Genomic DNA, 121,896 nt, shown 5'->3' on the forward strand with positions numbered 1-121,896 from the left:
TTCCACAACAGAACAATTCAGTATTATTTTAATGCATACCTACTGAAGCAGTTTGTGCTCACTAGAAATACTTCCACAAAATATTCTTAATGCTTGAAAAGATATATACCCTTCAACATCTTAAAATAGAAAAGATAGTTTTGTTTTAAAAATAGTTATTTAGTCCGAAGAAAGAGTCTAAGAGCATTCTGTGGCACAATGAGTCAGGATAGAATCCACTGGCTGAGTATTTTTCTTTGAAATTACTTTCAAGTAAGAGAAGTAGTGGCTTTGGAAAGTGCAGATGGATACCAATTTTCCATTTGTTATTTAGAAACTAAAAAACTTCTGGTATTTTGACAAGGCCGTAAAACTTGTCAGTGCTGTGGGGATCAGCTGTTGAATTAGCTGTTGCACCTGGTAAAGAGTGAACTGGGACCTGTGTGGACTTGTCAGAACTAGGAAGACAAAAGAGTATCCCTGATGATTTTCCAGAAGCTTGTCTGACTCATTGCTGTCCAACCTCCGAATTCTGAATGAAGAGTTCTGCTGGATGGCAATACTGAACGGACACTTGATCTTAAAACTGTAACTATCTCCTCTGTCTCAAAAGACAGGAAGGAAGGAAGAGTATGATTTGAAAGAGACGGGCTGATACAGACAGAAGTCATTCAAGATGCTGGGAGTTTATGCTACAGCAGGCAGGGATTACTTGGTGCGTATTGCTGGAGTGTTGTTTGTTCTTTGGCATGGATGGGAAGTTAGAGGGATGCTTTGCACTACCTGCTCCCTTCTTGAGGAAGTGTGCTCTTGGGCTGCGGTGCAGGGGACAGGAGAGGGCCAGGCAGGCATGGTGGTGTCTCCTATCCCCCTTTTGTCGGTGGTAGTTGAGGAAGGATGTTTGTCCACCATTGCATCAGCTGGCTGTTATGCTTCTCTCCATTTGTTTAGTTAGCAGGTGACTTGACAGACCTCTCATATTGTTGAAAATTGAGCAGTGGACGCTTCAAGAACATGAGCTATGTGTCTTGAAAGAATATGACTGTTAGTATCCAAAAAGCTTGCTGTCTTATCCAGCATATAGGCATCTTTCTGAAGGTGTGATGGATGAGATCTTGCTATCAGAATGAGTAAATGCTGGCCTCTTGATCCCTCATTTTATGTTACAGAGAACACCAGAAGCAGATTTTTCTGAGATCCTGAGGTTGTGGTGGGGAAGGAGTACAATGTGTTACTGATATTTTCAGATATTAGACTGGGAATGTGAGAGAGTTGAGAAGTTTGACAAGATATATTCCCCTGTGTATGCCTTTACGTGGTTTTCTTTGTGGAACATGTAAGAACATAAATTGAGTTTATGCCATATTTCATTTATTTTCTGTTAGATATGTGTCAACCTTTGTGGTCAATTTTCACAGAAAAGTTTGTAACACAGTAACTTTCTTCACTTCTTCTGTCCTCTGCTTTTTCCCTAGTTTCAGTGTGGAAGTCTTAAAGCAGAGATGTGTATGGAGCATTTGCTTAGATGTTTCTAAGGGTGGGGAGGAGAGTGCTAAAACCATCTCTTTAGTCATACATTGAACACTTGTACTGCTGTAGTACTAGTTCACAAGTGAACAGTAGAAGTTGGGGTGTGGGGGTGTTTTTGCTGGAATAGCAGCCTTGTGGTTTTGTAATTTGAATCTTTCAGCTTCCAACTTTTGAGAAATAATGGACTCCTTTTAACCTTCTTTTGAACCTTTGATCTTAATAGTACAAGTGACGGTAAGAGAAGGAAAACTCTTGTTGGCATAACTTGCCCAATCATTGAAGCATCTGGGCTTTCCCAATGCAGAGCAGAAATTCACTACCAAAAGAAAAGCTTTAATTTTCCCTGTCAGGAAATCGCTGATTTTTACCCAGGTTAAACCAGCCTTTTTAATAGTTCTTTAGATCTTCTTGCAAAAAGCAAGGGATTATTATCTTGGCAAGCACAGCCTATTTTCTGGTTATAGTCTAGTAGCTATTAATTAATATACGGTTGAACCTGTTCTCTGTTAATCAGTTAGGTCTTTGTGCTGATAATAATAGAAACTGGGAGTCAAATCAAGTCAAATAAGATGACTTTGATGGCTAAAACTGTATTTTTTCCCTCTCTCTTTTTTAAAAGAAAGGAAAAGAACAACCTCTAGATTTAAGTTCCATGTTAACGTTGTGGAACCTGTTACCAAAAAATAAGAGTATTTCATGGTGAAATTAACTTGCCTTATCTAGAGACTTCATTTGTTCTTACTGTGCAAGTTGTTTACGTGAAGCACCTTTGGCTATATATACGTTTTTGGAAGCGTTGTAGCTTGGGAATTGCTATTGCCAGCATTGGAATATGTCTGTGCTGGTTTTGAGGGTGACTTCAGCCATGAATGAATTGTTATTTTCTGCAAATTAGCAAAGCGTGATCTTAAGTTATTAAAATATGGATTGTATATTAAAATATGCTAAAAAGCTCCTGTAAGTCTTTACATATCAGAAATTGAAATTTTCTCCCCAATGTTGTGTGACTCATTCCATGGCAACACTAGCTGTGACTGCTGCTCTGAATTACCATAACTGACACTGTGCATAGCCCTGGATACAGGCGTGCTGACATCAACTCTTTTGGCATGTGTTCAGAAGAGTAAACAACAGACAATCAGTGTTGAGTTTGGCATAACTAGCAAATCCACAGAACTGCCAAATCCTTCTCCATGTATTCATCCAATTAATCCCATTGATTTAGGGCATTTACTTAAGTGAGTAAAACATACTGTATTTTGTCTTAAAAATTCTTTTCTTAAAGTTTTGATTTTCTACTGAATTAGTAAACATGTTCTTCACTTATATTGCATTTTTCATGTTTTTTGATGTTGCTATTCCTTTGTAGAAAAAAAATGAATTCTGAAAGCTCAGCACTTGCCATGAGTAGCCCTACTGTAATAAACCAATGTGCCAGAGGAGGAATGGAAGAAGAAAAAGTTTGGTAAGCTTTACTTCTAATTTTCTAAGAGTTTAGTAGACAGCAATATTAGGAGATGTAGTTTTAAAATTAAGCAAAATAATTGTTTGTTGTAACTGTTTGCATTAATTTTGCATTATTTAACAACAGAGAAGGAAAAAAAGGAAATAACTTTTTATTTTGGTTTTGAGTTTTTAGGAGATGACCATGGGACAGGGTGTCATGGGGGATGGGCAATGGAAAAACTCTTGTTCCCTTCAGCAGTGCACCAGTTGTACTCATGGAATCCTTCACATATGGCAAATGTCTTAATCTCCCAGTGCTGTTGCTATACTTGTGCGATGCTATTACTAGTACCCTTCAGCACTGTGCAGGCTGGTGTTCTCCTGACATTTGTGCTCTGGGAGACATTACAAAGTCAATAGTTTTGACTTTTTATTTAAAAAACATTTTCTCTGTACTGGAGAAAAAAAAGTATTACGCTTTTCAATGGTAGATGTGGACAAATACTTACACTTCAGGACAATGTTTTTGTGAAAACTGCCACTGACCATGTAATTTTTAGCACCTTGTTTGATGTTTTCATGAAAGGAACAGGGTGTTGAGAAGGCATTGAGACTATTTCAGCTGTGTTAATGAGAGCCTATTATTAAGAGCCTGATGATTTTTTTACTTGCTGTTGTCCACTAGGGTTTCGCTAGAGTATTGTTATATTGTTTATTTACCATGTAGGAAAAAAACAAATAAACTCATGACAGGAAGCATGACACCTGTATGGACAAAAAGCTAACCTATATTGTTTTTGTACTTTGAGAGATACTCTTGAAAAGCTAAAGAATTAAAGAATTATTAGTAAATGAATGTTATATTTCTTGCTGGATGCTTGTCAGGAAATCATGTAAAGTCTTTTTTTCTTTGTTTTGGTTTTTTTTTTTCATTTTTATGTAGGATTAAATTAACAGCATCATAGTACCTGGAAACTAGCTTATTTTTAAATATCTCCCACTATTCTCCTACTATTCCTGGAACATCCTCAAAACTAGAAACAAAATCTTCAGATGAAGGGGCAGGATGAGGAAGACTTGTGAGCTTCCCTCCTGACTCCCAAATCTAATGAGGGATGGGGAATTGGCACATACTGTTCCTTTGTTTTATATATTTTACTATTTTTTTATTCTTCTTGTGATATTGAACTGGGGCCAGTTCTGTTTAATATCTTTATCAACAATCTCGACAAGGGGATCATGTGCACCCTCAGTAAGTTTGCAGATGACACCAGGTTGGGCAGGAGTGTTGATCTGCTGGAAGGCAGGAAGGCTCTACAGAGGGATCTGGACAGACTGGATCTATGGGCTGAGGCCAGTTGTATAAGGTTCAACAAAGCTCAGTGCCAGGTCTTGTGCTTGGGTCACAACAACCCCATGCAACACTACAGGCTTGAGGAAGAGTGGCTGGAAAGCTGCCTGGTGGACAAGGACCTGGGGGTGTTGGTCAACAGCTGGCTGAGTATGAGCCAGCAATGTGCCCAGGTGGCCAAGAAGGCCAATAGTATCCTGGCTTCTATCAGAAATAGTGGGGCCAGCAAGGCTAGGGCAGTGATCATCCCGCTGTATTCAGAACTGGTGAGGCTGCACCTCAAATACTGTGTTCAGTTTTGGGCCCCTCACTGCAAGAAAGACATTGAGGTGCTGGAGTGTGTCCATAGAAGGGCGATGATGCTGGTGAAGGGTCTGGAGCACAAGTTTTATGAGGAGCGGCTGAGGGAACTGGGGTTGTTTAGCCTGGAGAAAAGGAGACTGAGGGGAGACCTTATTGCTCTCTACAACTACCCAAAGGGAGGTTGTAGCAAGGTGGTGGGTGTTGATCTCTTCTCCCAAGTAACAAGTGATAGGGCAAGAAGAAATGGCCTCAAGTTGCACCAGGGGAGGTTTAGATTGGATATTAGGAAAAATTTCTTCACTGAAAAGGTTGTCAAACATTGGAACAGGCTGCCCAGGGAAGGGCTCGGGTCACCATCCCTGGACATATTTAAAAGACGTGCAGATGTGGTGCTGTGGGAGATGGTTTAGTGGTAGACTTGGAAGTGTTACGATAATGGTTGGACTCTGTGATCTTAAAGGTCTTTTCCAACCTAAGTGATTCTATGAATATAAATTCCTTTTTTTTCATGGTATTTCTTTGTAAGGCTTCATGGCAATTCTTGGTAATGTTGAGAGTACAATTTATGTTACCAAGTGTTAGAGTATTGTGAATGAATGGCATGATTTGTTACAAATATATAATTGACCTTAGGGAAAGTGTGGAAAATAGCAGAATTTACTTGTCTACTAGTCTTTGATTTGCCTTTTGTTGTGCGTGTCCTGTTCCATCCTCCTCCCCTCCAAATTCTTGTCTATATTGTACACTGATCTACAATTTCTTTGACATACATTCAGTCGTACTTGCTAATATTTTTAACCATTGTCTTCCTGCAAATCTTCATTAAATTAGTCAGAGTTTAGAGCAGACATTGTTCTCTTCTTGAGGAATTAATTTCATCTTTTTATTTAATATCCTAGGATGCTTGAGAATTCCAATTAGGAGATAAAACAATTCCTTTTTTCAGACGTTGTAAAATTACCTTGGAATTTGATGTTAAATAAATATCCACAATTCCAAAAGCTCATACTCTCAAAGTTCCTCCCTTTATCTCTATTGGTGGTAGGCCAGGTTATCCGGCGTGTCACTGAGATGCAGAGAATTGTTTCACATTGTAGGATTAGTTTAATGCAATTTACATGACACTGGGAAATAAAGATTTCTGTAACCACTGGAGTATTTACACTGACTGGTTATATAGTCACCACTGTATATGTGGATGTGTGCTTGGTAAATATTTTCAATCAGTAAGATAAACGTGAAAGGAAAATTTTCAAATTAGAATCTTGCCTTGTAGACTTTGGCTACGAGTAAGTATGTGACAGTTTGAGTGCGCTAATCAGGGGCAGTAGAAACTTGGACTGACTTGTGTTGACATTGAATTGTTTATTACTGAAAGATAAATCGATTGGTTAAGGATATATTGAGATTTAACTCTTCCATGGGCAGAGAATAATATGTGCTGTCATAGTTTTTGTGATATCCATTTATATTTAAGGACTACATATTAGGTTGTAGAGTGGTATAAAGAGTCAGGTTATCGCTTAGTATAAACTGTGGGGCCTGTGCTAAATTACAAGGAGATAAAAATATTTAAGCCAACTTTAGGTGTGCTTCGTATCTTCTTAAATGTGTTTCAACCTATATATCAACCAACCAACTATATAATTTTTACTTTTGCTACCTTCTTATTTTGTAAACCAAAATCTCATTTGTTAAAAAGGGCATCATATTTGCAATCAGCGGAATTTCAGTTGGGTTTTTGATTTGAGAAGCTGAGTAGCAACCTGATGCATGGCTGGTATGATGAATGCAAGATGTGGTTGACTCGAGTTCTTTGCTGTCTGTGACTCAGCTGTTACTTGGTGGGTGTAGTAAATAAAATGGTGAACATTTCATTTAGATCTATGAGGAATATACTTGAAGTTTTCTAAATTTTTTTTCTGTGCTTGATATTGTGGGGTTTTGTGAGTACTAGAGCTGAATAAACATAATTTTTCTCAGCCTAATAAGTGCAATGTTGCGCCGCATTACTGCATCATGCATTTATTACTGTTTTCATTGTCTGATTCTTGAAACAGTTGTGTTCTGATGGGTTCTCAGTTGTTTTATTTTCATGAAAATGTGACTGATGAGTAAGGACTGGTGCTAATCATAGCAAGATAGGAATCTATACTATAAAAAGTGTGCAGTAACAATGTAAATTATTCAATCACGTCAGAAGTCAGCAAAAGCCCTGAGCAAGGCCTTATCTGGTGTTTAAACAACACTTATGATGCAGGTAAAAGGCTTTGATGTTGTGTAAGGCCTTATAGTCAGGCCCCCTTAAAACGGAGGGATGAGCATAAATAATTGAGTGGTGGTGACTTTTACTCACAGCCAGGAGGCAAAGTTCTTAATCTTTTTGCTTCAATAAATTATTACTAAAATGTGAACAACTTAATGATATTTTACTTTTAAATGTGAACAATGGGTAAACACACTTAATATCAAGGACATTAATATTATCTAACAAACTTGTGGTGGAATTATTCACATAACCTTAGTATAACATGAAGTTTTCTCAAGTGCTGAAGCTAAATTTACGTGTGTTGTATGAATGTTATTGTGTACTTTGCTCAGTAAAAGCACGGCGCATTTGTTCAGGTGATAAGCGCAAATTGTTTTGTCTTGTCAAAGATGTTGAGATCTTTTATATATTTGTACTTTGTTTATTAGTCTTAAATGATGTTTTAATGACTGCCAGTGAGTATTTTATTCTCATAAATTACCTACTGATGCTATCCTGTTTTAAATAAAGCTGCTGTAAATACTTTTGGCATGGTGTATTTTTATATTGGGGATAGATTAGAGGATAAATTACAAAATGGAAATAAGTAATAGTTCACTAAAGGACTCTCTCCCCTTTTATAGAAGATAGCATAACTTTATAGAAGACAACGTGTAACTAATCACACAGTGCTAACTAGCTAGAATTTTGAAGTTCATGGAAAGGAGTGAAAGAGGGAAGAACTCTTAATTTCAGTCTCTCAAATGCTAATGGATATTGGGAATTCTATGGTTTAACTACTTTACTGACTATGAAGAGGACATCTGAAACCTTATCTGCTTGCTTTCTCTAGAGCTTATAACAGAAAATAATATAATCTGATAAGATATGAAAAAGCTTCTGAAAAAAAAACCCAAGAAATTTAGTTACTATTCGAAGTTAATCTTCCCAGTTACCTTGTATAGCTGTTTACAAATTCTGCCATTCCATTTTGTCAGTGTTTTGTATCTGCGTAGTTTGGTACCTCTACAAGATAAAGTGAATTGAATTCTCAAGCTTACAATGCTTCACTTGCTTCTATTGCTCTTTTTTCCCTCCAACATACATAATCAAGATTACAGCAGCAAAAAAAAAAAATGCCAGTAGTAGTACTAGCATGACTGCTGCAAATGTCTGATAACTAGAGGGCACCACAGCAGAGTTCCTGTGTGAACCAAGTTAAGCTGTTCTTGAGAAGCAGGAATACTGAGGAATTTAGCTGATCCTGTTGATCTAATGACCATTCACTACCTGAGCTAGTATGGAACAGTGCTTGAACAAGTGAAGGCTTGAGAGCCATCAAATTCTAGAAACTACCGATTTGGCAGTTTCCCAGTTTCTTGATGTTGAAAATTGCAAGAAAGGAACTAAAGATTTGAGAGCAAGAGGGAACCGTGTCAATTCATCCACGCTTGCTTACTATGAAATTAGCTGGCTGGCACATTGATTTTTCAAAACAAATGTGCAGGGGAATGGGAAATTTTCCAGTTTTTGTTATTGTATGTGGATTTATAATGTGCTTCCTCTAGGCTGGACGAAATCTTGCTAGTCACTTCTTTATGTTTTTACATAGCATTAAGTCAGGAAGTATTTCAGCTTTTTAAAACTAGTAATTGAAATTTGGAGTTCTCGATGTCTTTCATGACCAAGTTTGTGGTGCTGTGACTTTCCATTTCTGTCTCCAAATACTCTGCCGTGTTGCTTACTGAGTATGCAATGCTGTCCTATTTCTGTGACAGACTTGCCATCACTTTTAGAGCAAATCTCTCTGAAAAGTGTCTCTGTCATGAAGAAATAAATCTATAGATCTTGGAACTAACCAAACAAGCATTTTTATATTTGGATTCCAGCACATTCTGACTTTTTGTTTATGACTTGTCTTAAACTGAGTTTGTGGACAGAAACTTCTTTAAATCTTTTTTTTCTTTTTTTTTTTTTTGTCTTCCGCTGTAACAGCTAGGTGGTTTTCGTTTCAGCTTTCCTTTCCAATCTGAGATGGAAGTATTTTTGTAATCTATAAAGGCATATGAGTACTGGTGCTAATGTTGACTGAGATAATATGTTAAATATCTTAGATTAAAACTTTAATTTGGAACTGTCATTTTTTTAAGAGTTACGTGTTTCATCGGAGAGTTGAATTGCAATCATGTTTCTGCACTAAACTTTGGAAGAATAACTTGCTTTCTGATAAATTTGCTGTATAAAAAATTGACAATTTGTAACTATTATTTTTGGAGATTTTTGGGGAAGGGAAACTATTGAAACTCCAGTCTATATAGCAAGAAGGAAGACAAATGTAATACCTGAGTTCAGTATCTACAAAAATTATTTACAAAACCAGCTCCATGGGTGCATACATTGAAAGAGAAAAGCTTACTGTCATATCTTGGTGTGCGCGTATTTGGGGTGCAGGGAGATTGTTAGGAATTTTTTTCTTAATGTCTTAAGTGATTGATGAAGACAGTAGAACTCTTCTACATTTTGGGCTCTTTACAGAGTGCGTGGTTTAAAGTATTCACTGAAGCCTCACACATTGTTTGACGCTTGTCCGTTCCTTTCCCAAGGGATGTGGTATACTACGGAATACAATTATGAGCAAAGTTGTTACTTTTACTGATGTTGTCTTTTTTTTTCTTTAATATCATGACCTTAGACATGTGAAATGGAACATCGTAAATATACCCAGGAAATAATTACTTTCAACATATCAGATTTATTTTTTTAAAATCAGGAAACCATTCGGGAGTGAGGCTTCTCAATATTGTGGCTTTTGCAGTGAAGCTACTTTTAAACACTTTTGCCTCTCAGTTACGTGTGCCCGTTTTCACCATTATTTGCCACCATCTCTGTTGTGCCAATACTGTATTGATCCATTCTGTGAATTTTGGCTAAAAATAGCTTTCCCAAAAGGAGATTAATTTTTATTTCAGTAATATTATGTTTAGCACAGCCCTACAAAGAGTTATTTGGTACAACTCAGAGGGTGAAAAAGTGCAATAAGTACGGGATAGGATACAGTGACCAAGGAAGTGGGGAGTCACAGGGTTTGATCACTTTACTAGGACTTCTTTGCCAAAACTACTGGTTTTCTTGTAAGATGGTAAAATAGAGTTATAAAATATATAAGGAAAAGTAATCTCAAATCAATTGACCAAATTTCATACTTATCTTCTTTAGATAATTAATCATTATTTAAAAACATTAGCTTTATTAATAAAAATTTGGTTTTTATCTTTATTTTTGGTGCTATTTCATAACTGGATGCTGTATCCAGTATACTTGTTTTCTAGGATTTGTAATAGCTTCAGAAGTGAACATTACTACTTTACATGATTGGAAAAAGATTTCTGGCTTCAAAAATATACATGCAGTGTGTAGCTGCCTGATCAAAGGAAGGAAGTAGGCTCATGTAGTGAGTCAGATTGTCCTGATTGTGTGAGTATTGACTTCAGTGGAGCACTATGAAGTTGTAAGAATTTATAGAGCCAACCCAAGAATGATATAGGCTGCCTTTAAAGACATTTTTCTTCTAAGAATCAAATCCCTGTTGTCAGTTCTTAAGTACTATATCCAACATGTCACCAAAAAAAAAAGTTAAAATTGATATAGTGAAGATACTCTATTTGTTTAATATTATGAATACCATGGAGTTCTGTTGACTTTACTGGAACTAATTAACTGTAAAATTAACTTGTTAGTAAATTATTAAGGCAACAGCAAAACTTAAAAGCTTTTCCACTGAAAAGATTACTAGAGTGCTGAAGGCCGTAACCAGTTTTGTTAGCCTGCTTCTAATTGTGCATTTTCTTTTGGAGGCTGGCCTTGTTTTATGTTACAAATGACGGGGGAAAAAAAGAGACAGGAAATCAAAGAGGAAAGAAATAAAAATACTAGGCAGCAAAAAGTTAAGAAATGCAGCTTAGCATTTAAAACAAGTGTGCAGGGTTGGAAGGTGGGGAAAGGAAGGTACAGCCTCAGGCTGCCCTAAATGTTTGTTAGCTGCACTCTCACACTTTGTGGAAAACATATTATGTGCCTGGACATATTTATGTAGCATTTCCATTGCAATACAGTCCATTTGATCCATAGCGGTTGGACTTAATGTGGCTGAGCTCTGACCTCAGTTGGGAAGTGCTTTCTCGCTTTTGTAATTCTAGGTTCTTAACAGCTGTTGCTGAGCTAAACTTATTTTTAGTCATTCACTTGTTTAGGACCCACTAGGTTTACAATTACATAGCTAGCTTTTAATGCGATTTTATTTACTAAGGAAAAGTGGTACTACAATGAAGTTCTGCCCAGTGGCTAGGATCAGATCACTCCCTGAACATATGGGTTATGTTAATGTCTGTTGATTATTGTTTTATCTGAGCTTTAAAATTTAGAAACTCTTTGGGATAGCAGAAGTAGTTATTCTGGGTTATTGTGCAAACTATATTTGAAGCTTTTTCTTTTTTTTTTTTAATTTATCTGCTATTTAAAAACCACATAGAAATAACAGGGTCAACCGAGATTAAAAAGGTGCTTGAATTGACATGCACACGGCTGCAATGTGAGTCAGATAGGAAAGCAGTGATGAGCAGCTGAAAATCTGCATTTTCATGATGAAGTAGTATGTAATACCACATGGTAGACACTTACCTTAATGCATGTGGTTTCAATCACACAACCCTTCTTACCTAATGAGGATCAGGACAGGGCAGCTGAATTGCTGCATGCTGTAGCTCAAACACCGACAAGTGCTCAAGCTGACTCCTAACTTGCATGGGAAGTAAGGTTTAATGACACAAATCATCATCATTCTGTTGCAGCTTTTCCCAGCTGCTAACTGATGAAGGAAGAATTTTGTGTCTGGAATTAGAGTGAGAAGAGAAATGAGTTTAACTGCTTTCCCTGTTTCTCCTATATCCTTGTTCAATCAGTAGAAATGAGTCATACCGAAGAACTGAATTAAAATGGCTCTAGTCAAGTGCAGTTTAGCTGCAGGTGTTTGTGATTACAAAAGGCACATACATGTTTGGAGAATACACGGTTACACTGTTTGCAAAAAGGAAGTCCCATAAATTGCAGATTAACACTTTAGATAGCTAAATAAAATTAATCTTATTTGCAAGAGGCCTTGAATTAGCTATTTTCTAGTATTGTCTTATTGCAAAGACAGGAAATACTCTTCTTGGAAAGCTGAAGAATATTCAGGATAGTTAACATAACCTAACAATTATGACAGACTATTTTAATAAAGCAGATAAATATTGACAAAATAGATTTTTTAAAATAAATCACTTCTATCTTAGTTTATTTAACGTACTTCTCTGCCCATAAAAGGAGTAGTAGAATCAAAAATTGTTATGACGGAATCATTTGCATGGGGACTTGCAGCCTGAGAGCCAGTCCCTTTAAAGGAAGTGGATGAAGATCCAGGAGAGCGATGTAGAACATGGAGAGCATGACTCATATCAGGTTTGGTAGCACACCCAGAGATGGTGAGTGATGAGAAGGTGCTGAAATGGTTAAAGTGAGAGCAGTCGCCAACTGCTGACTTGAGTCTCATGCACACATGAAATGGGCTTTGTAACTGAAGAAAATGTGCCCCAGAGGCAAATACAAGTTTCAACATATGTTTACTCGTCATGTCTTGCAAAACTTGGTATGGATTGCATTTCCTCATCCTGCATGGGATGAAAAAAACCTTGATTGCGGCCTTAAGAAAGAAAAGCGCTGTTTTCACGCTGGCCTGAATGTGAGTCCCACCAGATGGCAGCCTTGGTCCGGCGCTGAGGAGAAGGGAGAGGAACGAGTCGCTCTCGATGTGGAACTCGCCGGTGTCCCTCCCTCTGGTTTCTGGTGGTTCTTCTTTCCCCTTCCTCACCCTTTGCTTTACTCTGGGACTGCATAACGAGATGTAAGCAGAGGTGAGAGTTATTGGTCGCTTGTTTTTCCACAGCCATTTTACTGGGATATGGCTAAGGCTGCTGCTTGCAGGTAATATTTAGTGGTTTTTTTTGTAGGGGCTTTATATCTTCTTTTTCGGTCAAAGATCATCGCTCCCTACATTCCTGGATGAAGCTGTCATCTGCATTTTGTACATGTGATTAGATTGTCTCTGGGTCATACTTCAAATCGTCTCTACTGGTGTTACATCTCTTGAGACATTTGCTATATGCGCTGGTTATGCCCCTGCTGTGTTCTGCCTGCTTTTTCACTGTCGCACGTCTCTCTTTTTGTTATAGCTGCTAGCCTGGGGAGGTAGAAGAAACATTTCTGGAAAACTTAATTGGTTCCAAATCAATGTCTAGAAATTTTTATCCAAGTAAAAGTTAACACCGTCCTTAGGCTGCCCTCAATGGTGTTTTGTTTATAAATGGGTGTTAGTGAACAGGCAGTGACATGGCTTTTATACTCTGCTGTACAAGTAAATAGAACGTTCAAAAAGAGTGTAGAGAGAGAGTGATATATATATATAGTTTTTAAAAAGTTGAAAAATGTTTAGCAACTATAATTTTTAGTTAGATTTTTTTCTTACATAAAACTATCAGTCCACCTGTCATTAAAAGTCTTTTATTCCTTTCTTTGTGATGGGGCATATTGGTGAAATATAGAAAAGATATTTAATAAAAATCAATGTCACTTTGGACTTTCTGTGGCTATCACTCTCTTGGCTGGCACAGGGACACTGGAATTGAGAAGCTGAATCTGTATAGTTGTATCTAACCCACGCTTTCTCATTTTGGAAGGTGAAGGGGTTCTTTAACACACATACCCCATTCCACCCCCCGTGGATGAGAGAAGTTTGTGCTGACAGGGTCATAAATAACACAGGCACGGTGATTAGGATTGGGTCACCAATGTGAAGAACTAACACACTGTGGAAGGAGGCCTCAGCATCCCTAACTCATGTTTTGGTCATTTGCAAGTTGAAGTTATGATTATCGTGGATGGGAACTTCTCCTTCAGTGCAATCTTGCAAACATAGTATAAATGAATTTGCATAGTTTAGAACAAGAGTGACAATTATCATCCATCTTAATTGTTTTTTTCATGCTGTAGAGCCCCATCTTCTCATTCAGATACAATGCATCTTGCCGCATTTTCTCCTTCTCTATTACTTTATGAAAAAAAACACAAAAAATGTGTTTACAAAAAATTCTATTTACAAAATCTGAAGCATGTTAACAAGCAAAGTAAAAGACAATATTTCCTTCCCTCCTTCATGATCTATTCCAGTAATGTTAAAAATAAGTTGTAGCAATAGCAAATTAACAGCGATAAGACACTTGTAATATTTTTAGATTGTCTTAATTCCTTTAATTTCCATTTCTCTACCAAAAATGTTTAACTCTGGCTAAATTAAATATACAATGATATGATACTTGAGTCGTAAACAATAAGCATTTAATCTATACAGAAAATCTTACATGTTGTAGAAGAGCTTTTGGGTTACTCATTATCATGAGTAACTAAGCCCAAGCCCTACTATTAGAGCTGCTTTAGCACATCACCATATTTGATGCACATACTATGCATTTGGTAGGAAAAATGCTATTATTTAAAGAACTCCCTCAGATGGGTTTGATGTTTAAATACTGTGTGTAGTAGTATGACATCTGAGCAAATTTTGAGCAAGCTAACAGAAGAACAAGGCAAGGTTTTCCTATTTCTGTTTAGACAGGCTGCAGGATATGGTATTAAACAGATGATACTGATACTAGTATTTATGGAAGATTTCATCAAACACGTGAAGGTGACTGTTCTTTCTGGAGTATGCCTCTGCTGCTAATCAGCTCCATCTCCATTAACTGCTATCAATACTTCAGAAACAATTAGCCCTCCAGAAACCCTTACTGATTGTGGGCAGCCACTTACCACTTACTACACTTAAGTCTGCCAGTGTGTTTCAGAACACACTATTTCTATGATAATTAAAAATTTCCAGACTTTTTTTAGCAATTATGTATCCTACAGGCTTCATTATAGATCTGTTAGTACTATCACCTTTTCTACTATGGGGATTTTCTCTTGCTGCTTTAACTGGGGAAGAAAAAGTTGCCCACAAAGACAAAGGTGGTTACTTCATTTAAATCTAGTTGCCATATTCTCTTCAGTCTCTTGGTGAGTTTTTATTTTGGTTTTGGTTTTTTATTATCTGTACATAGGAATCATTTTAATACTTTTTGGTTTTATTTTTAAGCAGTATTTGACTGATGACCTCTGATAAAATCTTCTTTTCTCAGTTAACATGGGTTTACATTCCTCCTCTGGCCAGTACCTTTCACTGTTCCGTAAAGGCACCCATTTTCAGTGGAGCGTACCAGGTTTTGTTGCATTCCATTGTAGATGGAGTATGTTTTAGAAGAAGCAAGAACTCTTAACTTAAACACACTAAACAAAAATTAAACAAAGAAAAACGCTCTCAAAAGTAAATTGCAATTAAATACGTAAGTAAATACATATAAAATGTAGAATAGTGTGAATATAGTGTGAAATAGCATGAATTTCTGCTAACCACTTTCTCTGAGTGACTGTAGGTGCATGTGCCTGTATAAAGTGTCTGTGACTTTTTTTAAAATGTAAAAAGAAAATCCCAGTGAGCCACCATTGCCAACTACCTGCTTCCTGTATGCTCACCCTGCTTCTCTTTTAGAGATTCTTGTCCTTGTTCATGATTTCTTTTCACTAAGGCTCCAGTATCTGTTTTTTATAAACAGTCTGTTATTATTTTATGCACTTGTTCAACATGTAGTACAGTTGAGCTTCTCGTTAATACCCTAAGACACTTACACAGTTTTTTTTTCCCCCCAAATAATAAGTGATTATGCATTTTTAGTTAATCCTCTGACTGTAGAGGGAGCTGGTGATAAAGTTGTCAAGGAAAACAAGCTGTTTCTATGGGTACATTTCAACATTGTAGTATTTGGAAACAAAGGACCAGAAACAAAAGGCTGATTTTCATCTTGGTCTTTCCTTTGGGGCTGGGGAGGGAAGGCTGGAGAATATGTGGATTGGTTAAATTAACTGCATTTTATTGAAGGCCCTGAAAATTTTTATAGCTAAGTGTTGTAAGAAAATGATTTGAATATGACAGCTGACCTAAGGAACACTGTCATCTTTCTCCCCTGTGTTGGCACGGGGGCGCTCCATAATACAACAGAAAATAGTGGTAAATGTCCACCAATCTCCATACAAATAAAGAAGGAAGCAGGAAGAAAAATAAGGATTTAGGAGGCTAAATTAGTTTATCATTAAGCATTGACATTTATTTGCTAATATGCTGATTTCTTATTCCTGAAATAACAGAATGATAATAAACCCTCTAACTCTTGCCTTCCAATGTGTCCAAATATGATCTGATGAAACTTCTACAGTGATCCAGTTAGTCAATGGCGATGCCTGTTTTACAGCATCTTCCTGATGAATTCTTGTAGGAGATAAAGCTATCTAAAATTTGTTGGGCATCATATGGTTAATCCAGAGGTTACATAGGCTCCTTTTCATGGTCTTTATATTCTGTGATTAAAAATAATTTTCCCTCTTCAACGTTTTTTATTTAATCTGCAACTCATCTGGCACAAGCCAATGTTTGCCTGGTCACGTATTCTGTAAGAGTACTTAATTGCTTCTTTTGCATTTCGTTTCAACAGAGGTTTGAAATGAATCATGAACCTTTCCTCATTCTGACTTGTTATTTTGTTATAGTTGGAGGATGTTTTACGTATGTGTGTTTATATATATGTGTGTATATATATATAAAAACGTGTTTGTATTCACCATTTACAGCTTGATTTAAAAAAAAAAAGTGATTAAACACAGGGAGAAGGGAATTTAAAGGGAATGTTCTGGTATGTATTACAATGGATATACTGCTTAATTACCTGTCCATTCAGAATCTTTTCATTTTCTGTTTACTGGAGTAAGGGAGTTGTGAGGAAGTTTAATTTCTTTTGTTATCACTTGACATCGGGACCTTGTGTGTGTGAGATCATGTGTGTAAGTGAGAGAGTACACAGTAATTTACAGAAAGATGGAGCACAGTGACAGAAAGGTAACTGCATTACAGGTTTTATGTTTTGCACAGCAGGGGGCTGTATTGAACAACAGTATGTCAAGAGATGTTTATTGTTTTGTTTTTCTGTGTAGACGACTAGTGACTACATAGGGTATTTAATTTTAAAAATGTATCATGTCTTAATTCTGTTTAAGGCTTAGCCAAACTTCTCTCACTGGTGTTAGTCCTTGTTTTGGAGGACTGAATATTACAGTACTTGGTTTCATAGTAGTTGGTTTTAACATCTATATCAAGATGTTGAAAAGGTAAATTCTTCTAGCACCTAAACCATTTCTTCTTTTCCTCTTGGAATTTTATTCCTGTATGGTTTTGCTCATAGTACATATGTATGCTGTCCATGGACTTTTTTGACCAGCAGTGTCCTTCAGGTCTATATATGTGCTTTGCATAGTTTTTTCCTGTCAGCCTGAGGAGGTCTCTTTTACAGCTCCTAAATAGCCTGTTTACAACAAGACAAATGTGAAATATTCCCTTACTCTGTACACTGCAGTTTGAAAAACTGTATACGGTAACTTTGTGGTTTCTTATGTTCCTCTATTAATGTGGCAACTTCATGCAATTGAAGCAGCTGTCCCTGCCTCCCAGAGGAACACTGTCCATGAATGTTCTGTCTGTTTGTTTTTCTAATAAACAGTACAGATGGGATGTGATCATGTTTTCCTCCTACCATGCTACTGCCTCAAGCCTTTTGGCAACTGAGTTCTACCTACAGAAACACATAATTGTCACGCAGGGTAGGTAGGAAGATTGACAAAGGACTCTAGAACTGGCAAAAACTTGTTTTGGGTTCTGCATCTCTAGTGTCCTGATTTAAAGGAAATGGTTTTGTGTTACCAAGTTCCATCGAAGATATTGAATATTATTTCCTTGCCCATTTCAAGTCAAGGTGTTTTAATCAGTGATACAAATAATAATTTTTGCCAAGCAAGGGATCAGTGACTGTCTATTTTGCTAAGCTATTGGTAGTCCCAGGAACGGTCTCATCCATCATCAGATTACAGTTGATTTAAGATTTGCATCTGCTAGGTGAATGGATGAGGGTAGTTAGTAGCCTGGTGGAATGAGCAGCTGTTTCACCTGACGACGTTGCTGATGCTTTTTCTCAGCCTAATCTAGCAGTTTAGAAATTGCTCAGGTAAACAAAACTGGTCTATGGAGCAAAATTTGGGATGCCTGGTTGTCTTGCTTTGTTACACGCTTCATGAAGTGGAAATTTTAACAAAGCACATGAATTTCCTTGGTTGCCAGTACTGACTTGTGTAGGAAAACAAGCTCAGTTTTCAACATACCTGTATTTATTTGAAAGTCAAATATCGAGAATTTCAGGTTCTTTACACAGTGACTTATACACTTTGAGATTTCTGTAAGAATGGAGAGGTTTTTGTCTGAAGCTGTTGTAAAGGTGTCACGACATCCACTTTTTATTATGTGTTTATTGTCTATTAGACATTGTAATTTAGTGTGCAAAGATTTACACTCATGATATCGGAGCATGCTTACAATAAATGTCTTCTATGATAATTTAATGCCTTAATATCATTGTTGCGATCAGTTAAATCTCGAATGCATTATAGGGAAAATTTTTGTTTGAGGCTTTTACTCACAGTAGAACTCACTCACTGCAAGTGTACTGCAACTCCATTCCTATTCTGCTAGAGCGAAGATGTAACTGTTCTGATCAGGTTTCCATTTAAAGACAACTTAAAAATACTGTAATGTTTCTTTTCTGCATGTTCACAGTGCAGTCGAGTTTGGAATGGTCATTGTTTACATATTTGATACAGTGTTAGTATATATTTCTTTGTGGTTTAGGTTTAACATTATATATTTTTTACTTGCTAGTGATTTAAAACTTTTGTCTCTTGAGAACAGCCACCTGATTTTGCGAACTTTGGGAAAAATCATTGCACTCTTCCCCCCTCCCCCCCGAGTAGGGTCGTTGATTCTATAATGATAATTGAAAGAAGAACAGACTTTTTCCCTTTTCCATAGATTTACTTGAAGGAAAAAAGTTATGACACGTTTTGAGTTTAAAAGAAACAAAACCCCCTAACTTTTTGTCTTTCTCAGTAGAACCTAAGCAGGAGTGGGAGCTGGAAGTTATGAAACCATTTACTTTACTTTTCAAGGTACCTAGAAAAGTCAGATTTTACAGCAAGATGTATTGTGTGGTTTAAAGAAAGCCTAGTTTCCTCAGGAAATGGTACATGACTGTGCTGTTTGTCTCTTGCTAGTAACTTTTGAACCCATTGCCCAGTTTCATTTTTAAAAATATATAAAAAACATCGGAGCCAATAAACTCAAGTTTTAACGTAACTATGTATGGGTGGAGGCAAGAGACCCCACTTAGTACCGCCGTTGTGAGGAAGGCTGCCAGAGCACAGCCGGCTTATGTTCTCTTGGCAGGAGCCTACCAGCAAATGTGTTGCTCTAAACTAACCACAGCCCTTTCATGGCAAGAGTGTCACGGAGGTAACGAGAGCAGGAGCGTGCTGAGGGGTGGGACGAAACACAGGGCCTGCTTCCCCAGGAAACCAGTCTTCATCAGCTCTGCCCCTTGCAGAGTCTGTTCGAGTGGGAGTGTGGGGGCTACGGAGTGGTACCTGCTTGCCACAAGATGATGCCTCTGCTGTTGCCCTGCGTGCTCAGTGCTGTATCTCTGTTCTTTACATTCCGATTGAGATCATGAGGTCACATGCCATACATAGGATGTGGCTGCTGCTTCACTTAATTTCCCTGACACCTTACGAATGAGAAAGAGAAGCTTCTTATCGTTAATCTTGACGCTTAACAGCCCATACTGGAGCATCAGACTTGCAAGGCTGAGCTCTTTGTGTTCTTCACCGATATGCAACTTCTAAGAGATTGGCTCATCACCTCGCCGCATACCTATTCTTTCTCAGTTTGAAGTTGTCAAGGTTGGGAGATGTGCCTGCAGGGCTGTTGGACAAATAAAGTTGTCAACGAACCTTTGCAGCGTCATTACATTGTTAATGTGTTTATTGCAAAAGACTCTAGTTGGAGGTGGGGATAGTATTGGATGAAGTGAACTCTCTTCGTAACAGTTTTTCGTAGAATCATAGAACAGCATTTTTGATCATTTGGAAATGAAAAGTGCTGTACCAAAAGCAAGATGGTATTTTATTAATCAAGAGATATGGTGTACGTGGTTTGGAAAAAATCCAACAGCTTCAGAAACATATTTCACATATTCAAAAGAAGTAGGACCGTTTATCTTATGTTCCTGTCGCTCTGCTGGCTACCAACAGTAGTTGTTGTATCTATGACCGTAAAGGAAACGGTAAATAATTTTGCATCATCACTGATCAAACCAACATCTGTTTGATTTCTTCCCTTGTGGTTTAGGACTCTCTTACCTCAGCTGCTGTAGTAAGTAGGAATATTGTCCTTGTGTTTTGATGCTTTCTATGTTCAGACTGAAAAAGCCTTTTCTCTTGTTTTTGTAATTAGCAAGCTTTTCAGTTTTTACAGTGAAATACTGCAGTGTATGTCTACATCCTAACCCTAATTAATATACCTCTTTGAAACCCAAATACATTAGCTATCAGCAAGAGTAAGAGCAGAGATAAACGTGCCCTGATTTAAAGGCATGGCATTAAAAAAGATTCAGAGGAAACGTAAGTGATGAATGTCTTGGAAAAAAAAAAAAACAAACGTGATAAAAATACAGAATGAAACGATGTGCAATTGTGCAACTGCTAACATTCAGCAATGTAACAAAAAAAACTATAACTAATTAGTGTAAAACTAGTAGTTTCTGCATGTCAGAGTGAATCTTCTACTGATATGGAAAATAACACTCAGCCAGGCATTGCAACACAGAAATAGTTTAGCAAAATACCGCTATAGCTCCTGAATGATGACGTGAGGGCGGCTTGACCTGAGGAGGAGCAGATAAGTAGCCATCTAGAGCCACAAAGATAACGAGAACTGTTAACCGGAACCCTGTTGTCCGTGAGGAACGACCTGAGAAGGAGCAAATAAGTTAATGGGAACTGTTCACGACATCTGGTAATAACTCCCCTGAATGAATTGTAATAATCCAGCCTATGCTAATGAATATGCATGACTTTGCATCATAAAGAGGCGCTTGTTTTGCGATACGGTGTGCAAGTCTGTGGAGGAGAGATCCCCCTTGCACCCAGCGCTGCAATAAACATATACCCGCTTTGTAACTCTCCGGGAGTTGCGGAGTTTCCTTCCGCGCGTCAATTTGATGACCCGTGGGACCCTCTCTGTCCGGTTGCGGGACCTGCAGAAGACGGGACTCCTCTGGGCGCCCCTGAGATTTCTCAGGAGGACTCCCCAACTCACTCGGATCACCGCGGGGACAGACAAGGACCATCATCGGCAGACCAGGTATGTTTTAATCAAGTAAGGGGATACCTGTAAGGCATGAGGAGACGTCCTACGCGAGGTAAAGAACCCTACCCCTGGAAAGGTGGGGTTTGGGGTTTGAGTCCTCAGTCAAGTAAGGAGAGACCTGTAAGTCATGGGGAGATGTCCTACACGAGGGGACTTGGGGTTTGAGTCCCCATAAGGTGGTAACTGGGTACGTTCTGTACCCCGGCTAACGGTAACTCAGGTTGTATGCGGCATTGCCATAATCACTGTCATCTATTGTAAAATCTGGTACCGTGTATTTCGTAAAGTTTATACCATCTAAAGTTTATACCACCTAATATTAGCGTGTATAATAAGGCCTTAATTAATTGAAGACCTGGGGGGAAGATAGGAAAAGATAGATGGGCAAGAACTCCCCACGGTAATAAATAATATTCCTTGTGTTGCTATGGGCAGTAGTTATGGCAGAGCATAGAAAATCCCACTGGGGAACAGAGGCCCTGTATAAATATCTGAGTCAGCTGATATTTGCAGGAAACCTGTGTAGCACTATCAAGCAAGTAACACAGCAGTGCAGTCTGTTTGCAGAATAATCCCAAAACAGGAACTAAAGCCTGGCCCGGCCAAATAGGGAAAGGGAATTATCCAGGACAACAGTGGCAAATTGATTTTTTCAGAACTCCCAAGAAAAGGGGGTTTCGATACCTGTTGGTCTTGATGGACACCTTTTCAGGGTGGCCAGAAGCATTCCCTTGCCAAACTAATAAAGCCAGGGAAGTTACCAAAATACTATTGCAAGAAATAATACTGAGATTTGGGGTTCCCATAGTAATCTCATCAGATCAGGGGCCACACTTTATTGCAAAGATTGTTCAACAAGTTAGTAAGCTTTTGGGAATAGATTGGCAGCTTCATACCCCACGTAATCCTCAATCAAGTGGTCAAGTAGAAAAGATGAATCAGCTGATTAAGCTGCAAATTGTAAAATTAGGTCAGGAAGCTGGTTTATCTTGGCACCAGTCATTGCCTTTAGCACTCCTGAGAATTAGGACTAAGCCCAGAACGAAGGAAGGGCTAAGTTCTTTGGAAATAGTGTGTGGGAGACCCCACGTTGTACAGGTGGGAACATCAACTCAAATCGGGGATGAGATATTAACTGGTTAGATAATAAGTGCAAAAACAGCTTTGGGAAATAGAGAAGCTGGTTTTGGGGACTAGAGCCCGGGGTCTTGATGGGCTCGTGCACAATATTGAACCTGGTGATTATGTGTATGTCAGATGTCTTTCAGGTTCACCTCTGGAACCAGAGTGGGAAGATCCGCTCCAGCCTTTGCTAACCACTCACACGGCAGTCAAGATTGGGTACATCACACCAGAGTGAAGAAGGCCCCTAGACCACGGTGGGAATTGGCATCTACTGGACCACTGAAACTCCGTATTCCACCAAAAGATGGACAATGATTGTTGTTAGCATCCTAGGATTTTGTCTAAACATGGGGCAAACATGGGAGCAGATTGTTTTTTACGTTTAACCACGAATATTTCTCAAACTGTCAGCTTGTCAGATTGTTGGATAAGTACAGCTCTTCCCAAAAGTAATATGGAATTCCCATTTTTCAGAGTTCCAGTGAGGTTTCTAAACTGGAGCTGGCCATATAACATTAACTTCACCTTAGTACCCAATGGCCTAGGAATGCGCTGGCAAACAGGTGGAGAATGTCTTCCAGGTAACCAGCAGATTAAGCTTCCTACTGGGGAAACGCTTTGTTGGAAATTGGAAGAAGGGCCCCTACACCCACACTTGCCTAAATATAGTTGTACTAATACAAATACGAAGATGCGGTTTGATCTACAGGGAATAGATTACGGGGGAATTTTTATTAGAAGAGTCAATAGTAGTGCAGAACAGGTAGGACACTTTAGTGATACAGAAATGAAAAAACTAAATGGCACTGTATGCACACTAAATGAGACTAGAGGGTGTCCAGGTCCAATCATTATGGGATTAAATCATAGCCTCCTGTATGAATGCATACTGGTTGGACTGTGGTGGCTATGTGGAGATGGATGGGCCAGGAAATCCTTGCCCCAATATTGGGAAGGAACCTGTACAACGGGTTATCTCATACCCCATATGAGATATATGGCTATATAAAATATAGCCAAAATAGAGCTAAAATATATAGCCAGACTGATTCATTGACCAGTATATGGAGGACACCCCCTTGGAAACATATACAAGAAGTGTCAAATCCTCTAGTAGAACGAGATACTGATTTTCATAGTTTTGTGAGATGGTTAATTCCTTTGTTAGGAGTAAGTGAATGGGAAAAAGGGATTATTAACATTTCGGCCAATTAGAACAAATGGAAAATCTCACCCTTGACGCACTACAAGATGTTCTAGGGGAAGTAAGCTCTTTAAGTGAAGTGGTTTTGCAAAACCAACTAGAGTTAGACCTTTTATTGGCTAAAGGAGGAGGATTGTGTGCAGTTATTAATCAAAGTTGTTGCACTTACATTAATCAAGAAAAACGGGTAGAAACAGATTTGCAGAAAATATGGGAGAAGAATCAAATTTTACACCAAGTAGCTCAAGATGATACTTCATTTGGTTTCTCTGAACTTTGGGAAAAGCTCACCTTTTGGTTACCTAATTTTGCATGGCTACAGCAACTCATTACATGTATTATGATCATTGTGTTAGGATTGCTAGTTTGCTGTATGTTGCAATGCTTTGTGTGAACGTGTAACAGACCGGTAGCAAATATGAGGAATGGAAGAAACATAAGGTAAGGCAAAACATTGGAAGTGGCAAGTATTTTGCCAAAACCCTTAGAAGGGAATGGCATTATATAGCAAAAGAATTTGCAAAGGAGAAAAGAAAAGGGGGGACTTGATATGGAAAATAACACTCAGTCACTACTATATATTATAAAGTTGTTACAAATAATAGAGTATTTTTTTTGGGAAAAAAAAAGATACTGTACTAGCTTACGTGATGAGAATATGTCGATATCTGTGAGGGCGAATAGCCCAAAAATTTTTATTTCTTCAAAAGCAAATAATCTCTGGCAAACTTACGTTAAAGATTATTCTGATACGAGTTACTGGAGCACACTATGTTATTCCTTGTGGTTTCATAAATAACTGTGGAAAAACTTCAAAGTTTCTTATACAGCTGTTTATTTCATAGGACTTTGTGACAATCTTTTCAGTCGTAATGTATTATATTGTATTATATGACATTAAAAAAGCTGTATTAGCTTTTTTTTTTAATGTGCTTGGATAGGAAAGTTTTAATATGTGTGCTCTTGTAAAATGGTTTTGGGCTGAAATTACTGTAATGTAGTTACTGTAGTTATATTGAAGAGACTAGAAAACATAACCTGTTGCTGGCAGAAGTAGAGATAAGTGAACCTTTTCTGTCCTGAGTTGATATGTTGAATGGAGCTTTAATGGAACAAGAGTTTCAAGAGGTTTTACTCCTTTGCATTCAGGGGTTTCTATAGGAATTGCTATGGCAACGTCGATGCAGAAAAATTAAATATACTGGCAACTTATTAAAGCAAATTAGTTGTATTTGTTACATAGCTACTAAAAATGTTTGCTTGTCTACAGATGTTTCAGCTGTGAGTATCTTAAATATTTTGTTAAGTATAGTTGTGTTTATTGTACCTATTGATCTTCATAATCTAACGAACTGGAGGTGTCCTCTCCCAGGTTCCCTAATCCTCTGAAAGAAAAGAGAGTTTCATTGAATGCATATCTTTAAAACAGAACCTAAAGGAAAAAAAAAAAAAAATTCTCAACTCATGGTACTTTAAATTTCTGAATAAAAAACTCTAGAAAGAGGGAAGGGTTGTTTGAAAAAGTTGAAACTTTTCCTTCAGCCTTCATATAAATATTGAAACTCATTCCCTGTGAGAGGTTTTGTTATTGATAAATTGATTAATTCCTGACTTTTTCACTTCTTAATATTCTGTTCTTTATGTAATTGACAATGCTTGAAGTGTGGGAGAAGTTCTGTTGTCTGTGTTTTAGTTACGCCACAGTAAAATATTTGCTTGTTTCCTGAGCAGAGACCCAGTATACTGTGGAATTTAACCTTTGGTGTGATTTTTATGTCCAAGTTATTGAACTATATGGCAAAGCAGCTAAAAGGAATTTGCCATGACAGCCTGCAATCCTTCAGGCATGGCAGAGGGCATGTCTAGTTTAGACATGAAATTACATGATATGATTTGAGTTTTTCGGGGGAATGGTTACTACACACTGAAGTTAAGTCAAGGCATGATTGCATACATTTGGAGAAGTTGAGTTTATTAGTGCCCGTGGTGACAGGCCTGTTACAATCTCAAGATCAGACGTTCTGGTCTGTCTGTGTAGAAATTACAGCAGTGGTTCTTGCCACTCATTGTAAACCACTTTTTCATGCAGAAGAATCTTTCTTGATGAAACAGTATTCTGAAAGTTACAATCCTCTGTAACTGATGGCATTGGATAAAAGCAGGTTTGCTTCCTTGACTGACTGGCTTGATGCCGTATCCTTGAGAGCAAGGTGTGAAAAGTATCATGCAGCACTCTTTAAAAGGTGTGCAGGAGTTTTTCACTTTTCAACAGAGAAGCCTCTAAATTGGCTATAGGCTTAATGACATAATGATTCTATTTGACATTTTTGTTACAAACCTACATTTTTGGCCTTTTCAGTTGAAACACAAGTTATAATCCAGAAAAAGATAAAGTTGCAAATGAAGGTATAGGGAAATAGCAGCACAGGAGATTTATAATCTTGTCTTGGATTGAGTTGCTCCCAAATGTTCCTTGTTTTAAATAGCGTTGCCCTCTTTATTCGGTCCTTCTGATCTTTCTAAATGCTGGTAGTGGACAACAGCTTCGCAGGAATTCATGTTTACTTTCAGAAAGAGCTAGATGATATGAATCCAAACAAAAAATTTTCAGAAAACACCCATTTCCTTTATCAAGAACATGATGTGATGGCACTTGAAGGATCACTTTGAGGGTATTAGCAGCTTCTCTATAGGCTAACTGAAAATGCTATTTGGTTGGATTTCACAAACTGCTGAGAAATCCCTTGTCTTCTTTCTCTGAGTGAACATTTTTGTTTCTATCTAACCAGGAAGTATCCAGTCTTGCTAAACTAAGTGCATTTCCCAGGCTTCAGCTCTCAATGAGAGCTTACTTTTACTTTGAAAACAAAATGGAGTATTTCCTTGAGCATGAATATTGAGAGGGTTTTGCCTGGAGGCTTGCTTTTTCTGACACTTTCATGATGGGGGCTATTTAAGCATTATCGTCAGATCTCTTTCTTTCCCGCGGACCAGAGAATCTTTTCTGTATGGCTGATTGTAGGGTGGAGATGAGCACACGTTTCTTTTTAACGAGTTGTTCTCTGTAAAGAATTCAGCATGCATCTGTGGTGCTGCAGTGGGATGGGGCAATGGCTGAAAATTAACAAACATGTTACTGCCATTTCTTCTTCCTGATAATATTGAAATACTATAGGAATAATTTTAGGCTGCACCTTCAAAGTGAGCAAGTGAATAATCTTTCTAATCTTAGCTTTTACAATATTAATGAAACAGTGATATTTTGTTATAGAAACATAATACAGGACTTTCTTCTCATCTTCCCCAGCATTAATGCAGCTGTACCCTTGTCAAACAGCAGAAAAGCCTGCGTTCTCCTGTTGGCTAGTTGCCAGGACTTTCAGTTGTGAATAGTTTGTATATGTCAAGGCAGATGCTTTTATAGTGGTGTGTATCAGATATAATTTTTTGTGTAAGCCTGCAGTAGTTACAGATGAATAAATAATGTTTAAACTTTAAATCAAGCCTATGCTTCTTCATAAGGTGAAATTTTACATCATTAGGAATATCTGATTTTTACATCAAAATGTAGGACTTGATCTTCAGTTTTTTTCAATTTCATTTTTACAGGAAATTAATCAAATGCAGAAATGAAAAAATGCAATTTGTAGCTTCTTTGGGTTTTATTGGTGATGGGATATTTTATGGTGCTGTGCATTGATTCGTAGTATAAATAAACATGTTATTCAGAAAACATGGGAAAAGAGTAGGTGTGGGACAGCTCGCTGGTACATGTACCTGCTGCAGTAATGCAGGTTTTCATCTGCACATATCCAGATTCATAAGGGCTGTTTTTCTTTCGTAATGCGTTTATGACACATAGTTTATGATAGTAGGACAGTAAAAGATTATGTTAGTATTCAGGAAATCAGCCAGCTAGTAAAAATCAGTCATCTGTGTTTTCTTTGGTTAATATTTTTGTTTATCTCAAGGTGATAAGTGTCCAATGTTGCTCAGCTAAGTGTTGGGACCTTTTTTCCCCCCAGTTATTTATCAGTAGATGCTATAGGAGCTTCGAGACCTCATGACTGCAGGATTTGACCTTGGTAAATCAGACATACACACAATCCTTGAGATACACCTTTCTTCCTAAAGGCAGAGTATCAAGTAAACTCTCCATATGAACTTAAAACTTGCTGAGCCAAATTCTACTGTGGTAAATTCTTTTTTCCTTCTGGAAAATAAATGACATTTTCCACAATCTCCTTTTAATGCCAAAATACACAGGCCTTGTATAGAAGAGAAATGGTACTTGAGATTTCAAGCGGAGGAGTCTGTTTTTTAAGTAGATCAGACCATGTTGGTTTTTTTTCTGCTTTTAAAATCAGTACTAAAGGTACCTTAACTTATTATTATCCATAACAAAGCATCTGAGAGAATCAGTACTGTTCAAAACTATTGTTCCAAGCTAAAATGCTCTTGCATATCTCAGGCTTCACTAGGCAAAACACTTCGAATTTTTTTTTTAGTGTAATTTAGTATCACAAATATCTCAGTGTGTTAAAATAAATGTGCTTTTATGAACAGTATATTAGTGTACACTTTTGATAGGCTGAGCAGATGACATTACAAAGAACAGTTCTGAACAGTAAGTACTATTTGGTTTTTAACAATATCTTCATAAAATATTCACAGCTGTACTAACCTTTTAGTTTTGCAGATTGAAAATAATTTTTACTTAGCACAGCTTGTCTCTAAGTGATTTGAGCTTTCCTTTTATTCTCTGAGTGAGTATTCATGTAGATTTGTGAAATGCACTTTTATTTTCAAACAGATGTAGCACTGGAGTATTTTAAACAAAACACACGCAGCTTGGATGTTAATATCTGAAAAAATACTATTGTGGTCAGTGATTCTGTGTGCAGAAGGACTGCAGGATCAGATGAAGACGTAAAAGTTACGTGACCATAATATAAACTACTGTAAATCATTCATTTATCTCATCATCATGCTTTGAGACAGATGACACTTTTTTTTAGTAACTGTAAGAGAAACTTTAGAACATTCGGTGCGTGTTGTAGCTTTTAGATTCTTTTATATACTTTTATTTATTGATTGTCATTATATAACTAACCTACAGCACTGTAAAGGTTGCACAAAAACCTCCACTGATTTATTCTGGGAGATATGTTAATTTGGTGTCTAAAAATTGTCTAAAGATTTCATTAAGAACGTATTTGTCCAACAGATACTTTTATTGTGTCTATTCATAGAATATGTGTGAGGCAACCTAAACAAGGAACCTTGCACATCTTAAGGACAAAGGCATTATTTTAAGACTTTTTATTCTTTTCTTAGCATTGTCAAGAAAATTCTGGGGAACATAGCTGGATTATATCCTGAGTTTTATGCGGACAGAATAGTTATAGGTCATATTCAGTCTTTGCAAAAACTCTACAGTTTCACTGATCTGCCCTGTAAATGTTATTGCTGCTGGTGACAGGTGAGAAGAAAAGAATTCAAGTTTTACTTTTAAGTTCCAAGGCAGAGTTTGAATATGCTAGATATGTACTTATTAATTTCAACAAATGTGAAATATAAGGATTGTTTTTGCAAAACCATTTTAAGAAGGATCAATGTTTTTTTTTCCCATACAAGCATTTATGATGATGCTAGTTTAATATGAAATAGTGGATTTTTTTTTTTTTTTTGTGAATGGAAGTGGCAAATTGGACAACATAAACATACTGTAAGACAAATAGTTCTGCAGTCTTGATGGAGACACTTGTTAATTTTTAATTCAGTATTCCACAGTGGAAACCAACTGACACTTAGATTAGAGATAAGGGAGAAATTCTTCACTCTGAGGGTGGTGAGGCTCTGGAACAGGTTGCCCAGAGAAGTTGTAGATGCCCCATCCCTGGAGGTGTTCAAGGCCAGGTTGGATGAGGCTTTGGGCAACCTGGTGTAGTGGAAGGTGTCCCTGCCCATGGCAGGGGGGTTGAAACTAGATGATCTTTAAGGTCCCTTCCAACCCAAACCATTCTGTGATTCTATGATTTATCTTTAATCCACTTTAATACTTTAATTATTAGAGTTTCTGGCAACATCTTGTCTTTATTGTATATGAACTTCTGTACTACATACTTAGCTGTGGGAAAGAAAACAACACCTCTATCTGCAATAGGTTTTTTATTTCACGGTTTATCTTGTTCTTTCTCTCTTTTTTTTTTTCTTCTTTTTCCTCTTCTCCACCTCTACAAGCAATTTTCTTTTGCAAAGCTTTGCTTTCTGTTGGGCAGTTTGTAATACAGCCTTGTGTTACAAGAAGGATAGGGAATTGATTTCTTGTAAGTAACCTAATAAACTATATAAATTAACTCATGGGCACTAGAAGTTTTAGAACTTTTATTCATGCTGATTTAGGACTTTAAGTGATTATTATGGATCACAGAATCTGGGACTTTACGAATCTCAAGCTTATAATTCACTGTATGTTTAATTCAGTGGCCGTTTACTCTCCGGGCTACAAAATAGTGGTAGAAGCACCTTGGTTAAAGATAGAGATACAGCTGAGAGGATATTACCGGTGTCAAAAGTTCCTGTATTTCTGTTTAATAAAATTCCAAATGATCCTTATTGAACAGCAGGATCACTAGGAAACTAGCAGGCAAGCAAATCAGTATAGTTCGGTCATTCCCTAGTAAACGTTTCAAGGGATCTAAGATACATCTGAGTTACTAAGATGTGAAGATGCTATTTCCAGGGCTTATTTTTCCTGGGCTGGAACTTAAAGATCAAATGTAAGATGAACAGTTAAAACTTCTGCTAAAGAGGAGGAGGAGGATGTTGACACAGAAACAGATAGACATGGCTGAAGGTTCAGTATCTTCATGGGCTGCCTTTCCTAGTGGCAAGCCTCTGCTTGCACTTTTCTCAGACTGGACAGACTTGCTTTCAGGCTTTTATTTCCAAAACTTTCCATAGTGATCTCCAAACCAAGCTCAGCTGACAGGTTTGACTGTCTCCCTCCTGCAATCTGAAGAGTTCCTATATAGTCCCACCTTCCAGTCTTTTGTTCTTAAAACTGCAGCACTGAAAAGAAAATATTTTGGTGACTTTTAGCTAAATGAAAAAAGATCCATCTGTAAGAAGGGTCAAGTGTTATAAATTACAGCTTTGAGATTACTGTTGCAAGTAATTATAGGGAGGAACTCCTCTCTTTCCCTCACGCGTTGTGTACTTCCTTTTCTAAGCCATGATCTGGCCTGTGCTCATCTATTTGATGTGTTTCAAGAGTGTTAGTCACATGCATGCAGTTACAGGGACCATTCCTCTCTTGTTCTCGACATCTGAAAAAGCCTTACTGTAATATCGGAGTAATTTATTTTAGACTTTTCTGCCTCTCAAAATCAGATCGGCGCATCACTGTTAATGCTTATTAGTTTGCCTCCTCTTTCTATCTTTGAGCTAATGTTTGAATTCCTTCTGTTTGTTGCTACGTACTTGTGCCAGTCATGACTTCTATTATTGGTCTAGTTGGTAAATTATTTTATTTCCACACCAAGTGGGTCTAGTACACCTGTTGATACGGTGTCCCTCCTATCAAGGCATAACATTTATTGGTTATTTCAAAAATAGAATTCTTTGACAGTTTAGTGGCATTATGTTTTTGTATTTAAAATACCAAATAGTAATTTAGTATTTTAATAGTTTTATAATACAGGCTGTTTCTTAATTAGCTTATATGCTACTGCAATTCAGAAATATTTGTCGAGTAAACACAATGTTCAAAAGTAACAGTAGTAGTGCCCTATGGAAAAAAGAGCAAGACATTAATTTAAAATGTATTTGAAAAATCTTCAATACAATTCTCAATGATGTTGACAGACAGTTGAGAAGACCAAGAGATGAAAATAACTTTGATAGTGAAGTACCAAACTGAAAACTGTGAGATCTCATTTTCAGTAGAACTACATGTTGTTATTTGAGGTGCAGTTGAGAACTTGTATTTTACTTCATTTTGATTTTGGGGTGTGTTCAGCTGAAAAATGCTGGTTCAGAGTGATGGTCGTAAGCAATTTATGAATATGTTTAGCCTAGATGATTTCTAGTTATGGGAGCACTGAGATGTCTAAAACAGTTTTCAGTAAGATAGAAGGACAGTACTTTTGGAGTTTAATATCTTGGTAAGTTTGAGACCAGCTATATGAAATGGTTGCTTGTAACAGGAAATTAGACTTGATGTATTTGCTGTGTTCCAGATGCAAACTTTGAATACTCCTGATAGAAGAGAAAATAGAGAAATAATAGCCAGGACAGATACATAAAAGGGAAAGTTTTTCAAGAAATTATTTAAGGTAGTCTATAGGGTGGTAAATGAGTGTAATACTTTAGCCTGATGTCTGCTTGTTAGAAGAGTGCTGCACACATTGAGTGAAAAAAACAATTTGTGAAGAATTTTGTTGCAACCTATATGTATAAGATCAGGCCAGTAAATCATGGAGGAACACATAGTGACTTTGATATGTTTCACTATCTTTTTAATTAACTCTTTTTTGGTAAAACTGGCTTGTTTCCATAGCCTGCTGTATTGAAGGCTCTTTAATATCACTACAATAGTGTTAAAAAGAAAAGAGCCATTGTGAACAATAGAGGTTCATCCTCACCGAAATAAAGTAAATTTCTTGACTCATCAGATAAGGAAGGAGGATACCTGTTGAGAAAATTGGCAAAATGTAGATTTTAATATTGTCTGCTCTCTATAAAGACTGGCTGTTGTTGTGTAGTCTGGGATGCTTTCAGTGAGTGGGAAGGCTACAGGTTGATAACAAATCATCAGTCATCACTCCTATTCTAGTGGATGGCCTTTGGTTTAGTGTAGATGAATGATACAGCAAACATGTTGCTTATTACAGAGTTCTCAGTTCTTGTTGCAGGATGGTTGTAGAGAGAGATAATTTTTAATGAAGCTTTCATTTCCCTTCTAACTTTTCTCTAAACTGTCATAAATCCTAATATATTTGAGTTGAAATGTCTTTTGTTTCCCCTATATTCAGCTTAATTAAAATAGAACTAGTGCAATTCTTGATAAACTGGGGAAAATAAATGCATGAACAGCATTAAAATATGAAAGAAAAATGCAGAAGTGTAAGTTTAAACATGAGGTTTTTTTTTGAAAAGTGACTAAGGAGCACAAATCTATAGAAAGCTCTCAGTACTTTTTGGAAAATCTAACTCTGGTTCTAGTGTGAGATCATCTGTAAATAAAAAGGATGCAAAACACTGTTAGGACAATTGATAATATGTGTAACTTGCTCTTGTTAATCACGTTTTTCTCTTTTAATAATACAGTTCCAGTTCCAGTGAGGCTTTTGGGTTAGAAATTCAGTTTCATAATATTTTAACTTTGGAAGCTGTAGTAGCAGGATTTATTAGCGGGACAGTCCTTAACGCTAAGGTCTGTCATGTATGCTGCCTTGTGCTTTTTAATGACTGTATCAATGTGCTTCAGATATTGATATGCTTTGTGGTTGGCTGGCTGGTAGAATGAAAAACTGAGAAGGTTTAAATATCAACCTTTGATGTTACAAAAATGACTCAATTGTCTCATGATTATTATTTGAATTGTGTTGGCATGTAAAAATGTCTACTGTCATCACGGTGCGGTGCTATGATGTGTTTTAACGCACATAATAAGAAAAATGTCCATACACCAAATATTTCACATCAAAATAGAGCACACAAAAATGACAGAGTGGACTATTGCTATCCTGACTCCGCAGAAGAGAAACGGGCACGGTGTGTTGGAGTCCCTCAGGCACTACACGCAGCAGGAACGACTCCTGCATCTTTCATGTGTTAATCCTGTGCTTCAGCTGTAAACCGTCTGTCCTGTTCTTGTTGGATGGTGAGGTTTGACAGGCAGCCATTTAATTAGCTATTTTTTAACCAAGTTTTTGTGTTCTTGTTATTATTTGCGATCGCTTCTGTAATCTGTATAATTGCATGGTTGGATTTGCAGTGTACTCGGCACTTGGGTCCCTCTGCCAAACTATTTCTGTTTTGTCAACTTCAACTGGTCAGTTAAGCTTTGATCTGACTTCATGTGTAAAATCTCAGCAATGTTTGCCTACCTTTGTAAAGTAATTTAAGATCGTACTGGTGAAAAGCACTCATTAAGAGCGAAGTGGAGAATGTTATGGTTACTTTTCAGAAGTAATTGTACAGCAATAATTATAGGGTAGGAGAAAGGTTTTGGAAGGAGTAAAAACAGAAGTCAGCTTCTAGATTTTTAGTGTCACACAAAGGTATGGCTAGCTGGCTTCACATCGATGCTTCACATAGCTTCACTGTTAGGATTAAAGGCTTTTTAGTGTCCCCAGCTAGTACTGCTGACAGATTGCACCATCTTGCATCACATGACATAATTTCAGCTTCATAGACAAGTTGTTCAGGTCAGGGTTGTCTCTGCTTGTTGAAAATCAGTAGGAATAATAAGTCGTTGTCAGACATCAACCCAGTGCTTCTCTGAAGGCTTGTAAGGCTGCCATGTCCCTTACCTCTCAATCTGAATTAAAACATTTAACTAAACTGAAGAGAGACACCTATCAGAAGTACAGCCAAGGAAATCTGAGGTGGCTTAGTACTTGAAGCTTGTGTTTTTCTTTTCTCTCTATATTGTCACTCTGTAGTTGATATAGAAAATATGACAGCTGAAAATGTAAACGCTTTTCTTTGTCTCATCATGCAGGCCGAAACAACAGCAACAGAACAATTTTTCTTTGTTTCCTTCTACCAAGGGCTGGAATTTCAGAGGGGTAAGTTTAGTGTTGTTTTGTTCATACTCTTTAACATTCCCTCCTGCTTCATTCTGCTGCAGTGTAACTTTATAGTTAAATCATGATCTGTGAGGACTAAAATAGTGGCAAAACAACTACAGAATGGAACTTTTAGTCTTGTGACCTAAAAAGGAGACTTTCTGAAAAAAAAGCTTTTGTTTATGTGATTTGGCTGACTTATGGGGGGGGGGGGAGGGGGTGGGGAGATAATTTAATGTGAGTGAGTTAACGTACAATGTGATTTAAAAAGAAAAAACTGAGTGTGTTTTCATATCCAAAAATAAGTTGGCAAAACTGAACTGATACATCCTGGGTTTTAAGTGCTCTTTTACCCTAATATAGGTATTTGTAAAGTTACTTATTGAAAGCTTGTATATGTGAATTTTGCAGAAGTACAGTTGAAGGATCATAACAAAAATTACACAGATTTCTTACAAGGCAGAGGGGACCAGGTTTTATTTCTGCTTGGTTGCCTCAGCAAGGAAATATGGAAGCATTCATGTTCCTGCAGTATTTGAAAAGGTACATGAAAAAGTAATGCAAGTGAAACTGAACACCTTAGTATTTGCTGATGGCATCAGGAGCTTTTAGCTGTCTCTGGTTCAGGTTTCAGAGGTATACTTCTTATGTAGATTAATTCTTTCAGAGAGTCATGTCCCCTCTCTGTTCTCTATGATGCCTTCTACACGATTTGTTGAAAAACTTAATGTGGTGGTGGCAGCGTTCAAATTGCAATGGTGTATTTGCCATGTGTGTAAGTACTGTAGCCTGGGATACAGATAGGAGAAAGAGTTGTCACTGCATGTTGTGTCTAAGTCATAGTGTTACTGTAATCTTTTGGTGAAGGCTTTTCTGCCTTGCAAACTTCATTTGGTGTAATAAACAGTGGATTACCATTTTCTGTAATGCGGGCTGACCTGTACTGAATCTGAAGAGTTCAGTGTTGTATTCAGGAGAGTGTATAAATGTGTTTTCTCTGAGCCTCTTTCAACAAAACATTTAAGTGGAAAGACATTACTTAAAAGCTTTGCTGAAAGGATAAATGGCATTGACAGATTTACTAGTCTGTGTTGGTCATAATATGGTAAACTCCATTAAAATGAAAAATACTTTTCATGATATCTGACAGTGACTTTCGCATTCTAATTTGTTATTTTTAAATAGAACCTCCATGATTGCTTACTGTGAGCTTTTTATTTTCTCCATCTATTTCTTGCGTTCCACCACAAAACTACAGACATGAAGTCGTCAGTGTTACCCAAAAAATAGTTCCCTCACAACACTGTTGTCAAGAATGCAGAGATAATACCAACAACCTCTAATCTGTAGATCAGTTATAAATTTCAGAGCCAATTTAAAAGTAAAATTGACTCTAGTATTTCTCCCAGTCCTCAACTATGCCAGAAAAGTAATCAAGGAAGAAGGCAGGTATGAAAGTAGTAGGAAGAGTTGTAGCTGGAGAAACAATGATCACAAGTTCAGAGAGCAATAGCTCACTGGCAGTAAGGGCTTAGGGTTGGTAAGCGTGGCGTGATGCAAGCTGCATAGCAGAGGTGGAGTGTGCTAGTAGGCAAAAACCAGAGAACTGGGGAGTAAAAGACGCAAGAATCAAGAAGAGAAATCAAGAACCTGAAAGGAGATATGGTAGTATTGGGGAAAACAGGTAGTATTGGGGAAAACAGTGAGTAAAGGATCTTCATATGTACAAATGACGATCTGTGGGAGTTGTCTGCCGCTTTATTTTTAAGGAAACTTAGGGGATGCTAACACAGATGTCATATGTCATAGAATGTATAGTAATTGGCAGTTGCCGTTAATTGTTTGAAATAAACTATGACATCGAGGGAAGAACCTGTATCAGTTGGTCACTTGAGCTGTCTGAATGCTGAAACCGAGACAACTGAGCACTGGAAAAGAGAGCTAACTCTCCGTTGGTGTTTGCATTGTGTCAGCATCAACTTTGTTTTGACAGATAGAAAAAATGTGTTATGAAAAGCCGAATGAGCAGACTTGAAATTGCAAAGGTTTTCATATAGATGGTGAGTGATAAAAGATTCACTTTGTCTTTTCTCAAGCAGGAGTAAAACCTTATTGGGTGAAAGAACTAAGTTAATATTGACAGTGGAGCAGTGCCACACTTGAATATAACAAACGAAACTCTGGAGCTGATGTATTCATAGCTATGGTGTTTTAAACTTCTATGCTACTTCTGTATTGCAGAATATGATACAGGATCATTTCAACAGTCACAAAAAATAAAAGAGAAGAAAGTGATTAAGCACTAAGTTGTGTTCATCTACCTATCCTCACTCCGCAGTCAGTTCACTGGTTTTAAATGTTTGTATCATGCTGATAAAGTGGGTGTGTTAAAGTATCCTTGAACATACACCAACGTAAACCTCGAAGTAAGATAAGGAAGGCTCAGATGCTAAACATTTACCAAAGAAACTCCTCTGCACTTCTCTTTCCTGTCCTTACTTGATTTTATTTTATCAGAAGAAACTTTTTTCCATATTGAGAAACTCTTTTGAGCCCCATGGTTAGAGATCACATTTAGTTCTTTCAATGGGGATTTCCATGTTAAGATGATATTGTTTGTATTTCTACCAATGCTGTCATTTTTATATAATGGTAGCAGTTACTTCCAGAACTTTGGGCAGTGTTTAGGTATCAGTGTGGAGAAAAGAGTTTATTTTGAATTTTTATTTTTAATAAATAAATCTATCCTGATTTAGATTAAATTTAGACTTAAAGTTACCGAGCAGTGCAATCTCTCTTCTGTATGCTCCTCCTGCATATACACGAGGCATTAGGTTGATTTGGTCTTTGAAGAGATTGTCTAGTCGGGTGTCCAGCAAATAGAGAGAATTGTAATTTCAGAGGAAGAAGCACAGAACCTGTGGAGACAAGAATATCGCAGACTGGAGGGACAGTGTAATGGGAAAACCAGAACATAGGGGATTAGGTGGTGGATGTGGTACTTAGAGCAGAAAAGGAATAAAGCAAAGGAAGATACTGGGTATAGGATGGGAGAAGGAAAGAGGAGGAAGCTGCAATTTGAGAAGAGGGATAATCAGGATGGAGAAAGCAAAGAGCAGTGAAAGATGTGCGAGAGAGTGGAAAGGAATTAAGTATGGAAATGGAAGAAAGCTAGTGAGCGTGAAAGCAAGGAGATGGAAGTACGGAGTGGAGGTAGAAGCCTTCTATAAAACATGACAGGTTTATCAGTTCAGCCTTTGCAAATACTGACTCTGGGAAGATAACAACGTGGTGTGGGTGAGGAGTAATTTGTGGCCAGGGCTTTGTGAGGAAAAGAGGCAAGAATATCTAATGGATTGGGGCAATTCAGACGCAGGTCAATAATGTATATAAAGAAAAGCAAAGCACAGATCTTAAGATCTTAGTACAGAGATTGGTATTAATCCTATTTTTGTTCTCTCTTCTGGCTGCCATTAACTCTCACTCTATTTCTCATCCCCATGCCACCCTTCCCTTAAAACTTTGATGCAAATAAAAGACTTTCCTCAGCACCACTCTGGTGCTTATATAAGAGCCAGCAGTTCAATACATTGCCTCTAGTGTCTATGGAAATAATGTGTTATGTTTCCATGCAGGTTAGGAAACAGTTTTATTTAATAAAGTATCCCATCAAATGAGGATTGTATTTGTACAGGCATAACACATGCAGTTAGAAGATGTCAGAATTAAAACTTCTCTGGTTGCTTGCTACTTATGATACAGTCTTGAGATACACACTTGTGTGTTACCTTTTTCCTTTGTAAGAGTAGTCAGGCTTCTTTATAAGAAAGCTCTGAATTCAAGAAGTCTAAGAATCTCTTCTGAAGAGTTTCAGATTTCAGGTTCTTTATCCATCTCCCCTCCTGCTCCCTTAAAATCACCCACTTTCTGGTTTTGCCAGTAGGATAATTTTCTAGCCTTAGTTATGTGAATGGTGGGCTCATGTTACTGAAAGTCTTTAAATGACTTTTTTTTCTAATGTGTATTTAGATACGTTTTCAAAAGTAGTGGTACATAGTAGTCCCACTGTTGATATGGTGACACTTCAGATGACTGTGAAGAAACTGCCAGACAATGAAAAGAAAACAGTTACCTGATTAATGAAGAATATCGGGGTTGTAGGCAAAACTGGAGAGGATGCTGGTTTTGTCTCTCCTTATCGTTGATGTTTCTCTCTACTGTTCCACCAAGAGCTAGCATCATTTCCTGCACATTTTAAACAACCATCTGAACCATTATGATGGTTTCTCTACTTTTTTCCCTGTACACACCAAATTTGGCTGGAGAACTTCAGTGCTAAAAGTAAATAAATAGTGAAATCTAAGCCAACATTTTCTACTTGAAATAGTTTGAGGCATGTGTTTGGAGTGCAGTTGCCTGAAGATTGAAGGTAATTTATTGCAACTAGGTTTCTTCCTATTTCCTCCTTTTTTGTTTCTGTTTTAGTTTTGTAGAAGCATTTAACTAACCAAACTGCAGATGTGGTCACTTGTGAGGAAGGCTGATCTAATTTATGAGAAGCCTGACCTAAAAATCTGCTAACCATGCTGAAGGTCAATTTTAGATGTGCAAGTGGTTTCTTTGCTCTTTTTGCTGCAAGTGTGTGTGTGGAAAAAGATGTCTTTCATGACAAATGGGAAGAATTGCACACTTTTCAGACAGTTTATATGAAACAGTATATTTATTTTGTGTGGGCTGGCAGACTTCAGCTATACCAGGGTACCTGAATCTAAACAAGATGAAAATTGCTAAGAGAGAAGTGTTTTCCTGGCTTTAACTTGATGATTAATTACATGAATTTATGTGATTGCATACTACCACAGAAAGCCCCTCCTTACCTCTCCTGGATTATGACTGGTTTTATTTAATGTCTGTATCCACTGATACTCGTTTGCTTAAGCACTGATGTTACCTGTAACACACTTATAAGAAGTGGTATCAGATGGGCCTTTATTCATACTTGTTGAAGCAAAATTATGCACTAATGTCTCTAGATCAAATGAGTTTAGATACCATTATCTCTTAGTATGACCAATATGGTTTTAAAGCACGAGTTATCATAGACATTAAAAAGTGCATGTGGTTTTCAGTTGTTTTAATAAACTTGTATGTTGTATGCACAATTTAAATAGCCTCTTCCACGGAGGAGTAAAAAGTTTACTTTGCATAATTGACAGCATAGCTGTGAGTGGAATAATTGTACCTGTTATGACTTAACAGTCAGAAACTAGTTGCTTCATGTGTCATGGAAAGACTCTTCCACGTGGGGGAGTTCTGCTGGCATCCCTGCTCACCCACGCCTGCTCTGCTGCTGTGTGCTCATACATCTCCCTCTGTGCAGTCTTTCCGTTTCTTCTAACCTCCTGCAGTAGGTTAAAGAGACGCTAGGTGGGTGCTTGATCCCTGACTTGTCTCGCCTCCCTTTCTCTTTGAGAAGAAAAAGCACAAATTTCGTATTTCTTTTTCTCCTTTCTAACAGATGATGTATCCCTTTGCTCCACTTGCTCCTTTTAGATCTCTTCCTCTTTCTTCTTCCAGTGGGTTGGAAGGTCTTCCACTTCAGAGTTTAATTGCCCTAGCACCACTTCTCTTTTACTCTTTGTTCAGACTTGCTTTTATTCTGCCTCTGTGGAGGTGCTGTTTGCCTCTGTCCAACATTGACCTTTCTTGGGCCAGAATGTCTCTGGTACCTGGTATTAGATGTGGTAAGAAGCAATTCTATAAGTGTTTCTGCTTTAATGTATTAGAAGATGGATGTTGTAAACATAGAGCCTGTATAATGGGCTTAGTAGAAGCTGAGATTCTCTGTAGCCTTGCAGTTTTTCTTTGGAGCATTGCAGGAGAAGGGGAAACTTTACTTCAGACTGTTGACAGCAGTGATGTAGGGGGCAATTGGAGCATTAGAAATTCCCTTCCATGATACACAATTTGTAGTTCAGAAGACTAGAGCCTATAAACTGTAGCAAGTAGGCAGCCTGGACACTGATTTTTATTTGTAAGAGAGCTGGTTTTCATGTCTCCCTGCTTAATCTATGGGCGGAGTTTTAAAGTATTTATTTTATTATTGGTTTTGAATGAACCATTGGAACTGTTGTTGATTAGTCACAAGACTAATTTATCTTGGAACACCAAGGTTTATGTTGGCAAACAAATAGAGATGCTATCAGAAATTCATTGTGTGGCATTTGCGTAACTGGATAACAGTCAATTCCATCTGCAGTTCCAAAACACACATCAGAATTGTGGTATTCTTAATGTATGCACTGAATTTATGTTATATTCTTAATGTATGCACTGAATTTAAGACACAATTTAGTGTGACCAGTTAGACAATTTTGAAGAATTCAAGAATGTATTATTCCAAACTGATGTGCTGACTCAGCATGGTTTAATTACTGTAAGTTCTATCCATAATGTGTGATGTTAGGTTAGCTATGTCCTGTCAGAATGTTTTGTTTGAAATTCCAGCAAAACATGGTTTGTTGATATAGTAGTTCTTAGGTCTGTGATAAATGGCTGTATCTTTCTGTAGGATCAATGGGTAGTGTAAATTACAAGGTTCTTTGCATGCAGTAGTACTGCAAAAATCATGAACTGTGCTGCAGAGACATCTATGAGTTATTTACAAATGAGTTGGTTACAAAGGAGAGAGATGCAGGCTGGCCTGTAGCCTTCACCAGGTTTCTGGTAGTTTGGGACTCAGGTAGGAAAACCTGTGCACGTTTTATGGGCTGTATTGCTCGTGCTACCTAGAGAGTGCTTATGAGTTGGCAATGTTTTCCTTAACTCAATTCAGTAGCTGTCTTATTAAACTTTCACGGTTTTTACATCTGAAATCATCTATGAGTTAAGTACATAGCCATTAAACCTGTCCAATTACCTAATTTGCAGGGCTACTTTCAAGTTAATTACATGCTAGTTATATAAAATACACTTTAGATATGTGTTTCTTGGGGCAAGAATTTTGAGGCATGCTTATAGAGCACTTGGCTAATGCATTCTTGAAATGAAGAGACTGTCATAGGCTTTTACATCTGCAAGATTTTCCATCGTTATTTTATTGTAAAGGATAGATATACTGTTTATTAAAGCTCAGTTATTCAATATTTTGAGTTTTTCTAATAATGAAAATAGCATGATATCTCTCATTTGGAAGGATTTCTTATAATTTCATGTTATCTTTTCACAGGATAGATATTTTCTTGAAAAATACTTTATGCAGGCATTCTGTTAACATTGTAGGGTGCGATTTTATGGATCTTTCTAAGTGCTTTGTAACAAGTTTATTTTTGTTCTGGGTGTGGTTTGTTATTTATAGTAGAAATATTCTGTATATGCTATAAACCCGTCATGCGCATACAAACAATACTGAGCTAGAAGCAACACGTGATAAAGCAGATAGGTCCAACTGTCATTCTTTTAGGCTAGGTTTGATGTTCTGTTATATGGCAGATTTCCTGTCTTTAATCATAATTGGGTGTTACCTTGTACTTCTGCTGTCATTTACTGTTCTTTTCTTTGTTCAACAGCAGATGAATTTGATCGCTGTTCAATTTAACTCAAACCAAACTCTGCCCATTTCTTTGTATTTGTTTCCCCCCACCCCACCAGTGGCTGCTCTTTGAGAATATAGGATGTGAAATTACTATTTCCTATGACTTTGTTTCAGAAGCTTGTAATGCTTAAAAGGGTGGTGCTGTTGTCCAGCTGAATATGATGCCACTTAGTCTGAGAAAGCAACATTTTAAAAATAATTTGAGCTATATATTGGTATTTTATTGATGCTACACCATTTCAGATTAGCAATTTTATTTTAAAATTACTAGTGGGCATGAATGGTTGCATGCATGGAATTTAATTGCTTCTTTGTTTTTACTAGTCATAATGCTTGCAGCAGAACTTGGTGTTAACACAACAGGCTACACAGATACATTATTAACATCACCCTTTCCTTTTTTACCAAATTGTTTTGATGATCTGTTGTCTAATTTCCTAATGTTCATGCTGCAAAAACTCACTGGTCAGTCTAAATTGATTGTAAAAGTTTCCAATTTGGCACTGCTTAGGTAGTACTATTTAAAACTGTAGAGTAATAATAAATAAATAATAAATAAAAAGTAAATAAATGGGCTACACATTTGGAAAAGGTTGCAAAAAGCATTATTTGCAGAAACAGCTGAGAAATCCTCTGTGCTGTACTAGAGGTTTTATTCAAACATCTTCCTCTCCATCTCCAGTTCCACAAGTTCTGATTTAGGTTGTCAAGTTGTACTTGTGACAGAAAGCTAAACAAAATCTTTTAAGGACAAGGAGAGCAGGAAAGCCTTCTGAAAAAGCTTCTGAAAGAGCTTATAAACAGTCCTCAAGAACTGATGGGAAAAGAAAAGGAAATTGGAGTTCCTCCTGATATTTTCAGTTGGAAAAAACATTTTGAGTGGGTTTGTTAGTACCCTCTGTGAAGATTGCTGTTTGTCCCAAACATAAAAGTCATTTCACAGCCAGATTTGCTCTGAGACATCTCAGTCTTAGAATGAGTTCTAATTATTTTTAAACTAAACATAAGAACAAGAGTCGTCTTGAAAGCTAATGCTATTTTCTATGGTTAGAATGTACACAGCAATTAAAAATTACGGCCATCTTTTAAAATCTGATACAAATGCATAAGAGCAATACAATGGTCTTTTATTTATAGCAACGTGGAAACAAATTTTGTTATTGCAATAGCAACTGGAAAACAAGGTTTCCATTTTGCTAGATATCATGTAAACATAATAATAAACTATTCTTTCTCTTAAAGAATTTATAATCTAAATGTTTGTAAGAACATACTGTAACATTTCTTAAATAATAGTAAATTAAATTTTTTAAAGTAAATTCAGATCTGTTGAAGCTCTTCAGTTCCACTCATGATGACAGATTTTGTGATTCCTGGGTTCTGCTGTGTGTTTTGAAATGGGGTATTAAATCTAATGGAAGATGTATGAAACATTGTGTATAATATGATCTTAACATGATTTGAGGTAATGTTCTAAAACTCTGTAAAATGTACATTTAAAAATATTTATTACATTGGTTTTGATTAAAAAAAAAAAACATACACTGGTGCTATCTCTCTAGATTGTTGGTTAATTGTAAAGCTTTTCAGAGAGAGTTAAATTTAGCATCCTTAAAACATTCATAATGCACAATGAGACAACAGTTTCAATCTGTCTATATTCCAGCAGGCTTCCCACTGAATTTGGAAAGCTTATTTCTTTTCTAAGCACTGTTTCAAGCTTTCAGTGGTTCACAACCTTAAACATTCTAAAAAGAAGTAATCTAAGTTTCAACAATCACTGTGTCCTCTCAGACACTTCCACTCCAAAGCAGACCAGCAGCCTTGTGAAAAGGTCATAAAATGAGGGCAGTTATACCAATCTTAAAAAGATTAGATTGCATGCCCTGACTGGAAGGATACTGGAAGAAGATGGGAGAGGAGAATTGCAGCACTTTTTGAGGGTGTTCAGTTGGGCAGTGACTGGTGCAGTTTGGTGTGACACTTGCTTCAGGGCTACTACAGTCATATAAGCATTAATAAAAATTATTCTCCATGTCTTCGGAAACTCGTGACAATCTCACATTCTGGGAAGCATAGTCTTGGAGTTCTCCAAATAGTGATCTCTGGGAGTCTATGTGAGAAATCACAAACTCAAGATGATTTGTGCTATGGGAGATGGGATGGGCAAATTTGGAAGTTTTGCAGAGAATTTGCTACAGGTGAGCATCTCTCCCAGCTCTTAAAAGGAGCCAGGTCAAGCCTCTGAATCTCTGCTTGGTTGTAACCACAGAATTATGAGTCAGTTGACACAGCCAGGCCACTTCTTTAGCACGTGCCAGTTAGGCAGAGGCCAGTGTTCCAGCCTGTGAGGCAATATGCCAGGAATTTCGGTTAGATAAAATACAGTCAAAGGCAATCCAAGAGGTCATGTCAGTAGGTACCCTAAAAGTATCTTGTAGGGTGCACAAAAGCAGGATGGAAACCAGTATGTCATCTCTTAAGGATTACTGCCATGCAAGCTTTTGTGTATTCTCCTGTTTAATTAAATTTTTACAGCCTCTTATTGTCTTGTCATAATATTTTGTTGAAGAGTGTAGAACCTGTTTCTTGTACAAAAACTTGGGTCCCTTCATAGCTGAATTCTTCAAGTTGCATTCCTCATGCCCCTGTCACCTACTGAAACAGATTAAAGCTTCAGAAGTTGTTTTGGCTTTTTTAAAGGAATATTTAACTAGGTTGATATCTTTGTTCTGAGTAACAGAATTTTTTCAGTGTTTTTTTTGTTGTTGTTTTTTTTTCAATTTGATACCCAGTAGTAAACGCGTATCAAATACCCACCTCAAAGAGGCTTTTGTCTATTACCAACAGGTGAATCGAAGAATGGGTTGACTGCTGCACAAAGTTTGAGGTCAGCCCCCTTACAACACAGTTTCTGGAAAGAGGGTGATAGCTGAGGGTTTTTTTGAATGACTTAGTGGCTGCTTTTAACTTGCTTACGCTTCTGGATGGGAAAAAGGGAGTGTTGTGTGTCTTCCTACCACAGTGCTTCAGATGTGTATGTTCCCTTTGTTGTACAATTGGAAATCCTAGTTGTAACAGTAGGATACTGCCATGAAGGAAAGATTTTACTTATTTCATTTCCTTACTTTTAAGAATTGTAGAGAAGAAAGCAACAGTGAAATTGCTCAGGTAGTTGCTTACCCTTTGCTGGAATTTTGACAAGATCAGCCAGCAGAAGATACTTGGAATCTGGCTGTATACTGTCTAAATAAGGACTTACCATGTGCTTGTTGTAATCAACTTTTGACAGACTTCAGCCTCAGTGCTACCCCAGTGCTTTGGGCATTTCACGAGTGAGAATAAGGCAGCAGGAAAGTTTCTCAAAGTGTTGTCGGATTTTTTTAAATTTAAATCGTGAGTACCATGTGTTCATTCTCTGTTCCTGTAAACCAAATTTATAGTAATAAATTCACAGCTTTGTGAATGTTTCTGTTTGATCCCGTGTTCGTGACGTGATCTTGTTTCATTTCATGTTTTCTTACTACACTGAACTTGGCAGCACTGCTATAGCTGCACAGAGACCAAATGAAGGACTTTCATATATTTATGTATTTTGAGTTTGTCAATTCTGATTCCTTTACCTCAGTCTTTTTGAGGTAGTTGCTGCCTGGAATCTAGCTACAAAGTATTCTGTTTCCTTCCTTGGTACTGCTGTGATTGTTTACCATATATGTGAGTTCAAGCTGCACTTTCTTTCAGGTGTTGATGTTGCTGTCAACAAAGTGCCGAGTACCTTGGAGCTGATTGATGCAAAGCTGCAGGGAGAAACACAAATACAATGTTTTATGTATTCAGAGGCTAGAGAGCAGTTTTTGCTATCCTGTTAACCTGTGTTGATTGATACAGGTGGGGGGGCAGACACTAGGCTGAAATCTGTGGTATCTGCCTTTAGGCTCCTTAAATTCTGATGCCTACTGAGGCAGAAAGTTATAGGTGACCTAATAAATAGCGCATGTGTGGAAAAACAAACAAAACAAACACATAGCAAGTTCAAGTGTTTGCATGTTGTGGTCTCCAGGAAATGGAATTCAGAAATCCGAATGTTACCAGGAAATCTGATTGAAAAAATGCCTACCTGCCTAACTTAATCTTTGGTACAATTTAAGACCCATGAAAACCATAACATTCAGAAACTTGCACTCCTATATTTGAGCCTGGGTGAGGGATTACAAATTCTGATAGCAAAGGATTAGGGTTTCCTGTGATGGGGTGAAAGGTTTTTTTAAGAAATAACTTAGATCTAATGACAGCCTAATGACAAGTTAATAGAGAAGAAGGGAAAGAATCCTTTTAAAAAAAAAATAGAGGCTTATATAGAATTTATATGGATTTCCTTTGAAAAATAAACTGTGTTCTGCTGGAAGGGTCTGAAAAGATGGCTAGATTTGGTTTTAGCTCATCTTTAGGCAGTGAAGACAAGCCAACACCATTTCCAGTGCCTCAAAACAGAAATAGTTGAGTAATTTTTTTAAGTCTTGGCCTAAAATGTCTGCTTCCTGAAGGTTCTTTCAATTAGTATTTTCTGTCTGCAGAGAGATGCAATGGCTCTTGTTGTCGAAGGAATTGATTGCTGACTGTTTCACCTTTTATCTTCTTCCACCAAGCTCAGCAGAAACTTTTTGTTCTGAGTTTCGAACTGATGAAAGATTACACCAGCTCACTAAGGACTTGTTTTCTTTAAAAACGAAGTTGTAATTGCTGTTAGCTTGCTACCCAAATTCAAATTTGTCTTGACATTCTTGCCTGTTGAAAATATGCAGAATTTTGTAGAACCACTCAGTGTTGGTAGATCTGAGCGAGTCACAACGGACTGAACGGGATAGGGACAAATCAAGAGTGAGGTGTAAGGATGTAGGGAGTGTGAAGTAATTATCTGTGTGTGTGTGTACAAAAATGTGTTCATCTTCTATTATTCTGAAAACTTGATTTTTTGATATGTTAAAATGAAACAGTTGACTAGTACTTTCAGCTATTTCTCTTTGTCCATTGAGGATACTTGCCTGAACTTTACTTTTCAAACAATTATTTCTTAAGTCCGAAACAAAGAAAGTCTCTTTGGAATAGTAGTAGGAACATATTCAGTCTTCTGATACAACTAACCACTAAGTCTTCTAAAACCAAGAATGCACTATCTTACAAACGTATAGAAAATATTTAAAAGGTACGCACTCAAGAAGCTTTTTGCTGTGTATTTGCAGTGTGTGTTCTGATTCTTTTTTACTGTTCCCTGTAATTGCACTTATTCTTCACATTCCAGTCCACGTAGGCTTTTAAAAAGAATTCTTGTATATATCTCAATAGTTCCTTTTTACTAATTTCTGAGGACAAGTTTCACTTGCCCGAATAGTTAATTCAGTTTGTGATGGAGGAAAGATAAAGGAAAATGATTTTAAATAAATCATTTTTACTTGTCATGTAAAGCACTGTGTTTCAATAACTTGTGATGACTATTTTTTGGGGATTCCATTTTTGGGGTCAATATTCCGCATTGTTTTCTAGCTAACTTTGGCTAAGGGAAGTTGATATCTATGTATGTCTAGATTTCAAAGGGGGCTGCTCAAATGAACACTGAAACTGATATATATGAATCATATGCAAATAAATTTTCCATATAATGTGTGGGAAATTATGCATTTTGATATCTTGCAGATAAGCACCTCATGAGACTTAGGTTTTCTTACCTGGAAGTAATGAAACTTAATATGATGGCCTAACGAGGCAATTAACTGAGTATATATTAAAGGAAAATATGTGCTAGAAAGTGGTAGTGACTTAGGTGGTAGTTTGAGGGAGACCACTGAAGACTCTCATTATTAGCAGGTTGGTCTCTTTGTCATTCTTGTCTGAAGAATGATTTGGCATGCAAATATCGGAGCTCTCAAGGAAGCATTGTATTTTGCAGTTTGGATTATGAGTCTGGAACCTAATCCTGTGAGTTTGCTCACTTCAAGTTCTTAATCATCCTGTCGATGGCCAGGGAGTCCTTGCAGGAGTAGATCCGCAGTTTTGAAATTTGAAGTGGGCTGGGAAATTTGATGTAATTAAGGTAGCAACAGTCTTATTTGATATTTTTAAGGCAGCAATAACTTTTAAATTTAATGCTTTCTTGATGCTTAAGGTATTATAGCTTTCCAGACTCCAGTGAATGAAGATTCCCTAAGTTTCATAGGATGCAGTTCCTCAAGTCTCGCTTATCTAGATTGGTGCAGAATCCACAAAAATGGAAATTCTCTCATCAGTTATATCAATCTACCAGGGATAAAAGTGAGATTTGTGCTTCCTTAACATGTCCTTACATGCGAAATTTGGGTGCTCTGCCAAGCTCACCTTTGGGCCTTAATCCTGGGCTGATTCTAAAACATTCTGTGCTGACTTCTCACCATTATGTGACATATGTCTGTGTTAAGAACTTCTGCTTAGCAGATCCCTTAATTTCTGAAATACTATTCTGTGAATGAAATGTTTAAAAGTTCTACCCGGTGACTACCAGCTGTTTTGTTTTCTGAGGCATCTACGTTTGGAGATAGTTATCTGCCCTCAAGTTTAAAGCCATATCTGCTGTTTGAGACTGAGAATGGCACAGGCAGCGGGTGGACTGTGTTCCAGTTACTGAGTCTCAAAGCCCCCAAAGACCTACCTATTACTTTAAAAACACGTTAACTGTGTCTTTTACCTTTACCATACTGATGTCATGCACTCAGAGATTTCTAATGCACTTTTGTCTGTTTCAAATATTGTTTGAAGCAGTCTATGAGGAAAAAACACAACAGAGAGAGACAGGATGACACATAACACTCAGCTTCTGACACTTCTAGTTCACTGCATGACAGGAAGCGAGAGCAAACTGTGGCTGCATGGGGAGGAGTTCCTGCCGAAAACTGAAGTAGACACATAGGGACTCCTTTGTAGCAGACTTTTCACTGTCACGCCAAAGATTAAGAAACCTCCTAAAATCTGAGTACAATACAAAGTACCTCATGGTGTGGTGTTGCTTTTTTGTGCATCATCAGGTAAGTGTAAATTCAGGATTGTGTTACTTTTTATTGTTTGCCTGGGTGGCATTGTAGTAAGTTGAAATTGCACAGATACTGCTTCGAAGCATGACAGGATTTACAATTGGGTATTAATGAAACCAAAATGTTGCTTAGCAGGAATGTTTCCTTCTGTGAGGAAATAAATTTGTTAAAAGCTTAGATAATATACTCTTATATTTCCAATGGGATGAATAACGGTTTATTTTTCTGTATGTATTGGTACAGGATGGTGGTTTTATGGTTTTGGTTTTGCTATTTTATCATACATGCGTATCATACATCTCTGCCTTTTGTCTCCTAGTGTGAAAATGGGTATTTTGAATGATGGTCAGTTCAAATGGGAACATTTATAGCTCTATGCATGAGTCCATCCATTGCCAAAGTGAAAGCTGTAACAGATCCTGTTTACAGTGTATTTACGGTGCATGATCCTGCTCTGCAGCATATGTATGTAGCATCACCTGGAAAACTGGGTGCAGTTTTAGACATGGCACTTTTAAAAAAACGTGGAAAGAAAAGTAGCAAGATTGATAGTAGCTGTAGAAAATACAGCCTATGAAGAAAGTTTAAAAGATTTAGCGCTTGTGTGTAGAAAAATAAGACTTGATATGAGGTAAAAGCATGTGTTTGTTTTGAGTGTGTGGGAACAATTACAAGATTGGTACTTGTTATCTGTATTTGCTGGGGTAGCACAAGAATAAGTAAGCTTATTTCATAGCAAGGGAGATTTAAGTTAAATATTTTTGGGGCAAATGCTTCCTGATTGTAATATTAATTAAACAGTAGAACGGAGCATACTATTATATTTTAAAATCTGTCATTTTAAACTTTTCAGCATAATTTAGAAAGAGCTGTATTGTACACATTGACCTGTTTTACGTGTTGCAATAGTTAGCATTTAGTACTTTGTGGTTCTTAATGATTTGTGTGGGATTCTGGTTTTGGGCTATTAATAATATGTGAATAAGAGTAGCACATTAGGGTCACAAGTGCACAAATCTGATCTGTAACTTTGCAGCCCTAGTCCCAGAGTGTAGCATCCTTCCATTTGTTGGAAAGCCAGAGAGCTGCTTCTTATTTAAGAAGCAAAGTTATGTCAAAACATTTGCACGTATGTGGAATAAAACTGTGCTTTCAAGTTTTTAGAAACACGTGATAAAGGCGGGGGCCTGTAATGTGAGGCAAACAAGTCAGCGATGTATTTCAAGGGCCTGTTTGCTCTTGGATTTGCTGTGGAGAATGTGGCTTAAGTATAATGAATCCTAAGACTGGATTGTTATTTGTTTGGTTTTGTTTTTTAACATTCCCTGTGATAATTTTCTATAGTGAGAGAGACAATCGGTGATAAATTTATTGCACAGAATATTTTAGAGATGTTATCTGAAATGCTTTATGCAGTTCTGACTTTAATCATGTTTAGGAAAGGTAAATCAAAATTGCATCAGGCTCAGAAAGTTCATTAAGACTGTCAGAGAAATGAAGAGCTATTCAACTAGTGAAAATTAGTTTAATAGATGTTATATGTTTGAATTCTCAATTTTTATTAAATACCTTGCAAATGAGACTGGTGACTACTAACTGCCACTGTACTGTTAAATTAGTGTAGTCTGTTTGAATGTACTTAATATGCATATTTGCTGTGGGTATGTATTTCAGATATCATTCACTTGGAAAGTTATAGCAGAAGAAATCTAATAAATGCCACAGTTTTCATGGAACCACCAGGGAGATGCATGTTTGTGATGTAAAATCACATAGATTTTTTACTGTCTACTAATAGTGCTGAGCTCACTTTGAAATCTTTTAAGTTGGGTGCAAATTCTGTCTCCTGTTCTATATGCTTTTGCCAAAATGATTGTAATCTTTATCTCCCTGTCAATTTTGCTTGAAACTGGCCAACAAAGCTTTACAAAAATAAATTCAAGAATCAGGAGTCACAGGCATATCCACCAATATCCCATAAGCCTTGTTTCATAAGAAATGGAGCGAAAGTGTCTATGTGTGTGTGTTTGCATATACTGAACTCAAAAATAGATCTAGCAACATGTAATTTTAGTAAAGGCAGTATTGGTTTTATCCATTGTGGGTGCAGCCATTTTATCTGTTCTGTGTGATGCTGAAGAAGAGCACTTGAGGCGCTTAGATCAAAAGCCATGTGCAGGAACCTGCCTGTGGTTTTGAAGGTACAGCAGCATAACGATGCTGAATGCAGGACGCTGGGGGAAGGCAGACTACCAGTAGAGCGTTAGAATGATAAGGGAGCACTGCAGTTGATGCAAACGTAAGCCAGGTGAGTGCCACATGGAAACCTAGTTTATGGAAACTGTTTCCTGCTGTATGGGGTTCTGGTATTGTGCACGGCATCAGCAATCCAAGTTCTCTTTTACAATGAGAAGCTCCATTGGATTCCTGACACTATAAAAAAAAAAAAGAAACAATAAACACCACTCTCCTCCCCAAAAAATATATATAATATAAATAATATAATAAAAATAATAACAATGTGTCATTTGAATGAATCTGCTTTTCAAGTAAGAAAATTTAATTGTGATTTTTGTTCCAAGAAAAAAGTTTTACCTCTTACGTACACAGATGTAGCAGCTTTGGAACCAGAAGTGATGGTTGACAGCTGTGATTAAATGGTCAACTGCAGCAAGTACAGATCATTGCCGTCCAGTCAGAGGAGTCCCCATGTCTTCAGGCACACAAAACCTTTAAGGGTAGAGTTATAGCATTAAAATAGCCTAACTTTGATTATTCTTGCTTTTACAGCTAGACCTATAATAAACTATAAACTCCTTCGCCTATAAACTCCTTCAACACAAACATACAAGGCTAGGAACTGCGGCTTCATCGGCTTGCCAAAGGCAAAGGGGTCCAGGGATTATTTGCTTGCTGACTTATTATATTACTTGGGGGCACAAAGAACTGCATTTGGACAAATCACAGCTGAAAAGTGTTTGTGAGAACAGAAGATGAATTTAATAGTAGTGTATGGACTGTTTTAAATTGCATCTTAGTTTTTATTTATATGCTAGGTGAATTTAGAATCCTTAGATGTTGATTGTGTTAATTAAAAGCAGAATTTATGTAGCAGTCTTCAACTTCTGACTGAGAAAGGAACATGTACTGAAGATTACTATTCACTCAGGTAACAAAGAACTTCTACAGAGAAAGAAAGAAAAGCATATAAATTATTTATCTGAATTTGAGTCAGACTTTATAGTAAACTGTGGAAAAGTTACAGCATGTTTAACTCTCTGCTAGATTCCAGTGACTGATACTCTCCTCCGTCTTCTGAAAAGGGGAAGGAAGAAGGTTAAATAAAGATAGAATAAATACCAGTCCTCAAACAAAGCTCTGCTGATCCTTGTCCTTACAGCATCCCGTACATGCACACCCATTTCCTGTTGTTAATGTTAAACACATTGAATATAACTTTCATTTCATTGTTCACTTCAGTGTTCATTTATATTACATTGACCGGAAAATCTCCAATCCATCACGATAAACTCTGCAGAAGTAAAGGTTGCTCTCTGTGCTCAGAGAATGGTGCAAAGGAGCTGCCATCTTGTCTGGTGGAGACAGGAGTGACTCCTCAGGAGTGCCTACATTGCTCAGTTTCAGTGGCAAAGTCTTAAGTGTCATAGCTGACCTCACCTCCGCATCAGTTTTCTGCTGTATTTTAACAGAATTGGAGCAGGGTCTGTGTTCTCATTTGCTTGTTTTGCTTGGGACATCAAGAACAAGTGAGTCCTGTTACTGACACCAACACATGAATAGCCTGCCAGCTAAACGTGTGCGGAGTGGGAATGAGAACTGGCAAAGCTCTCTACCAGACTTGGTGCAGACTTGGGTTGTCTCTGACTGTTTCTCCCTCAAAAGGAATAAAGCTTTTGTTTAGATTTTTGTGTCACTTGAGAAAAAGGAACCTGTGACATCTTTGGTATTCTGAACAGGAGAGGGCAGTGGAAATATATGGAAATAAACCAGGTTTATTATAAAACTAAGGAATTTTTGGTTCTCTTTAGAGCTTAAGCGAGTTCTTTTTGCCAACATAACAGAAAGAACTGCGATATTAGAATGCAGTATAACAGGTTCTGTTCTCTTTTTTTTTTTTTAATTTTATATTAGAATTCAGTATTCTGAAGTTATGGTCCTAAAAAGCATGTATGAATCATCATACAGCTAAAAAAAAAAAAAAAAGGCACTATGCTCTGGGAAAAGTTGGAAAAGTTGCCTTAGGAGGCTGTTGTATTCCCATACCTTCAAGCTCTTAGAACTGTCAGTGGTACAACTGCGAAGTGAAGGATAAGCAGGGAGGAATGATGGTACTTAGGAAGAACGCCATATTCATCAAGAAATGCAGAGAATTATAGCTGGTTATTGCAGAGATGCTCGTGTGATTAACATGACATGCTCTCCCTATATATAGACTTCTTTCTAGAGCTGTGCATTGTATCAGCCAGGCCAAAGTTCGTTTTGGTTGATTTTGTGTGTTTTGGTTTTTTTTTTTAGCATCTGTACCTTTATTTCATCTTAGACACTTGAATGTGAGTGCAACAGTGACTTAATAATATGGAAAATGGGTAATCCTACATGAGACTTATTCTTGTTACAGTGTCACGAGCCTTCTGGCTTGAAGCTGGGTAATGTGACACCACTGCTGCTTCTTCTAGTTCATTTCTGAAGTCTGCTTTGTGATGTTACATCCCATCACCTGTGGCAGGAAGTGTTAAATTAGTGATTATTCAACTAACCTTAAGACAAGTCGTTATTAATCTTTTGCCTAGTAATTTTATACCCAATTTAAGCTGGATCCAAGGTGTATTTTGTTAACTGAGTGATAACAGCATGTGAGAAAAATGTTGAAGCATTTAGTCAGAATTTCCTCCTGTTGTATTAGGATGACCAAAATGCTTACTCTCTAATCTGAAATATTTTAACTTTTTTTTTTCTGTCTGTGTCATCTGTGAAACTTCTGGAAACATTTTAAGTTAGTCTGGAGAATCTTTCACCCTACCTCACTTCTGGCATACCTTCTGACATCTGTTTTGTACTATTTGCGCCTTATCACTGGACTCGGTGTTCTGACGCAGAATCTTCCACACTCTGTGATATAACTAACTCGGAGCTTGATACCTCTGAGATCACTTGAATGTGATTTGGAGTGGAAACAGTGAAAACTTGAAACAGGTTTTATAACATAGAAGCAACAGTAGGTGGAGGTTTTTTGAGTCATTAAAACAGTAAATTTGGTCTTAGCAAGTGGTATTTTTCAGGGCTTTTTAAGAGAGGGACCAACAAGTTATAGATGGATGTGGAAGTACTGACAAACTACAAAGGGAAAAAAGATGAGAACTGTAGTATCTGAATATTCTTTTGAATTTACCCACTTCTGTACTTGTTAGGTATTTAAGAATTAGAAGGGTACTTAGAATTGCTGGTGTATTCGAGTATATAGATGTGGATTTTGCTGATACAAATGATTTACATATCAAGAGAATTTATAAGCAAACTGATATTTTGAAGGAATGCGACAATGCGAGTAGAAATTCACAGGGAAGTCTGGATTATTGTTGGTATTTGATGTCTTCATAGAAGGATGATAATGCTACGTTCCTGCCTTATTCCCAGCTGCTTAAACACCAACTGTGGTTCCTAATGCAGAAGGCTATCATCAGGCTTTTGATATGAAGGTTCCTTGTAGATGGAAAGAGCTCTCAGCTGGCTAAGGAGATACTGATTGCTTTTTAAAATTAAACAAAATCATACAGTAGTGCCTGCCCTTTGGAGCTTGGCTTGAACCTTATCTGGCCTGTGATGTTTGACTTCTTGTTAAGTATTTGGTCTGCTTTCTCCCCTTCTTCCACATTAATCCCTTTTGGATTTTATTTTTTAGATCACCATGTACTTCTCTCCCCCAAAATCTTAATAGGACTTTCAAATGAACTGTAGTAGAACATGTTGTGGTATGTTTGCCCTTTTTTTTTTTAAAAAAAAGGGAAAATGCACATGATATATACATGTATCTGTGTATGCACATATATATTATATTTTTATATAAGTGTGTGTGCATATATGCACCTCTATCTGCTTATATTTATTTAAATCATACATTAGAACTGCGTTTTTTACAAAGTTACTTTCTTCCAATTAGCAGGGTTGAAGTATGCCCAGATGTATGTTCTGGAAAGACTAAGTTTTTTGATATTTTCATATGAAAACAAATTGAAATACAGAATTATTAATTTTTTTTTTATTTATTTTTCTTTATTTTGGACTTTTTGTTTTGAGGGTGTGGAGAAAATCTGTTTTGGTAGAATGAATGGTTTCTTATTTTCTCATTTGTTAAATAGATTTCTGTATGAAAAAGGGCTTAAAAAGTAAGGTGGTGTGAGTCTGTCTACGACTTAGAAGGTTTAAGTATGTTATGTGACTATGCAAATATATTGTCTTGAACTGTTATTTATTTTCATGCCAGTCTGTGTGCAGATTGTCCAAGCAATTAGAATGGATAGATGATTTAGCAAAAGTCAGTGATTCTTCTGAAAAGCATTTCCTTCACCCTCACAGGAGGGTTTTTTTATCAAGCTATTTTTGTGCATGTTTGCATTTCATCTCCCAGGTGGTAAAATATAAATCTCTAGTATTGATAACTAAAACTCTATGATGGAGAGAGGATGTTAATCCAGCCTTCCTATAACAATGTCTTATTGCTCTAATTCCTTTAATTAAATCACTGCTTTAATATATAATTGGATGTCTTACTTTCTCATCTCCTGTGAGATAATTACTGAGAACAACTCTTTCCTGCTGTTAAGACCAGGAAATGTTCTGTCACTGTAACTATGGATGTAATCACGGCCCTTTAGGCAACAGTATCGCAAACACGGGTCAAGATTTGTTCTTGTTATATGCCCAGTCATCGTGATCTGGGGTTTTGGGAGGGGGGATTGGTTGGTTTTTGGTTGTTTGGGTTTTTGTTTTGTTTTTTATTTTATTTCAAAAGACAAAAATCTGCAAGTGTGACAGAAAATGTTTTTCAGTCTAGAAATGCATCTGTGGTCAGTCAGAAAATACAGACACATCTCTGTTCATAATAGTTGTTTGTTATTGGTCTGTTCATAATAGGTATTTGTTATTGGTATACTTTTTTCATGCAGACATGACCTTTTTTAAGGTCTGCACATATTGTGCAGAAAAGGGGAGTTACCAAAGCACTGCAAGCTCTCCTTTTTTCCCAGCAAGGCGAACAGCTTCATAACATTTTTCCATTTAGTTTGTTTCAAGTACATACAAATTCTAATAAAGAATTACTCTGCAGTGAGATAGCAGGTGGCATTTGTCCATTGCTCGTAGCCTGATACAGAGTAATCACAGTATTTTGGATTTATTGGATTTCATAAATGCTGCAGTATGGCATTACTTATATAATTAATGTACACTGGAGATGAGTGATCGTGTCTCATGAGGATAGCATACTACCTTTTAACTGGATTATTTTTAATAGTATTACTCTGAATTTAAAATAGAGATGGGTTCTAATTGTATAGTTCAGTTTAAAATTTCAGCAATATACACATTAATAGCATTAATGTGCTTCCCAAGAACAAAGATAGGACACACTAATGGTCATGTGTCTTACAACTTTATCCCTGTTCCATAGTATTCATAACATGTTGGGGCTTCTTACAAGATCTTAATTAAAACAGAAACTGACACAATCTCTAACTGGACATGGTTTCGTTAAAACTACACACATGTAGTATATTAGAATGTGATTATGTATTACGCATGTAAGGAACATAACTTGTGTATGTAACTCAGGCATGCCCAGGTATCCGTAAAGGCCTCAACTTTTCTATCCCTTGACATGTTTGTGGTTAAATCTGCAATTTTCTGTAAGATCTCTGCATGGGTATACATATGGGTTTACTAGTGTGCGTCATCTTAATATCGCACACTCAGAGTGGGCTTTCCTTCTCCCTATTGCATATGTTTCTTCAAGACATATAGTCTTAAAACCCCTCCTGTGAAATTGTATTAAAACTGGTAATTGCTACAGCCATAGGTAATTGTAAGAAATATTAACAAGAACTAGGGATTTTTCATGTGCAAGGTAATAAATTGGCATTATTAAATGCACTGACACTGGGCCAGCACAGGTGTCATGTTGAATAAAGATTCACGCGTCATGTTTTTTGGCTTAACGTGGTCCTGTGTGACGATATAAGCTGATGTGGAAAATGTACCATAATACAATATGATGCAATGAGGATTTATCAAGCAATGTGTTGAATAGATATTTGAACCTCTCAGAGCACTGCTTACTTAAATTCTCTCAGGAAGTTCAAGTTCTTCATTAAAATACTGCTTAACTGATTTAAGTATTTGGGCTATAAATTCATTTGATCGTCAAAGATCCTTGGCTTTGCAGGGAAGCGTATTCCACAACAAACATGTGATACATACGATGCTTAATCACGTCACTCTTCTTTGTCCTACAGCTAGTGCAGCGTACTTCTAGGGCCTTTTGGCAAAGGAATACACACAAAATTGTTGGGATCAAAATGGAGTGAAGTTTGTATTACTGAATTTTGTATTACTGTGTGATTTAAAACATAAAATGGAGAGCAACATTTAAGGGATAATTTTCTGGAACATGAGAGATTCAGAGGTCAGCTGCCTTGTGCTATGGCAACCAAGACAGGACTTGTAACTCCTTTGGGTAAAAGAAGCTTGCAAAGAGCAGGGATTAATTTAATGAGCACCTTATGGTCCCTGCACAATATCCACCACAATCTTTGCTTCTAATCCACTTATTATGGGCTGAGAAATTTATCTGGTAGCTCAGTTATTGGAATTGTTGTGTTTTTTTTCGCCATGGTGTTTCCCTCACCCCCATATGCAATGATAATAGCCCTTAGAAAATTTAAAACATTAATCTTGCCTGCAGTGGTTGATGATATTTAACAATTTCTGTATGAAATGACTTGTCTTGCTTAGCCACTGCGACAAACTCACAGAGAACATAAGTAGTATAATACTTTCAAACTTCCAGATAACAAGAATAGTATAGTATACGTGTTATTAGGTAGATGATTTTTGTATGTGTGTTACTTTTGAGTAAGTAGAAAAGCTAAAAAAAAAAAGAGGAGTGATCCTTTTATTAGCACAATAAACTGTAAGGTAGAGCAGGAGATCTACTTTATGGAGGCTGTCACAGACTCATTCAATATCTAATTGCTTTTCTTACAGTTTACCTGTCTTCTTATCCCTTTTGGTGTGTACATCACAGTTCATACTGATTTGTTGCTCATGAGTGTATTGGGATTTAGTTATGTAACCACAGAGGCTGTCTCTAAATAAGATAAGAGCATGTTAATATTTGCTAACGACATGTTGTGCTGTGCTTTATCTGAGTGGACACTTGTCCTCAGGAATACTGCTTTGTCCATGGTACTTCTGTGTTTTGGACAAATATGCCCCCTTTGAATATAGTAGTCAGAAGCCCACACCTAGTTGTTGTTGACTAACTTTCCTTCTGCAGTAACAGGATGTCCTGTCTCTATCAAGTTCACTTTCATCCTGTAGCCTTGCTAGTACACTTGTGCTTCATCTTAGGTAATTTCCAGTCTCAATCTGCTCTCACCGGAGTTGGCCTGTGTTGGAAATGCCATGTTCTGTGTTCATCTGTAGCCGTGTGACTACCAGTAAGAGTCCTTTAACCAGTTTTTAACAAAGGAGCTACCTATTTGTTGTGTGTGTGGTCATTTGTCACACTCTTAGCAATGAAATCGCATCTGTTCCATTATAGAAGACATTTCTTATAGTTCCAAAATGCATAATATTTAGAGACAATCTTTTTTTAATTTGACCTGTCTATATAGTAGAGTATTGGGAACGCATACTCTAATCAATTGGTCATGATACCTTTTTATTGTTTTACTATACTGATTTTTTTAGAATTAACTTTTATTCTAATATTTTGCAGACTGAGGCTTAGGTTTACACCATTTTTATACTTCCATAACTAAAGGTGTCAGACTTAAACCAACACCAGCACAAGCTGTGAGTGCAGTTGCGTCCTGTCTCTCTGTACAGCAGAGTCACCATTAGAATATATTCCGGTATACCAGATCCATATACCATTTTCATTTACTCTTCTGAGGAAATCTGTATTCCAAATCTAAACACTCTTCATTTTGAATTAACTGTGTCCACTGTGTGGTAGGGATGGTACCTTTTAGTTTTGTAATTTCCTTTTTGCAAAGTAAAGACTAAGTGTTGACTTAAGTAGAAGCAATATATAATTTTTTGAGGAAAACTAAAGGTTATATGAATTTTTATCTACAGAATTCTGATTAGGTTTGACGAATAGTCTGCAACATGTTCACCAGGATCTTAGGAAATGTTACCCTGTGGGCAAGTACAGGCCTTATAGATCTTCTCCCTATTTTATGTCAGAAATTCACATTGGCTAGCCCTAGGATAATAATTCAGATTAGTTTATACTGTGGAAATATATAAATTTATAAAACACAGCTACAGGATAAACAAATATACTTAGTATTTTTTCAGGTACTTCTGTTCATTGCTCAGTGTGGTCTGATACAGAAGTTTCTATGTTCTATTCTGTCCTTTAACTTGTTGCTAAAAACCTATACTGTAAGTCTGTACTGTAATGTTAAGAGGGATTTGATTGAATATAGTCTGAGGGTGAAGAATTACTTTTTCATAAAATGCTTCTCATTGTGTAATGTGGTTAGAGAACTCATGATCCAGTTTCTGTTTTCTGAATAATGATGATGTTAAAACACAGCTGTCCTTGACTTTAAAGTTATCGTTGTCAGAAAAAAGTGAGTCAAGTTACTTCCTAAAAAATAGAAAAATTGTATTTAAATAGTATTACACAAGTCAAAGATCTACTCAAGATTGTAAGTAAATATAAAGTAAGTTTCAACACCTACAGTTTAATTTTAAAACAGCATGAAATAAGAACTCTGGATGTTATCATAAAGATTCCTTATCTTTGTTCATCAAAGACACAGTTCTCAAACTGTATGCTTGACCTAGTAGATGCAATGGTTGTTTTACTGGCTCGATGAAATAAAACTTCAGGCTTCATAAGAGCTAGGGACGTAGGTGTTGAGGAGGGAGGATGCAGGTTTTTTTATTTTTATATAGATATATGTAAAGTGTGTGTGTGTGAAAAAAATAATAAATATATATATATAATTAAAAATATAACTGCGCTGGGTGCATCTTCTGCCTTTTAGCTGAACTATATCATAAGATAGGAGCCCTGTATGACATCTGTGTGGGTTTTTTATTCTTTAAATTGCTCATCTTTGACTTCTGTAGGCTGGAAACTAAATCCCAGTTGTTATTATTATCTGTGAATGCTTATCTCTAGTTGACAGTGGAAGACAATACAGCTGGATAAATAAGGATAATGTATTCTATGACTTCTCTTGTTTCCTAAGTCTTCCTGGCCTGGCAGAAAATGCAGAGCTCTGTTAAATGAAATTTCATACTACTTATTTGAAGGGCATGAAGATTATCTTGTGGTGAACCTGTGAAATGACATCAAGGAGGACTTGCCATTTTCCAAAACAAAACCTGAATATAGAGCAGAATGCAATCACTGACATGGATACCGAAATCAAAATATATGTTAATTTAATTCCTGCAGTAGATTACATCTGTTATCCTCACTGTGTAGTGTTGACTGACTGTCTGGGGATAGTACACGATTGCTGAATGTATGCTTTGAAAAATCTAAGTCTAGGCTTTTGACATGAAATACAAGTTTCTCCTCCTGACAGTCTCATTAGATCATATCAGGTGGCCAAGTACAGTTTACAATTTGCAATGATTACTTAAGGTTTTAGTTAGAAATAAGTTTCTTAATTGAAGTGAACATAACTCTCTGAGCAGAACAAGAAACAACGTTTAACTTATTATTTTGCTAATAGATAGCTTTTCAACTTGTGAAAATAGAGTTTATATTCAGATGCATGGTGATTATAACGATGAGAGAAAGTAATTAACTCTCTATGTCCATATGTGTGTGGATGACTTCAATACATATACCTGTTTCAGGATCAAGCTGGTGGTAGTTGGTACTATTCATCAAAATTGAGCTTTTCTTTTCGTTTTGTTTTGTAGAAGAAACGGAAACAGAGTACTCGAGATGAAGATACGATCAGTATCTGCAGCCTGGATACAAGTGTGAGTAATTTCGTTTTCCTTTTGTGTTCCTTCCCTACCTCCGAACTAAAATATGGCTGTTGTGGGTGCTCTTGAAACAAACCCATTCATCTTTTCAGCTGTATTGTTTTCATACATAGCACGAGTAACTTGTTGTGCTTATTACTAAAAAAATAAATTTTATATATTACTCCTTTTCATTTTTCTTTGGTAAAGCTTTTAAAGAGAAAAACAAAAAGTCATAATGAGAGTTTGTTGTAAAGCAGTGGATCTCTTAGTAGTAAATAATTCTCACGATAAAAGGACATTGTGAATGCAGGACTTAAAATCAGACCATTTATCCCGCTGCATGACTGTATAAGAGATTTTATTTCAGTTCTGTCAGTGGTGGCCAGTGCTGCTATTGTGAAGCTGTGAAATGTGACATTAATACAATTGACACCTATGTGAGTCGCTGCTGAGGTGATGTGTGCATCACATAGAGCTGTGTGATTCTATCACACACTTCAGATGTGAAGAACCCATCAGAAAACGTATTTTATAAAAACTGCACAACTTATGTGTATACTTTTTCTGTACAAATAGACTACTTCTGACTTGTGAATTTTTAAATTATTTCTTTAAGTAAAGGTGTAATGTTGATGTGTTTTATTATTTTTAAAAAACTACTACAGTGACTGATGTCTCCTTACTTTAAAAATAAGCTATAATTATAGAATCAGAGAATGGTTTGGGTTGGAAGGGGACCTCAAAGATCATCTAGTTTCCAACCCTCCTGCCATGGGCAGAGACACCTTCCCCTAGATCAGGTTGCTCAAAGCCTCATCCAACCTGACCTTGAACACTTCCAGGGATGGGGCATCCACAACTTCTCTGGGCAACCTAAGGACCAAACTCTCTTCTGTTGGTTTTGGTGGATGTTGAATCAAAGTACTAGTGAGTGTAATTACGCAGTAAACTGCAATGTATGTTGTTTTTCACGTAAAGTTGTGACATACAGGTACACAAAATTGATAGCTTTTTAGATGCCTGACTGATCCAGGACAGAAAATGCTGGTTTTAGCTATTTTCATCTTCCTGTAAAGAGTATGTATTTTATTCTTGTATAATTAAGACAATTATGTAAAATTCTCTTGTATAGAAGCTGTTACACTGCTGTAGAAATACTTGGATGAGTACAACTTCTGTTTTGGCTAATAGCTAAAGATTGAAATACTGCTTAAAAGGTACAGTTTCTGTTAATAGGTAAATTCTTATAGGAGGGTCATCTAATGTGATCTTACCTCTGAATTTGGGCCACAGAAATACAGACAGAAAGCACAGAGCAAAGTGAGGTTCGTGGTTTACTGATCAGCAATAGAATGTCTTTCGTTTCCAGCTATTAAATGATACTTAAAATTTATAAAATGTTGTTTCCTTGATACTGCTTTTCTGTGTAACCATTATTATTGGCAAAACAAGTGAATATAAACATGAATAAGAGAAAAGATCAAGTAATTAACTAAATGTTTCTATGCTAACCTATAAGACAATGATTATTAAAATTATTAAATATTTATTTTTCATGAAAATATTTGTAAATCACTACTTTAGAGGGATTTTTTTCAATAAAACATGTGAAGGGCTGTTAAGAAAACTATTCCCTCTGTCTTCAATGAATAACTTCACTACTTAAATTTAATGCATACTGAAGTCTGTATTCTTAGAAAATTGTAGGGAGAGAAGGGGTGAGAAAGGAAGGGAGGAAGAAGTTTGAATCCTTCCTTACTGGCCTTCAGAATTACCCAGGTCAACAGGGTGGGGAATATCCCATGAGCATATAATGGGTAGTGGTATGTGATGTATCTTGAAAAATGATCAGTTTAATTGAATGTACAACTACATGAGTTGATTTATGTTTTTTGCCTGAGGTAGCCTCAAGCCTGTCACCACTTTTTTCTGTTACCAGAAAGTACTGATTATCTTACGCTGTGCAGGCAGCCACAATATACTGCCTTGTGTCTTTCAAACTTACTTTGCCCTGAACTCTTCTACATTATAATACTACAGTTTCCTACCCAGCGTGTGATACTGTGCTCTCATCACTGCTAATAATTGGTGTTAAGGCTAGTTTGCCTCTGGCTGAGGCAGAAAACTTAAACTGTCAGTGTGATGACTTCTTTTGAGAGGAAAAGATGACATCTTTTGGTTTGGCAAATCAGCCTGGCATGTGACCTTGGAACAACACCCTCAGTTTTTTCAGTGTTACTTAATGGTTCAAGTGTGCCCATCAAAACTTGGTGCTATTGACATTAAAACAAGTTGGGCAGGAAGAATTACACGTTTTCTAATGACTCGTGTTCCTGCCAATTAGATTATAATCATCCAGGTAAAGGGAGGACTATTACCTTTGTGAGCCTTCTGGACATGACAAATAAACATTTGTTTTTCCTTCCACATCATATTTGGCTGATGGATAATCATAAAGCCAGTGCTGGGTATGCATCTAGATTGAATACCTGCTCCTAAAGTTCTAGGCGTCCCATGTAATTAAAAAATATTAGAGTCCTCTGGCTGCACTGTGGAATGTTGTAGCGTGAAGGGGCAGTTGGAATCCAGCAGTCCAGGGCTCAGTGCTTTTCTGTAGACACATTTTGTTCTGTGTGTGCTTAAAATGCACAAGGAAAGGGAGACATGTTAGAAGATGCTATTTATATTGGGGAGAGATGTGGCTTTTTGCCTGCTTGGGTTTTGCTCTGAGAGAGCCATAACGTTCCAAACAATTAGAAGTTTTGTTACAGAGCAGAGAGTTGGCTGTGTTTCATTCTCATGTTTGTGAAGGCAAATTTCAAAAAGAAACAGTTTGTACCTCACAGAAACCAGCTGTGGGTGGTGGTATGCAAAATCACCTTTCCTTACTGTGTTGCTCTCCAGTATTCATATACCTATACCAAAAAAACCCACAACAACCCGGGGCGGGGGGGGGAGGTGGGGTGGGAAAAGAAGTATCTGCAATAATCAAACTTTGGAACAGTTTCCATATAAGAAACAAATATACTGAAACTCATGTAAACTCAAATCAAATATACTGGCGGAAAAAAATGGTGGGTGATTAATTCTATGAAATGTGATTGGTATAAGGTTATTCGTTCGCTTGTGATTAAGGGCACAAAGTAAAACTTGTAGATTCATACCAAACCAAATGGGAGACTTCTTCACCTAGCAAGCAGTGGCAGAATTCTGGTACAGGGTGTTCTGGTTAGCAGAGGTTTGCAGTTCAAAAAGCAAATCGGACAAATTCATGAAGAAAAATCTGTCAAGAGCTATTAAACCAAGTGAAACCATCCATCTGAAGAAATCCTTCAACTCGCATACTTCTGTGGTCTGGGAGAGTAAACGACATGAGCATCACTAGGGTTTACTCTGCTTTCACATGCTTTCCTGGACAGCTGTTCTTTACCGTTGCTGGAGACGTGGTACTTGCCTCAGAGATCCATCCTTAGCCTGAGACACAGCCGCTCTGAGATCGTTTTAGTTAGCCCCCTGCACTACCGTTTTGTCTTGCAAGCAATGAAAGTTCTGAAATGACATAGTGAGGGACCTTCGGAGCCTTTGGGTTGTAGCATGGCATAAATAGCTAAATGTCCAGGTTTCTTTGTGTAGCAACCCGCTTATGTCTTTGAAAAGATACGCCAAATTGCTTGTATGTATGTCCTCAGTGAAAGCATTTATTTTCCAAGGCAGTGGCTAAGAATATCAAAATTTGAATGCATGTATTCCCTGTTATGAATTTAGATTCTGACTGGGATAATTATATATGATTAAATTTTTACAGATAATAAATCTCTCGACTCTGTAATAAAATGGGTTATTTTTTATTAAACAGCATGTGTATTTAACAAATTAGACTTCCTCGTGCAGCGTACTTCCTGGTTCACATCATGAGGTGAGGAGCCTGTGTGGTTCTTCCAGCTCACTTAGCTGCTGAGGTAAGGAAACTGCAGTCACTGCTGCACAGGCTGGATCACAGCAGGGATATGCCTCTTCTTTGTGATTGCCGATGGAAAGATCTGGCTGACTTCCACTCAGTCTAAAGGTGCCAATTGATGTAAATGCAGCTGTTCATCACCTTTGTCCAGAAGAGAGTGGAGAAGGGAAAGAAAGAGGGTTTTAACTATTTAAACACTGGAGTTGCTTCATTTGTTGGAAAGCAACATGTGTATGAGTCTCCTGCCTATTTACATCATCTGTCTACAATCTTTTTATTAAAATAGATTTAATTTATTCTTTTTTTTTTTTTTTTGGTGACTGACCGTTGCCAGACACACCTGTCTTTTCCAAGGGAATCAGTCATGAAGACAGAGTTTACTTTCACAGGAAGTGTTGGTTGGAGTTTTGCTGACTCAGGACAAGGACTGGTAACCTAAGCATGTTAAATGATCTTTGTATTTGTTTAGTGATCTGGACTGATATTGATGCTTCAAGAGTTGATAAACTGGCTCATTAAACTGACTGGTTGGTCTTGGCTCACTTCATTGCCAGCTTAAAGAAGTGGATTTGTAAATCCCCTCAGTGTCAAATAGTTTGTGATAACTTGTGACAGATGTGGCCAGCAAACTGTGAAGGCTGAGTGCATGAATATACGAGGGCATTGCAGTCTAAAGTCTGTATTTAAATGAAAATGTGCATATTATCCAACTTACTTTTGTTCATGTTTGCCTCTACTGGAAGGCTTACCTTGTACTCAGTCTGTAGAGTTAACTCAGCCTGTAGTGCGTTTCATGCTTGTGCTCTTGAAACGGTGATGTTATAGAGTGATTTGCATATGCATGTTGATTTATAGACATTATGTAATTAACATGGCTTACACAAACTTAAGATTTTATAGATGTCCTTTTATAGCTTGAAGAGTAGGGACAGAGAAACTGAGACACCTTTAAAGATCATAGAGGGCGAAGTTACTTTTTTGTGTTTAAAACACTCCTCTAGAGCTCTACAACTCTCTGTATTCCTTCTCGTGCAGACGCTGCGTCTCTCCTTATTTCAGTTCTGAGCTGCTTGTAGAGTTTTTCTGCCTGTGCTTTGACTCCTTGTTGCTGCTGCCACTTTCATTCTTTTCTGATACCCAGACTTTGAAACTTGGGTCTTCAGTCTGTGCAACCTTCTTCTAAGCCTGGAGGAGTGCTGGAGGAGTGCTAGGGTTTGCGCTCCTTGGTGAGGGTCAGGTAGCTAGTTCTTTCACTATGCTCTGTACCTGTCTTGGAAACAGGGTAGTATCTGTTTCATTTCTGTAGGCCAAGTGCTCTTTGGGAATTTTGGATGTTGCATATAGTTAGTATACCATACTAAGCAAAGTCGTGATGGACACTGTTATCTGGAGAGCTTTATGTAGAGCACTCAGCAAGTTAGTTAAACGCAATGTATATTTAATGGCTATTGCAAAAGAGGTAACTGCAAAGTAGTTGGAATCTTGTAATGGTGATAAATTATACCATGTGCCTCATGAGTCTCAGCTCTATAAAATCCGAAGTAACTCAGGAGGTATCCAGAGCAAAAGGCTGGTAAACCTGATACAAAACTTGCACTTTTCAGAGTAAAATTATACCTATTTAAGCAAAATCCTATTCAGAAGAAGAAACAGTGATGATGTGCAGTTCTTCTCTGCAATCAGTTCTAAGCAAAATTTGTTGTAAACTCATGGAAGTTGCCTTTGTTTTCCTGTTATATAGAGGAGAAGGAATATACAACAAATACATGATGGACTAGACAAGTGAAACACTTTCATAAAGAAGGTAAAATTCCATATGCAATGCCTCAGAAGAGTTATTTATTTTGGTTATATAGAACAGTTATCATTACTGATAAAAAACCCTCTTCCAAACAGTCATTTATTAGTGCATTCTGAACTGGAGAAGTCTTTCTCCTCATCTGTCTACTTGCAAGTTAATAAAATATGCCCCAATATAAAATACAAACAAAAAGTTGCCTAGGCTTAAGCTACATTTGCATACACTAGATCAGAGTTCATTAATTTAGATTGCTTCTAGTGCGGAGTGATTGTTTGTTATGTATTTGAGAGTCAATGTAACTGAAACGTTCTTTGACCTAATTAAACTTAATTATAAACTCAATATTTGATTGCTAAGGTATGGCGAGCTAGCTCTGAAAAGCTTAGAGAGGATTACTTCTACATCAGCTTATCAGAGTTGAGGTAATTAAAATATATATTGTATCTGGGTCTTTTTATTTCTATAAACTCTGGTCTGTTGCATGTTCATAGTATGAAAGGCCTTTGGCTTGCCCACTCAGATGTATACAATATGTTTGAATTATGCATGACTTTCCTTAATATTGCTCATAGGCGGTCAGTGCTCCATCTGGATTCAGACCTTATTATAGAGTGACTGGTCTTAATCCATTATTAATCCATCATATGATTGCTATAGACTAGACAGTGTCTGCTGTTGGTTTTATTTGGAGTAGTGTAATATCATTTATCTTAAGGCTATGTTTTGTTATTCTCTTGTTATTTCTCATTAAACAAGGCCTACAAGTGCTTTATTGAAAAAACGTATAAACTGCTTTTTATGCTGTGATGTGGTTTTTTGTGGTTTTTGTTTTTGTTTTTTTCCCTCTCTCTGCATTCTGGAATGTTACAGGACTTCCTCTGTAGTGTTGCAATACAATTGCTTTTTAAGTGAACAGCTTCTCAGAATTTGACTAGTTGTTCCATTGAGTGTCTCAGATTATTCTGGTGAAGTTGGCAAATGTGTGATGAAGTTGAACATCTTCAGTACAAATCTGTCTACACAAATATGACAAATCCTTTGGAAACATGGACCAAACTGTCTTAAAACATACCTGTGCAACTGGGAACTGAGTAAGAAAATGGTCTCTTGTGTGAATTCACCCAGTTTCTAGAAATTAAAGCTCTATAGATAGCTTAAATTAAGTATGGTTGTTTAACTTCCTTTAAGGTTTAACTCAAACTATAGCAATATTTTCCTGTGACTCGCTAGCATCTGTTTGTCTGCTGCTATTTAAATTCATGTACATAATTTGAATACAACCTTTCCTACAGTACAGAGAATCCACTGACATCAGGAAAATTGTTCCCTTTTACTTTTTTGTCTTTTCAGAAATTGGACATGGAAGAAAAAAATACTTCGATTAACATATATGGCAAATTCAGTACAACTCTTTCTGTATGCAAGACTATTAAGCGTTCCTGCATGTGTTAAGAGTTCCAAAAGCATTTCATTTCTTGATGTGCAGTGTTCAGATTGTCTTAGTAGTTCCAATGTGCTATGTTTTTCATATAAAACAAGGTCTGTTTATAGACAAAAGAAAGTGTATCTGAGTGAAAAATACCTGTTATTTAAGTGGTTTCTATAAATGAAAAATGACTGAAAAATTGGGATCAGAGGAGGAAAATGAAGTTTCGGGAGGTAGGCTACAGTCATCTTGTCTTTGGCAAACTAATAAAGCTTTAGGAAAAAAAATATTATTGCCAGTGGGTTGCTAATTTCATATTTTATATAAAAGGAATAGTGTATATGAATAAGCAATGATTATAATATTAATTTCTATATTCAATACAAGAATAAATATATCTATGTATTTATGTTCTTAATATTTATGCCAGCATGTTAAAAAATTATCAACTAAGTGAAAAAGAAAAAAAAGAAATTATATATTCTCTTCAATGAAATAAAAGTGTGACCAGAATGAGCACTGTGTTCTGGCAGAATTACTGAAGCTGTTACTATACCAGCAGTAAGTTTAACATACATAAAGTATTTACAGACAAAAAGGGAGGAGCAGGGGGGCAGAGAGACTTTCATTTATTTAAATGGAGTTTATATAGAAGGTAAAAATAAAATCTACAAATCTTTTTTTTTTTTTCAGAGAAACAGACATTGCTTATGTCTGCGTTAACGCACAGAGATCTATCAAGTGTCTGTACTTGGTCTTTAATGGTTGGTGCTTTGGTGGAAGGATTCATCCTCCCTACCTTTGACAGCTATAGCTGAGTTAGTTATCTAGACTTCTTTTATACTTTTGAGATTTGAATCTTGTTTGACAAGAACATATAAGAGAGATCAGCTGAATCTTGCCTTGATACCATTTGTGAAACATGTTTTGCGGCAAAGGGAAGATACTACAGGAAAGCCTGGAAGGAAAATATAGGTACAGGCTCTAGGGAAGTTGTTGGGATGTGTGCCTTGTGCAAGAACGCATAAACTGGTGTGCTTCTGAGCTCATAGTACAGCTTCAGGACTTTTTGTATCCTCTCCTAGTATTCCCTTTTCTAGTTGTTTTTCTCCTCTCCTTCATCTTATTGGTGTGGATGAATAGAATAGAATAGACTATTTCAGTTGGAAGGGACCTATGATGATCATCTGGTCCAACTGTCTGATCAATTCAGGGCTGACCAAGTTAAAGCGTGTTGTTAAGGGCATTGTCCAAAAGCCTCTTACACACTGACAGGCTTGAGGCATCGCCCACCTCTCTCGAGGTGAGGCTACACCAGTCTTAACTACCGTGGGACAATCGCCTCTTTGACCAGCTGGTTATGCTGTGTTTGGTGCAGCCAGGATGCGGTTTGCCCTCCTGGCTGCCAGGGCACGCTGCTGACTCACACCAAGCCTCATGTCCACCAGATGATCCCTTTCCGCAGAGCTGCTCTCCAGCCACTCCTCTCCCACTACCACTGTATCTGTGGTTTCAATGCTGCTGGGCTGAACACAGCTAATAATGGCAGAATTGATCTGGCTGAGCACTGGTCTGGTTCTGCTCCACAGGAGATTGATAAGTAATAGGCAGAATTATTGAAACTGTGCAAAATAAGGGAAGACCTTAAGGGATTTCCTTTGTCAGAGTACGTAAACCTATAGTTTGGCTGACTTTTGACGTTTTTAATAGTCTCATTGAAATAGATGCTGTCAGAGGAACTACACAAATGCTTGAAGACTGATAAGCTTTTTCAAGTGTGCTTCACTGAATTGCAGTATGTGCTGTAGAATTTGAATTGCATGCATCTTGTAAAATCTTTGAAAGATTAGAAGATGCATTAGTAAGAGATGTATTTCTGAAGAGATACATCTGAATAGAAGGAAGCATGTCCACTTGCTATTTATGATCTTGACTGAAAAAAGCAGAGTTAGACTAAACAAGTTATTGTACTGTTAAGACATGTAACAGTAGAGGAAAAAGTGGTAGCACAAATTCCAGAGCTAAGGATGATTGATATGTGTGTGAAGATACAATAAACAGTAATAATGAAATAGAAACACCCGAGTGGAAAAAAAAAACAAAACCAAAACACAATTTATTGTGTATGTCTTTTCCTCTGCTTTGAGATTCTTTTCTTTGTGCAATTCTTGTCATTGTACAATCAAGATTTTGTGGAGAACTTTTTGGTTCCTAGAAAGTGATTTTTCTCCTAATATGTTTTTTGTTTGGGTTTTAGGGTTTTGTTTGGTTGTTTTTTTTCTGATGAGGTGTGCTCAGTATTACTCCTCCTAAACTGAAAATATGCGTAACTGTGGAGCAGGACAGACATTGTGAAACCCCTTAGAGGAATCCAGGGATGCTTTTCAAGTACTACAAAGCTACTACGGCTTATACTTTTGCCATGTGTTTTAATTGTTGATCAAATCTTAAATTGTGACGAAGTCTTGGGAGCTGTAGGGGACTTGTGGTACAAAACTGGAAACAGATTATACCAATTCTTAGATTTAATGTGTTTTGCTGAGATTAACCATGGTCGTGCAAATTTTTTCTTCCCTTGACTGTAATGACAAAAGAGAAGAAAGTGAGCTGAAGTTTTACCTCCAAATCAGAAATGTTTCATCCAAAAGATCCATTCAGTCTGTATGCTTTGCTCCAAATCACAGCAAATTACCCGACTGAAAAATATGAGACAAAAGAGAACTTTCTCGTCAAGAACTACAAGGAAATTGTTATTTTTGTGACATCGGCACATAACACTCTATTATTCTCTCCAGTTCAGTCAAAAGTAGTATACATAAGTTTGTGTTAAATTGAAAATAATTAGTTTGGATAGTAATAGTAGTGTATGTTAGGTTCAGTTCAGTCTGGCTGCCTGGGTATTAACGGAGGGTCCTAAATGAGCCTTGCAACTTGCACTGAGCTCTGAAGCGGCATATTTTGCTGCTTGTGGCAGGTACTTGTAAGCCCTCTTGGCCACATCTACATGAACGGCTGTCCAGCACTTAAGCAGTTACGTTGTGTATGGTATACTAAAAATGAGTTTTTGTTTAATTTCCTTTAATATCTTTTCTATTTTATGTTGTCTTTAGAACACTGACTTTATAGGCAGATCATGGTTAGCAGTTCAGTATTTTCCCCTTACAGTTCATGTCTCATTACAGTGTAGTAATTTGATAAATTGAATGTTATTTTCTTGAACGATGCTATTTTTCTTTATGATATTCCTCCATAATGGAAAACGGCAATTGAAATTTGAATTCAGTTTGAATTACTCTTAGGTTACAGAACCAGACTTGACGTATGCTTATTTTCAACATGGCAAAATCAGGAGCATTTGTGAACAGAAGCAAGCCAGATGTTATTGACAGCTATGAATTTGGATGTCCATTAAGAAATGCGTGTGGTGATTGGCTTGATGAAGATTTGCAGAGGAGATGTAGTGTAAGTTTCATAATGAAATTGAATCAGGAAACAAAAGTTATTGTAGTCTGGCTGATTTATTTGGAGGTAAAAATAAAAACTGATATCAGTTCTATAGTGATAAACATTATATAATCCAATACGCTTTCTAAAATCAAATTTCATACGTCATGACTGGTAACTGTATTTTGTCTCGAATCCATAACATGGACCATGCAGGCAGAATTTGCAAGAGAAGTGAAGGCTCCGTGTAAACAATGTGCTGTGCGTGTCCTTTAGTCAGAGAGTTGAGTTCTTCCAAGCTGTGTTATGCTTTGTGATTAAAACAGTCTACCTATAATTATTTGATTGAAGAGGGAAAGAATGGCCCAATCATCTTCAAATAACTGCTGGGAGTGTTTGAAATTGTGACATAGTCCAGTGCTTACTGGAGTCTTGAGTGGAAGTTAGGTCAGGATTTCATTGAATTAGCATGGCTGTATATTTTGAAGCCCATGAATTTCCGTAATGCCAGCTGCATTTTGGCTATGCCTCTAGAACTGACCAACCATAACAGGAAATCAAGTTTGTACATGAATACACTGGTTTGCCTCTATGACATCATAGGGTTAGGGTAGGCCTCATTGAAGGCATTTGTCCCGTCCATCTCTCTGTGGTTGAATTAAACGGTAATGAAGTTATTCTTTACAGCTATTTCTGCAAGTTTTTCTAGAAGCCTCTGCTGCTTCTGCAGGCAGTCTAGTCTAGATCTTCTCTGTGTCTATTGTTTACAAGATTTTCCTAGGCACAAACCAGTTTAAGACACTGCTTTCTACTGTACATCAGTTCACATGACTGTAAGACTGCAAAATCCACTGAACAGATAGAAATGGGGGATCCTGTGCTACACTTTTCACTGTAGCTGGGACCTACTGGTAAGCAAAGTTATATCAGATGATGCCTTTTGCTTCACGAGAGTTAAAGATGATAATTTTAATGAAGTAAAACACAACAATAGTTGATCTTTTGGTTAGGCAAATCAGAGGAAGTATTATTTGTTTGAGCAAAAGAGAAGTCAGAGAAATTTTATCAGTATGTTGGCCTGATTTTCATTAAGTACTGGATTATGTCTGCCTGCATCTTCTGAACAAACCTGTTGTACTATTGTGCTAGTAGTTTGGGGTTTTTTTGGTGGTTGTGTTTTTTGTTTTATGTAGGCTTTTCTTTTTTAAGTGGCTGCATTTTAGCAGCAAAATCATTATCAAATAACTTAGTGAGGAAGAACTTATCAACAAGAAAAAAAAAGATGACCCTTATAACTAGAAATCTTACCAGTAGTAGTATTACTATACAAAATTTTCCATTAAGTACTTTCTAGTTTTGGCTGGTTGAAGAGCAGGTTGAAAAAAAAGGTAGTTTCACACAGATACTTGAGGTTACATGGTCTACTCAGCTTGTATTTATTCCAGCATGAGCCTTAGGTTTTCTGCGTAATCTTCAGTGAACCATCTGACCTCTCTCGATCAGATTCTTATCTGTGAAATACAAATAATTCTGCTTGCTTTTTTCCTAAGCTGCTTTGTGATCAAAGTGCAAAAATTTCTACTTTCTTGCTGTGGTCAAGATGGTCTTTTGATGCAGGATGCATACCTGTGAAAGGAGCAAATTAAAAGCAGTCCCAGGAAGTATTTCAGTACAAATTTGTTAAAATCAGTTTACTGCATGAAGTCAATGCAATGGTGTCCTGTTATATAGTAAGAAGGGAGGGGGAGAGCCAGTACAGCATGGCTGAGATAACAGTGAATACTGATCTCTGTCTGCCAGGACATTTTCTAGCCAGTACCTGCATCAAATTCTCACTTGATTTTTCTGCATACAGGCTTCGAAATGTCATTGTAAATAGGCACTTTATTTTACGTTTACAGAAGTTCCAAAATACACTGACTGGCCAAAAAGATAGCTGATATGACCCCTTTGTTGCCGTTGGTCATCCATCTTTCCTCTAATGTGTATTTTTAAATTGAGTGATTTTTTTTTTTTTTTTTTTTTTTAGACATCAGGGTGAGTGAGGAAGGAAAGACCACTAGAATAGGATGCCACCTGCATCATGAATGGGATTAGATGCATAACTGGCAGCTTTTGCCTAACTCCTCAGGAAGTTAGGATGGTATGCTTCAGGAAAAATAATTTTCCCCGTGGCTTCCTGGGAGGGAGACTTTTCTTTTATGTTTTTTCTGTGTCTGGGAATAGGAAGAATGAATGTTCTCTTCCATTAAATGAGATGCCTTGTTTCCAAAATAATTTCTTTAGTAGCAATAGTATAGCTGTACTGGGATTCTTACTGTTGTCATCTGTCTTTTAGTGGTCTTTATTTACATTAGCAGAAAACATAAATAGTGTCAACACAGTAATAATTTTTCATCCATTAGTTAAGCAATGATGTATCTCTTGCTAGATGTATTTGCTCGCGTTCGTCACTTTTAGTGCTCTTTAAAAATAACTTCCTCTTTGTGGTGTTCGCTGTTTTAAGTAGGCTAAAAACCCTCTGCAAATGAGAGATACGGATGAGGACATCTTCAAAAGCAGTTCTTAACATTAAACAGACCACAAAGTTTTAAATATACAAGTGCCGGATGGATTTACTGGTAAACCTCTCATCCTCTAGTTTCCTCTTAATGACCTTAGTTTAAGTAGCAAAGAATTGGTGCCTTCAGCAGCGTTTACTTTTTTTCTTTTCATCTAATATGTGAGGTTGTTCCAAAATACAAACCTATATTCCAAAATGCAAACCTATATGCAAGTGAGAAAGGAAGGAATGATAGAGCTTTATAAAACAGTTTCTGTGGTACAGGTAGGTACTGCTACACAGATAATGAAGCCATGGCACATTTTATTATAGCTTGCATAACTTCCCACTACTTAAAAGTAACTCTAAAAAAGTGAGTTAAAATTGCCCATTGGGTGAAGAAATAGGAAATGGAAATGGGAAGAAATTGTTAATGGCAACATTCATCTTTCTCCTGTTAAAGGATTATCAGAAAAGCTAAAATGTTATAGCTCTTCCATGTGGAGGCTTCTATATGGAAAGAGTAGGTCGTCCTTAGGGATTGTAAAAGCTAATGAAGGAACTATTTATTGTTCTCAGGTTACTATCATTTCCTAACATAGAAAAGGTTTGAGCCAGCCAAGCTTGCTTTTTTAATTTTTGGAGTGACATTATCTGAATGGCTTCTTTCTCCTTTATAGAATTATTATTAATAACTATTCGAAGTGGTATGAATATATAGCAAAACTGAATCAATGACTCTGTGAAGCTCTCAATCCGTGCAAGTTCCACTGTAAGCACCAATCTCTGACTCTTAGGTTCTTGTAGCTATTTGTGTGATGTAGCTATAAATTTACAGAAGTAATTTGTGCTGATTTTAGGTACATGGTTTGTGAAGAAATTATCTGCCACTTTGCAGATACTCTGCAAGAGCAGTTAACGCAAAATGCAACCCTGTTTTTACTGAAGAAGCATTTTTTAGATATTTCTCACAAAGACTCTGAGTCTTGACTGAGTTGCTTAATGCAGAGCTGTTTATTACCAAAATTGACTGGGGAGAATAAAGAATTATTTAAAAAGACAAGATACTAGATGTACTCTGCTCATAATCTTTTATTTAAGTGTGCAGTCTGTTTAGAAGTAGACTTAAGGACTCCCAGACAGAGAGGCGTAGGGACCCAGGCCAGATTAGGAGAAGAGGAGCCCTTAGGATACTGTTCATGATGGACATCTCATTAAGCTGCTGCTAAGGTAAATCTTCTACTGAGGTTTTTAGGAAGGAAGAACACTCAAACGTCTGGAACAGAGGATACAGGATCAGGAACTCCCAAATTCTAAAACTTCTTCCAGATATGACTTCCTTCCTACACTCTCTCACATCGTTTTTCACCTAGTTTGAAATTGTCCTTGCTGAAGTAGGAGGCATGCTTTCCTTCTTTACAGGAATAGTATAAGAAATTTGTAGGGTTCTTTGAAGAGGAAAATTGTTTTGGTAGAGGTGTTTGCTCAGAACTTTAGAAGGGAAGCTTCATTCAAGAGAAACAATCCAAAGCACACAGCAGAGATTCTCTAACGTTTGACTTGAGGGGGAAAAAAAAAGAGAGAGAGAGACAGACTTGCATTGAGACTTTTCCAGGACACTGGAAATACTCTTGTAAGATCTGCTGTTGCTTAACAGCAAAAAGAAATGGAAATAAATGCTCCAAAAATAACTAGGTATTTTTTTTAGTCTATACCCCTCCAAAGTTTGTTCTTCAAAATACAGCAGTTAAATACCTGGCCTGGTCTCTGGGAAGGTGGCTTGTGCAGAACACCAAGAGCTGATCAAGAAGAACGGTCACAGAAACGACATTCCTGTCATGAGTCGGTGAGTACATGGACCTGACAGCATTCCTGACCCTGGCTTTCCAGCTGAATTAGTAGTTGAAATGTTGACTCTGTGTACTGAGAGGTTCCAGCTGAGACTGTTTGTAACAGCCACATGAATCATATGGCTTTAGACAGATTATTTAAAATAATTCTAAGACCAAAAAGACTAAAAATGTCAGAGGCTATTGTTTATTAGGTAGGATAACTATTCTTACTGTACCTGCTTGTTTGGGTAAAAGCTTAGCAGCTGACTGAGGGACCCAAGTGGTAGAAATGACTGCTAGAGGCACTGTCATTTGTTTGTTAATTTGGATTTCACTTTACTGATTTACCGTTCCACATTTTGTGGCAATGAAAGAATATTAAAGAAAGCAGCAATGTTTTTCTATACTGCTTGCCATGTTTAATTTTATGCTACATTCAAGTATGTGCTGGTTCCACTTCATTAATTAATTCCAGGATGCCAATTACAGGAGGCAGCTGAAATATGAACCTCTTCTCACTGTTGACACGTCCCCTCCCCTAGTCAGGTGTGATATGCCAACGCGATACGTGACTCAGTTGAACAGGAAGGAGTAACACTTTTAGATTTAATTAAGACAAGGTGTCTTTAAAGTTTCTTCCCCCCTCCCCCTCATCCTCCAGTTATTTCCTGGTACCGTTTTGGGGCCAACTTTAGCAAGTTTAGGAAGGAACATGTTTAAAAAACAGATGCATGCTTCCTGAAAAGGACCATTAAAAACTTCCACCCAGTTTGACAAACAAGTCATAATCCTCATCCTATAAGAACTGAATACAGTAGAAAAGAAACTATGGTCTTAGATATTGGAATCTATTCACATATGGAAAAATATTTGACAAAATGATCGTGTCAGAATCTTTAAAACTGTAAGCAAATATATTATCTCTTAGGAGTGTTTCTTTAGTATTCTTGCTTTTTTTTTTCCACTGGAGGGCTGTTGAGTTTCATTCGCTTATCTTATAAATCTTTTTATTTATTTAGTATAATGTGAACTGTTCAATTACTTTTGCTAGTATTGGTCACCTCACAAGCACAGCTGTTACTAATTGCTAGAGGAAAAAGGTCTAAAACAGTGGTCCTGAGATTATGGATGACAGACAGCACTGTCTTTGAGATGACCTAATGTTTCTTGTGGCTATAAAAAAATTTAGGAAAAAAATCCCTAATTACAAGCCTGAAGTTGTTGGCAAGCACACCACTAGCTTAATATTGTTGTCCATGATCCCTAAAGTTTGGGGTTTACCAGTGTAAAATCTGCGTAGCTTTTATTTCCAAAGAATGTCTGACTCTTGAGCCCACTTGCTAGCAAAATGTACTTACAGAGATATCCGTACAAGCATGGGTGTATCATGGTCGGAAGGCAAAACTGGATTTGTACTTTGTGCTTCTGTAAGGTTAGATAGAGGATGAGAAATACTGCACAGTGTTTCTGATGTAAATTTTCAGTGTGGTATTTGGTGACATTTTCCTGCTGAGTTGGACATGAAGTCCTAATGAAAGCTGCTCATCTTTAAACACCAGAGATGGAATCAGGAAGGATTTATCAGGCTAAAGTTTTCCCTCTTTCTGTCTTCTCTTTTTGCAAGAAATCTATCTCCTTGTAGTAATTTGGTAACTGGGTTTCTCTCTGTTACTGTCACTTTGGAAAACTGGCAACATCTCACTCAATGCTGCCTTTTCATAATCTGGATAAAAACATAAAAATTGACTAATGTGATTTCTTGATTGCATTGCACCTTAGAAAGGGTGTGGGGATATTGCAATTCTGACAGAAATGTTAGATCAGAAGCTGATTAATTTAGAGGATTTTGCAGCTCTAATGTTGAGAAAGAATGCGAGGGCAGGCAATTATTAAAAAAAACCCAAAACCCAAACACCACAAACCAGCCAACCACCCCTCCACCCTCCGAGCTGTTGCATCTTGGGGAAATAATATCTGAATGATAATTGTATTGTAGATATGCTGTAGATATCTAAATGCGTAACTCTGGGGGGAAAAAAGGTGCTAGTAGGGTAGGCAGCAGTTGTGAACCAAGTGTGCTGCTGTACGGCATAGGGCTGTGCCTTACGTAGGAGATACTGATGGCTATTGTCTTTCCCGTATGGGCGAGTAATGTCGGACTGGTGATATTAGTAGTTTCATAGAGACCAGGGAGGCTGCTCATGTTCAGAAAGGTCTTTGTAGCTTCTTATTTCAGCTGTTTGGCTTGTTGATGTGATGTGGTTAATATATCCTGCAGCGACACGTTTTAATGCACATCTGCTGTTACACAGCACGTACTAAAATAAATGTAACTTCCTGAGCTAACAAAACAGAGAGATTCTTGTTGTGATAAAACTGTCATAATTTTGGGAGAAGAGATATCCTTTATTTTAACAGAAATACCAGATTTAGAGACACAGTTGTGAACAGAAGCAACAGAAGCAGGTAGTCTCTAAATGTTTGTACAAAAACAAACCCACCAAATTCCAGAGAACAGTATGTAATAACATACCTGCTTTTCTATTCCAGATAGGAAGTGCATTCCAATCGTTATTATACCGCTATGCTTTTATGAAGCTGTCCTTTCAGCCTTTCAATTTTGATTCATCAGTGCAATGGCTGGACTTTTCATAGGACTTAAACACTTCATTTTTTTTCTGTGTGGATTATCATTGCAACTCCCTCAGGTCGTCTTGAATATCCAGTCTATGCTCTCCTACCCTGTCCCGTTTTGTTTTAGGGAGGAATGGAGTAGTGAATTGAAGGAGAGCTTGCAGAGCACACTGGGAACACCTGTACTAGACAATGTGCTTCAAGTACAACATAAGGATTAACACTTCTACTTGATTGCACTATGTTCACATGGCAGCGTTCTGCTTGCTTGTGCTTTTTCTCCTAATTGTTTGGTATTTTGATTATACTTTTCTAATCATTATTTCATTATCGTATCTGGAATAAGATAAATTCAAAACGAAGGCCCTGTGTCCTGCAGCCTGGAAGAACATGGGGTTTACCCCTATTGCATCTATTCCATTTTCCTCTTTCAACTTTTATATGATGTGATAGAATATTTTTGCTTCAGCCTATGCTAGCAGTTCTGGATGGTTGCAAGTTTCTTTTTCATTTATGTGTTGGTGTCCTGTTCCCTCCCTCAGCCTTGTGTGATGATTTTTATCTTTTTTAATTCAATTTTTTTCTAAGAGGAATTTAGCTCATTGCAAAGTCAGTAAGATGTCTTCTGTTGATACCTTCTTCTGGTATAAATATCTCTAAATTGGCCTAAGTTACTGATACTTAAATGACATTGAATTTTACATTAAATTGTACCAGCGCAGTGTTTTGCTGATATGAGTGAACTATAACCTGCTTGGAACTCTGGCAAAACTTCCTTTGATTTTAGTGTGGCCAGGGTTTCTCTTTCATGGTTTGCCCCTCTCTTTAGGTGTAAAAGATGTAACCGAACCAAAATAAAAGGTTTTTTTTTTCTCTGGTTTGGGCATAGAAATGCTTTGTTTATACTGTACTTCAAGGTAACAAATTTAGTTACTGAGAAGTGTTATGTGATCTGTTCTCTTCTATTCTGTAGTAGCCTAGAACTCATACACAAACTCACATTTTCAGAGTTGAAGAGTGAAATGAGATTTTTTTGGGGAGGAATTCTTTTATTCAAGATCACTTGCATCTCTATTTAAACTACTGCTTTTATGCAAGATCGAAGATTCAGAGAAGTAAAAGGAATGTCTCTGGGAATTTCGCAGTGTGCACTATTGTGTGTAGTTTGCTAGCAGGATATTCACACTACATAGCCTTCAAACCAAAAATTGTTCTACCCATCAATTATGGAACATGTATTACCACACATAAAATTCAGATACAAGAATTCATTTAAAGTGACAATGCCATATAGTCTAAAATTCTTTTGCTATGTTCTTGAATGGCATCAGGCTCACCTGAGAAGTAGGTCTTTCTATATGTCCAATGTGTAATTTTGCATATTATTTCCATGTCGTCACTAGTTTCTGGTCTTTTCTATTTACAAAGCTAAAATTCTCCTTCAGGATCTTACTATGTTGCATCTTGATTATTGCAACAAACTTTCTTCCTGACTTTAACAAATCAGTTTTGCCTTCCTTGCGTATAGCCAAGTGTTATTACAAAAGCCATTTTCTTAGGTGATCACTTTGATCATGCTGTGCTGCTCTTCGCATTGCTCTAATGACTTCTATTTTGCATCAAACACAAACTACAAAGGCTTTTGAAAGGATAGATAAATTATTTATCCCAACGCCACAAATCATTCTGCCATTGAAGTGGTTCTTTCCTGTTCCTGTCTGGTCTAGAATACCAGCCTTCATCTTAAACTTGATTTTCTATTTTTTTTATTTTTTTTTTTAAATCTATGTGTTTTTCCCCCCCTATACAGCCTCACGTTTTCAGAAGAAATGTCCCAAAAATTACATGATGGTCAGAACAAACTTGACAGCTGTTAATCATCTTGGGCGTTTTTTGTTTGTTTGTTTTTTGTTTTGTTTTGTTTTCTATATTTTCTGGTTAACACACATCATAGGAACAAAATAATTTTATGGTTTCGTATTTAAGTCACCTCATGCTGTTCTAAAGGCTATTATGCTGATGCTTCACTCTTTACTAGGGTCTTATAAGGACAGTATGTTCATGTTTTTGCAGTCATTTGAAGATAGAAATATCTGACATCCATGTAACTTAAGACCAAACTCAATTATATAATAAAATAAGAATGTTTGCTAAAACATACAAAGATATCATCTTGCTTCTGTGTTCAGTCAATCGCTATGTTTTCAAGATTAATAGATGCAAAAATTCTGTTCTGATGCAATTTTGAGTTGTCTCTTAGCTTTTACAATAATAACCAGTTATTTTATCTGTGGTGGTTGGAATGACTTTCTAAGACTTTCTTTTCCATTTTCAGTTATTGACTCTCTCTGCTATTTTTGGGAACAGTTAACTGAGGTCATTAGAGACCTGTCAAAAATTCATTGTTGTTGGGAAATAGAACACTTATGGTGGATCATGGTTGCAGATTTGATAATGGAGATCACATTAAAGTAGGATTAACTTGATCTTTTTACCAGATAGCAGTTCGTAGTTATCTTGATCAGAGAGCAGATAGCCTTCAGAAATTATAGTTAGCATTCTCAAACCAAGAAAGAAGTATTCAGGAAAACTGTTTCTTATTTATATTTTTATATTTCAATTAAAACTTGTTATAGTAACTTCTGTACCCTGTAGGATTACCTCATTATGTTTACACTTGGGAAGATAGTTATTTTGTAACTTTATATAAAACCTTTTTATAACCCAAATAAAACATTCCTGTGGATGGTTTCTTGATTGCCTGATCTTGATCAAGGGGTATGAACAAAGAAGTTCTGTCCTGGTGTGAGTGGTGGTGTCTGTTTGAAGATGGTATGTCCCCTTTCAACTGTCAAGATTAGACACATTGTTGCTAATGCCACATCATCATTAAGGTCATACATCTACTACACAGTTGGTACTGGGAGTAGGTTAGTTGTATCATTTGTTGATGCATTATTGGTATTTGCAAGGACAGTTCTTTTTGAATTTATACCATGGGTTTCCTCCCCCCTCATAGGGAGATGATATGGGTAAGAAAAAGATGATGTAATTTTTTTGAGTTAATTTTTATCTGATTTTTTTTGTACAGTATGTCATAGCACATGGGAATTGAATATTTTTTAAAAAGATTGATGGATCACAATAGTGGAATATTGCAATTTGGATAGCCACTGTGATAATTTGGATTGTAAGGTTATTGTGTGATCTGCAAAACTCTATTCAGGACCAAATGTGGAGGTTTTCTGCACTGGGTTGTCAGTGAGTATTGTAGTGTGAAAGAAGGCATCTCAGACTGCTCTACTGTAGTTAAGATATTAGATGTTCTTACTGTTTGTAGACCACTTAATAGTCTCACTGTTTTGCTTGGCTATCATCACTCTTTCCTGTGGATGTCCTGTAATCTGTGTCAAAGAACTGTAAGTTGCTTAATTTTGGTCTAGAAATGCTGCTGGTATCTCCTTGGCTATGGTCTAGAAAAGGGTAAATCATGCTCAGGAGAACTTGAGATCAGTCTCAAGGTTTGTGTTCTAAGTATTTATTCAAAAAGCACAGATGTTCTCTTCATTTCAAGATACTCAAATTGGCAAAAATAGCTTACTAGAAGATGAGTAACAGTGCACAGTTGTTATGGAAATTGATAGGTGGGTCTGTTTTTTACAATAAATAAATAAATAAAGCTTCTGATCCAAAACTTTCAGTCAAAAAATTGAAATGCTGACAGTATTCTTTGGGTATGACTTCATGAAACAACTTCAGCTGAGCTAACAGTTTCTAGCTATTAGGAGGAGAAAAAACAGCCTTTTCCCTGTCCTGTCCTTATTCATACCTGTGTGCTTTTCCATTATTTGTCTTCAGTGAGTTCTGATGCTTTTCTCATGGCACAATAACCTATTCAGCTCACAAACCAGCAGAAAAGAATCCTGGCAAAAGAAACTGCTTTTGTGTTTTTGGACTGCTGAGTTACTTGTGTGATGAGATGAGTGCTAGAGTTGGCATAAGGTGGTGTCGTGGGTTAGGTTGAAAACTTCCTCCCCCACACAGCCGGTCACTCCCCCTCCCCCACCCCCAGGAATGAGGGAGAGAATTAAAGGATAAACGGGAAACCCGTGGGTTGAGATAAGAATGATTTAATACAGATGATTTAATACACAGGATAGATGCTCACCACCCCCTCGTATGCGAAGCCCGTCTTGTCCCGAAGCTGCAATCCTGGACGAACGCGAGGCCCCGAAATAGAGAGGGGCAGAGAGAGAGAGAGAAAAGAAAGAAAAACAGCAGAGCAACAGCGCAGCAAGCGCAAAAGAGCAAAAGTGAAAAAAAAAGCCAAAGCGCAAAAGCCCCTCTTCCTGGCTGACCCTCGCTTTTATACTGGGCATGACGCTGCATGACATGGAATACTAATTGGCCAGTTTGGCCCTCAGTCTTAAGTTCAAATCACAAGGGGAATCGTGTCCCCCTTGTCCCAGCTATGCTCCCCCCTTATCCCGCCGTGTTTCTGCACTCCGGCACACTGAAAAGTCCTTGGCAGCTTGTTATCAGCGTTCTTCTCAGAGCGAGCCTCTGAGTAAAACCAAAACACGGAGCTCTTCTGGCTGTTAAAAAAAACTCTGTCCCAGCTAAAACTAGGACAGGTGGCAGGGAAGGACTACACAGAGAGAGGGTACTGAGCCAGTGGAAGAGCATGAGAAGAAGGAGGAGGAGGAATTTGGATAGAGAAGAGGGAAACGAGGTTTATACTTTTATGAGTGGCAATAATAATATATTAATGAAGGGTAGAATGTGATTAACTCAGATAACTTCTCAGGATTGGGGAGAATATTACTAACAGATAAATGTAGTAAAACCTGTCAAACTGAACACAATGAGATGTATAACAAGGTTTGAAATTCGTACAACTAAGTAAATAAATGAAGAGGAAAAGAAAATTCAAAAGGCCAAAGTCTTATTTTTTTACTGCTTTTATTTCTGACCTGAAGAAGTTCCTGAAAGCTCTTCTGTTGCTGTTTGATTGGGGTTTTGTTTTTTTGCTCTGTTTGTTTTGTTTTTTATTTTTCCTCCCAGTTATATAATTTGGTCTAATAAACTGTATTAAGCCCAAACTTTGCTTTACTTATTGCAGTTGGAGAGGATGGTTGGAAGAACAAACTAAGTGGCATTTGGCCAGTATTACATGTGAGATAAGTTACAGAGTGGGGAAAATTCCTGTTACTTCTTAATAGAACAGAATTTTCTTCTTGCTTATATCTAAGCATACAGCAAAAGATTACAAAGTACTACCCTCTCTGAGGATAAATGTTATGGAGTTACTCACGTAATATAAATGTTACTATAATAAAATTTAATCAAAACAAAAAAGACCACTACTGTGATGTCTTGGTAAATACTTTGCATTAGAGACAATGATTTCTTACAAAGAAATTTGTTACTTAATTCTCCAGTCAGCAGGAGTGCTCTGGAGAGAAATTCCTGCTCCCACTGCCTGTAACTTCAACAAAAGTATTTTAATTACATTTAATCTAATTTAAACACTGTAAAAGTGGATCCAGTAATTTCCTCTCCCTAGAATGCCTCTTTCAATGTAAAATTTCAGGAAAGGACGCTACACTTGGGGTCATCATTTCACCCTCTGCAGAACTTGACTGGCTGTTTAAAATCCACATTGATAAATTGGTACAATCCTTCGCACCTCCTCCTTTCTGCTCTCCCCAGGGAAGTATACTCAGACAAGCTCAACCAACTTTTTTGTTATAACTCGTGAAGGGTCATTTTATCCAGCCTCACCACACCCTGTGCGTTCGCTCACGGGGGACCACCGTGGTTGGTAATCAGTTTGCTCTGTTGGGTGTGGTAGAGGGGTGGAGAAGCATGAATCCTTCCTGATTTTTCTAGGCGGGACATTGTTAGTCTTGAGCTGCAGACCAGTCACCATAACAGTTTTTATATATGAACCTGAGGCAGCTTTAAAAATGGGTTGTTATTGTCTTCCTAAGGGAAGCTCATGAAGGGAGTACTTCTGTCCCAGTGCAAATGCAGCTGTTAGAGGGCATCCTTTAACTGCACAGTACTTTCTGTAGTGATCAAAAGTTACAGGAATTTAGCAAAATGAAAACAAACCAAACCAAGCATCTTGGCAGGTTGTTTCTTCTGGTTGTCTCCCAGTGCAGAATTATTCCACAGGCTACATTTATATAAAGAAACTGTATGCGTGTCCTCCTCTGAAAACCTGCAGACTGCTTTACAAGCTGGAGGTGTGTTTATACAATAAAACATTCATGATGATTTCTGTGAGAATCATGTATCTCCATCAGCTCAGCATGAGTGTACTTGAGTATAAAGGTGGTATTTTGAAGTAGCCATTATTCACAGTGGAAGACAATGGAGACTCCTGCTATTTATTAATTGTATTTAATGAAACTTAAGGGAATAGTTCAGGGAATCTTGGCTGAAAATCCCGAAGCACAGCCCATGATAACAGTGAGGAAATATAACTTGCTCCTTCTCTTGTTACTCCATAAGCTGCACAAATAAGGGTCGTATGAAAGGTAGTCTTAAAATGGAGAACCTAGACAGAATAGAAACATAGAATCATAGAGTGATTTGGGTTGGAAGGGACCTTAAAGATCATCTAGTTCCAAGCCCCCTGTCATGGGCAGGGACACCTTCCACTAGATCAGGTTGCTCAAAGCCTCATCCAACCTGGCCTTGAACACTTCCAGGGATGGGGCATCCACAACTTCTCTGGGGAGCCTGTTCCAGTGCCTCATCACCCTCAGAGTAAAGAATTTCTTCCTTATATCTAATGGAAAATCTCCCCTCTTTCAGTTTAAATCCATTGCCCCTTGTCCTATCACTACACAGCCTTGTAAATAGTCTCTCTCCAGCTTTCCTGTAGGCCCCTTTAGGTCCTGGAAGGCTGCTAGAAGGTCTCCCTGGAGCCTTCTCTTCTCCAGGCTGAACAGCCCCAACTCTCTCAGCCTGTCTCCATAGGAAGGATGCTCCAACCCTCTGATCATCTTCATGGCCCCAATAGGAATTTGAGTTTCGGTTTTGTGATGTCAGATGTTCCCCAGAGATGCGTTTCTTTGTTCTGCACTGATCTTTCCAGGGTTAGGACTCTACGTGGAAAAAATAAAGCAGTGGTTTTTAAGAGAACATTTTTAATGGTAATTGCTTATTCTATAATCATATTTTTATTGGAATTTCTCAGCACCAATGTGTTTAATCAAGTGGTCTCTTCCTAATATTTATTACCTAGTAAATTGTAACTCTCATTACAGTGAGAACAATCTGTACTTGCAATGAGGAAATGGCAGTTTCTTGAACAGCTGTGTAACTGTCTGATACACATTGTTTGTCTAGCAGTTTCTGTGCTTTCTAGCTGTTCACTCATCACTATCAGTGTTTTTGTATTCCAGCTCCCAAACAGATTCACATTTATAATGTTTGGTTGAAATGACTGTTTCAAAAGTTTTCTTTTGGTGGTTTGCAGGTGTTTTTGGTTTTGGTGTTTGGCTTTTGGTTGGTTGGTTGGTTTGGTTTGTTTGAAAGGAAAGCTTCCTAATGGTTACACTGAGGATAATAGCGGGGTATGTTGAAGAGAGGCTTCAGAGATACTCAGTAAGTGCAGAATTGTATGTGTATGTGCTTGGCTTGACTCACTTTCACTGGTCATTTCAGAACAGGAGGAATAGTAGCCTTTCTTTGCATATTCTTAGTGAAATTGTACCTCTCCTAGGCAGTGACATCTGTTTTTTTTTTGGTGAAAACAAATACATACAATGGGTGATAAGAATACTCTCAGAATATTCCGTAAAGCACAAACTACTGAGATTATATTTTTTTTTTCCCTTGCAAAGTGTATATGGTATTTCTACTTAATTTCAGGGTTTTATGGTGGGTAAAATTTCCAGAAACATCATATGCCAAGTACTCTTTGCACACTTAGTTGAAATTCTATAGGAGATTCTGATCCTCTGCAACACACTTTACATTAAATCTTTCGCTCCCCCCATAAAGCTGGAGTGACTTAGCTGGACAGCAGAGCTGCTTCACTCAGGATGACTCAGACTAATGAATAACTTGATATTCTTACAGCAATTAATCTGTTTTGAAAACAAAGCAATGGATTGTTTATTACTCTTAATGTAATTTTCTTAAAATCAGATAGGAATATAGCATATCTGAAGATGCCAGTGATTAACAGAGTTAGTTTTGTTGGTTTGTTTGGGGGGTTTTGGTTTTTTTTTAAGCATTACACCTTTTCTTAAATTCTTGTCACATTACTGGAAACTTGTCACGTAGGCATATATATTTCCCCAAGAAAGTACCTGTGCATCGTTGCGGTTTAACCCTGGCTGGCAGCTAAGAACCACACAGCCGCTTGCTCGCTTCCCCTTAGTGGGATGGGGGAGGGAATTGGAAGGGTAAAAGTTGAGAACTCATGGGTTGAGATAAAGATAGTGTAATAGTAAAGCAAAAGCTGCCCATGTAAGCAAAGCAAAAGAAGGAATTCATTCACTACTTCCCATTGGCAGGCAGGTGCTCAGCCATCCCCAGGAAAGCAGGACTCCATCCCATGTAACGGTTACTTGGGAAGACAAATTCCATCGCTCCAAACATCCCCCACTTCCTTCTTCTTCCCCCAGCTTTATATTGCTGAGCATGACGTCATACGGTGTGGGATACCCCTTTGGTCAGTTGGGGTCAGCTGTCCCAGCTGTGTCCCCTCCCAACTTCCTGGCAGCCTCAGCTACTCGCTGGTGGGGTGGGGTGAGAAGCAGAAAAGGCCTTGACTCTGAGTAAGCACTTCTCAGTAATAATGAAAACATCCCTGTGTTACCAACACTGTTTTCAGCACAAATCCAAAACATAGCTCCATACTAGCGTCTCTGAAGAAAATTAACTCTATCCCAGCCAAAACCAGCACAGTATAAGTGTATATTTCTAAGTCACCAGAACGGACAGATGAAAAGGAAAAGCTCTCATAAATATGAATCACAGGAGAAATACAGTTAGTGTTTTTCTTTTAGCTTTGCTAGTTGTAATTAAGAAAATAAAAAATTGAACTGAATTGTTGCAACTAAAGCTAAGCTGCTTCTTAGGCATCACAGTCAAACACAGACCAAAAACAAGCCAAGGGCTGTTTTACATTGGATGAGGGAAGAAAAGCAGAGACAGGCACACAGACATTCCAAGTCTTTTACTTCTTGGCATACCAATATTTTACCAAAAATTAATTGTATTTATCTGTTTTTTTTTTTTTTTTTTAATAGTTTAGCAAAACAGATTTTGACTTTTAATAGGGAAAGCAGTCACATTAGCATATCAGGAAGAAGAAGGTAATCGAGATCTGGGTGTAGACATCTCAAAATATTTGTTTAATCATAGATTGTGCATGTCTTCCCAAAGGCAGTTAAAATGTGTTGGCAAAGATCATGTTAAAACAAAACTTAAACAAGACAAAAACAGCAACTCAAATCTTTAAACAAAGTATTTGTGTGTTTTCTTCCTTAGGCAGAGTTCAGCTTTAATTGATGATTTTCTGTTCCACTGAACTTAAAGCCTATGACTTGATGGTTGTTGGTTCTTCACAGCATTGGGCTTTTCCTTATTTAAACATTTAGACAAAATGTTTCTGTCTCTTTTGCTCTTGCTTAGCATAATGGCTTCTTAACTATTCTTTAGAAGGAAATAGGGTTTTTTTCTGTGGTTTTTTATTCTTTTGCCGTCGTATTTCGGATCCTTTGACAAATCTTTAATCGCTTGCATTTTAATTTGAAAATTACTCTGATCAAAGCTATATGAATCTCCAAGATTAGCTTAAGATGAAAAGGAATTCTGGCCACATATGAAGGTATTTTTAAGGTTCAAAACTTAAGATATTTCAAAGGACTTTGCCACACAGACAGATGCTTTTGCAATAATTACTTCCGTATTAGGTTTTTAATGTGTGGGGAAACTAACTAAAGGCATTGGTATGAACAAACAATCACAGAACAGCTCTGTCAGTGAACTTCAGTCCTGAACCAGCTTTACAGTGGTAGTCCCCTTTCTTGAGAAGGGCTTTCCAGAGTTGCCAAATAGTTTATTTACTTCTCCCTGCAGATAAGTAATTGTCAGACTAAATTGCGCCTTTGGCCTAATTAAATAGAAAAATCAAACTCACAAAAAAAACTGTTCCAGAAATGGCAAAACTCATGCACTGGTCTGCTGTGCAATGTAGTCACTGGCATTGGTTTTTCTGAACTATTAGTTACTTTTTGAAAGTAGCTTGCAATTCAGATCTAATTTTGATAGTGTTTGTGTAGATTCGTAGTCTAGGTATAATTTTTGGAATGAGTGGTCTTACTGGCTCCTGTCTTACAAGATTCCTTAGTGGTATCACTGAAAGCTTTATTTCTCCAACTATATAACTGGAGTTCACTAGAGTCTTTCAAGCCACAAGTTTATGAACTGACGTTTGGCTTTGCTGGGTGTGCATGCACAGACAGCACAATACAGTGACTACTGATGAGCAGTCACTTTGCAATCTAAATTAGGGTAGAAATTAAATGTAACTGTAAATCACCACTGACTCAGTTTGAGAGGTCTTTCCGAAGGGACTCCAAGTGGTGTATTTGATATGCGATACAGAAGGGACTCAATACCATGAATAAACTGACATAGTTCTGATTATGAAAGCAAATAGCATTCTACAGACAAATTCAGTTCTTGGGAAGAGAGAATTGTTTGAAATTGTGTACCATTGTGTTATTCAGTCATAATATGATACTTAGAAAGTTAGGTGCTATCTTCAGTGAACTTTAGGTCCAAATTTCAGTTCTAGAACCATATTTACACTCTTCTGGTAGACAAACATCCAAATAGTCTAATGAATCCTCTTTGAGATATTCATGGAAGTCTGTCTTGCAGGTGCAAGATGCTCTGAAACTTATGAAGATCCTGCCTATTTTTAAGAATCGTATTCCTCCTAAGACAGATTTTTCTCTTGGTTCTCAAGAATGCTTAGTCAAGCTGAAGTGCACTGGCCTGATTAATGGAGAAATGACAGAATCCCTTTCTTGACGTATTTTTTAATGTGTCTAAACCAAAATTCATTATTTCAATCTCAAAACTGGTACACTCTTGTCCTGCATGAAGTGCTCTTTATGCTGTGAAGCATGTGATAGGATTAGAATGCTTTGAAGGCAAGGCCTGAAGGCATTTTGTCTAAGTGATGTAAGTGAAGCTGATTTTTTGAATGGTGTTAGCATGCACATTTCATAAACAAACATACACAGATGGTATTTGAAATCAAGGCTTCTTGAGCTTAAATGGTTACATAGCAGCTGCAGCATTCTCAGGAGGTTCTTGACCATTTTATACAACTTGTGTGTGTTGGTGTTTTGATGTGCTTGAAAAGTGAGGAGAAACCGTTGAACATGATCAGGTCATGCTCAGAGGTATGTCCTCTGAATGTCACAGTGAAGAAGAGCACAAAAGGGAATGCGTGTTCATGTGCATGCAGTAATTTTTCATAGCTTCAGAAGTCCTCAGGCAAGACAGGCAGCCTTCAAATAAAATGCTACATTCCTTTCATATTTTTTTGAAATATGGAAAGGAAGGAGGCTGCAGCGAAATCGATTTAGCCTAGTATCAAATCTCCAATGGTGGTCGGCAGTAGAGGCTTAGGGAAAAGTACAAGACAGAAATAGTCTGTCATGATGTTTCCCCAAAATACTGTTCCAGTAGCCAAGAACTTGTGTCCAAGAAGCCTTCTTAGCAGCAGCATCTTGTGACCAATACTTCTGCTGTATATAAGACAAAAATTGTACGTAATGTGAAGAATTAGCTCCTTTTTCTTTGCTCTCAACCTACCACCATCTGGTTTAAGCTGACGCACCAGGTTTCTCCATCTAGTTGAATGCAGTGAAAAATCATTCCCTATTTGCTTTCTCTGTCATTCATGGTTTGTAGATCGTTCACACCTGCTGATCTCTATTATCTTCTCTGAAATGTCCTGTCTGTTTAACTATTCTTGACATGGAAGCTGTCTGATTCCTCTTGTCAACACTTTAGTTCTCAGTGAACCTTGTCCCATCCCACAATAAGGTAGGTGGGGAGAGTGGTACTGCACCTAACACTCAAAATGTTCAAATGTCACATTTTCTTCTAGAATAATTGAACATCTAGAAGTACTGATAATTTTGTTCTAGCAGCTTTCCAGGAACTGCAGAGTTGGGAGGCTGGTGGGGTGGGTTTTTTTTGTTTGTTTATGAGCAGGCTACTACAAAATATAGAGACACCTGCATAACAGGCAGCAGGACAGCATCTCGGGCTGTACTGTGTTTGGTCCTGAAAAAGTGTAGGAAAATAAGTGGGAGACATGATATATTTGGGATATTGGTGAGTCTAAGTGTCCAAATGAGGACTACATCTGCCAGTTGACTAAGCTTATCCTGAAGAGATCATTATCTGATTAACAGCCTTTAGGAAAATATATGTTTGTAAAGCAACATCCATCATACAATCTGCTTTTAGAAACAGTTAATTCTTTCAGACTCTGTAAAGTTATTCTTGGTCATGCTGCTTCCCTTTGGCTGAAAATATCCTTCCCTCTTCCCCCCATCCAGCTTCCTACTCAGTTTCCTTTTCCTTGTCTCCCATATACTCTTTTTGTCAGATCGATCCCATATTGCAGACAGGGCCCCTAACACTTCCTCTCTCTTTTCAGGAAGTTTTCGCTACCTTTGTCCTAAGGTAGACATCAAACAGAATTTCCCTGCCCGCACAGGCACTGGAATGCCCACTGAGCTATGTTAGGCAAAGGCCTTTTTCACCTTCTCAGCTTGTTCCAATGAGGGGTGCGGGCAGGGGAGCCTTTTGACTAAACAATAGCAACAAAAGTAGAACTTCAACAACAGGAGAAACAAACTTCTGCGTGCCAGACAGGAAGAAAGCAACACTACAGAACACCAACAGAAAGTTACGCGTGGCAGCAGACCAAGATGCAGCGTTCCTTTGCATCGCGCACAGAACGTCGGTGCTGCGGCCGCCCGTCGGACTGCAGTCGGTGTTTGGGACGGGACCGCCGTGCCGTTTGGGACCGCTCTTGGTTGCCGTGAAGCCCTGCACTTGTCAGACGCTTGGCTGCCTGAAGAGCCCACCAGCACTGGAACGGCCGTTACCCCCGGGCAGCAAACAGGAAGGCCGGGTTAATTTTTCCGCGTGTAACGCCCGTTGTCAGCGCGGCGCGCTCAGCCCGCGGCCGCGGGCCCGCCGCAGGGCGCACCCGCCTCCCCTGCGGGCAGCGCCCGGCGCTGCCGCGGGCGGCCCTTTCCGCGGGCGCGGCGGCGCCGCGGCCCCGCCCGGGGCGGGTCTGGCGCAGCGGCGCTGCGGGCGCTCGGTGACGCGCCGCGCCGTGCCGTGCCGTGCCGTGCCGTGCCGTTCCTGCCGCAGTGAGCGCAGGAGCCGGTGCGGAGCCCCAGGCGGGACGGCGGAGCTGCGGAGCGCCGGGAGGGGACGCGCAGCGTTGTCTTCGCGTTTTGTGCTCGGACGGAATCAGCTGTGACCCCCGAAACCGCTCCGCCTGCCGCCACCATGGTGGCCAAGGATTACCCTTTTTATCTTTCCGTCAAGAGGGCAAATTGTGCCTTGGAAGCGCAGACAGTGAGCAGCCCAGCTAAAGAGACGGAGGTACTTCATCTACTGCTGTTACGGTTGCGACTTTATTTTCCTTTATAGCGTGATCTGTATTGCTTTGGGGAAAAGTAATGTGCTTTGAAAATAGGCTTCCATACATAGATCCCTGGTTTGTTTAGGCATCCTTTACTGCCATCTCTAGATGTTGAACTTTTCTTTGGAATAAGGCAAGGAACAAAGAATCTAGATTTTTGCCATCTGTCACTTTAAGGAATTAAAATTGATCTTTTAAGGAGTTAACTGAGAAATACCTGGTTTAGATATGTAGTTTAAAGTAACTTATATGTATTTTATTCCAGGGCTAACTATTGCTTGCAAATTGTTAAGCAGGAACTGGGGGAAATCTGGAAGATGGTGTCTCAAAGTATTATGTCTTCTCCTCATTAGTAATAAACAAAGGAATTCATCCAATAATATAGTTAACTGAAAACTCCATCAGCAGGTTGAGTACTCTGTTTCTTAAAAATCATGAAACACTTTCAAGTGATATTAAAAATCGTATTCATTAACTTAAAATCAGTATATCAATTTGCAAATTTTCATAAATGGTGGAACATTTCAGGAAATGTTCAGGAAAGACTTAAATATTTGATGCTTTAGGTTAATGTTGCTTTGTGTGCTTGTTTGTGAAGAAAAGAGTGACCTTAAGGATTCTGCTTAGCTGTGCTGGGCGAAGGATAAAATTTCTCTCTGGAAGTTTGTATCACTTAAATATATAGCTTCTTCATTAGTCGTGTTTGCTGAGTAACTTGAAGACAACTCAACTCAGTAAATTGGATGTGTTTAAGACGACTACATCAAAGATTAATTACCTCCAGCACTTGAATGACTCTAAAGTAAAAGTAACATAAGCTAAGTGACCCTATTTAATCATGATACTTGACTTAAGAACTAATAAGATGATGCTGCACTCTTGCTTTTCAGTGTACTTTTACATAAAGGGATTTAATTGCAGTTAGCGAATGTGGAATTTTTTCAGCTGTGTGTTCTTGAAACGTAACACCCTCCGTGAGCGTGTGTGTGTATACATCTATGTAAAACACAAGTTGCTAAAAAACAAAGGGTTGTCTTAAGGGTACTCATTTTACTAACTATAATTTTAAAGAAATATGTTTTTAGCTTTTACTGCATGAATGATTTTTTTTGTGAATGAGTAGAATTGTCAAATCTGCAAGTGTTGGGAAGGACAGCTTAATTATAGTCAAATTTCAAAGAAAAAGTCCCAATGAAAGTTTAGAGCATGAGGAAATATCTAATAACAGATGTGATCAATCTAAATTACAATGTGCAAACAGTTGTTTTGGATTTGTAGTTTATGTTTTATATGAATAAGAAAATACACCCTATGATTTCAAGCTGATTTCTGAGATTATGATGGACTTGCAGCATTCTGAAAAATAAACTTTTAAACATTGTCCTGTTTGTCTTAGGAGGGTATGAAAACACCACCTGCCACTCCAAAAAATTTAGTTAAGGAAACAGAAATCAGAACTACTTTTTGGGAAAGATGTTGTAAGGGTAGATGGAAGCAGCCTGTGTCTTTAAAGTCTGTCAATAGGGGAGGGGGAAAAAAATCTACGTTTCTTCTCAAACTCTAATGTTAAGCTGTTCTTCCACCCTTCAGTATTTATCAGTCTAAATAAAGCTATTGGGCGCCTTCTACCACAATTTTGTGTTACTACACCAGAATGCTTTGCTTGCCGTGTGGAGGTTAGGAATTTCTGGCTTTGAAAACCTGAGTTTCATTTTAATACTTAACACGTGAAGTTAGTTGATTTATTTAATAACGTAATTTGTGCATAAACGTTGGTATGTGTGGAATAGAACAGATTTTCTGCTATATGGATGTTGTGTTTTGATTTTAAATCAGAATTAGAAAACAATAATCTTGTAGTGTTTGTTTTGAATAAATACAAAATACAGCCTAGAAGATCAAGTGCAATAGTACTTACATGGGATGAAATTCACCAGAAATCTTGAGCATGTACTGTACTGTTGAAATTTTCCCAAATTTCCAGATAGAAGTCTCTGAGTAAAAAGCTGAAGCTTACATTCAGGTGGTGGATTAGTTCTTCCTTATTCTTGGGCTTTACTTGGAGCCAGCAGAGCAGCTATGGAAAACTAGGGATGTTTTTGAGGAACAAGTCAGTGACAAAAAAGAGAACAGGTTTTCTACTCTACAGTTCTTTCTTTAAGCCGCACCAGTTTCCTTGGCATAAAGTCCATAGAGGTAGCACAGTCACAAAACAGTTACAAATAAAATATCCAAAATATATGTGAACAGTAGAAATCCGGATTCTGAGAAAAGGCTAGTGTATCTCTAGTCGAAGCACAATTATCGTACATCTTTCTAAATGCAGTTTAAGGGCAACAAAACACCACAAAGCCTGCGGGATGAATTAATATAGGAAGTACTATAAGGCCTTTACATACATTGTTGTATATGCCACGGAAAATACTGTAGTAGAATTCTAGGTGTAAACGGTACGGAGCTGTTGGGCTCTTTCCAGCTTTTTTATAATACAGAAATAGAGACAGTTAGAAAAACATGAAATTTACTTGCTTTAAGATATAAAAAGCATCAGATTTCCCAATGATATATACCATTTTCTGTGTTTCTCTCATTAAAGCAACTCCGTTATCACCTGCTCTAAAGGAAACAAAGTGAAACACAGCTCGTGAATGGGCAGCAGTAAGAAAGAGCTTGCACAATCACAGATTGGGGTTGAAAGGTCTGAGCGTGAAGTCATGGGAAGGAAGATTTGAGTTCCTCAGAGTAAGGATGTTCTGTTCTGCTGTAGAGGATCTAATACAGTGCCTGGGTTTAGACTGTAAAAACTACAATGATGGCACAGAATTCCTTTGTGTCTCTGGTATGTTGTATGCCTGCTTACATCTCTTACACTGCACAAATCTTAGACATAGGAATCAGGGCTGTTTGCTATCTGTCTTCTGTTGTCTACTGATATCCTCACTGTTTTGAGGTGCAGGAGGTGTAGGCTGCCTCGTGCTCAGGACCGTGTTTAATTTGGTGTGGGGAGTGCAGGAAAACTATAACCTGAAGGGTAACCCACAGGCCCCGGGCCATGGCACATCATTAACATGAGAACCAGGCATGGAGCCAGAGGGAGAGGGGCCAAAGATTGAGATAAACTGCAAGTCATGAATTTTCTTTGATCTTCATAACTGTATGTATTTCATTTTTAATGAAATATTAGCAAGCTGCAGTTTTGATATATTTCAGGTAAGTTCATGTGCAGTGTAACTGCAGTGAGCTAAACGTGGAAACATGTCAAACTGCCACACTTGGAGTTGCTGATCTGTTCTGCGTAACAGTGATTTGAAACAAACAGCTTGCCCTTATTTTTCCATTCAGTAACTTGCTGTATGATGTCTGCTTGTTAATCAGCGGTCCAGCTTCATAGTTTGTTCCAGAATGGAAAAAGTCTTTCTTAGGTACTCTACAAGCAGCTTCTAATGAGAGGAAATGCAGAATTTAATCAACTCTACATTAGTTGTCTGGGTTTTCCAGAGTTTCTGTTACTTGTGTTAATTCACCCCAGTGCGAGGCTTTTCTGTTAATTGGTCTTCATTTCCTAACTGCTGGTAGACGTACTGATATCTGGATATTGCGGACGAAGGATCAGTCAAGATAGGCGGGTGCAACTTGTCCTTACGCCACTGACACTTCAGTGGTTCTGTCTTGCATATGGCAAATGAAATCTGAGGCCTTAAGAGTGGTGACTGCCGAGGGCAGCCTGTTTGGAGCAAGGAGCTGATCTTTGATGAACACGTGATGCGATAGTGTGTTGCAACCTTCAGTTGATTTTCTTTGACTGTAAGTACTTCACTGCTTCTCTATATGGCTTTTCATTGTACCCTGACTATCATTTCAGGTCGTCTTCTTTATAGCAGTGTCATTAAAACAAAATAGGTTTGGATTTTGCTTTATTTGCTTGCTCATTTTGTGGAGGCTGGCAGAGGAGGAACAGCAAACCTCCTCCTGCTCCCATCAGAGAATGCAGGTGGTGGGTGGAAACTTCTGGATTTGAAAGGAATGTTATATCACTGATAAAATTTATTGACTGATTGAGTTGCTTTTATGTATCAATTTTCTTAAATTGCTTAATAAATTCTTTTTGCAGTGCTGGCGGTCTTACTAGTGGGATGCCTCTCCCAGGTTTTAAGATGGATTTGTGTGGATGATTACAGTTACTTTTGTGCAACATTGGACTATACCTAGAACTGCTTTAGAGTCACCTTCTTTGTTTTTCTGGACCATCAGTCTCAGCTCTAGAAGAGTGAGTGTTCTAGATTTTCCCAATCAGAATATTTCTAAGATACTATGAAACAAAGGCAACTTCTCTGCTGTTTCAGGTATTAAAAAAAAAAAAAAAAGTCTTTATTTGCACCAGTAACAATTGAGAATGTTGTTCTAGCTTTAGATTTGCTTCTCTCTGAAGATGCAAAAAGCCTTAGATGCCTGGCTTAATTTATTTTTAGTTTAAGTGTTTGCTGTATTAAGAGACTCTATTGTAACATAGGTTGTTTTTTCTATTTTAACCTTTTTTTGTTTGTTTGTTTTTTTAATCCTGTTGAAGGTTAAATACTGATAACATCCTGTGGAACAGAGCTTGAATGTGGTTTTTTTTTATTAAACTCTTAAGTTTTGGGGGCGTTTGTTAGAACTGTTTAATCTTAGGCCAATTTAACTAGTAGCAGACTAATAAAAATAATAATGTTGGGCTTCCTGCCATGGCAAATGTTGACTTACCCTTATAAAGTTGACTAAAAACTAATAACCTTTTAAGTATAGGAGTATGGAAATTTAGCCAGTTACATGAAGTCTGAAACAGAGTGGTCCTGTTTTAGTTTGCTGGCACTGCTTGTGAATTATGTTTGAAACAAAGGTTACTGTACTGTTTCAATTTATAGTGTCCTTCATTTATTACACTGTTAACTCTTTTGAGACTAATTTAAGTTAAAACATTTGGCACTAATGAATGCTCCCATTGCACAGAATGAATGCTTTCGATATCTGTTTCTCTTGGTTCACGAGTAGAAAGTATATCAAAAGGGGAAAAAAAAAACCCAGCATATTTTTTATAAAATGTCAAAAAAGTTAGCAACCTCAAATCCAGAATTACTGTAGTAAATAATTATCTCAGAACATGCTGGACTCCAGTAAGTTAGGATGTTTTTAACAAGCATTGCCAATTTCAGCAGTTTTGTATGTGGACTGAGAGAAGGTTAGTTTGCTTTTGAAGATAAACTGGGTAAATTCTAATATCTAAAATGCTAATTTCCTGTACCAGTTTTCATATAGCGCTCATTTTCTGGACTGCCTTAAAAATGTCTGTAAGCTCCTTTTGTTAAGTTTGTTTTTAAATGCAATAAGAAAAATCAACACAATGTGGTCACAGTAGTGCTGCACGTGGGCTGAAGTCACAAGTGTAATGACCCCTCAGGGAAATATTTTCCCCTGTTTGTCAAATTCAGCACCAGTTCTCCGACATGGAGACTGTTGTTGAAGTTGCTGATAAGAGATGGGAGAGTCAGGTGGAAAAACAATCATAGCAGCAGTGAACATACATTTGCTTTTACTGTTCATTGGGAGGGAATCGGTGGCTAAGCTGGTCAGAAGCATAGAGTGAAAGAATTTTGAAGTGCTGAAGCAGATGAAGACAATTATTGGCACCTAGACTGCTACTGTGTGCTCTTCAGTATGTGTTATAAAGGTCATTGGTTTGCTTTTCTATGGACACTAGAAAGGGAACCTTCCTTCTGTTAGAAAATTAACACCAGTCTTTTGCTAGGGTAATTTATCCATCAAAGTGTGATAATTAAGCTGTGGGTGGCCTCGTTGAATGACAATGTATAGAAAACTGATCAATATCATTAAATGCATTTAAGTCTCTCTAACACTCTGCTTTGAACTTTGGAAAAACTCCTTTCTTTACTACATATACTAGTAAAAGAGTTGTTTGATTTTGTGTATGAAGAGCATGAGAAGTGTTAGCTTCTATGCTTAAATAGCTTCCTGAAGCTTTACGTAACTTTGTAGTGTGTTATTGGATACAATATAACCAATTATTAGGTGCTGGTTTCACTAATGAAGAAATAAAAATAACATCAACTTAGTTATCAGTACGTTGCAGCTAATGTAAGTGCCTAATTCTTTCAAGGATCTTCTGCTTTAACATGCTGCTGTGGCTGTTGAATAAGCATTGAACAGGAGCTTGCCCCAGGAGCGAGTGCTGGGTGCTGAGATTCAGGCTTTTAAATGATAATCCATGTGTATTAGAGCCAAAAAATGATGATACCAAAGTTATCTTTTTGCCAAGGTGGTGTCTTTTTGAAATGACCATATCACAGTTTTAAAAAGCGACACCTCATTCAGTTACACAAGGCAAAAAGACTTAAATTTTACTGAAGAGGGAGTTGGCAGAAGTTACTCGGAAGAGTATGGCTTCCTCCTAGCACTATGGCTGAAGCTCTTTGCTGTACGCATTTCTCAGCTGTCCAACAGCAGAAGACACAATTTTTTGAGAGTTACACTTCAAAAGCTAGAGCTTTCCTTTCTTACTCAGCAGTCTATACCATTGAGATACAATTTAATAAGTAGAAGATACTGGAAATAAAATTGTACATATGAGGATGTACAGAATAAATTATAATAAAGAAGCAATCTAAAGCACTGTGTCCTTCATGCCAAATTAGAAGAATGGTGAGGCACAGCGTCTTTGGAACTTTTTATCTGATATTTTCCTGTCTTAAATTGGTGATAATCAATGATTATACCATTGTGATTACTCTCGTCTTTCTTCCCATGAATTCCCCAGGAAAGTATATGATAAAAAAATACTCTCTCAGAAGGACAGAGTAGTTGTTTGAAACGTCCACTGTCTGGTTTGCAGAACCATCCAGATTTTAGACATGGATTTGCTTTTTTTGTCAGTTTGTTCACAGTTTCAATAATTCTTTTTGAGGCTGCATATGTATGTGGTATCTCCAGCTTTAATTTTTTGCTCTCTGAATTCGAATGTTACCGAAGTCATCCTGAGTTCAAACATACAGCTCCCTCTAAAAGCCATCTGCTCTTTGTTCTAGCCTAGTCAGGTATTAATTTGACTTCACTTGACTGTTCAGCCTTTGAAGTTCCTGCACTCATGTTTCCCTCAGCTTTATTTAGCCTTATATCAGATTTAAAGCCCTGTCAGATTAACATTACTTCTTCACATATACAAGCTCCACATTTTGGAAGCTCTGCCAAACCGTTCTCTGGATCTTTTGTTTTCTAACTTACTTCCCGTATTGTGTTGCCAAGGCTTCGTGACTCTGAAAATGCAGTCTAACATTTAGTAATTTCAGAACTCTGAAATTATTTTGATACCAATAATAACTTTAAAAGGTCAGGCAAAACATTGTAAATCCTGAATTTCTTGTGTTGTAACTTGGCCCAGTTCCCACTCTGAACAGGTGATGGTTGTTGCAAGTGGATCCAGCCATGAAATCCCACCTCACATTCCTAACTGCTTCTAAGTTCCCTGAATAGGGAGAGGAAGCAGAAGAGAAGAAGTGATGACTTTGGGTAGCTCGGAGTCTTCTGAGCACACTCAGAGGTAAGACCTGGAATCTGATGTTCGTTCTACCTGGACAATATGTCCTTATGGAGCCTCTTCATGCTGGATAGACACTGGAGTTGCACAGTTCTGCGTTCCTATTTGCTTACATTCATACCCCAAAAGATTTTATGATTGTAGGACTTCGGGTTAACTGGAAAATCTGTGATTTTTCAGAAACCAATTAGTAAAATAATGAACACGTGCACTAGGAATTCCTAACCGCAAGCAGTTTATTCTTAAAAAAAAAATAAAATAGAAGAGGCTTGGGAAGCAGCATCTGGAGTGCAGCTCTCTGATCTTATTGGACTAATGTGCAAGTGCAGATTCTGGTCACTCTCTCTGGGTAAAGCAGAACAGCTCACACACTCTCCTCTTTGCATTTGATCTGTTGGCTGTGAAGAACAGAGCCTTTGGCAAGAAGAATCACCATCTGTTCAAAACTTAATTTTTTATGCACTTGACTGTGGAATTTTACCCTGTCCAGATCATTGGCCTCAATAGTTTGTTCAGCTTCTCGGTGGTGCTGGTTTGGAAAGGCAACCCAGCTTGGGAATGAGGGTACTGATGAAAGGGGATGTAGAGGCAGAATGGATGTAGACTGTGCAAGAGAAATCCTGTGATCGACTGTGGAACTGTTTTGGTATTACTGTCTTACCGTTTCAGAATGGCTCTGGTAGTGCTGTGTTTTCACTGCAGTCACAGCCTTACCTGCACAAACTTGGTTATGCCGAAGTGGAGGGGGTGACTCGGTGCTGATTGCTCTTGTTGTTAGACGAGGGAGATGATACCTGGAACACTAAGGTTTGATGAGTTTTCACTTCAGCTGGCTACCTTAACCTAACAGGCTGTTTCTGATGCGGAGCGAAAATCACATTAGAAGTATTTGGAAAGCTTTCACCATAATTAAGAACTTATAATTAACAAGATTTACTTTCAGCCCTCATTGATAAAGGTGTAAAGACTTAGACATCTGAAATTATTGATTCATTTTCTTAAGTATCCTGTAATAATGCTCATCTCTTTTAATAAGCTCAAATTCCCAATTTGAACTACATATTTTAGCTGTTTTGAATTCTGATCAGCTTTTTCGGTGTGAGATCATAGTAGGATATCCTACATGAGGAAGACAAAATGGGACGTTGGGGCAGGAGGAGCAGGACCTCTGCAGGCACACACCTTCACGACCCATTAGCTAACTTCCCTTTGACTGCTGGGAGAAGTGCTGACCTCTGGTGGCCTACAACAAGAAGCTCTGGAAGAACTTAATGGGATGGTGGAACTCTGCTGTGTTGTCCCTGGAACTGTAGGCATCCTTGGCTGGGAGACAACGCAGGTTTCGCGAGCCTTTGGGCTGTCTGACATGAAGAAGGGAAAATCATACTTTTTTCTCACTTCCTCTCGCTCTCCAAGAGAAAGGAGGTGATTTCCAGCCTTTTTACTCAGGCTGATTTTCTCCAAAGTTATTTGATGCTGTGCGTCAATTTTCACAGCTGCCTGAGGTTTATGTGCCCCACAGGGCCGAGCAAATTAGGTCTGAGTGCTTAGCCTGCAGGCTTTGAGTAGTGATTAATAAACTTCAGCTGCAGTAACACACCGTGTTTGGAAGCATTCAACTAAAGACAGACTGACTTGCTGTTCCTTACTTAGTGTTATACGCTACTCAGGAAGTTTCATTCAAGTTTTTTGCAACGTATTAGAGTGAAATGCTGTGGAGATGCACTGACATACAGTTACTTGTGTTGTGATTTCATTTGCTGTCGGTAGACTCCTCAGAAAATTATCCAAGGGCTTCTGGACTTAGTTTTGTTGTAAGTTAAGACTAAAAGCCTGTGCTAAATTGTGAATAGATCACAGTGTGTGTGGAAAAGGTCTGTAAGACTATGAGGGGCATTTAACTTTCAGGCAAGATGTGGCTGTGATGTTGTATGGATCAAATTTGTGCTTTTTTGCATAAGTGTTGTCTTTTGACCAAAGAACATATACATTGCAGCAAAGCTGTAAGATAATAGAAAGGAGCAGTAAAGAAGGAGAAATCTTTTCTCTTAATTCTAATCCCCCTCTCCCTGTCTTCTGGAAAGTCTGTGCAGTCTTAATTTCCAGATTTTGCTTTCAGGGTGTGATATTGATGCCTAAGCAGTCTTTGCTGCTAAGGTAGAGCCGCTCGCAAAAAGCTGTGCTGCTGCCACAGTGCTGCCCGGCTCTGGCTGGGACTTCGTGCCCTTTCCCTGCAGTGCAGCACCATTCATAACAAGCACGCTCTGCCATGGGGTGTTATTTGTGCACCAGGACTGGCGTTCTGAATAATCATAAAAAAGAAACAGCTGGTAGCTGAGCCACCAGTTAGAGAAGAATTTACAGTGGAATCTCACAGATTTTTCTTATTTTTGTGGGGGAGGGGGTGGGGATGGTGCTGTAGATAAGTATGCTGGTGGTGCTGCAATGACGTAAAAAGAACACTTCGCAAACCTGTGTCAAAGACATGGTTGCTGAAAAGGAAGGAATAGGAATAGCAGTGCAACGGTGAAGATAAGGATGTAACGATGTAGGCTGCTAAAATTCTTTCATGCCAGGTTTCATGTGAGATGGAATACATCATTGTTGCTAGAGGGTTAAACACTTTGTCCCTCATCTCAGCTGGCATTTATGGGTTTCCAGGTCTGCCTGCTGAGAAGTTAATTAAATATGTAGCTACTTCTCACCTTTCTTCTGTTGCTGTACTAATGGAAGGGAATTTTTCTTGCCAGTAATACAGATGATGGTCATCGCTGCTGAAATTCATTATTTTTGTTATCAGGAAGGATGACAAATCTACATTATTTCCAGAAGGGTTTGGATTTCTGAACAAAAGGATAATAAGCATGCTTTGTTTTATTAAAGCTGTGTCTAGGAAATTGAGGCATAGCAAGTCTACACGAACTTTATAAGCATGGCTGAAGAGCAAGATGAACTGCTTTAGGATGTCCTTGAAATATGATGTTGGATGGGTTTTTTAACTTCACTTGGAAGGTTTGGCTCTTTTTTCTGTCAAAAGTTGCCTTTTGCATGTGCTGTTCAAGATCCATTAAATGTCAGATGGAGGTTAGGAAGCCAAGGGTAACTGTTCTATTTTTATGTATTTATAATCACTTTTTTCTTGTGTTATGATTTCCATTAACTTTTTTTATATTACTATAAGTGTTGTTAAAAGTATATATGAAAAGAAAAGCATTTAATTGAATGTTTTATGGTAGATTTTTTTAACGTTCTTTTCTATTTTATGCAAAATTTAAACATAGGTAAACATGTTATTTATGCGTTTGCCTATATATATCGGTATTTCCATAGGAACATGCACCCAAAGGACAGCTACAGTTAGAGATTTCTGTCTAAATTATATTTTCTGGAATAAAATCCATTTAAGTGAGTAGTCACATGCTGACAGTGCCAGAGGCAAAGAAACAAACTGAATTGTTTTTATATGAAATGATTAATTTCAGTTGTAAGATTATCGTCATTTGCATTAGCTGCAGAACAATGCTGAAAATTTCTCTTTTAAGAATGACTTAATATAGTAAAATGATTTTGTTGTTCTTTACCTTTTTCCCTTCCCCTTCTCCCAGCCATGCCAACTTCTCCATGGTTACATTTTTCAGCTGTTTCCAGGAGCTGTATGTACCCGCCAAGAATAATCTGTCATTGTCAGCGTTTAAAACTGCTATCATTTATTTACAACACTAATTATATATCGGGTTTACAAACTTAGGTTTTACAAATGCTTTCTTAGGAAAATCAGCAAAACTGGTAGCAATTCCTGAGTATCTCACGCTCCCCCCATCTTTTCTCCTTTCCCTCGCTCTCTCCCCTGCTCCAGGAGCCCAGCACCAAACGGGTCAAGCCGCTTTCCAGAGTCACATCCCTGGCGAGTCTCCTTCCTCCGGTCCGGGCCACTCCGCTGAAGCGGTTCAGCCAGACGCTTCAGGTAATGACAGTAATGCATTGCTGCCTTCAGCTGCAGCGCTGGAAGGGAATGCATACATATTCACGTTCCTTCTGGGATTAGCTGGGAATGGGAACCGCGCATATGCGCGCACACACACCTTTGTAAGGTGCCAAACAGGTTTAGGCAATTTACAGCTACAGAGTCACTCAACTTAAAAACTCAGAACTCTTACATCAAAAAAACACTTCTCTGTCCAGATAATTGATGGTTTTTAATTACCAGTAAGAACACTATTGCACCTGTAGCATATAAAAGTTTAAGGAATAAATTTAAGTAATAAAAGATTACGATGGCTTTTTAAATGTGATGAGCAGCATTTTCCATGACAGTTTCTATTAATTTTGGTTGGTTTCTTTGACAATGTTATTTTTGGTATAGTTAATCATGTAGGACTGCTCAGTTTCCTTCTGTGTGGTGAACTTTGACCTTGCCTAAACAAAAGAGTTAGTGAACAATTGGAAAAAAGTAATTTTTCTGAAGCTGCTGATGAAAAATAATAAAGGGCAAACAAATTTTACATGCAGTTTAGAAATTAAATAACTTTATAGTTGGATTATTTATATTATAGATTGGATGCATAATATTTAGCATACTTAGAGACTAATGGAACTTTAATTTGTAAAATATTTGTGCCTTCAGACCTAGAAACTGCAAAACCTCTGAGTGCTCAACTCCTAATGGTTATCATGAGTGGCAAGCAGCTGGGAGCTGTAATACTGCTGGAGGTCTGTTCTGAAAGCCAGACTGTTTCCTCCTTAAAATGGTTTATGCAAGAAGGCATGTATAAGATCTAAAGAAAATTTTTTAACAAGGCTAATTTATTTGTTGAGAGGAAATAAAATACTTTGAATAGATTAAAAATGTGACTTAATCAAAATTAGCTTAATTGGAGCACTGCTGAAGTTGCCTGCTCATCTCATGTAGGAAAGAAAGAAAACCTTAGGGCTAGGAGTCTTAGGACAAATAAATAAAAAGTCATGGGAAAGAACTCTATTTTTCTGTAGTGGTAGTTAGCTAGAAAACAGGTATTACAGGGTTTCTTTAACACTGGTTTTCCTGTGTTCTGTTGCTGCGATTTTGAAAGTGCAGATGTCTGCATACAAAAGCTGCCTGCGTGGGATGGAGGAAAGGCAAAAGGCTGAACCTCACCTCAGTCTGGGTTTCATCCAGAAGGTGTATTGTAGCGTGACTACAGCAGAGATGCCTGTGTTCCCTGGGGCGTATAAATCTCCTCCATAGTCTGCCTCCAGGAAAAAATTGGCCTGACTCTGAAAGGACTACATTAGTTCCAGTTGTGAGGGGTGTAGAAAGTGAATTAATTTTTGGCTAAACTGCTTCTGAGCATGGCACTTCCCTTTTCGCAGCCTCAGACAGCTGTTGTCCTCGTTGAAGTACCTGTGCTGTCGTTCTGTAGGGCATGCCTTTGAGACTGGGCTGCCCAGTACAGTATCGTATTTAATAAAGTTTGGTTTAGACTATCCAAAACAAACTACCCTTTCATGCGTGTAGTAGCAGCTTCCCAAGAGAAGAGCTACATAAACGTGTTTCAGGGCAAATTTTGACAAAAATAGGAGAGACAACAGTGGCTTTATTGCAAGTTCTACTGTTGCAAGCATTTCTGTCTTGCTCTGTTCATCCTGATTCTGACAATCTATTTTAATTAACTGTCTGCTTCTAAGCAGATTAAACAGTGATGATATTCATACCATCTCCTCTAAGTAACTAAGTGCTTGAAGGAGCTGCAATGAGAAATCAACCTGTCCATTCTCCAAATCCTAGGTTTGAATCCATTTCCAAGTGGTGAATGCTGGTGCTGTCTCCCAAAACTGCCTTCATGGCTGGCTGTAAATTGACTTCTTAGCTATTTTGTCAGCAGCAATAGAACAGGGAAAAAAGAGACTGACCTTGTGCTCAGGTGGCTCATTTGGAATTACTTAGAAACATTCTGGGGAGCATGTATAGCTTTTTTACTTTGTTATGTATTGACATAGCTGTCACTGTGCCTTGTGGAACAGTATAGAGCAGGATTTTTTTTTCATGGTGTAAAAAGAAAAAAGTGTTGATTTTTCTTACTGGATGAACTTTTATGTATCTTTATTAAGTTATTTCAGTCAAGACCCATGTTTCTTCTTGCATTGCTGCTAGATGTTCTGTAACTGTAAAATGAAGAAAACTACTATCACGACCACAACATCCAAAACAAACAACTTCTTTCCTTGGAAGAAAACAAAACAAAACCAACAGAACATCCATCCAAAACCATGACTCCAACAGCATTAATAAAAGGAATTAGAAATTCCTGAGTTTACTTTATGGCATTTCAAACAAACCTTCTTATATATTCTTTCTGAATGGAAGATACATGTAAGAGGGGGAAAAAAAAAGTTAATTGTGCATCATTTTCCTTACCTCTATACATGTAAGTTCCACTCTATATTAATAGACTTTCTGCATGCAGATTGGAAAGAAACATCTCTGTGTCTGAAATCTGTGTAGCGTCTTTTAAAATACGTTCTTAGCAACTTTTCGTGGTTTTGCATATTATATTGATAATAGAGGTATTTGATTTATTTGTCTTCTTTTTTTTTTTTTTAATTTTACATATTATAGTCAATACTTTTCCACAAGGAGTAAACAAAACACATAAAGTCTTTCCAGCTTACTTTCTGGGGTTTTTTTTGGCTATTTGTAGTCACGCTGTTTCTGTCACATAGAGTGCTGTAGTCTGACTATGCTGTTAGCTTCATCTCTGACAGAGTCTGTCTGTGTATCTGCAGGATACCAAATGCAAAGCAGGTATTCTTGGAATATTCTATTCTTTATCCACCTGGAAAACCACTTTATTTCATAACTGTATTTTCAGTCTCCATCAAGCTAGACTAATGATTGATGATCTCTTGTTTCTGCTTGGTCTTACTCACAGCTGTGCTGTTTGGCTTAAAAGCTGAAAATAGGATCAGAAAAAGAACTTCAGCTGATGCTGAAGAGAGAAATTAAAGTCTGGTTAGCTTCCTCCGCAACTTCAGTTTTCATCAGTGTGTCTTGAATTTAAGTAGGGAGTCCAAATTATTTTTCATTTATCTTAAGACACGGGAAATTTCTAAAAATCCTTAAGAAAACTCTCTTTAACATAGGTTCTGAATGCTAGGACTTTGATTTGTAGTGCCCTATTCCCAGTACATGAAGCTGTTTGCTTTACTGCAGCTGAAATTAAGGTTTGTTAATTGCACGAATTAACATCAGTAACACATGGACCCTTCATATTAACAGTCCTGTAGCAGCCAGTGAAAGCTCTTGCAGTCAGATAAATACAGTAAACAAAATCAGAGTTGTGCCTGGATTCTTCCCCAGCTCCTTCAGTTTTTAGAATTATATGGGAATTCTAATAATCCCAGATGGGCATAATTTTTAACCAGTGTGCTGGACATGTTTTTTTAAGGAAGCCAGAAACTAGGAAAATATTTTTAAAAGACTGGAGATGTAGAAATGCTGTTTTGACATTCCTGTAATTCTTTCATGAGATTCTATCACATGTCTTCTGTATGTTTTTTTTCCTCTATGGCAAGTACCAACCAAAGATACCATCAGAGTACCTTTAAACTTGTTTTTCAAAATTTCTGGTAGAACTTCAGTTTAGGGCTCTATTCTGCTAAACTGAAATGGATCTGTCTAGTTGCAAAAAAAAAAAAAGAAAAAAAAGCATAAAAATAGTAGAACTGAGATGGTTAAACTGACATTGTACATTTATCTATGTACAAACTATGAGAGAATTTTACTGAAATAATTTATTGTTTATTTGGAGATTTCTTTAATTAGGCTTGTGTATGAGATTTACATCTCACTTCTATTCTTGTCCATTACAGCATTGACGATTCAGATATGCTTGTCTCTCAAGTGATAAAAGAATTTTAGCATTAAACAGTATTTCCCTGGTGGTGTGTTAGTTTGTCTCTTCATAGCTTTACAAACGAAAGTCTGCAGCGTGTTTGCAAAGGAGAAGATAAGATATTAAAATAGGCTTGGATTCCCCACTGAAGTATGTGATTCCCGGCCTAACTAGATTTCAGTGTACCAGGAAGAGTCAGTCACTGGTTTTGCCTTTGCCGCATTAGTGTGTAAAAGAAGGACACATGCCAGGCAAAGGAGCCACTTGCGCTTGAAGTGAAATTTGTCCTCACTGTTAAGTAATCCCTCAAAACATTTCTTTCCCTTTCCACTAATAAAAACCCTTAATCCAATGTTTCTTATTAATATTAAGCAAGGGACGCTTTGCATGGTTAATGAAAAGGCTGATGTATGAGAGAAATCAGTCAAGTAGATACTTACTGTGACCAGGTGGCAAAGATGCTAAGCAAGCAAGCAGGATTTGGGGGAGTTTGGTTTCCTTTTGAGTCCCTTAGCCTTTTTGTGCCCCTTCTGCTCGACGCAGGACAGTCTAGAGCTGTAGAGGATAGTATCAAGCATTCTCATGCAGCATAAACATGACTGTCAGAGGATGTGGAAGCTTGCTTTTCTCAAAACACTGTTTGCTGTTACAGGTGCATGCTATTTTATAACATGATATATGACTTCTTGTTAAAAGGTTTCAAGATCAAGGCATTTACTTCAAAAATCAATCTGTCTGATGCTGTTCATTGTAAGCACTTTCTTCATTCAACATAAAACATTGCTTTAAGAAAACACCACCACATACAAAGGAGCTATATACTGGGGGATGCATATGGGAGTGTATGGAAAGGGGCATTCCACCTTGAGTCAGGGAGTGACAACTGTTCTGCTTGGCTGCGTTCTCATGGTGATTTGTGAATGCAACACACCTGCCTCTTTCCATTTGCATGTGAAAATAACGAGTTCCATGATTCGTCTTTATAGCAACTGTAAATTAAGCATGTAATTTCATGTGTGTTTCTTTATCTTCTTAACTCTTGAAGGAAGACTAGCACCTGACTTGCAAAGTCTTGGAAGGTTGGTATATGTATATATGTGTGTTTATTTTTAGAGGTTTTGTCAATTCCAAATAGGGCTCAAAATGGCTTCTGTTAAAAGGCACAGTTTTTATTTACATAATGTGTCTTCTGATATTTTAAAAACATATTGTATTTATAGGCACTGTTTACATTTCATGGGCTCTTATCTTCAGAGGAGAATTTCAAATATTGCACTTTGTATATGCTGCTTTCAATCTGGAAATGAAGAGAATTTATTTTGTTTTAAATATTCTTACCCAAGGCAATTGAAAGACAATTGTGTTATGTAAGGCAGGTTTTAAATAACAACAAAAATGTAGAGTATTTCAACAATGTGAAATACTTAAGGTGTTTCGGAAGTAGGACCTCAAAAAGAAACCTCCAATTTTAAGGAAGCAAGAAAGGAATCTTTTAAAAATAGGACAGTGAGAGCATAAAGCATCCATCTGTAGCCTGAACTCATTTCTAAGAGTATACAGGCAAATAGAACCCTCAAGTCTCACTTAAAATTGGACTTGTTTTTATTGGAGTTTAAGACCAGACCACATAATAGATGCAGAGAGGCTGGTACACATCATCAGAGATTAGAGGCTGAACAAAGAGTCTACAATAGTAGAACACAATACTGGTATTCTGCAATTTGCTATCTGCTGGTACTGATTGTTTAACACGTTTCTTCTAATGCTAAGAGATAAGCAGGAGCAAGCGGTGTGAAAAGAATCTGACTTGTTGCTTGTCATAAACATTAAAGTCTGAATATTGATATACCTTTTCCTTAAAAATAATGTGATTGCTCTTCTATTTTCAGTCAGATACCCATTTCACACCTTTCTATGTGAATTAGTTTCTTAATCTCATTATACATCTGAAGAGGCAGGACATTACCAGTTGAAAAGGTTTCTCCATGTGTCTAAGCCATTTTGGTTAGAGCATTATAGCACTAATTTATATAATCCTGCTTATGGACGTATCTGGAATGGCTATACCAATCAAATCTATGATTCTGACAGCGTACATTAAAAAATAGTATTACCATCAGGTAGCAAGACACTTATTAAGGTAAGAGGAAAGGTTTTGAAGAGCGGTCTAACTTTATGAACCCTTGTTCTGCCCAATTGAGAAAACATTTTTTTCTTAAACCATTAATGTGTTTGATGTAATGCACATTTTCATCTGATATCCTCGAGGTAAGACTATTGTTTCTCAGTACAGACATCTTTGAACAATCCCACCCCTCAAAAATAAACAAAATCCAACAATTCTGTTGACTTTTGGGTGATACACAAAATGAGTTTATCAACCAGATTTTGCTGTCCTAGCTTTCCAGAGTCTCTGTGTAACAATTGAATATTTCTTCCAAAATGAACCAAAAAATGTATTCATACTAGTTTTGTCTCTATAATTTGCATTAATTCTAAAATTTTAATTATTGGACATCTAATGAGGCAGATGTGTGTAATACATGAATAATTCCTGTCTTTTTACTGAATTGAAACTTTATTTGATCAGTTATGTTTATGTGTCGTACCATTCTGCCATTATCCCTATAGTTCATTCTTGTTGCATGGTATATGAATGCGTTGTGTCCTTTTAAATATGTTGAGAACAGGACATGGACATAGTTCACTGCAGGAATGGAAGTACTGGCAATCCATAAAGATGTATTAAAATAATTTCTCTTACATTCCTAGTACTAAACATTGCTATTAAGTCACAGTAAAAACTAATTAGATAACTTTTGTTTGTTGTACTGAGCTATGTATATCAATTCCTTAGGAACAAAATGTGTAATGTATAACTGTTCTAATGATTGAAACTGTTCTTCTGTACATTTCTAGCGTTCTATCAGTTTCCGTAGTGACAGCCGCCCAGATCTATTCAGTCCACGACCATGGTCTCGAAACGTGCCCCCTGCTAACACAAAGCGGAGAGACAGCAAGCTATGGAGTGAGACCTTTGATGTTTGTGTCAACCACATGCTCACATCTAAAGAAATCAAGCGTCAAGAGGTATAATTTATTTTTTTACTATAAATTTAATGTTCAAAAGTCATCTTTATAGGATGGAGTTGAGGAACACTACTGGGCATTAGGATAGCACTTGAAGCTTTCCTGAAATTAAACAGAACGTCTCCACCTCCACTAGAAGCAGAATTCCATCCCTAGTCTTTACAATTCAGCTATATTAGATGAATATATTCTTTTTAAAATCAACTTATTGTATTTCCTTAATAAATGTGAAGTTACTAAGATATATTGTACGGTGACTGGCTACATGGTGTGCATGTTCTGTATGACAGTTTCTGTAGTGATGGTTGATGTTTTGATGTTTCATTTTGTTGTTCTAGTAACGATAGATGAGCATGCTGTTTCAGGAACAGGTAATTCATCAAGTGATATGTACGCATAGAAGTGCGCAGTCATTTCTCTTGTTGGAAAACAGCGTCTCTGAGAAAGTTTTCAATGCTAGAAAGATGAAATATTGATCAAACAATGTATCTTCCAAAGCAAAAAAAAAAAAAGTACGTCAGTGATTTTAATGTATTATGCACGACGAATTCTAAATAGTGCGTGTTACAGCCAATGACAGAGCTCCTGCAGAATCATGAAATTTTTTTTCTACAGAAGTTTCTAGCAATATCAACAAAGTTTATCACAATCTCTCTGAGAATGTTTCAGGGACTGAGTCACAAATCAAACAACAGTAACATCAAGCGTTTATTGTGCAGACTTTAACATTGTACAAGAATTAATAGGAAATAACTTTTAAAATTGAGAACTTCAAAGGCAACAGCTTATTGAAAAATAAACCGTAGAAACCGTTTGCATAGCGTAACAGTCATTACTGTCGTGGGGCAGAATCCAGAACCCTTCATAGAGCCCAAATAAACGAACAGTATTCCAGGAAGTTTTGCATGAGGGTTCTGCGTTATATTGGTTCTTAGATCGCACGCCTCACGCGTGCGCTGCCAGTTAACTCACACTATGGCAAGCCTGCCGTGCATGCATGTTATCAAGCTAGGAGAATCTGCACTAGCTGAAAATGTTCTTCCATGGTTTATGCAGGTTGAAAGCCTTGATAGTAAAGTTAGTAATTCTAACTGGCCAAAATGTTTTTAACTTTTAATGTACGCCAGTTCAGAATGAAATCGTGCGGTAAGTAACTACAATGGTATTTTGATAAGCCAGCATAGTAGGGTGGTGGTTATTTTTAATCTGCCAGATTTAAAGTCTCAAATCCGCTTCTAGAGGAGTAACTAACATCAGTCAACAGTGAAGAAGTAGAGCTCAGCCTTCGTAACAAAAACATGCATTGGTACCAAAATAAAAGTGCTCACTACCAAATAAATGTTTTGAAGAATACTGGTCTTTTACTTATTAAACCACTTGAAACTTCTACCACTGCATGTCTTAAAATGGAACACAACGAACTCCTATGCAAAGAGTTGTTTAAATGATTATGATATAGTTGAGTCAAAATATCACACTGAAGATCAATCTCCCATTTGGAAACACACTAGTTTGAAGAAAATTAATTCTGTGGCTATTTCAGATGAGCATTTTATGAACAATCTAATATAGCTTCCTTTTAAAAAATACTGCATGTGATTCTTACTTTATTTCTGCAATTAGATTCAGCAGAGAAATTCAGCTACATTGTATTAAGACAGTTGTTCAGAATATAACATCAACTCAACAAGTTGAGTTTAGATTAAATAAAGATATTTTATAATGTTTGTGTCTCTTTCTACAGGCTATCTTTGAACTTTCCCAGGGAGAAGAAGACTTGATAGAAGACCTGAAGTTAGCAAAAAAGGTGTGTTTTTTTAAAAAAAAGGAAACACAACAAACAATATTCATTGGTTCATATAACTTTTTAAATAATCCTTGCTTTTTATAATTACTAAGACAGTAAGAGGGGGGAAAAAATCCAAAACATATTTCTATTTTCCTGTTCTTTCTGAAACATTTAAATGTGCTGCTTTAATTTTTTTTAAAGTATGAAATGAATAGTAAGATATTTATGAAACTTTAAAATATTCTCAGCAATTGGTCTGTTTTTACTTACAGGGAGCTTTAAATGCTAACAACTAATTTTTCAACTACCAATTAATTATAGAACTCCCTTTTTTCTTTTCAGGCTTATCATGACCCAATGCTTAAACTTTCCATAATGACAGAGCAAGAGTTGAACCAAATTTTTGGAACATTGGACTCTCTAATTCCTCTACATGAAGGTAAAAATCAAATAGTCTTTGTCTGCGTTACTGCGTTATAAATCTATTGTACATGGATTTATAGTCATCTGATTCATTAAGTGAAGCTTCTCTTCTTTTTTTAATCGTGAATAGATCTTCTCAGGCGACTTCAAGAAGTCAGGAAACCTGATGGCTCAACAGAACACGTTGGCCATATCCTTGTGGGTTGGGTAAGGCAGAGTTTTTAATCAATTTTGGGACTTTAGTTTGGACTTTTCTTTGCCTAAAGTAATTTTATATATATTTATTTTATGGTGTATTTGAACACCAGCAAACTTCTCTTGGTCCAACTGTGTCCGAGTTTAATTTGCTTTGTTGAAGATTTTACATATATTGTGTGTCAATATAACAGTTTTTGTGAATGGATATATTGTTATAACATAAAAACTAGGTGTTCTTTCAGATTTAAGGCACAGTTCTGTCGGGTCAAGGTTCTTGAGGGCAATCTAGAAGTTTGACTGTGGAAGTTTGCTTATCTAAAAAAGGCCAGGTCTAGGAGTGCTCATTCCTAGGCTTTTGTTTACATTCATAAGTAAAATCAGACTCTGCTTTCAGCTATTGTCTGTACTAAGTAGTGCTCAGTCTTAAGTCATGGATATTTTGAATGCTTTGGAATGATATTGGAGATCTCTAGGAAGTGAGAGATGAGCTAGTGCTGCTAAATAATTTAAATGATTACAAGGGTCCTCTGACCACCTTGTTAAACCTTGTATTTGTTAGAAACATTATCATCAATAAATTGTGGATAAATCTCCAGAAAAAAAATTCTCAGCATGAGTTCTGACATACTGAATCACTTAAAACTTTCTATCTAGCACACCATGCTTTGTTTCAGCTGCAGAATAATTTATTCCTTTCCTCAGCTTCCATGCCTGAACTCCTATGATAGCTACTGCAGCAATCAAGTAGCAGCCAAAGCTTTATTGGATCACAAGAAACAAGATCACAGAGTGCAGGATTTCCTACAGCGCTGCTTAGAGTCTCCTTTTAGTCGCAAGCTGGACCTTTGGAATTTCCTTGATATCCCAAGAAGCCGTTTGGTTAAATACCCGTTACTACTCAGAGAAATTTTGAGACACACACCGAATGATCATCCAGATCAGCAACACCTTGAAGAAGCTGTGAGTTACTGTTGGGTTTGGGTATTTTTAGGAGATTATAGGTCTCTTAGCTTATTAATGAATTAAAGGACACTACATAAAATATGGAAATGCTAATACTTAGACAAACAGCCAAAACTAATACATGAAATATCTAGATTCGCTCTGCCCATTAAATCCTATTTCAGTAGCAAAGTGATTTAAAAAAAAAAAAAAAGAAAAAAAAAAGAGGTTAGTGGGAGGTGTTTTCCACAGCTCTTGTCTCATCCTTGTCCACTTTGAATTTACCTTTCAATGTCGTTTTCCATTCTAATCTAAATTCGGTAATGTGGAGATGTCTTTTCAGGTTTTAGATCATTTAGATAAGTTTTATTCCCTGGCTCGAGACCTTACATAACCTCTGAATCTAGATTAATTATCATCTGTGGGAACGTTGCTTAAATTGGCCTCCATTCTGTTTTTTATTTGGAATAGTGTTGCACTTCTGGAAGTAAAATCAGAGGGACAAATCCAAGGTCTTAAAGCTTCGTTATTAATAGTAAGGGACCTGATTCAGGTACTCTGAAAAGTTTCTAAGATTTCTGTTCTTTTCCACATAAAAATAATATATATATATATAAAAAACAATAAAATATGCACACGTGCAAATGTGTAGCTGAGAGTTGACTGTAGCAGATTTATTTGAAACATGTTTCTAAATTAATGAATAAATATCATCAGTATCCTACTGTTTTTGAATAGTATTTAAATAAACGTAAGCGTCATTAATATTTTGAGTACAAAGTGTATGATTTGCCTAGGCTTGAATATTTTGTACGCTTTAGTATTTCTTTACTGAAAAATTACAGCTCTGCCTTTTTCGGAAAGTACATGTTTCAAAACAGATGTACCTGACCACTACTGTTACTCTATTCCTTCCCCAGTCCCTTACCCATGTTAACCTGTCTGTTGTAAAATTGGACAACTGTGGCTTAAATTCAAAGCTTGGATACTCCCATTTAGATGTAATCTGTAAGGTATATTGTCACCTTGTGCATATTCCTTTAAACCCAAACAAAATAATCATAAATATCTCAAAGAATTCTTCTGCTTTTTTCTAAGGTTTGCTTTTCTACATAATTGACTGGTAGTATCTTTTAAAAAATATTTTAAATTCCGGTACTTGTATTTGGTAACTGTTTAATAAAATATAATCAAGATTTTTTTCTTGATATTTCAATAGCCTTATATAGTTTTGTGGTATTTTGCTTCAGCAGAACACTGTTTATCTTTGAAGTGATGTATTTCATAAATTGTATATTTTCCAAGTTAAATTAGGAAACAGAAATTACTCTATGTGGTTGGCTCTTAACACAGAGCTTATGTTTTAGGCTTATGAAGTATATTCGTCTTCCTGCCTGGCAATCTGCTATAAGCACATTGGGCGAAGATGATCCCTGAAAATCTCCTGGGATCAGTAGATTCTTGAATTATCTGTTTGGGCATGTATGTCTCGATCCATTCCCCTGCTCCACCTCTAGTTATTTAACAGAGGAATTTAATTGGTCTAAGCAACCTATGATCGCTATTAGGGTTGACTAAAATTAACAGAACTTCGTAGCCACATGCCTAATTAAGGAGCCATATTTTAAGTTTTGGGTAAATTGTTCTCAAGGTCCTTAAAAGAGTGCAAAGTATCAAGTAGTTGAAGATGGGGAGCACAATTTTATAGAAAAGGCAAAGCTTCCCTTTTAAAAGGCAAAGTAATTATTACTTTTCATTGTAAAATTGTAGGTATATGCAAGTAGTGGAATTGTAAAATAAAATTAATTTACCTTATTTCCAGACAGTAACTTTCATAATGAACAGAAGTTGAGAATTTAGTGTTTTGTGCTAGTTACATATTTTGCAGGATAAGGATCTTTGTAGTTCTTCTCTTTCTGATATGATGCAGCAGTTTTCATATAATTGTAATCTATTTTAAATAAATATTTTAAAGGCAGATTATTTTCCCTGTGTTAGAAACAGTGATAAAGCCAAACTAAAGTGTCTTTGTACACTGCTTAATTCTGATGCTAATATTAATGCTCTTATAGGCTGCTCTATGTGAATTCAATAAAAATATACTGTAAATCAAAATGTATTTTCTTGTAGCTGCAGTTCAATTTATTAGGAGATAGTTCTGAATATTGAACTGTCTAATTAAAGTTGATGTGTTTTCATTTTTTTTTTCTGTAGATAAATATAATTCAGGGCATAGTGGCTGAAATCAACATAAAGACTGGTGAATCTGAATGCCAGTATTACAAAGAGAGACTCATTTATCTTGAAGAAGGCCAAAGGGATTCATTGATTGATAATTCACGTGTTGTATGTTGTCATGGTGAACTGAAGAACAACAGAGGAGTGGTAAGGAATAAATATTTTGTCATAAATAGCTTTAAAAAATATCTTCATTTTGCATGACAGCTAAAAGAGCTGTGAGTATACGAAACAGAACCCTCTCATATACAGGAAGTTGATAATTATTAACTAAAATATATCACACTTATCTTTTTGGTTAGCAGTTGAATATGTGTATGGAAATAATAAGCTTATATGTGTCTCTGGAAGGGACCTAACAGTATCGTGACTAAATTGTAAATTGATAAATTTCAGTAAAACTTGCAGGGGAAGAAAAAAAGCAACAAACAAATAAGAAACCTATTTCTGGGCTCATGATAGTAATGTCTATAATGACACACAAAATGTACTAACAAATTTTAAATCTGTCAAAGGCTGTAGTTATTAAGAATGTTTTATTTGATTATTTGTTGAGGTTCAAAGAGAATTTGTTGACCAGAGAAAATTGGTACTTGATACTGCAGATTCCAGTCTCTAGGAGTCTGCAGTATTGATAAGTGTCAAAAGCTGAGCTTTCCAATTTAAAAACAAGAAACAACATGAAATTTGAATGGACAATCAATGAAAAAAAGATATTTTTCTCATTAAAAAGCAAGCAAACAAAATAAGCAGAATTCTAAATGCATTTCTTGGCATTGGGAGCGCTTCTATGTAGTGTGTTTCTGCGTACAGTAGAAGAATCATGTTTCACCATGTGGCTGAAAGGGAAGGATGAAATGGAGACTGTTTTCTGGTTCACCTGATAAGCATCAGGCAGGCAATTAATGTATAACAAACTAGCAGGAACAAACTGTCAATTTTCAGCTTTCTAGTGAACTTTATTCCATCCCCACAACCCCTGCCTTTCTTTGGTAGCATAGCATTAGGTATATAATTAATTATTTTCAATTTATGAACAGTATTTAAAAGTCCCCAGCATTTTTGGGATGTTTTGACACTGACGGATTCCTTGAATGCAGTTGACAGTGTGGGATATTTTTGTTTCTGCATTTCTTTGATTTGGAGTGAAAACCAGATCAAACCATTTATATCTTAATGTTATCAGTCTCCTTTTCACACCTGCTATTGCAAAGTGTTAGCTTTTGCAGCAAATAAGAGATCTCACCACTGAAAAGAGTTTAATAAGATTCCTACTAAGATCAGCCATAAAAAAGCTTTATGTTACAAAGAATCTGCAACGTTTTGTGAATGATGGTCTGAAAACTGAGTTTCAAAATAAACCAGATATTTTTGCTGCAAATTTAGAATATAAAAAACCCTACCAAAACCTAACCCTACTTCACAGCAAACATCCATACCTCTATATACCTCAAATGTTTAGTCTCACACATTTTTACTGTCTTTCATATTTCATTTGTATGAAAAGGTAGCCATTTGCCAAGCATCTAAAGTGAAACACGTATCGGATAGATTTTTTTTTTCTTTTACCTGACTGCATAGAGTCGTCGTTAATAGAAAAGATGAGGCACTGCAGAATAAGGAACAATCAAAAACTTTAGGTGTGTGTCCTGCAAAAACTTAGAGAGGCACAAGTGGAAGAAAATTGGACTATTTATGGATATAAAATGAGAGGTCTGTTGTGGAAAAACAGAATTACAATGGACTTTTTCAATATCAGAAGGCTGCCAAGGCATATTGGAAAAGGTTTCTGCTATAATTACCTCTGTTCTGAAAGCATGAGCTACTGGAAGATGAGACAGCGAGCTAAATGGGTCTGAAGATCTACCTTGTGTTAAAACTGCAAATAGTGCTTCTATTTAGATTTAGAGTCAGGTCAGCTTTAGAAGCAAAGAACAGTTACGATTGGGAAGAAAATTTTGGCAGTGAAAAACAAAAATTTAGTTTTTCATGATATCAAGTTAAATGAATTTAAGATTTCAGTTTGTTTATTACTGGAAGCCACTGGAGATGGCAAAATGTGAGGAGGAACATAATTTAAAGATGCTAACAAGTGACCTGGTCCACCTAGGAACAAAAGTAATTTTCTGAGCTTCGAAGAGCTGTGGTGAAGCTGATTGTGAGCAACATGTGAATTGTAAAAAGACTGATCATAATTGTTCATGGAAAATATTCGAATGAATAAGATTGCCTGTTTCTTAGTAACACAGGCAGTAGACAAAGGTTAAAGTGGGTGTCAGAAAGAAGAATGCCTGTAAGCATGCTGCTCTAGAGAGAGCTTTGAAATGTCATGCACAACATTTCAAGGCCTCAACACTAAAAGATTAATCATGACATAGGAAACTGAGAAGAGGAAAATAATTTTAGAAGTTTTTAATTTGTTATATTTACATACTTACATGCTGTTGTGCCATAAGATTTTTAAATAGTGAGAAGAAAGGAATCCTTATTTATTTTAACTGTTGAAAACAGAAGGTTATAATATACCAGAGTTCAAATAAGTTTTGTTTAATGATATTCTAACAGAGGAATAATGCATCATTATTTATTAATTTTTAACAGAAACTGCATGTCTTCCTCTTTGAAGAAGTGATGGTGATTACTCGAGCTATCACCCATAACGAACAGCTCTGCTACCAGCTGTATCGGCCGCCAATTCCGGTGAAGGAACTAGTGCTGGAAGACTTGCAAGATGGAGAGGTGCGATTGGGCGGATCCATACGTGGTGCATTCAGCAACAATGAGAGAAGTATGGCAACACCTTTATTTTTTATTTGCTTATATAGGGTCATTATAACCTTAAGAGACCTGTGAATGAGATGTTAGAATGTTTTCTCCAAAATCTACATTATCTACATCCAACATCTTGATTTTTATTTCAGACTGGTTTATTATATTGTAACTTGCTTCTTTTAGATTGTTTCTCAAAGTGCACTATATTGATTTCTCCACACACCTGCTTCTGTACTGAATTGAGAAGGAGAGAGTACGTAGAATGTGGTGGCAAACCCACAAAATTCTAAGCAAGTGTATTTTGAAATCTTGAGATAAGCTTTAGCTGGTGTGGCTTTTCTTGTATTATGGAGACCTTGATTGCTATTGCATAACTAAGTCTTTCAGCTGACGGATAATTAATGTAGTGTTCAGCATTAAGACTAGAGCTATTCATGTGATGTCAAGAGGTAAGAGTTAATGTCCTTCTAATTAAGCACATTATAAAGATGCTCATTTCTATTACAAGGGTGCTTTAATGCTCTCCTGTCTTGTGAAAACTCTGAGCGTTTTTTGTAGGTATTTGCTTTATTAGTGAGGTGAATGGAAGAGATGAGGCCATCTCCAGCTGACACAAGGCACAGTATTCAGTGAAGGTTCTGGAAATCAGCTTTGCAGAGAAGTAGGAGGAGAGGCGTTGAAGTGTGGGAGGAGCCTTAATCCTGCTGATTCACTTAAAGCTTTATAGGTAGCTCATGCATGGCAGAACCAGAATTAGGTAATCTCGCAGTAAGAAATTATGACAAGTGCTTGTGGTGTTCTGTGCTCTTGCCTCACAAAACAAGGAGATACCCAGACTCTTTTCTCTGGTCTGACATCGTATTGGCAGGAAAATTTCATAAGTCAAAGACTTTACGGATCTGCTATTTTAATATACTCATTTATTATAAAGTCCATTCAGGCAAAGCATTCATTGTTTTGATGTGTATTGTTTCTTTCAGTCAAAAACTTCTTTAGAGTCAGCTTCAAAAACGGGTCTCAAAGCCAGTCTCACTCACTCCAAGCCAATGACTCCTTCAACAAACAACAGTGGCTTAACTGTATCCGCCAGGCCAAAGAAAAAGTTTCGTGTGCAGGCAAAGCTAGCATGCTGAACTCGGAGGCACATTTCCTTTTGTCACCACATGGAAGCAGAGTACCCCAGGGAGAAACCACGCTCGAGCGAATGGACCAATCAGACTGTGAGTCAGACTGTAGTATGGACACCAGCGAGATCAGCATTGACTGTGAACGTATGGAACAGACAAACTCTTGTGAAAATGAAAAGCAAATAGAAACCAATGTTTGACAAAAACTTACAGTTCATGGAAGAAAATCTGTCTCTTACCTGTACAGTATTTGCATTCCATACATGGAACCATTTGGAGAAGCACTTTCAAAATATTTTTTGTGACAAAGTCAATGCAGTCCTTGTATTCGTACCTGTGAGTGTAGTACTGTAACTGCCCATCTGTATAAGCTGGAATCTCTTGCAACTCATGTCCTGTGATTACATCCCGTAAACATCTAAGGTGGATGAAAGAGGTACTTGACCAGTTATTCTCAATGTCCTGCTGTAAACAGAATCTCTAAACTACTGTTTATATGTGCGTTACATAAAGAATCTTTTCATAATTTTTTTAAGTACTTTATTTGCCCTTTAATGGAGCAGCTGAAGATGTCGACTTAATAATGGAGTTTCAGGATGGGCATCAAGATAATAAGTTTTCATAAAGGCATGGAAGGGAAAAATAGTTTACTGGAAAAAAAGAAAAACATCTTGCAATAACCTGTCTGAACTCTTGTGGTGTTAAATCAACAAGAACTATAAACAGCGGGCCATGTAACCAGTGACTCTTTAGGGATGAATTTTTCACAATGAAGCACTGTCCTAAGACCCAGCAACCAAACTTAGTAAAATCCCGTCAGTCAAAGTGGTCAGCATAGTGTTATGGTTTATTTATCAAAGCATGTAATGCTAAAAATAATCAACTGAAAAAACCCTAACTCAAACCCAACCAAACCTCTACAGCCAGCACTGAATTAAATGAAATGCTGAGAATACTGGGTATTTGTAAATAAGCTGGTAGCTTGCTGTCAGTGCCACATATATATACACACACATATATTTTATTGCAAACAGGATAAGAATGGAAAAAAGCTTTTGCTTGTGAATAGGCCCTCTTCAGCATTTTGCACTCCACTGACCTCCACTGTTGGTTTTAAACGCCACTAAACTAATGTTAAAACG

General features: G+C 37.3%; 2 protein-coding genes across 3 annotated transcripts; both read left to right on the forward strand.

Annotated features, from left to right (window-relative positions):
- Window positions 1-2,885: 2,885 nt before the first annotated feature.
- On the forward strand, window positions 2,886-121,461 carry ARHGEF3 (Rho guanine nucleotide exchange factor 3). 2 transcript variants are annotated; one of them, XM_086618897.1, is made up of 12 exons: window positions 2,886-2,974; window positions 34,404-34,470; window positions 61,315-61,377; window positions 104,161-104,268; window positions 111,095-111,265; window positions 113,010-113,072; window positions 113,397-113,493; window positions 113,608-113,684; window positions 114,378-114,635; window positions 116,832-117,002; window positions 119,457-119,643; window positions 120,608-121,461. In XM_086618897.1, the coding sequence occupies exons 1-12, from the start codon at window positions 2,886-2,888 to the stop codon at window positions 120,952-120,954; spliced, it is 1,698 nt and encodes a 565-aa protein (XP_086475023.1). In that variant the 3' UTR covers window positions 120,955-121,461. The 2 variants fall into 2 exon arrangements, with proteins under 2 accessions (XP_086475023.1, XP_009979680.2); XM_009981378.2 differs by lacking the exons at window positions 2,886-2,974; window positions 34,404-34,470; window positions 61,315-61,377 and adding an exon at window positions 92,584-92,679.
- Window positions 21,043-24,220, forward strand: LOC147527980 (syncytin-A-like). Its single transcript, XM_086619235.1, is given in 5 exon segments — window positions 21,043-21,336; window positions 23,177-23,467; window positions 23,512-23,674; window positions 23,677-24,081; window positions 24,084-24,220. Coding segments are annotated over 5 exon segments (1,290 nt in total).
- Window positions 121,462-121,896: the final 435 nt, after the last annotated feature.

This window comes from Tauraco erythrolophus, chromosome 12 (genome assembly GCF_009769465.1).
Source record: "Tauraco erythrolophus isolate bTauEry1 chromosome 12, bTauEry1.pri, whole genome shotgun sequence".
Taxonomy (NCBI): Eukaryota; Metazoa; Chordata; class Aves; order Musophagiformes; family Musophagidae; genus Tauraco; species Tauraco erythrolophus.

Coding starts and splice junctions, on each gene's coding strand:
- ARHGEF3 (XM_086618897.1), top strand. CDS start 2,886: ATGAATTCTGAAAGCTCAGCACTTGCCATGAGTAGCCCTACTGTAATA. Junction 34,471..61,314: donor AGGGCTGGAATTTCAGAGGG/GTAAGTTTAGTG, acceptor TTTGTTTTGTAG/AAGAAACGGAAACAGAGTAC. Junction 61,378..104,160: donor TCTGCAGCCTGGATACAAGT/GTGAGTAATTTC, acceptor CCCCTGCTCCAG/GAGCCCAGCACCAAACGGGT.